Below are 107,413 nucleotides of genomic sequence, written 5' to 3'. Positions count from 1 at the left end.
GTGGTTCTGCAGGTGGTGACCACAGACCACTTCTCAGTGCTTTCACTCTAGTGGTAGCATGAGACGGAGTCTACAACTCACACAAGTGGCTCAGGTAGTGCAGCTCATCCAGGATGGCACATCAATGCGAGCTGTGGCAAGAAGGTTTGCTGTGTCTGTCAGCGTAGTGTCCAGAGCATGGAGGCGCTACCAGGAGACAGGCCAGTACATCAGGAGACGTGGAGGAGGCCGTAGGAGGGCAACAACCCAGCAGCAGGACCGCTACCTCCGCCTTTGTGCAAGGAGGAGCACTGCCAGAGCCCTGCAAAATGACCTCCAGCAGGCCTGGATGAGCTGTACTACCTGAGCCACTTGTGTGGGTTGTAAACTCTGTCTCATGCTACCACTAGAGTGAAAGCACCGCAAGCATTCAAAAGTGACCAAAACATCAGCCAGGAAGCATAGGAACTGAGAAGTGGTCTATGGTCACCACCTGCAGAACCACTCCTGTATTGGGGGTGTCTTGCTAATTGTCTATAATTTCCACCTTTTGTCTATTCCATTTGCACAACAGCATGTGAAATTTATTGTCAATCAGTGTTGCTTCCTAAGTAGACAGTTTGATTTCACAGAAGTGTGATTGACTTGGAGTTACATTGTGTTATTTAAGTGTTCCCTTTTTTTTTGTTGAGCAGTGTACAATTGGAGAGCCCTTCTTTGTCTACACCCATTCAGCATTATTCACACCCTCTTAAGCATTAGCCCCACCCATCTCTTTAATGGTTGATCCTTGCGTTCTGTACTAACTTTCCAGCTACTTCCAGACATCTAAGAGAGAGAGAACAGCTCACTGAACATTACTTGCACTAGCAGAGCTGGTTAGGCTGTTATGTTATCCAGAGCGTTGGTGACTGCAACTGTGCTTTCAGATTGTCCATTCGTAAATTTAGAGTGTTTCGCGTTCAGAGCGCATACTGGATGCTCTGGCCAATAAGTAACATAAACTAAGTCACTTTTGTACAACGCGCTGGTCCGTACAATTGACCTTATTTTAGCGCCCAAAAAATGTAGTACTTCCAGATCAACTGTAATATCAATACCATTGTAAAGCACAATTTCTCCCCTTTCCAACATAATCAATGACGAAACCTTCATGATGCCCATCTCTGCATGATTCAAGAAGGCAATGAGCTCCATTGGGTCATTTTAAAAATGGCGGTGGGGAAGCTAAACCTATTGTGTGATTGTGAGAAGGAGAGATGTTGTGTGGGGAAAAAGCTTTTTTAACTCGATCTGTCCAACTTATCACCTTATCGCCTCTAAAATGTAAATAAAACACTATAAAGAGTTTATATAATGTGTCATTACATACTTATTTGAAGGTTTGGGTCGAATTTGATTCGGGTTTTTAGTGCGGTGCAATAGTGATCTTCAGAAGTAAACAGCGGCTTTTGAGAGTCATGATACTTTGCAGTGACGACGCAAAAAATGACAAGGTATCCCCGCCTTACCTTTTCCCTGTCTTGTTTTTAAAGGGAAGTGCTACACCTGGTGGAGAGAGGTTGTAAGACAGAATTAGTTGCTTTATGAGTGCTGTACGTTACGCTATGACACGTCACGATGTAACGTACAGCATCGGAGCGGTCAGTTTTTTTTTACTTTTCTCCAATACTATAGACACTTGAATAGAAACACAGTTCACACCCCAGATATTGATGTCAACACAGTCCCGATAGTCCCATTCGTTTTCTTTGCAGCCTCGTTTGAATGTCGTGGTTGCGCACATTTGTACGGAATGGGGTTAGCGTACGTTAGGGTTAGCGTACGTTAGGGTTGTTCTGAAAGCTCCGACCTCACAACAACAGTCAGCACCCAAGCTAACTGGCTAACATTGGCTAGCTACTTCCAGACACATAATGAGAGAACACCCCACTCTGACCATTTTACTCCTCCTAGCAGAGCTGGATAGGCAGTTTTCATGTTGTCCAGCGCGTTGGTGACTGTAACTGTGCTGCTGGCAACAATTGAATTACGCTTTGTTGCAGACGTTTACTGACACAGGACATATTCAATGGGTGTTGAGCATTCAAAAATGAATCAGTTATTTTGCGCTCTGGCACACTAAGACGAGTCTTTTGTTAAGAAATGGAGCTAGATAGGTAGCTAGGTAAACACTGAATCCCCAACGCATGACATAATGTTAGTTAGCGAGCCAGCCAGCTAAAGTTACCTAGTTAGCTAACAGTACACTAATGTAAAAAGATACAAAGTAAAAAATACTTTGTCAAAATTGAGTCTTTTGTTAAGACATGTAGCTAGCTGGATAGCTAGCTAAACAATGGACCATAATCACAACTCATGATGTTACTACCCTGCATGAATCTGCAGGTAGCTAACCAACCAGGTTCTATGGCTATAACTAGTCAAGCAAATGTGTCTGAGATACAAAGAATAAGACTATACACAAATTTAGCTAGCGACCCAGCCAGCTAACGTTAACTAGCTACCAAGCCAGCTAACATTAGCTAGCTAACAGTACACTTGAAATGAAACCACTTTCTGTCAAAATTAGAAACGTGTATTATCTGAAAATGTAGCTAGCTAGACTATCTTACCAGTATACATCATGGTTGGACGCGTCTCCTGTCTGATGCCATTAATAAATGCCCTTAGTTTGACGATGTAATCCAGGCTGGTGTTTTCTCCATCTCCTTAGCTATCACTCGAATTCCACCTTTCTAAAATCTATCCTCCAGAAAGTGGAGAGCATACACATAACGTTAGCTAGCTAACAGTACACTGTAACAAGACATTAGGTTTATGCAGTTTTACTACGCAATATATTTTTTTTAAAGCTGCGTTTGACAAGATTACCTAGACATACTGACCAGCTCCAATGCACAGACGCGTGCTATATGGAAGACCAATCCAAACTCATCTTTCGGCATGTCCAGCCCACTCATTATCTCCACCAGTCATGGCTAGCGGGAAGATTGCTCGCTTTTTCTGTGGCTAAACCAACTAGGCTCGTAATTTAACAATTTTATTCGTATTTACAGATGGCATACACATTTTATATTAAGGCACATGAAAGTTCACATGTTCGAGAAGGCATCGGTGCCAAAAAACGCATTTTGCTAAATATATTTTACATTCAAACAGCTCTCCTGTGAAATCGTGACTTGCGACATACACCTAGTTTCCTGAATCGGGTCACACATGTCAAAGAGAATAACAACACACAGTTGAAACCATTTTTGCAAATTGGCTTATACTCCCTTATCACTTGGCGATCTCACCACAGAGTTACAGGGTCAGGGAGTTAAAGGGCTAACATACACTTCTTCCTTTTTGACACATGACTCATAACGTGCGTCCAAAAAACAAACACTGCCGGGGCAGCGCTCTCTCTCGCTCCTTCTCGTGGTCCGAATCACACATATGACTACTGATAAATTATAAACTTCTTCCTAATTATCAGTGTGTACATATTACATTTATACAGAGGACAGAGGTCATTCAACCCCATTAAGTGAGTGTTTCTTTCCCTTTTCTTTCCCTATATTTCAGACTCATTATTTAAAGACATTTCTAACATTTCCCCCAAAAAATTGTACCAGGTTTACATTGGGTTTTTCAGTATATACAGTATACATTATCAGTCTCAAATATTTGGACACACCTAGAGTGTTTTTTTGTATTTTACCCCCTTTTTCTCCACAATATGATCTTGTCTCATCGCTGCAACTCCCCAACTGGCTCAGGAGGCGAAGTTCGAGTCATGCGTCCTCCGAAACATGACCCGCAAAACTGCACTTCTTTAATTTTTTATATTTTTTTTTAAAAAAGACCCCCTTTTCTCCCCAATTTTCGTGGTATCCAATCGCTAGTAATTACTATCTTGTCTCATCGCTACAAATCCCGTACGGGCTCCGGAGAGATGAAGGTCGAAAGCCATGCGTCCTCCGAAGCACAACCCAACCAAGCTGCACTGCCTCCAACCCGGAAGCCAGCCGCACCAATGTGTCGGAGGAAACACCGTGCACCTGGCCCCCTCAGTTAGCGCGCACTGCGCCCAGCCTGCCACAGGAGTCGCTGGAGCGCGATGAGACAAGGATATCCCTACCAGCCAAACCCTCCCTAACCCGGACGACGCTGGGCCAATTGTGCGTCGCCCCACGGACCTCCCGGTCGCGGCCGGCTGCGACAGAGCCTGGGCGCGAACCTAGAGACTCTGGTGGCGCAGCTAGCGCTGCGATGCAGTGTCCTAGACCACTGCCCCACCCGGGAGGCCCTCAAAACTGCGCTTCTTAACACCCGCCACCAATGTGTTGGAGGAAACACTGTACACCTGACAACCGAGGTCAGCCTGCAGGTGCCCGGCCCACCACAAGGAGTCGCTAGAGCACGATAAGCCAAGTAAAGTCCCCCCAGCCAAACCCTACCCTAACCCGGATGACGCTGGCCAATTGTGCGCCGCCCAGGAGGCCCCCAGTATTTTTCTTATCAAGAGAATTTACGTATGTGCAACCAAAACTCAGACAATAGATACTTCAGAAAATGTCCTTTGTGTGCCCTTTAAGGTGCATCCTTTCTAGCATGTGAAAACCCCAATAAAACCCAAATAAACCCCCCTGTCACGTCCTGACCATAGAGAGCCCTTATTTTCTATGGTAGAGTAGGTCAGGGCGTGACTGGGGGGTTTTATAGTTATTATTTTCTGTGTGGGGTTCTAGTTTAGTTTTCTATGTTTTTGTTTTTATTTTTAAGGGGTGGATCAGCTTAATATTGCGGAAAGAATGTTGCTTCCAATTTAATTGTCTACATCATTTCCAATCTCCCATATGTTTTTGGTAAATATATCCATACACGTATATATACATATACACATGCCTATATAGACATACATACTTTTTTAAAGAATATACCTTTATTATTAATTCCCTGCAAACCCTACCACCGATCCCCCAATTGGAGTAAACTAATAAACACTTCTTTTTATACATCTTATACACATTTTACAGACACAGTCTACTTTACAATAGTTCTCTCTTGTTTGTTCTTAGTCCTTCCTCTATTTCTGATGTCCATCTAGTTTGATTTCTATTTGTAACTATGCTATTTCACAAAAGTTCCGAACCTATATACATTTTACAGATCCCGTATGCTTTACATTGTTTATCTTGTTAGTCACACCCTTCAGCTCCATTCAACCCCTCCCATCTATCTCTCAACATTATCCATTTCTATTTGCCATATATTTTTCAACTGTGCTGTGATGCTTCACAAAAGTATTGAACCTTCCTATTCTCATAGCTTCTACAGATTGTAAATGAAAAATAAACAATTTTGCTAAAATAATTATATTATTGAATGATTGACTGACTGGTAGAGCAGACATTTCCATATGTCTGTGTTAGCTGCATGTGTGACATAACTCCACCAGTCCTATTTATGATATCATTCACAAAAATTATACCTTTTTAAAAAATGTATTCAATAAATAGTTTTTTTTATCAATTAGTATATTTGAATTTAACCACAATATTTGTTGTATTATTTGTTCCATCCTTTCAGGTGGATTAAACTGAAATTGCAACCAACTTTCTAAGGCTTGTTTAAAAAATAAAGATATTTTTGAGATTATTTCTTTTTCAAACTACTAAAAGTGAGCAGGTGTAATCTGAATAAAGGGAAAAAGGCCCTTCTTGAATATAGGATGAGACATTCGCACCAATTTATTAGAGAACCAGTTTGGATTTAAGTATAACTTTTGTATGACTGATGCCTTTAGTGAGAGGTCTAATGCTTAAATTTTTAATTTCTGCCCTTCGAATTCATATTCGTTATATAAATAGGCCCTTTTAATTTTATCTGGCTTGCCGTTCCAAATAAAATTGAATATTTTTTGTTCATATAATTAAAAGCAGGTCACTAGGTGTAGGCAAAACCATAAGCAAATAGGTAAACTGTGATATGACTAAACAGTTAATCAGGGTGATTTTTCCACAAACAGACAGGTATTTTCCTTTCCATGGTAGCAAGATCTTATCTATTTTTGCTAACTTTCTATAAAAATGTATTGGAGTGAGATCATTTCTTTCTTTTGGGATTTGTATACCGAGTATGTCCACATCTCCATCAGACCATTTAATTGGTAAACTACATGGTAATGTAAATTGTGCATTTTTTGTGATCCAATACGTAATATAGTACATTTATCATAATTTGGATTTAATCCAGAGAGGATAGCAAAAGTATCTAGATCCTCTATGAGGCCGTGGAGAGATTCTAATTGTAGTTTTAAAAGAAAACATGAATCATCTGTAACGGTTCTCCTCTTCCTCTTCATCCGAAGAGGAAGAGCATGGATTGAACCAAGACGCAGCGTGATACTTAGACATGATGTTTAATAAACAAAACAGAAAACACGAACGAACACTTGAAGTTACAAAACAAATAAACGATGTAGACAGACCTGAACGACGAACTCACATGAAACACGACGAACTCACATGAAACACGAAGAACTCACATGAAACACGAAGAACTCACATGAAACACGAAGAACTCACATGAAACACGAAGAACTCACATGAAACACGAAGAACTCACATGAAACACGAAGAACTCACATGAAACACGAAGAACTCACATGAAACACGAAGAACTCACATGAAACACGAAGAACGCATGAACACGAAAACTGCCTACATAAAACGAACAAAACCGAAACAGTCCCATGTGGCGCACCGCCATACACAGACACAGGAGACAACCACCCACAACAAACAGTGTGAAAACACCTACCTTAATATGACTCTTAATTAGAGGAAACGCCAAACACCTGCCTCTAATTGAGAGCCATACCAGGCAACCCTTAAACAAACATAGAAACAGAAAACATAGACTGCCCACCCAAACTCACGTCCTAACCAACTAACACATACAAAACTAACAGAAACAGGTCAGGAACGTGACATCATCAGCGTACAATGACACCTTAGTTTTTAAGCCACGTATTTCTAATCCCTTAATATTATTGTTTGATCTAATCTTAACAGCTAACATTTCGATGGCAATAATAAATAGATATGCCTATGGACAACCTTGTTTTACTCCTCTAGATAGTTTTAAACTTTCTGAGATGTAGCCATTATTTACTATTTTACACCTAGGGTTACTATACATAACTTTAACCCATTTTATAAGAGATTCTCCAAAATTTAAATATTCTAGGCATTTATATATAAACTCCAGTCGTACTTTATCAAAAGCCTTTTCAAAACCAGCTATGAAAACCAGGCCTGGTGTCCCTGATATTTCATAGTGTTCTATTGTTTCCAATACTTGTCTTATATTGTCTCCAATGTATCGTCCATGTAAAAAACTTGTCTGATTAGGATGAATAATATCTGACAATACTTTTTTTATTCTATGCGCCAAGCATTTTGCTAGGATTTTTGCATCACAACACTGAAGTGTAAGAGGTCTCCAATTTTTTAAATGGACTGGATCTTTATATATACCACTTGGGTCCTGTTTCAGTAATAATGATATCAGACCTTCTTGTTGCATGTCTAATAATCTACCATTTATATGAGTAGTTAAAACAAGCTAATAATGGTCCTTTGAGTATATCAAAAAAGGTTTTGTACACTTACACTGGTATGCCATCCAGCCCTGGAGTTTTCCCATCCTTAAAGGCCCCAATTGCATCAAGCAGTTCCTCCTCTGTAATTTGGCCTTCACATGAGTCTTCCTGTACAGATGTTACTTTTACATTATTATTAGGGAAAACATCCATACAATTAGTTTCTGTTAGTGGAGATGGAGGAGCCTGAGACGAAAACATATTCTTGAAGTACTTTACTTTAATTTGTAACAAGTTTTAATAAAACATTTTTGGTAGCATTTCTATATTGAAGATTGAAAAAGAATTTGATGCATTTTCCCCCATATTCCATCCATTTCGCTTTATTTTTATAATATATTACACGGGATCTGTAACGGGCTTCCTCCTTCTCCTCATCCGAAGAGGAGTAGCAGGGATTTGACCAAAATGCAGCGGGTTGTGAATACATAATGATTTAATAAACAAAAACAGAAGAACACGACGAACACTTGAATAATTACAAAACAAATAAACGAATGTAGACAGACCTGGACACGAACTTACATACAACGTGAAGAACGCATGAACCAGGAAAACAGACTACATAAAACAAACAAACAAACAAACAAACAAACAAACAAACAAACAAACAAACAAACAAACAAACAAACAAACAAACAAACAAACAAACAAACAAACAAACAAACAAACAAAAACCGGAACAGTCCCGTGTGGCGTAACATACAGACACTGACACAGGAGACAATCACCCACAAACAAACAGTGAGAACAACCTACCTTAATATGACTCTCAATTAGAGGAAAACGCAAAACACCTGCCTCTAATTAAGAGCCATACCAGGCAACCCAAAAACCAACATAGAAACAGAAAACATAGACTGCCCACCCAAAACTCACACCCTGACCATCACACACATACAAAACAGGTCAGGAACGTGACAGGATCTTTCTTGAATAAGTTCCTCCATTTCTTTTTGTTTTTCCTCTAACTTATTCTGTGCCTCTATGGTACCGTTTTTATTGCTATCTAACTGTACTGTTAGTCCTTCAATTTCCTTTGTTAATATGGACTCTTTTGATCTAAATTGCTTTTGTTTTATAGATGAGTACTGAATTGCATGGCCTCTAAATGCACACTTAAAAGTGTCCCATACAATAAGGGGATCTGCTGTACCTATGTTATGTCTGAAAAAGTCAGTTATACATTCTTCTGTCCTAGTTCTAAACAATTTATCATCTAGTAGGCTTTGATTAAATTTCCAATATCCTCACCCACGTGGAAATTCTGTAAGAGTAATATATATACCAATTATGTGATGATCCGACCGCATTCTGTCCCTTATCAACACTTTTTAAACTTTTGGTGCCAGAGAGAATGGCATACGAAAGTAGTAAAGACTACTATCTAGATTAAGCCTCCGCCATGTATATCTCACTAGGTCAGGGTATTAAAGTCTCCATATATCCACTAATTCCAACATATCCATGACATTCATGATTTCCTTAAGTGCCTGAGGGTGATAGTTTGTAGTGTGATTTCCTTTCCGGTCCATAGAGGTATTTAAGACCGTATTAAAATCTCTCACCATAATAATAGAGTCTAGTGTTGCTTGTAGAGTTGATAAATTCTTATATATATTTTCAAAGAAGCGATGATCATCATTATTCAGACCGTATAGGTTAATAAGCCATATCTGTTTATTGTCCAATAACATATTTAAAATAATCCATCTACCTTGAGGATCTGTTTGGACAATTTGCACATTAGGATCAAAATTATTGTTAATTAAAACCATCACCCCTTTTGAATTTCTTTGCCCATGGGAGAAATATATTTTGCTCCCCCAGTCATTTTCCACAAAACTTAATCTAAAACTGTCGAATGGGTTTCCTGTAAACAATAGATATTATATTCCTTCTCTTTTAGCCAGGTAAATACTGATCGTCTTTTCTTATTATCTGCTAGGCCATTACAATTGTAACTGGCTATAATTATTTCACCACTTACCATAATGAGACACAACTTTCAATTATTTTTATCAAATTATATGTTTGTAAACGTACCATTAAAAAGTAACATGATGATTGAGTGTCTATATAGTTGTACCATGACATTTGCATTTCTACTAAGTAAACCTCCAATAGGTCCCTACTATTCCACCCGCTAAAAGCCCTCCTCATCCCGAGTTGGGTTGTCATCCCAATGCCCGGCACACCACCCTCGAGCCCCTGTATCCCATAGCCCTGAACCGACTGGGATCCATCCTTTGAAAAGAGCACACAGTGCCATTTACCGAATTGAAGTAGATCAACTGCCAAATGCATTTCCATCGCCCTCACCTCGATTTGTATTATATTTAGCTGTGGATCATCCTCTATTGTCCCTAACATCTTTTACTTCTTCCTTCGCAACAGTTGTGGGATACACACATACACACACACACACACTCAACCCTTTCCCCCCAACAGTTGTGGGATACACACATACACCCACACACACTCAACCCTTAACCCCACACAACCATAAGCTCACTTTCTCAACAATTGCACCAACCCAGAGCCCAACTCAAGATAGGTCTTGATTTACAAATGCACTTACAGTTGCAGCTGCATGAGAAGGCCTACAAGACCGCGCAAAAATGGGCAAAAATTTAGAGATTTTATTTACCATTGTCACATCCTAGATGGAGGTCAAATGTACACCTTTTTCCTGAAACACCCACAATACGGTCACCCGTATTGACCATGTTCCCAAGCATCTCCATGCAGTCCGACATTGATTTTGTGCCACCAGGGTCACAATAATATACCCCCTCTCTGAATGTCCGAGTGTGACCCCCTCCCCATGGGTTACTGCAGCTTGTGTTGCCAGCACTGCCACTGCCTGGGTGGGGGCACCCCACCGGAATCCCCACCGGCTAGGTACAAGGTCGTCAAAGTTCTCATTAGCAGCTTTGAGAATTTCCTTGTGTAGTATGCTCTCCCTTTAGGGGGCTTTGGCTTTGCAGGACCAACCCTGCCAAGCAGGCTCAGAATCTTGAGGGGGCAGTGCTGCTCTTGGTCTCTGACCTCATTTTGGCTGCATACAGACCGCTTACAGTAGGCACATAAAACAATTAGGGACTTCTCCTTGGTATCTGGGTCATTCAGGTGCGTGTCTAGGGTATAGGGTCATGGACCGTACCATTAAAATAGGACCATAAATAAATAATTAGATATAATTTATTTTAATAATGTAGTTCCCCATGATAGGACAATAATAAATCAAATGTATCATTTATTTTAAAACTGTTCCACCATGATAGGACAATAAATAAATAAGACGTATAATTCGTTATGAAAGTATATCCATCATCTGAACAACATTGAAAGCCCTCATACCCCGGCTCACAGCAATACATTGGCTCTGGGATATGCAACCATTTCATTACTCACTCACTCAACTTTCCAAACATAACAAATCAAATAAAAATTAACACACACCACACCATCCACACATACTGTGCCTTCTGTTTACTTAGTTTTTATCTTCACTATGTTGAATTAGTGCTTGTGTGTTCAATTAGTTATATATGAAGATATATAGACAAGTTATATTTTTAATTGTATTGTTACAATCCATAACCGGGCTAGAATTGTGTTTATTTTCCTCATCTATGAGAACTTTGTAATTTTTAAAATAGCCATGGAGTAGTCTTTGTGTCTCTGAACAACTGGTTATCAATATATAGTTTATCAACGACGAGAGCTTTTAATCTATTTTCTTTGAAAATTGGATACAGAACTTTGCGCCGTTCTGCAATTTCCTTCGGAAACTGATCATACATGCCAATTTTGGTCCCAGCAAGTCTTTTACCCAGGTTTTTAATCATTATTTTATCTTTAAATGAAGCAAATTTGGCAATGATTGGACGTTCATACCTTTGGCCTCTCTGTACTAAGCGGTGTACACGTTCAAGTTGGATTTTGTCGATAACTTCGTGTGGGATCTGAAGCGCTGTAAGGAGGAACTCTCTAACTACAGATTCAGGTACTTCTCCTTCTTTCTCCTGGATACCTGTAAGTACCAGATTCTCTCTCATTGATGTAGTTTGTATGTCCAGTAAGGCTTCCCTCAGAACGGTGTTCTCCTTTTTAATTTCATTCATTTCGGTTTCAATCTTATTGACTGTCCCTTTTAGTGTTTCCTTCTCGAATGACGCAGCTTTTTCATCACTCATCTCGAGGCTTGCCTTCAACTCTTTTATATCCTTACTAACTAATTCAAGCATACCCAGTTTGTCACTTATTGATTTTAACAGATCGGTTTCGACCTTTACCATTCCCGGTGGTGAAAATATTAAATCGTCTGTGTCTGTAGAAGAGTCACGTTTCCGTTTTGAAATCGGTTCCCCTGTCTTACTCTCCGTCATGTTTGGGTGTTGCTTGTTTTCGTAATATTTGTCGATAAATGTCTCTAGTCTTAAAATGTGTTTTGTGTTTTTATCCAGATTGAAGGTTATCACCCACCAAATTATGTAGTGCTAATATTTTAGTCTAACTTGCCGATATTGAATATTACGTTTTATCTTGAGGTGCTCTACATAACTTTGTTCAGTCCGCCATTACCTTTACGTCTGCCACGTCGCTCTACCTATTTTAGCTCATGTTGGTGTTTGGTATGATTCCCAGTTAGAGGCAGCTGGCTATCGTTGTCTCTAATTGGGGATCATATTTAAGTAGCATTTTTTCCACCTGTGATTTATTGGATATTGTTTTGAGTTAGTGCACATTGCACCTCTGTAGTCACGGTTCGTTGTTTGTTTCTTTCTTTGTTGTTTTGTGCATTTTCTAATAAATATTATGTGGAAACCATATTGCGCTGCAGTTTGGTCCGATAATTATTCCAGAGAACGTGACAGAATATCCCATCAAACCAGGACCAAGCAACGTGCCCAAAGAGGAGAGGATTTCTGGACATGGGAAGAAGTGATGGGGAAATGCAAAACCCTTCCTTGGCGACAGACGGAAGGAGATTATGGAGGACAGCGATGACGACAGGGTTTGCGGCTACAGAAAGCCCAAGGACAACCCCTATTTTTTTTTGGGGGGGGGGGGCACATGGAGCTGGTGGCTGAGAAGAGGGAAGAGCCAGAAACTGTTAGGGAGGCAATGGCGAAGTTGGGAGAGTGAGATGAGAGAGATGTTGTGCAAGTGTGTTCTGCTCAACATCCGACCAGAGGATCCGGTTAGCAGTCTGGTGCAACCTGTGCCGGTTCCACGCTTCTGGCCTCAAGTATGACTCTCCAGTCCGGTACGTCATGTGTCTCCTCCTCGCACTATCCCTGAAGTGCGTGTCCCCAGTTCGGTACGTCCTGTGCCTGCTACTCGCACTCTCCCTGAAGTGCGTGTCCCCAGTCCGGTACGTCCTGTGCCTGCTCCTCGCACTCTCCCTGAAGTGCGTGTCACCAGTCTGGTGCGCCCTCCAGTGCGCCTTCCCAGTCCGGTATGTGCTGTGCCTGCTCCTCGCACTCTCCCTGAAGTGCGCCTTCCCAGTCAGGTGCGCCCTGTGCCTGCTCCCCGCAGTCGCCCTGAAGTGCGTGTCACCAGTCTGGCGCCACCTGTGCCGGCCCCACGCATCAGGCCTCCAGTGCGCCTCCCAGTCCAGAGCTTCCGGCGACGGTCCCCGGTCCAGAGCTTCCGGCAACGGTCCACGGTCCGGAACCTCCTGCGACGGTCCACGGTCCGGAACCTCCAGCTCCATGGCCGGAGCCTTCCCCTGCGCCGATGCACAGTCTAAGCATGGCGTCCAGTCCAGCTCCAAGGCCAGAGTCTTCTTCTGCGTTGGTGCTGTCAGGATTCACCTAGCGGTCATGATTTGGTGCTGTACAAATGTTTGATGTATTAGAATAATTGATTATGCTTATGTTACATTAATAGAAGGGGAGGGGTTATAAGACCCCTCCCTCCTTACATTTATAGGGTCCTAGACTACAGATTAACAATATATAATTTCATTATATTGTTTTAGAATTGTTCCACAGTTTTCTCATTCACTCACTCAATGTTTGACTAAGACATAACTCTGCAGGGGAGTGTGGGAGATAAGAGACTACTCAGACATTCCACAATAATTCAACTTTGGGGAGGGGACATTTATTGTCTAGCTCTTAGATAAACACTGAAACTCTATGTTTGTATACCCATGGATGCAGGGTTTTTGTCTCAGGAGTAAAAAGGTAATGACAGTGACATCACTAAGGTGGGACTTTGGTTTAATAAAACAACTTGAGACCTTTTGTTTGGGGCAGAACTTACTCAGAAACATACGTGCTATGTTCCTGTTTGTCAACTTCTGTCTGCAATTGCATTAATAACGGTTTTTGAATGATTTAATTAAAAATATTGTCATAATGCTAATTTCACCAATGAACCAATGATTGACAAAGAAGGACGGAAGGAACGAACCCTAACAGTGCCCAGTCCAGGCACAGCGTCCAGTCCCGCTCCATGGCGGGAGCCTTCCCCTGCGCCGATGCCCAGTCCAAGCATGGCGTCCGGTCCAGCTCCATGGCCGGAGCCTTCTCCTGCGCCGGTACACAGTCCAGATACGGCGTCCAGTCCTGCTCCATGGCAGGAGCCTTCCTCTGCACTGATGTCCAGTCCAGATCTGGTGTCCAGGCCCGCTCCATGGCAGGAGCCTTCCTTGATACCGAGGTCCAGGCACAGTGTTCAGCCCGGGTCCATGGCTGGATGAGCGGGTTCTTCGCCCCGCACCAGAGCCGACACTAGACACCCCCCTAACCCTCCCTTTTGGTTTCAGGTTTTGCGGCCGGAGTCCGCACCTTTGGGGGGGGGGAAAGCCTTTATTTTCTATGGTAGAGTAGGTCAGGGCGTGACTGGGGGGGTTTCTAGTTATTATTTTCTGTGTGGGGTTCTAGTTTAGTTTTTCTATGTTGGTGTTTGATAGGATTCCCAAGTAAAGGCAGCTGGCTGTCGTTGTCTCTAATTGGGGATCATATTCAAGTAGCATTTTTCCACCTGTGTTTTATGGGATATTGTTTTGAGTTAGTGCACGTTGCACCGCTGTAGTCACGGTTCGTTGTTTGTTTCGTTCTTTCTTTGTTGTTTTGTGTGTTTTCTAATAAATATTATGTGGAAACCATATCGCGCTGCAGTATGGTCCGATAATTATTCCAGCGAACGTGACACCCACACAATAAATGAAACACAGTATTAACACCACTAACAAATATTCATAACAGGTGGGTTTATGTGTGGGTGCTGGCGTGTGTGGTAAAATGTAGGGTAAAAACAAACAAAAGGACCAGGCCTTACTTCATTTGGGAGCTCCCTAAACAACCAGATCCGGGTACCTTTAAACTGTAAAGTACACAGTCTCAATAACTGCTCTCCTAAGACACCTGTCTCAGGAAGCCTTTCAAAGGGAGAGATACAGAATCATTGGTAAATTTGGAAGTGGGCTTTCATCAGTCCTGTAAGACAAAAATAAACATTTATTTAGTTTTCACTATGCTACATCTTAGTCAGTCCTAAGATTTCCTTAAGCTTAATTGAGCTTACTTCATCTTGGGCAGGAAGTCTTGATAAAACATGTGCATACAGAATCATACTTCAGACACATCAGATGATACAGTGTCCCGTGAAGCGGAACAGGCACTTTCTAAAGTAAACCATCCCAGAGCCCCTTTGTTCTAATTTTATCATTTTGACCTGTTGCATTGACACATGTCCTGTACTGACTGTCCCTGTAACATCAACTAGGCAAAATATGAAACCTGTTTAATTAACAAATCTGCTAGGTCCTTCAAAAAGTTGGTGCTGGCTTATCAGCTCAATATTCGGTACTACAGTTCTACGTAATGGAAACCATATTATTGTTTTAGGTGACATTACCTTCTTACTTATATCACTGGGGTTACCCAAACTATAGAATTGAGTAATAATAATTGCTAAACTGTGTACACAGTCAATAAACATAGACTTTCCCTGAGGAGGAATTATTCAAATATATTTTTTAAGGGAAAGGGTTAATGAAGTCAGCTGGTAGGTGGAGCAATTGAAGTTGAAGATTCCTGATGTTTGTGACGCCCATCGTTTGGGCCTGGTGGGGAGTGTGGTGATAAACAGAGGTGTCAAAGTCTGTACTTTTGAGTTTTGAATCAGTCTTTATCTGACAGTCATGTTAGGACATTTCAGTTATCCTGTTAGAGCTTTTGTGCCGAATCTACTGCAGTGTTTCAGGTGCCACATTTATGGTCATGTTGCAGCAGTGCATTCGGGGAGTTTTCAAGACCCTGTGACTTTTTCCACATTTTGTTACGTTACAGCCTTATTCTAAAATGAATTAAGTTATTTTTTTCCTCATCAAACTACACACAATACCCTATAATGACAAAGCGAAAACATGTTTTTAGACGTTTTTGCAAATGTAATAAAAATAAAACCCAGAAATACCTTATTTACAAAAAAATTCAGACCCTTTGTTATGAGACTTGATATTGAGCTCAGGTGCATCCTGCTTCCATTGATCATCCTTGAGATGTTTCTACAACTTGATTGGAGTCCACCAGTGGTAAATTCAATTGATTGGACATGATTTGGAACACACACTTAGGTCCCACCACAGTTGACAGTGCATTTCAAAAACCAGGCCATGAGGTCGAAGGAATTGTACGTAGAGCTCCGAGACAGGATTGTGTCGAGGCACAGATCTGGATAAGGGTACCAAACCATTTCTGCAGCATTGGAGGTCCTCAATTACACAGTGGCCTCCATCGTTCTTAAATGGAAGAAGTTATGAATCACCAAGACTCTTCTTAGAGCTGGCCGCCCGGCCAATATGAACAATCGGGGGAGAAGTGCCTTAGTCAGGGAGGCGACAAAGAACCCAATGGTCACTCAGGACAGAGCTCCAGAGTTGCTCTGTGGAGATGGCAGACGGAAGCCACTCCTCAGTAAAAGGCACATGACAGCCCACTTGGAGTTTTCCAAAAGATTACAAGATTATCTGGTCTGATGAAACAAAGTTTGAACTCTTTGGCCTGAATGCCAAGTGTCACGTCTGAAGGAAACCTGGTACCATCCCTACGGTGAAGCATGGTGGTAACCGCTTCATGCTGTGGGGATGTTTTTCAGCGGCAGGGACCGGGATACTAGTTAGGATCGAGGGAAAGATGAATGGAGCAAAGTACAGAGAGATCCCTGATGAAAACCTGCTCCAGAGCACTCAGGACCTCATACTAGGGTGAGGGTTCACCTTCCAACAGGACAACGACCCTAAGCACACAGCCAAGACAACGCAGGAGTGGCTTCGGGGACAAGTCTCTGAATGTCTTTGAGTGGCCCAGACAGAGCCCGGATTTGAACCCGATCGAACATCTCTCGAGAGAGACCTGAATATAGCTGTGTTGCGACGCTTCCCATCCAACCTGACAGAGCTTGAGAGGATCTATAGAGAAGAATGGGAGAAACTCACCAAATACAGGTGTGCCAAGCTTGTAGCGTCATACCCAAGAAGACTCGAGGCTGTAATTGCTGCCAAAGGTGCTTCAACAAAGTACTGAGGATAGGCTGAATACTTATGTAAATGTTATATTTTTATTTTTAATACATTTGCAAACATTGCTAAAAACCTGTTTTTGATTTGTCATTATGGGGTACATTGTGTAGATTGATGAGGAAAAAAATATATTTAATACATTTTAGAATAAGGCTGTAATGTAACAAAATGTGGAACAAGTCAAGGCATCTGAATACTTTCCAAATGCACTGTATAGGAGGGAGATTCCAAGATGTGGGAAGTGTCAAGGAGGGCATGGTACAGAGGATTGTATAGTTTTGGTGGAAATAGTACTGTTTGTCAACTGTAAGGGTACCCATGTTGCTGGGGATCTGAAGTGTCCGGTGCGAGAGAGGCAGTTTGAGGTGACCAGAGTCAGAGTCGTGCAGAAGGTGTTGTATGCTGAGGCAGTGAAGAAAGTAGAGGAGCATGGGTAATGGTTGAGGGATCCTGAGAAGATCGCTTTTAGTAGTAGATCTCTACCAGCACAGAGGGATATGCCTATGAGTGATATATGCTTCATTAAGGTTGGCTTCTTAGTGTTCATAGCAACGGTCCTCAACTGTATCGCATAAATGGAATGAAAATCATTGAAAATTCATGTTGTGATGGCAGCTGCAGAGAAGTACTTGGGTGTACGAGATTGGATTTCAGAAGAGTTCCAGGATGTGTTGCGTGGTGGTGTCTCATCCTCCCAGGCTGTTGGCATTGTGCAGGAGCAGATCGGCTAAAAAGGGAAAGGGGGATACCTAGTCAGTTGTACAACTGAATGTCTTCAGATGTAATGTGTCTTCCGCATTTAACCCAACCCCTCTGAATCAGAGAGGTGCGGGGGGCTGCCTTAATTGACATCCACATCTTCTGCGCCTGGGGAACAGTGGGTTAACTGCCTTGCTCAGGGGAAGAACGACAGATTTTTACCTTGTCAGCTCGGGGATTCGATTCAGCAACCTTTCGGTTACTGGCCCAACACTCAAACCGTTGGAAGGGTGTTTTTTTTTCACCTTTCCCCTTTTGTTTCACAAAGTGTAATGGATTTATACTATAGTCCAGGTGGGTGCTTTTAATGCAACATATTGGATGCCAACCGCCGTTAAACCTCACAGAAGAAGAAGAAGTCAGCCATTTGTGATGCTCGTCATTTGGTGCGACGCAGACAGGGTGGCGAGAGTAGTGAAACAGAACAGTCATTGTCTGTTCTTTTGAGTTTTGATGTTGAGTCTTTGCCCGAAAAAGTGATATTAGGATATATAAGTTATCCTGTATGAGCTTTTGGGCCAAATACATTACGTTGTTACGAGTGTCAAGCTTATGGGCATGTGGCAGCAGTGTGTAGGAGGGAGGTTTGAGAAGTGTGCAGAAGGGCATGAGACAAAGCAATGTGTAGCATTGGGGAAAGTAGTGGTATGTGTTTATTGTAGGGGTGCCCATGGGCCTGGGGATCAGAAATGTCCCGTGCAGGTTGAGGTTTCCAGGGTTAGAGTAATGCAGAAGATGTCATATGCTGAGGAAGTGAAGAAAGTAGAGGAAGATGGGTCAAGGGGGAGGGATCCTGAGAGGAGTGTTGTGAGTAGTAGATCTGTACCAGTACAGAGGGATAGACCAACTAGTGATATATGTTTCAGTAAGATTTGATTTTTTGCATTTATAGCAATGGTTATCAACTGTACTGCAATGATGGAACGTAAGTCGCAGAAAATTGAGGTTGTGGTGGCAGCTGCAGAGGTATTTGGTTGTGCGAGACTTGACATCAGAAGAGTTACAGGGTGTGTTAAGTGGTGATGTCCCATCCTTTCAGGTTGTTGGCATGAGGTAGGACTAAATATATTTAAATAGTGGAGTGTTTTTTATTTGACCTTTTATTTAACTACGCAAGTCAGTTAAGAACAAATTCTTATTTACAATGACGGCCTACCCAGCCAAACCCTAACCCAATCGATGCTGGGCCTATTGTGCACCACCCTATGGGACTCCCAATCATGGCTGGTTGTGATACAGCCTGAAATTAAAACACAGTCTGTAGTGACGCATCTAGCACGGAGATGCAGTGCCTTAGACAGCTGCTCCACTCGGGAGCCCCTGATATGTAGAGCGGTATTTAATTTAAATATTTTTTAAATGTCATTTTTGGGTGAGTTAGATGTTTGTTTATTATTTTTGGGTGAGTTAGATGTTTGTTTATTATTTTTTTTCAAGCAAAGTATAAGGGAGTTGTACTCCAGTCTAGTAGGTGTAGGTAATTCAACATATTGGATGCCAACCGCCCTTAAACCTCATCGAAGAAGAAGTCAGCCGGTGCGTATGACGTAACAGTTCTTACCGGAAGTTAAAAAGTACACAACATAGATGGCGGCGTCCAACGAGACAATGTTGAGAAAACCACACGTGGGGAAAAAGAGAAAGGTAAAGTTTTACATTTATCATAACACGTTTACAAGTAGATGACTTACATCTGATCAGCTAATGTAGCTATATTCTATTCTCGGTCCTACTTTTTTGATCCTGCAACGCTGATTAAAGGCTACACACTGATTGTAGCCCTGATCCCCTATCCAATTTTCTCAACGCTTTCAGTAACATTACACTGCTAACGATTTAGTGACTGCTGCAGCAGTTTCTCAAAACGCGTTGTTTGCTAGCCATTTTGTTGATACGTTTTCATTTGTTTGGATAGAGAGTATACTATTGAAATCCCTTTACTTTTAGCTAGCTACTCTTTCTTCTTGAGGGCTAACGTTAGTAACGTAAGCGTCGATGCCTCTACTGTCTGTCTAGCTACCACTGAAACTGGTGTAAAGGCACATGAAAAAGTTAATTATCTGTAACATGTTAAGGTTTTTCGTAATATGTATAATGGACAGCATACAAAAAAAATGCAGTCCGCTCCAATTAATGTGTTGTTATTTGACTTCATGATTGATATCGGTTTGTTCTGCAATCAGCCTCCAACGAGATACTGGGAGGGCACAGAGAAAGACGGGAAGAATGATGGAAAGAAACAGAAAGAAGGGGACAACAACGAACAGACTCCGCAACAAAATAAGACGAGGACAAAGGAAGGAGGAAAGCGAGGAGGAGCAGGAGGAAAGCGAGGAGGAGCAGGAGGAAAGCGAGAAAAGCGAGCAGGAGGAAAGCGAGGAGGGGCAGGAGAAAAGGTCATATCAGGGGTAAGTGGTAGGCCAATCTGTATCACTGAAGATTCTTGAAATGTTTCACCCTATCCTTTAAGTATTTTTCATGAATGTTTAATTAAATCCCACAGAAATCAGATCCATTCCCAGGCTCAGCACTTGTCCCTGAAGAGAAGTTGAAAAAATTCAAGAGGGGAGTGAAGGGAGAACTGGTGAGGCATGTTTGAATGCACATTCACCAAGACATTCTGTCAGAATAATGTCACTTACTAATTTTGAAAAGAAACCATAGTTTTGTACATGTACGGTAACTTTTTAGTAAGTTGTAAGGTTTTTCCCCATCCCTCTCTCCCCAGCCCCCTTGGCCGCAGTACAAGCTCAGAGATGTGGTCATTCGATCAGAGGCTGCCTCAGACCTGGCCCAGAAGCAGAATGCACGATATGACCTTATGCTCCCAGAGGATGCTGGGTAATGTCAATACATTTGCAGGGCCAAGTTTAGTAGACAAAAATGGCTGTCCCGCTATCGTCTCTGCAACTTTCTGTTTTTCTCTGGTCTTAGGTTCCTGGAGGGAGACAAAGATGAGGACACATGCACCATCTCACAGGATGACATCGCTGATGCTGTGGATATTACCGCAGGGGCAAAGGTGAGACACTGAAGGGGCAATAGCTAGGTTTCCATCCAATTGGCGACAGATTTTCATGCAAATATGCATATTTTCGCACCAGTGCTATGTTTCCACTAAACAGACTTGTTGCAGATAAAAATGATGATGTAGTGCACACAATTTACTTTTTCGCTTACGTTTTCATGTACCGAATAAATGTCTACATTTCAATGTGTTTCCATCGCATTTTCAACTCTACTAATAGTTTTGTCACAAAAACATGCATTAAATAGCAAATGTGCTTATCTGGTCTTGGCACATACGCTCTAGCCAACAGCTCTCAAATACGGTGCGGGAAGGCTAGTCTACATGAGATTGTTATTGATATAAGAGCGAGAATATTCTTATTTGTGAAATGGCAGTCAATCATCGATCATCATGTCACCAGAATAAGACCCTTGATATTTATTGGAAAGGAGCATCGAGCTCATCATCAATCAATCAAATGTATTTATAAAGCCCTTCTTACATCAGCTGATGTCACAAAGTGCTGTACAGAAACCTAGCCTAAAACCCCCAAACAGCAAGCAATGCAGGTATAGAAGCACTGTGGCTAGGAAAAACTCCCTAGAAAGGCCAGAACCTAGGAAGAAACCTAGAGAGGAACCAGGCTATGAGGAGTGGCCAGTGCTCTTCTGGCTGTGCCGGGTGGAGATTATAACAGAGAACCTGGCCAAGATATTCAAATGTTCATAGGTGACCAGCAGGGTAAAATAATAATAATTACAGTAGTTGTCGAGGGTGCAACAGGTCAGCACCTCGGGAGTAAATGTCGGTTGGCTTTTCATAGCCGATCTTTCAGAGTATTTCTACTGCTCCTGCTGTCTCTAGAGAGTTGAAAACAGCAGGTCTGGGACAGGTAGCACATCCGGTGAACGGGTAAGGGTTCCATAGCCGCAGGCAGAACAGTTGAAAGTGGAGCAGCAGCACGGCCAGGTGGACAGGGGGCAGCAAGGAGTCATCAGGCCAGGTAGTCCTGAGGCATGGTCCTAGGGCTCAGGTCCTCCGAGAGAAAGAAGAAAGAATTAGAGAGAGGATACTTAAATTCACACAAGACACCGGATAAGACAGGAGAAATACTCCAGATATTACGGACTGACCCTAGCCCCCCGACATAGTAAATACTGGAGGCTGAGACAGGAGGGGTCAGGAGACACTGTGGCCCTGTCCGACTATCACCAATCACTTTCACCACCCTGTAACTTATTTATCTGTAGCCTAATAAACTGCATGGTTTCCAGAGTCGTAGTGGGAGGACCACACACCATGTCATCATGTGACTCCCAAGTTTCCTTCGAAATAATGGTTCTTATATTAATATTTGCACATAAAGCAGTTTTCACCACCATTTCTCACATAATACATTTTACAGTCGCAAAAAGATCCCACCGCGTCAAACAAACAAAAGATCTTACTACATTTATAAAATTGTACTGAAATGTGCTGCTTCCATCACAGCTGTTGTGATTTTTTTCTTACATTTTCATCCAGTTTTTATATATGTCATTTCAATTTCCCACAGGCAGAAATGATCTGAGTTCTGTCTTTTTTATAACGATGGATCTGTCTGGGGGTGGTGGTATCATTGAGTTGAGAGCCAGGCCAGTAATAAGGGTTGCCGGTTTGAACCCCCAAGCTTCCTGGGATGGAATCTGTCCGTCAGCCGGACGGGAAGGGTCCGTCAGTCGGAGGGTTACCGGGTTCAATATCCCTGTATACTACCACCATTGAGCAAGGCACTTTACCCCTAAGTGCTCCAGAGGCTCTGCCACCGCCCCTGTGCTGCTCCCAGCCTGTGTGTGTGTGTGTCACGTAGGTACTGTGTGTCTGTCATGTAGGGTACTGTGACTGCAAATAATAAAGAATATCCATGCAAATGTAGTATTATTATTGTTGTTTTCTAACTCTGTCACTCTCTCCCTCCACAGTACTTTAGCCTGACCCTGTCTCAGTTTGGGCCTTACCGACTGGATTACAGCAAGACTGGGCGGTCAGTTTCATGTTGAGTGTGTTCTGTGCAAGCAGGCCAGATATTCTGTTTGTGCTTTTATTGTTAGAGCTGGATTTGCTGGGTAAATTAATTGTGATTAGTTGTTTTAGTCCTGGGAAGTCTGATGTTTTGTATGTGTGTGTTCCCTATATTCCAGACACCTGCTGCTTGGTGGCAGGAGAGGTCACGTGACCTGCCTGGACTGGCAGTCCAAACAGTTGATGTGTGAGATGAATGTGATGGAGACAGTCAACGATGTAAAGTGAGTACACACAATTACATTCACACACTCATTTACATTCAGTTTTAGGCATAATTTCCTCCTCCCATTAACTCATCCTAATCTGTACTTTTCTGTGTCCACTAGGTGGCTCCACAGCGAGGCTTTGTTTGCAGTGGCTCAGAAGAAGTGGCTGTATATCTATGACAACAAGGGCATCGAGCTCCACTGCATCCGCAAGTTCAACGATGTTCTCCGCATGCAGTTTCTCCCCTACCACTTCCTGCTGGCTACAGCAGTGTGTAAACTTATACTAACGTTGTAATATGTGTGTTTGTGTAAGGGGAATCAATTGTGTAATGAGTGATTTACATTTTACATTTACATTTTAGTCATTTAGCAGACGCTCTTATCCAGAGCGACTTACAGTAGAGTGCATACATTTTTACATACTGAGACAAGGATATCCCTACCGGCCAAACCCTCCCTAACCCGGACGACGCTATGCCAATTGTGTGTCGCCCCACGGACCTCCCGGTTGCGGTCGGCTGCGACAGAGCCTGGGCGCGAACCCAGAGACTCTGGTGGCGCAGCTAGCACTGCGATGCAGTGCCCTAGAGCACTGTGCCACCCGGGAGGCTAGTCATATGTGAATCAAGATAAAGGCAAGCTCTGGGGGTTACACAAGTCTTCAGGTCTCAGGTTACTTGTCTCAGGTTACTCAACACAACAGGTGATTGTAGTCTCACCCGTGAACTCATCCTGTCTCTCTCTACCCCCCTGTCTTGTTACCTCTCCTCCTCCAGAGTGCGACAGGCTTCCTGCAGTACCTGGATGTGTCAGTGGGTAAGGAGGTGGTGGCCATCTGCACCAAGGCTGGCCGGCTTGATGTGATGGCCCATAACCCTCACAACGGCATCATCCACCTGGGCCACTCCAACGGCACTGTCACCCTCTGGACGCCAAACCAGAGAGAGCCACTTGTCAAGATGCTCTGCCACCAGGGAGGGGTGCGCTCTGTCGCCGTCGACAAGACTGGCACGTGAGTCCCAGTCAAAGACATAATGTAGTTCTGGTTTTGTTATGAGTGGTTTTGGTCTCTCAGCCATTGAAAGGGTGGTTATGTTGTGCAGTGTAGCTGTTGTATTCAATATGATATCCACATTTGGGTCAGTGTTTTGTGATTGGTCTTTGCTGGTGTACTTCCCTAAAATGTCCAGCAGGGGGCTGTCCTGTAACACTCTTCTGTCTGTGCAGGTACATGGTGACCTCTGGCATGGACAAGAAGCTGAAGGTGTATGACATCAGATCCTACCGGCCCCTGCAGTCCTACTTCCTGCCTGCGGGAGCTTCCTGCCTGTCTCTGAGTCAGAGGGGCCTGCTGTCCGCCGCCACAGGAGACATAGTCCAGGTCATACATGCTGCTTATAATTTTGCCTATGTTTTTGTCCCATGCCTTTTGTATTTTCCTGTGGTCTTCTTGACACTGCTATTCCATAGTTCCATTCCAGCAAGCCATGGTAATGCCTCAGAGCTATATTGACCTATATTGTCCACTGAATCTAGAACCAAGCATACTAATGGAATTGACAGAACTGGAACCGGAACTCAAATACTCATTAAGAGGGAGAGAATGGATTGCTCTGAGGCAGCAACACGGTGCCCAGCTCTAATGCTGTCCAAACTCTCTGTACTTTTCCTGACCCTGTTTTTTTTTCCCACTGAGTATTCGTTAAAGGAAAAATCTACCCAAAACCCCTCATTCCTTTAATTTACAGTGTTAAATAACACTGTGAGGAGAATATTTTTTTTGTGAACAAATGTTTCCTTTTGGTGTTATAATAAGGTTGTTAGCAACATGGAACATCATTGTGGAAATCTGCAGCTCAAGTCGACTACAAAATCCACAATGCAATTCTCTCTCTGGGCTGCTGTCTTGAGAAATTCTATAGGAAGAGAGACCGCAAAAATGTTATCACCAAGAATGGTACAGAGTTGAAAGCTTAACAAACATAATCGGGTCTCTACTTTTATAGAAAAGTACAACCTCTTTTGTCTACGTGGCAGTTTAGCAGATGTGTGGAAACAGGGGTGGAAGATTGTGTAAAAGGCGATTGCATTGTCTGTGCAGATTAAGATAGTGCAAGGGCTCAACCGTATAACTGTGTTTGTCACAGTTCACACTATAATGTGATCCTTTCTGAAAGGTTCTACACAGCTGATTTCATGCAGATAGTAAACCCACGGGATGTCTCACATGCTGCAGTCGCACCTAAACGGATCGTAGCTATATGCCCAAAGACACGTTTGTTTCAGGTTAGAAAAAACACTAGCAGATAACAAGAGACTAAGCAGTAAAACACGGGATAGCATGACTAATTATGTAATTTCTACAACACTGCCTAGTTAGCTAGAAAACGCTGCTACACACGATAATACCAAAGACAATATCAGCATGTAACGTAGCTAGTTATCAAGGAGTGAATGGGAGTCTACTGGGCGCTAGCACAAAAAAAACAACATTGGCACGAATTTCGTCAACACTAAGTACAACATTACAAATCTTTTCTGAGAATTGAGATAAAGAACTTGCTATCTGTGGTATCGTATAGATTTGGAATCGTGCCATCACATATTTGAGGAAAATAGGGACGTTTCTCGACATATACACTGACTTTGAGAAGGGATTGCGTGACGATTAGCTTAGCAACCGCGTGACGACAACATGAACGCGATTGGTCAACAGTATGCTGGGTGGGGCGTTATATGTTCATTCATTGGATTCCTATCTCCTTTCTATAATATCTCTGGCAACGGCGCAATGCACACTGGACTAGAGGCAGACAACTAGGAAAAAATGTGCTAGACCCTCCGTTAAATAAAAAAATTATCGAGGTAGGAATATTGCAAAAATATGATCAATGCCACATTCAAGAGAAGACAACCTCCCGCATTATGACAGCGACCAGTGTTTAAATCTGACATGTATAATATGTTTTTGTGATCTAAAAGTCGTATTCCTATTAACTTCCAGTGTAGTGAGAGCGACTTTATCACGGTGCTACATCATACCGGATTGTACGGCAATAACTCAGATAAACGTGAACTGACCCAGGGAATCCGATAGAACATCCCTCAGAGATGCACAAAACAATATAACATTCAAAAATGGTGAACCTTTCCTTAAATGTCTGAGTGTTTCTCTGTTGGAACCTCTGTGCTCATGTTGATATCTCTGTGGTCACGTCTGCTTGTCTGTGTAGGTGTACAGAGATGTGTGGGGCACCCCAGTGACCAAGCCCTACATGGCCCACAGGGCAAAGGGCTCAGTGTGGGGTGTGCACTTCTGCCCCTTTGAGGACGTCCTAGGGGTGGGCCATGGAGAGGGCTTCACTAGCATGGTCGTACCAGGTCAGAATGAAATTCAGATTCAATCCATATTCTCCTTCCTGTGTGGCGTGTCCAATTGATCTAAATTCTGATTGACCCCAACCCTGGTGAACAGTCTCTAACTCCGTGCTCTCTCTCCACCGTAAGGTGCTGGCGAGCCCAACTTTGACGGTCTGGATGCCAACCCGTACCGCAGTGCCAAGCAGAGGCAGGAGTGGGAGGTCAAAGCCCTACTGGAGAAGATCCAGCCAGAACTGATTGGCCTGGACCCTAGCCAGCTCAGCCAGGTGGACCACTCCACCTGGGAACAGAGACATGAGGACAGGGTCCAAGTACTGGTCAGTACTACCAAGGGATGGAAGCAGTTTAGCAGAGGGATATTGCATATTGAGAATTAAGATGGTGACAAATCTGAACTTTGTCATAAATCATTACATTTACATTTACATTTAAGTCATTTAGCAGACGCTCTTATCCAGAGCGACTTACAAATTGGTGCATTCACCTTATGATATCCAGTGGAACAACCACTTTACAATAGTGCATCTAAATCTTTTAGGGGGGGGGGGGGTTAGAAGGATTACTTTATCCTATCCTAGGTATTCCTTAAAGAGGTGGGGTTTCAGGTGTCTCCGGAAGGTGGTGATTGACTCCGCTGACCTGGCGTCGTGAGGGAGTTTGTTCCACCATTGGGGTGCCAGAGCAGCGAACAGTTTTGACTGGGCTGAGCGGGAACTGTACTTCCTCAGAGGTAGGGAGGCGAGCAGGCCAGAGGTGGATGAACGCAGTGCCCTTGTTTGGGTGTAGGGCCTGATCAGAGCCTGAAGGTACGGAGGTGCCGTTCCCCTCACAGCTCCGTAGGCAAGCACCATGGTCTTGTAGTGGATGCGAGCTTCAACTGGAAGCCAGTGGAGAGAGCGGAGGAGCGGGGTGACGTGAGAGAACTTGGGAAAGTTGAACACCAGACGGGCTGCAGCGTTCTGGATGAGTTGTAGGGGTTTAATGGCACAGGCAGGGAGCCCAGCCAACAGCGAGTTGCAGTAATCCAGACGGGAGATGACAAGTGCCTGGATTAGGACCTGCGCCGCTTCCTGCGTGAGGCAGGGTCGTACTCTGCGAATGTTGTAGAGCATGAACCTACAGGAACGGGTCACCGCCTTGATGTTAGTTGAGAACGACAGGGTGTTGTCCAGGATCACGCCAAGGTTCTTAGCACTCTGGGAGGAGGACACAATGGATTTGTCAACCGTGATGGCGAGATCATGGAACGGGCAGTCCTTCCCCGGGAGGAAGAGCAGCTCCGTCTTGCCGAGGTTCAGCTTGAGGTGGTGATCCGTCATCCACACTGATATGTCTGCCAGACATGCAGAGATGCGATTCACCACCTGGTTATCAGAGGGGGGAAAGGAGAAGATTAATTGTGTGTCGTCTGCATAGCAATGATAGGAGAGACCATGTGAGGATATGACAGAGCCAAGTGACTTGGTGTATAGCGAGAATAGGAGAGGGCCTAGAACAGAGCCCTGGGGGACACCAGTGGAGAGAGCACGTGGTGCGGAGACAGATTCTCGCCACGCCACCTGGTAGGAGCGACCTGTCAGGTAGGACGCAATCCAAGCGTGGGCCGCGCCGGAGATGCCCAGCTCAGAGAGGGTGGAGAGGAGGATCTGATGGTTCACAGTATCAAAGGCAGCCGATAGGTCTAGAAGGATGAGAGCAGAGGAGAGAGAGTTAGCTTTAGCAGTGCGGAGCACCTCCGTGACACAGAGAAGAGCAGTCTCAGTTGAATGACTAGTCTTGAAACCTGACTGATTTGGATCAAGAAGGTCATTCTGAGAGAGATAGCAGGAGAGCTGGCCAAGGACGGCACGTTCAAGAGTTTTGGAGAGAAAAGAAAGAAGGGATACTGGTCTGTAGTTGTTGACATCGGAGGGATCGAGTGTAGGTTTTTTCAGAAGGGGTGCAACTCTCGCTCTCTTGAAGACGGAAGGGACGTAGCCAGCGGTCAAGGATGAGTTGATGAGCGAGGTGAGGTAAGGGAGAAGGTCTCCGGAAATGGTCTGGAGAAGAGAGGAGGGGATAGGGTCAAGCGGGCAGGTTGTTGGGCGGCCGGCCGTCACAAGACGCGAGATTTCATCTGGAGAGAGAGGGGAGAAAGAGGTCAAAGCACAGGGTAGGGCAGTGTGAGCAGAACCAGCGGTGTCGTTTGACTTAGCAAACGAGGATCGGATGTCGTCGACCTTCTTTTCAAAATGGTTGACGAAGTCATCAGCAGAGAGGGAGGGGGGAGGAGGGGGAGGAGGATTCAGGAGGGAGGAGAAGGTGGCAAAGAGCTTCCTAGGGTTAGAGGCAGATGCTTGGAATTTAGAGTGGTAGAAATTGGCTTTAGCAGCAGAGACAGAAGAGGAGAATGTAGAGAGGAGGGAGTGAAAGGATGCCAGGTCCGCAGGGAGGCGAGTTTTCCTCCATTTCCGCTCGGCTGCCCGGAGCCCTGTTCTGTGAGCTCGCAATGAGTCGTCGAGCCACGGAGCAGGAGGGGAAGACCGAGCCGGCCTGGAGGATAGGGGACATAGAGAGTCAAAGGATGCAGAAAGGGAGGAGAGGAGGGTTGAGGAGGCAGAATCAGGAGATAGGTTGGAGAAGGTTTGAGCAGAGGGAAGGGATGATAGGATGGAAGAGGAGAGAGTAGCGGGGGAGAGAGAGCGAAGGTTGGGACGGCGCGATACCATCCGAGTAGGGGCAGTGTGGGAAGTGTTGGATGAGAGCGAGAGGGAAAAGGATACAAGGTAGTGGTCGGAGACTTGGAGGGGAGTTGCAATGAGATTAGTGGAAGAACAGCATCTAGTAAAGATGAGGTCAAGCGTATTGCCTGCCTTGTGAGTAGGGGGGGAAGGTGAGAGGGTGAGGTCAAAAGAGGAGAGGAGTGGAAAGAAGGTGGCAGAGAGGAATGAGTCAAAGGTAGACGTGGGGAGGTTAAAGTCACCCAGAACTGTGAGAGGTGAGCCATCCTCAGGAAAGGAACTTATCAGGGCGTCAAGCTCATTGATGAACTCTCCAAGGGAACCTGGAGGGCGATAAATGATAAGGATGTTAAGCTTGAAAGGGCTGGTAACTGTGACAGCATGGAATTCAAAGGAGGCGATAGACAGATGGGTCAGGGGAGAAAGAGAGAATGTCCACTTGGGAGAGATGAGGATCCCAGTGCCACCACCCCGCTGACCAGAAGCTCTCGGGGTGTGCGAGAACACGTGGGCAGACGAGGAGAGAGCAGTAGGAGTAGCAGTGTTATCAGTGGTAATCCATGTTTCCGTCAGTGCCAAGAAGTCGAGGGACTGGAGGGAAGCATAGGCTGAGATGAACTCTGCCTTGTTGGCCGCAGATCGGCAGTTCCAGAGGCTGCCTGAGACCTGGAACTCCACGTGGGTCGTGCGCGCTGGGACCACCAGGTTAGAGTAGCAGCGGCCACGCGGTGTGAAGCGTTTGTATGGTCTGTGCAGAGAGGAGAGAACAGGGATAGACAGACACATAGTTGACAGGCTACATCCAACACTTCCCACAATCATGCATTGATGTTGTGAGACTGAATGTTGTGTGGTTTGATTTCAGGGCTTTGACCCGCTGGCCAAGGAGAAGTTTACACCAAGGTTAAAGACCAAAGGTCGGAGTTCAAGTGGAAAAGTGGAAAAGCGCAAGAAGCAAGTGGCACATGAGGACCAGAGGGTGAGTTCTATTACTACAAAGACACCATGCAATTTATATGGAATTATGTCTTCATTATTTCATCTTTTGATATTTTACTAATTATGTGCGTCTCCCTTGGTCTTTCTGCTTCCTACCCGCTCTTGGTGGCTTTCCTCCACTCAGGATGTGATCAGGCAAACCGTGGAAGACAGGATGAAGATAGATAAAGAGAGGAAGGAGAAAGAGAAGAAAGAGGCGGCAGCAGCTGGTCAGAAGTCTGCTCTGGACAGATTCAGGAAGTAAGACAGGGACCAGTGTGTGTGTGTGTGTAGACGCCTCTGTGGGACTGAGCGTTGACCTTTCAGATAAAGGGCACATTCTGAGTATGGGACATGTTCCTCCGAATCCCAGCCAGAATTCTCCAACAGCCACTGCAGACACACAGAACATGCATACCAAACTGTATGAGATGACTTGGAACTGCATCATAATCAGTGCCCTGAGCTCATTCTGTGTGACATTTATAAACTGTCAGTGTATTTCATATCAAAATCTAATTTTATTGGTCACATACACATATTTAGCAGATGTTATTGTGGGTGCAGTAAAATGCTGTCAGTGTATTTATGTCAGTTGGAAAGGCTGTCATGAAGTATAATCACCTCCCTTCTCTATTGTGACAATTATGATCGGTGTTTTCAGTATAGTTTAATACTGTTACTTGACAAATGTTTTATATAAAAAAACACATGTCATTTGTGAAATAAAAAACATTTGTTCACAAAAAAAGTATTTGTGGCGTATTGACCAGTCCTTTTCCATCAGTGGCAAAAGATTCCACATTCTACCTCTATAATGTGTCAATTAACTTTAATGTAATGCTACAGACGTGGAAGTCAAAAGTAGGATGAAATGTCATCTATCCCCGTTGCTCTCTTTCGGTCTGCTGGAAAGCAAAAACCAACCATCAGTTTTATCTACACAAACACTACTACGACTTTGACTACTACCAGCATGTCATATCAGTGTGACATACTAGCACAGCTTTACCAATGTTTTTTTTTTGAAACCACTAAACAAAATGCATACTTATTGATATTTAGATTCTTCCACAGTCTTTGAGAACATTGGGATAAAATGTTCTGTGAACATGAACATTCTTGTTACTCCTTGATGGTTTTTATTACTTTTTTAAAACTTTCCACACCAACTTTCTCATGTGGGTTTACTAAAATGTGTGTATAAAGAGGGGGACTGAGCCCTGTGGAGTACATCATTTGGGAAGAGGCATCGTCTCAGAATGATGGGTGCTGTAGTTGTGCTGGTGTTGCTATTCTGTCTGTCTGGAGCACAGACTCGGGGTGAGAGGTGAAACTACTACAACAACAATTCAAGTTGACTGAATCTGGAATGAGCTGAGAGACTTGGTGCACAACCAGGAAATCACAGTGGCGGAATAGAGAGTAGAGCTGAGGAACATGGAGGTCAGACTCTGGGAAGGTGGAGGAGCTGAAGAGAAACAATGCAGCCCATCAGCACACCTGTCAGCCATAGAGGCCTGACTGAATGCAAGTGAAAGCCAGGTGGTGGAGCTGAGTGCTGCTAAGACCGTACTGCCGTGCCACAAGAACAAGGTGGAGGAACTAGAGAGAATGCAGCCTTGGACTGGGTGACTGAGAATGATGTAGAGGAGCTGAAGAAATACAAAACACCCTTAGAGGCCAGAGTGACAGCTAGTGAGAGCCAGGTTGAAGAAAGAAAAGCCCACCTTGGAGGCCAGAGTGACAGCTAGAGAGAGCCAGGTTGAAGAAAGAAAAGCCCACCTTGGAGGCCAGAGTGACAGCTAAAGAGAGCCAGGTTGAAGAAAGAAAAGCCCACCTTGGAGGCCAGAGTGACAGCTAGTGAGAGCCAGGTTGAAGAAAGAAAAGCCCACCTTGGAGGCCAGAGTGACAGCTAGTGAGAGCCAGGTTGAAGAAAGAAAAGCCCACCTTGGCCAGAGTGACTGCTAGTGAGAGCCAGGTTGAAGAAAGAAAAGCCCACCCTGGAGGCCAGAGTGACTGCTAGAGAGAGCCAGGTTGAAGAAAGAAAAGCCCACCTTGGAGGCCAGAGTGACAGCCAGTGAGGCCAGGTGGAAGAAAGAAAAGCCCACCTTGGCCAGAGTGACTGCTAGTGAGAGCCAGGTTGAAGAAAGAAAAGCCCACCTTGGAGGCCAGAGTGACAGCCAGTGAGAGCCAGGTGGAAGAGCTGAAGAGAGAACACAGATCACAAGTGGCATTCTCTGCTGGCTTGGGTGACAGCGTTGCAAGCCCCTTCAACATTGAGACATCACTGGTCTGAGTTTTCGCCAACATAGGCACAGCCTACAACCGAACTACAGGTATCATTACTAGTGAAAGGAGTCTTACCTCAGATTCACCGCCTGCGATCGGCATGCTTCTGCTGTAATGGGTGTGAGGTTTTATAAGAATGTCCAGTCAATGATTTGGAATGGATCAACCACAATGGGAGTAATGAGTTTGTGACTAGAGGCTTTGGAGCTGGAGAAGGGGGATGTGGTCTACCTGCATCTCGATGAAGGCCAGGGGCTCACTGATATTCAAGGCAACCACAACACCTTTACTGGCTTCCTACTCCCTATGTGAGGGTAACACCACCTCTGAATAATACAATTGCAACAGAATTAAGCATGAAATGTTTGCGTCTCTTTGGGGTTTTGTTAACATTTCTAAGCAGACCGGTAACAAGTGTGGTTTACCTCACTCAGTAATGTTTTTATCAATGCTCATTGACATTGGTCCATTAATTGCATGCAGGTCTTGCTTCAAGCCTTCTTTCCAGCTGACCACTTACAATTAAGTGTTTGTTGTCACAAATGACAGAAAATATTACTAGAACTGGTTAAGCATATAATGGGTAGAATAAGATACCTGTCCCATGGTTGCTAGGCAACCACGAGGGAAGGTTATAGCTGTGGCCGGACTTTGTTTTGCTTAATTATCTTTCCGGCTCACTGTTTGCATTCCTCTTTTCATCACCTATATGCATCTAACCCGCAAGCCTCTACTCACACCCAGCTGTAATTGTCCTATCCTTATCTTATCCTTATATAAAGGTTTCATAGTTGGACAGAAAATCAAAGGGGGCAAAGTCAACTGTTAAAGATTGTGAGAGGGTGTGAGTGTGAGAGTTGAGTGAGTAAATGGGAAAGAGAAATAGAGAGCGAGTAGTTTAAAAGGTGAGAGTGACTGTTATTGCAGTTCCAAAGATATTCAGTCTAAGAAAGGGTATGATTGAGGGCTTTATTATTTATCAATCCATTCTTGCACACACACATTTTCTGAGTACATTCACACATCCTTCATACTAATACATCTTCACAGAATAGAATACTCAATATTCATTCTAGGTGAGGGAGGAGGAAGAACATACATGGCTACCCGGATCTGTCTTTGTTCAAACAATGCGAATTACAATGTTTCAGTTCACTTCTCACGTTAGTATTGAAAAGGTTATTGGAAACACTCCCCAATAATACATCCCCCCCAAAAATCCAAGAGATGTCCCTTTGTCTACAACATACACTCATAAATAATGTTGAAAACTGCATTTTAATTTGTATTGGATCTCCTCAGCTGCATTTACACAGGCAGCCCAATTCAGATTTTTTCTCTCTCACTAATAGTTTTTTTGACTAATCAGATCAACTCTGAAAAAGATCTGATGTAAAAAGATATACATTTGGTCAAAAGACCAATTAGTGGGAAAAATATCAGAATTAGGCTGCCTGTGTAAACGCAACCCTCTTGACTACAGAAGAGCCCTCTGCAGCAGTGGACTGAATCCCTCTCTGGGTCAGACAAATCATTACCCTCCCAGCCCAGAAAAACCAATGCATGTCTTTTATTCACACTCTACTTGCTAAACATGACAGTTACATAAGTTATTGAAGCGGGGTTATAAATACTGCATCTGTGTGTTTGTGTGTGTATGTGTTCGCCTATGGCAGTCCATCTCATCTGGTCTTCTTCATGTCTTGAGTGCTGCTGACTGACCATAGCGGTTGAACCACCAGGGAAGACGGGCTGACTGTGTACTGAGGTGCTCCCTCTGCCTCTGTTTCTTCCTTTGTTCCTTCAAGTTTATCTATAGAACTGCACAGATGAAAGCAAATCATCTATTCAGAATTCAGTTCAGATGAAGGACAGGAGTCGATGAGAGGAAACAATGAAAGAAAACCACTTGTTTTGATTGACATTTCAGCTGAATACATAATCGAGAAAATGCTTGGTACTACTGGAGTGATCTGGAGTGGGTGGGGGAAGAGAGAAACCATCATTTACATTTTCACCATATTATTAAAGTGGAAGCAAGAGTTAGTTGCATTTTGGCAACTTCATGCATCTTTAGTGCTAATTTTTCATAACTTTTTTTTCAGAAAGCAGCTTGAGTCTACTTAGGCAGTAAGTAATCTTACATAGTAGCTATACAGAAGAGACTATATACTAAGTCCTTTTGCAGGTTGTTTCAGTCTTACAGTAAGCTGATTACCTTATGCTTGTCTTGTGGCAGGGCTTGTAAACTATTACAGACTACAAAGGGAAGCACAGCCACAAGCTGCCAAGTGAAACGAGCCTACCAGACGAGCTAAATTACTTCTACGCTCGTTTCGAGGCAAGCAACTCTGGTGTTCCGGACGACTGTGTGATAACGCTCTCCGTAGCCGATGTGAGTAAGACCTTTAAACAGGTCAACATTCACAAGGCCGCAGGCCCGGACAGATTACCAGGACCTGTACTCCGAGCATGCGCTGACCAACTGGCAAGTGTCTTCACTGACATTTTCTACCTGTCCCTGACCGAGTCTGTAATACCAACATGTCTCAAGCAGACCACCATAGTGCCTGTGCCCAAGAACACTAAGGTAACCTGCCTAAATGACTACTGACTTGTAGCACTCACGTCTGTAGCCATAAAGTACTTTGAAAGGCTGGTCATGGCCCACATCAACACCATTATCCCAGAGACCCTAGACCCACTCCAATTTGCATACCGCCCCAACAGATCCACAGATGATAAAATCTCTATTGCATTCCACACTGCCCTTTCTCACCTGGACAAAAGGAACACATATGTGAGAATGTTATGCATTGACTACAGCTCAGCGTTCAACACCATAGTGCCCACAAAGCTCATCACTAAGCTAAGGATCCTGGGACTAAACACCTCCCTCTGCAACTGGATCCTGGACTTCCTGACGGGCCGCCCCCAGGTGGTAAGAGTAGGTAACAACACTTCCGCCACGCTGATCCTCAACATGGGGGCCAGTACCCTCCTGTACTCCCTGTTCACTCATCTCATGACTGCATGGAAAGGCATGACTCCAACACCATCATTAAGTTTGCTGATGACACAACAGTGGTAGGCCTGATCACCGACAATGATGAGACAGCCTACAGGGAGGAGGTCAGAGACCTGGCATAGTCACCCGGCATAGTCACTTTAACTCTACCTACATGTACATACATATTACCGACATGGCCAACACAACAACCTCTCCCTCAACATGATCAAGTCAAACGAGATGATTGTGGACTACAGGAAAAGGAGCACCGAGCACGCCCCCATTCACATCGACGGAGCTGTAGTGGAGCAGGTCGAGAGCTTCAAGTTCCTTGGTGTCCACATCAACAACAAACTATCATGGTCAAAGCACACCAAGACAGTCGTGAAGAGGTCACGACAAAACCTATTCCCCCTCAGGAGACTGAAAAGATTTGGCATGGGTCCTCAGATCCTCAAAAAGTTCTACAGCTGCACCATTGAAAGCATCCTGACTGATTACATCACTGCCTGGTACGGCAACTGCTTCACCTCCAACCACAAGGCACGACAGAGGGTAGTGCGCACGGCCCAGTACATCACTGGGACCAATCTTCCTGACATCCAGGACCTCTATACCAGGCAGTGGTATAGACTCCAGCCACCCTAGTGATAGACTGTTCTCTCTGCTACCGCACGGCAAGCGGTACCAAGTCTAGGTGCAAAAGGTTTCTCAACAGCTTCTACCTCTAAGCCATAAGACTCCTGAACAGCTTATCAAATGGCTACCCAGACTATTTGCATTGCCCCCCCCCCCCCCCTTTTTACACTGCTGCTATTCTCTGTTTATTATTTATGTATAGTCACTTTAACTCTACCTACATGTACATATTACCTCAATTACCTCGACTAACCATTGACTCTGTACCGGTACCCCCTGTATATAGCCTTGCTATTATTATTTACTGCTGCTCTTTAATTGTTACTTTTATTTCTTATTTTTTACTTTATCTATTTTTTACTTAACAGGTATTTTTCTTAAAACTGCATTGTTGGTTAAGGGCTTGTAAGTAAGCATTTTACTGTCAGGTCTATACCTGTTGTATTAAGCGGATGTGAAAAATAAAATTATATTTTAATTAGTAGAACATTCCATTATGCATTAATAACATTACTCTAAATTCTTACATTAATGGCAAATATCCTGTAGGTTATGTGTTTCCTGGTCAGTAATATTTACATATCTACAGCAGTGTTTCCCAACTCCAGTCCTCCAGGACCCCCAACAGTACACATTTTAGTTGTAGCACCAGACAAACTCACCTGATTCAACTCAATGAGGGCTTGATGATTAATTGACAAGTTAAATCAGGTGTGCTTGCCCGGGGCTACAACTAAAATGTGTACTGTTGGGGGTCCTGGAGGACTGGAGTTGGGAAACACTGGTCTACAGTATGTGTCTGTGTGTGTTCTAGCAGTCTTAAATATATCTTCACACTAATTCCCTTCAACTACTGATTCATATTCCTTCAGCTTTGACAAAATGCCAGCATTATAACATAACATAAAATACATTCAAATAGTCCTAAAAAGCTATAAAAATAAAAGCACATTTTCATAGTGCACAGTGATTCCTTACCATTCCCAATGAAATAGAGCACTTGTGCTATTCACAGTATTGAAATCCTGGCAGAGGCACAGCCCCCAAAACACAATAGTTTCCTATCCACGAGGGCAACACCCCCCTCACAGCCCCTGATCCACCCCCAGAAAGGTCCCCAGCATGGCCCGGACTTTACAGACCCCTAGGGAGGCGCGCAGGCCCAGCCAGGAGCAGGGGGGAGGGGAGTGGATGTCAGCCCAAAACCGGAGCATCTCTCTGGGGGAGATGTGGTGGATGGACACCATGGCCTGGTAGCAGCAGCGCCCGTAGGGCACTGCGGGCCCACCAGAGAACAGCGGGCAGTGGGAGGGCAGCACTCCAGCCGCACGGGCACACAGACCCACAAACACGTCCTCAGGGGGCAGAGGGGTGGGCAGAGGTGAGGCAGCGGCAGTCAAGGAGATCTTGAGCAGGGTGGAGCGAGAGAGGATGTAGGCAGTGCCACTGCAGTAGTCAGGGAAGACAGATGCAGGGTATGCCCCTCTAGGGAGGTAGTGCTTACTGTCTGGGTCTCGGTCTGGAGCCACGTGAAGGTGGACCCGGCCAAGGTACAGGTCCCCATGCTCGTAGGTGTTGGTCATGGTGCTCCTGTTCAGGTAGCGCAGCAGGGCCCCGGGGTTGAACAGGACGTCATCGTCCACCTTGGCCAGGAAGTGGGCCTGGGGGCAGAAGTGTCGGGCCCAGTTCAGCATGGAGAGGGTCTTCAGGGTCAGGTTAGAGTAGGAGTCCCAGAAGCGCCCTTGGATCAGGTCCCCTCGTTCCCGGGCCTCCTCTATCAGCAGCTTGGCTAGCCCAGGGTCAGAGGCCACCCCGACCATGAACAAGGTCATGACCCTATGACCCCTGACCTCCACCTCCCCACCCCACGTGTCCCTGATGGCCTGGCGGGCCATCTGATTGGCTGGGGCGGAGGTCACCATGGCGATGAGGTAGGGTTTGGCACGCTGGCAGACGAGAGGGCTGGGCATAAGGAGGTACTCCTCGGGTCTAGTTGGGGGGACACTTTGTGGGAGTATGATCCCCCCCTGCGCCTCTACCATTGTGTTCATGTTCATGGAGGTGGCCCATGACTCAATGGAGTCCACGAAGAGCAGAGCTAGCAGGGCAGCACTGACTATCAGCACACAGAGAGCAGGCACCACCCCGAACCGCCCCCGCTTACCAAAACGGGGCTTACACACCCACAGGCCCCGCCCCACCATGACCTCCAACCTCCACACTGCAGCACTCAGGCAGCTCCACAACTCACCCCTTCTCTCTTTATCCTCCTGTCTTCTTTCACGCCAGCTCTATAACTCAGAATTCTTATCTTTCCTCGTTTTACTTCCTTGCTGTGTCTTGTGTGTCTTTCTCAACCCTCAGTTGGTTGGCTGCAGATAACTCTCCAGATTGTTGGTGGGTGTTTCTTGGATGCTGTCACTCTGCAGGTGGCACGAGAGGTCCATTCAGTGCTGCATCACTGTATCCAGAGCAGGCCAGGGAAGCTGCGCGTTATAGAGGCAAATAGAATCGGGTTAACACACACACACACACATTGCCTGGAGCTGTCAATGGCTTCATATCCCACAATACTGTGCGTCAAAGCGTTGTCGTTATTCTCAGCGCAAATGAAAACAAAAGAGAGAAAGCATTTCCTAAAGGAGGACCCTGGCAAAGCTTCTGAATGAGCGGTATCCTTTGTCGCTTAGACCGATCCTTTAAAAATATAAGATGTGTAGCAGTTGATTCCTGCTATATAAATATCCTGATCATAAACATCACACTAACCCATAGACTACACGTATAGGCTACACATCCAACTACACATCCACCACCAACTGAGACATCGTGCAGTCTGTTAATGATTAACCTAATCTTAAAAACTCCACCCAACCACTTACAGGGAAAACAATAAGACTTACACTACAGAACTTCCCCTACGTATAAAAATGCAGTTTAACAGTATACCATGATTTGGTACTGATAGGCTACTGGATACTAGCCTACAGTTGTCATGAGCGTTTTGGCAACAAGAGCGTTACGCACGCAACATTGAAATATACTACATTTATTTGTTTTTAAATGTAAATATGATGTAAGTATGATTGAAGACACCCCAATCCTGATCTTATATTAGGCTACGAAAGAAATTGATACATATCGGATGCCTATTGCTTATCATTGTTCTGTAGTATTCAACTGTAGGCGCCAGCGAATTTGGGACTTTGAATATATGTATTATTGCATTATTATTATTATTATTATAAATGGTGCCCACTCTATAAAATAAAAATGCAATAACATCAAACCTTGAATCCAATGAAGACGACCATGTCAACACATCCTGTCCATGGTTCCGTTATCCTCCGCAATATTGTGGCTTCAAATATTCCCCACTGAGCATAATGCAGTAACAATCTCGTCACATCCGGATGCAGGCTGTACCATGCACTTAATGTTGAAGACAGACTGATGAGGTCAATTCATGCAAATACACGTATTCGACATAGACTGCTTGTGGTCGTGCGTTTCTCTTTTTAATGTAGGACTATTCGTAGGCTATAGGCTTAGTAGAGAAGATATTAGAAGAAGATAGATTTAGAATATATTATTGCATTTGACAATTCTTATGTTCTTGATAGTTGCATGACATCTTGTGGACGTGTTTGTAAATGTAGCCTATCTTGTCAAGTATCTTTGACCCTTCTGAGCATTATTAAACAGTAAGGGTTATGCTACACTACTTGTATGCCTATAATTATTGCTTTTTGATGACCATCAGAGTCTCAACTTAATACTTGAGACTTATGTTTGACCATAATGTGGCCAATATTTCTTTATGAGCCCTGCTATAGCGTTTCCCAAACTTAGTCCTCGGGACACCAAGGGGTGCACGTTTTGTTTTTTCCCTAACACTACAAAACTGATAAAATGATCAAAGCTTGATCATTACTTGATTATGTGAAACAACTGTGTAGTGCTTGGGCAAAAAAGAGAACGCGCACCCATTGGGGTCCCGAGCACCGAGTTTGGGAAACCCTGCCCTACTACATTTTAGTACTAATCAGTGCTAAAGCTCTGTATGTGACATAAGCTTTTACAAGAAGAGATGGTCTGCAATTGAGCAACCTTTTCATGCCCAAAATAATTCAGGCTGTTCTGGAGGCAAAGGAGGCTCCGAACCGTACAAGATGGGTGTACCTAATAAACTGACCACTTAGTGTCTATCCACCTCTTCCCAGTTCAAGATGTTTGTGTACAATATGGGGAAAGGGGGATACCTAGTCAGGTGTACAACTGAATGCATTCAACTGAAATGTGTTTTCCACATTTAACCCAACCCCTCTGAATCAGAGAGATGCGGGGGGCTACCTTAATCAGCATCCACATCATCGGCGCCCGGGGAACAGTGGGTTAACTGCCTTGCTCAGGGGCAGAATGGCAGATTTTTACCTTGTCAGCTCGGGGATTTGATCCAGCCACCTTTTGGTTACTGGCCCAACCCTCCTACCCACCAGCCACCCACCATATTGCCTTTACCTAGGATGTGCTTTTAGATTATAGTATGTAAATAAAACTCCTTAAATTACAGTCAGATTACACAGTCCACACAGTGTAACAGTAGAATAACAGGCATGTGTGGGCAGAGAGACCATGTGGTGGTCAATTTCTATATTATCAAATGAGGAGAGACAAACTTATGAGACAATTCAGAGTTATACTTAAACTGAATCTTTATTGGTGAGTGCTCTGCAATAGCGATGGCTGGTCGACGAAACACCCTCAGATGATTTGTTGAGAGCCCTGACACAAAGGATATAAATATATTTTATAGCAAAGATACACCCCCTGTCTTCATGACAAACAACATATGTGTGGAATGGGTCACAAGGTGAGAAAGGAGTATCACCCAGCCAGATAGCATTTGCTATGAAGACTGTTCTTATTGTACAGAGTTTGGCACCTAAAACAAGGCTCCGATTTCATCCCTGGTACTTCATATTACAGAAACACCATTCTATGGCATACATTAATTGTCAACTCCAGATACCTCTAACTCGAGTAAAACCCATGTCCTTGACCACACGCCTAGACGAGCTCACTGAGGGGAGTGAGCCTAAGTCATACACTATCCCAGGATAAGTGCAACATCAGAGATGACGTACAATGGTTCCAGACACTACCCCACACATCCTGTCTCAGACCTTATCTCCCCCAAAGCCAAAGGAGGGAGTGACTGGGCACAGACATTGTGGAGACAAGTAATTGGTTCTCCATTAATTACGCCATCCCTTCACATGGTTTGTAATAGGTAAAGATACATATCCACATATGAAGACAATGTTCCCTAATGTCCTCTTCTCTTTCTGATATTCTGCATAGCAACAGGGACATGTGATATGCAAGCCTGACTTGTCCCTTCTCTGGGCCCCAGGTGACTGAGGCCCATATGAAGGAGGAAGTGCAACTGCCAACACCAGAGTCCAAAGGGATATAATATAATAACAAGAGTTCAACAGTTTTAATCATATAAGCATTTTAAGCAGATAAGACATCTTAATTATCTATGTTACCGAGCTAATTCTGATTCTCCCGCCACAACCACCAACCTGTTTTTGAGAATACATATTCGGAAAACACAAGAAAAACAAGTGCCATGAATGATGTTCTGCCAAATTCTTCGGACACAAATTTTTATTTCAACAACAATAAGCATTGAAGCCTGGAAAAGCAATGTAAAGCCAGTTTAAATATATATATGCACCACACATGAACTAGGGCTTATAGCAAGAACCATATAGGGTGAATTTGGAACAAGTTGGACACTTTTAGTGTTTCCATCTTCTGTAACCTTTTCCGACATCTATCCAACATATTAGCCCAACACATGATACATTTCTGAAATCCTCAAGATGTTTCCTAATCACCCACACACACATCAAAAAAATGTGATATCATATTCACAGGAGGCATGACCCACCCATTTGTTTACACTGAGTCAAAACCATATTTTCAGTTCGCATTTGGTAGACTGGGACAGCAGGTTAGATTAACTGGGACACAATTATTATAGTCCTAATTATACCCCAATGACAATTATATTACATTTTGTGTGATTGGGAAACATCTGAGAATTTCAGTAATGTATCATGTTGGGCTAAACTGGATCTCTTTCTTCCATTGGAGAAGCCTTTAAGACTGTCCCACGTTAGCTACTCCATTCTGTCCTAATTTAGCTAGCTATGGTTGGTAAAGCAGAAGAAAAAAATACAAAATTACAAAATTTAAACAATAGTTTAGATTTCCTCTTATCAGACCAATAAATAAAAGCCTCAGGTTTCAGAGATGGGCAGTATTTCTGTAAAACCCAAAATAAGGTTTTGTCTAGAAGGGATACAGCTTTAGTCAAATTTGACTTTTCATAGGAGGTTTAGGAGAACTATGCAGCAGGTTAGGATAATTCATGTAGCAGGTTAGGAGAATTAGGTTAGACATGACCCCTAGACATTTTAATTTTCACATACATTTAGGTAATTTAATACACACTCGTATCCAGAGTGACTTACAGTCAGTGCGTTCAACTAAGGTAGATAAACAACTACATTTCACAGTCATAGCAAGTAAAACGTTTCTGTAACCATTACTGAGAATGTTGTTGATATGCGGGCTGGCTACTTGCAAATGTATTTTACATGATGTCCCATTCTATCCGAATTCCCCCTAGGTGGAATTATTAGGTTTATTACAGTCAGATTTAATAAATGGTCAGATTTACACACCACACTCACCTCTCTCCTTATTCGAAGGAATATTATATTATAAAGAATGTACGCAAGGATTAGGCCTATAATATTGACAACAAAATCTACCAATCAGCTCCCCTTCGAAGAAGGCAGACAGGCTGACGTCAGTCTGTCTGGCTCGCGCCGCGCGCTAGGAGGGAGAAAAGCGCAGAACGCGCGAGGAGGAAGAAGAAAAAACTCCAAGCATGCTGGCAGAATGGGGTCACGAACTATGACCTTTTACAGAATAAAAACAAAAACAAATGTTTTTTTTTAAATAGAAGACCCAGACCTAAATCTGCAATCTTTCATCCGGTGGTAAGTCTTCACCCAAAATATTTAAGCGGTTTAATGCTAGTGAAGGCAGTCGAGACAAAAAAAAACAGGATATTTTGTTGTAGCTTGATGCTGTGCGGTTCGATGGAGAGCTCTAGCCGGTGGTGGGTTTGGGTCTGGATGGTTGTCAATCGTGGGCAGTGCTGTCATCTTTCATCTTATTTCAACGTTAAACTTATTACGTCAGGCAATTCAAATATCCATTCAGTGACAACGCCTTTGAAAACCATGTCCCCCGTGTCAAACTTTTGATATCAACGGAGATATAAACGTGCCAAAATAAAGCTCTAACGCCGAGGACAAAAGATGAGCTGTAGCTGTCAGTGCAGCCAAGTAGCTAGAATGTTAGCTAGCTAGCCGGCTAGTACTACCGCGCAGATGAACCCGACCCTTTTACCTTTGCCATCTCGGGGACAAGGAATTTTGTTTTGATTGCGTAATCATATGCAGGCGCTACTTTTTTTTAATATCAGGGTTTTATCATTGCAATAATATGTTAAATAACGGGTATCTCATCGATATAAACATAAATATTTTTACATTTAATGAATGGCTGCCTGCCTTATTGTTGGCGAATTGCCAGGTTCTCCATTTTGTTCGTTTTGAATGTCGGAAAAAAATCGTTTTTGATAGACTTGTCGTTTGGCTAGTGAACGAACGAACCCATGGCCTTCCCCCATTGTTTAGCCAATGACAGTCTTCACCGCGGTTCAAATCATAGCTTTTTCTTCCTTTAATGAGAGAGAGACTCACTCTCCCAAACACACACTATATGATTGGGTAAAATCCAGAAATGGAAAGTGTGATGTGTAATTGTGTACACTTACAGCCTTATGCCCTCCACTCCTTAATCAAATCACTGAATAAGATGCCCTCCCCCGGATGAATTGTCCTCAAACAGACATTACATTCTCCTTCAGAGGACAAATCGTTCATGATTGTGCATCTCTGATGAGATGGCTTTGCATGCGAAGAGACTATCACATATCTCTACGAGAAAATGGAACAATGAATAGAATAGAATACCTGGGAAATAGGCAAGATGATACCAACGGTAGCTCTGGCAGGGCATAACCCTCGTCTGGCATATCACTGGGATACTGAGCAGCAACGGGCCTCCAATCCACACCATGAAATCAAAGTCGAAAAGGGAGAATGAGGGAGCTGGCCTTGGTGCTGAATTGCATGAAGTCAAGGGGAGAATTCTATGATAAAAGCACTTACTCATCTTAAAGTTGCTGTATTTTGTGGCTGTTGCCGCACACTCTTGTTACGATCCAAATATAATGTATGAAGCAAATGAGGTATTACCTGAACTTGGTTACTGACAATGCTCACGTTTGTTTTCCGTTTGAAAACATTTGCTTAGGTTTGTTCTAATTGAACATAACCCTGCTTGCTGATATAAGAGAGGTTGCACACTGCAGTTGACAGATGTCTTTGGCCTAGCTCCAGACAGGCCCCTCTAATGACCTTACATCACCATGATGACCAATGTGGAGGTGCTTTCTCAGCAGATAGTGGCGTCTGAGAAGGTGACGGAGGTGAGTGACGTGTCTGTGTGTGTGTGTGTGTGGTTGTGTTATTATGGGAGAGGATATGTTTGTGTACTGTACGGTAAATTGTAAGGTAAATTGTGCTTGCATGTTGGTTTTGTGTGTGTGTGTGTGTGGTTATTTTGTTATTATGGGAGAGGATGTGTTTGTGTGCTATAAGGAGGTAAATTGTGTTTGCATGCTGGTTTTCTGTGTGTGACTGTGTATGTGAAAGGGCACCCTGACCCTAACCCATCCCACGCTTCCTGTTCAAAGATTATTTACTTTGCGAGACAAAGGCGATACACTTCCAGACACCCCTGTTTTTGTCTGGTTCAATGAAAGTCAATGAACTAAGTAGACCAGACCCAGCTGCTATTGAATTGGTGTCTATGGGAGACACCCAGTTAAGTAGACCGGAACTGACAATTTTCAATAGTAAACGGCCTGGGTGAACTATCTTAATTCATCCACCATCTTTGACGCTGCTGCTCTGTGTGGCCCGGCAGGTCGCTTCTGACTCCTTGGTTGCCGTGGAGACAGAGGCCACTCTTAACCTTCAGAAGAGAGGGGTCACTCTGAGGGCACAGTCAAGCCCCTCCCTCTGACTAGCTGCTGCTGGCTTCCCTGCTGCTCCCACATGTATTTTGTGTGTGGGTGTGTGTGTGTGCTTTATTGCACATAATTCTTAGGATTTGACTGTTAATGTATTTGTATTGTGTGTTTCAGGTGCAGACCTCTCCCGCTGACTTGTCAGTGATGAGTGGCTCTCCACAACGCTTCCAGATCATCTCCACTGAGCCCTCAGCCACACCGCAGCACATTCAGGTAACAATACCCTACATTATTGACATGCTACTGCTTGAAGTCACTGCCACCTATTGATAGCCTACACACACTGCACCCTAGTGACAATTTCTAATATACACAGATTGACAAATCCCACTAAAAACAAAATATTGTTTTAAAAACTATTTGGATAAAGCTTAAATAATTGTAAGTGCTTCAATTAAAGGGATAGCAGTTGTTTGGATGGATGGATGGATGTGGGATTATGACCCCTCCCTCCCTCTCAGATTGTAACGGACCAGCAGACGGGTCAGAAGATCCAGATAGTCACGACCATGGATCCCTTCAGCGGGCCCAAGCAGCAGTTTATTCTGGCGGCGGCTGATGGCTCAGGAACGGGCAAAGTCATCCTGACCTCCCCAGAAAACCAGGGCACCAAGCAGATCATATTCACAACCGCAGACAGCCTGGTACCCGGCAGAATACAGGTACGGAAGTAGCCATAAAACCACAAATCTAAACCACAGCATTACATGACACACTTGTGTAACCTTTGACCCCCCTCAGTGACACCTCAGTGACTTCTACTCCTCCTGGTGTTCTAGATTGTGACAGATGCAGCGTCGGTGGAGCAGTTATTGGGGAAGGCAGGGGACGTGGGCCGGCCTCAACCTGTAGAATATTGCGTGGTGTGTGGAGACAAGGCTTCAGGTACGCATGCACACCGCACACACACTCACAGGCCATTGGCCCATTCATACCACTAACCCCTCCTCTCTGTTCTGTTGTCAGGGCGTCACTATGGGGCTGTCAGCTGTGAAGGCTGTAAAGGCTTCTTCAAGAGGAGTGTGAGAAAGAACCTGACTTACAGTTGCCGGAGTAACCAGGACTGTGTTGTCAACAAGCACCACCGTAACCGCTGTCAATTCTGCCGGCTGAGGAAATGCCTGGACATGGGCATGAAGATGGAGTGTGAGTCACACCAACGCACGCACATGAAGATGGGTAGAATTTTTTTTCTTCCCATCCCAACATCAGAAACTCTGTCTAACATCCCACCTAAGTCATGTCTGCTCACAAGGTACCAGTAGGGCAGGGGGAGGCGACTACATTTAGCCGCAGGCAGATTTGTCAGAGTGGAAGGCCGGAACATAATTATAATAATTTGTACACTGCAGTGCTGAGCGATTAATCAACATTTCGGTTATTTTTCATTTTTTAAACAACTAATTTACCAATGTCTGTTCAATTATTTGAATTCCATTTCGTTCGTTTTTTCCCTGTGAGCTCGATGTGCAGTTTCTGTAGAGATAAATCAAATGAGGCCTGAACTGTGCAATGTATTAGTTGTAGTTTCCAACAAGTCAATATTCTACATAGTTTAGTGCAGAAAACGTGGTAATCAACTACAATGACCATAATCCATTGCACACCCACTTAACCTTGTCCGGTCTGTGCGGAGCAGACACAGATAGATACTGAGAGAAGAGAGAAAGGGATAGAAAGCAGTTGATTCGCAAGTCTGAAAATAAATTATCTAAAGTGATTGATAGTTGGTATTCAGCAGTCATAAAAGTATGCCTTATTGACTTTGAAGAACTACAAAATAGTGATTTTGTCAGACAGTATAGGCAGCAGCTCTATAGATATGAGATTATGACTTGGAATTAAATAGTAAAGTCATCAAATAAAATAAACATTTTATTAAAGTGAAGTAATGTGAATAAATTATGGTTAATAACAGTGATGAGCAGTAATGGGCAGTCACTACCATCATGGACTTTTATTAATTGTTTTATTCAGTGTTGTTACAGCATTCAACAATAGTGCATTTAATGTAAAAAATATATCAAAAATGTTCCAAAACCGAAAAGACTTCAAAAAGCACTAATTGGGGGTCTCCCGGGTGGCGCAGTAGTCTAGGGCACTGCATCGCAGTGCTAGCTGTGCCACCAGAGACTCTGGGTTCGTGCCCAGGCTCTGTCGCAGCCGGCCGCGACCGGGAGGTCCGTGGGGCGACGCACAATTGGCCTAGCGTCGTCCGGGTTAGGGAGGGTTTGGCCGGTAGGGGTATACTTGTCTCATCGCGCACTAGCGACACCTGTGGCGGGCCGGGCGCAGTGCGTGCCAACCAGGTCGCCAGGTGCACGATGTTTCCTCCGAAACATTGGTGCGGCTGGCTTCCGGGTTGGATGCGCGCTGTGTTAGGAAGCAGTGCGGCTTGGTTGGGTTGTGTTTCGGAGGACGCATGGCTTTCGACCTTCGTCTCTCCCGAGCCTGTACGGGAGTTGTAGCGATGAGACAAGATAGTAACTACTAACAATTGGATACCACGAAATTGGGGAGAAAAGGGGGTAAAAAATAAATAAAATAATAATAATATTTTTTTAAAGCACTAATTGCTCAATGCAAATTGACCATAACTAAGCCCAAAAATAGATTACATTTGAAAATAACAATAATTTCAATACTTGATTACATTGAGACGTTGTCACATGCCACTGGGCACACACTGGTTGAATCAACGTTGTTTCCACGTCATTTCATTGAACCAATGTGGAATAGAATGCCCAGTGGGATATGTCTCTTTTCTATTTGTGTGAATACTTGGTTGGGAACAGATTTCCTAAATTACACTCAATTTTAGCTGAATTACATTTTTTTTTTTTGCTAAGAACATTTGGGGTTCAGAAAAAAATCTACCTGCCTGTTGCCGACCCCTGCTGTAGGGTTTTAGTGTTGTTGATGGTGTTTCTGTCCTTTGTGTCCTCAGCCGTGCAGAGTGAAAGGAAGCCCATTGACCTGCCCAGAGAGAGGCCTGTTAACTGTGCTGCGTCCACAGAGAAGATCTACATTAGGAAGAACCTGATGAGCCCACTCATCGCCACGCCAACCTTCATCACCGACAGTGATGGCTCCAGGTTAGAGATTACTACTTTGATTGATACTTTGGGATCAAATCAAATCAAATGTTATTTGTCACATGTGCCGAATACAACAGGTGAAAACCTTACCGTGAAATGCTTACTTACAAGCCTTTAACCAGCAATGCAGTTCAAGAAATAGAGTTAAGAAAATATTTACTAAATAAATTAAAGTAAAAAATGAACACAAGAAAATGACATAACAATAATGAGGCTGTATACAGGGGGTACCGGTACCGAGTCAATGTGCGGGGGTACAGGTTAGTCGTGGTCATTTGTAAAGTGACTATGCAGAGATTATAAACAGCGAGTAGCAGCAGTGTAAAAATTAAGGGGTGGGGGGTCAATGTAAATAGTCTGGGTGGCCATTTGATTAATTTTTCAGCAGTCTTATGGCTTGGGGGTAGACGCTGTTAAGGAGCCTTTTGGTCCTAGAATTGGCGCTCCGGTACCACTTGCCGTGCGGTAGCAGAGAGAACAGTCTATGACCTGGGGGACTGGAGTCTTTGACATTTTTTTGGGCCTTCCTCTGACACCGCCTAGTATATATATCCTGGATGTCAGGAAGCTTGACCCCAGTGATGTACTGGGCCGTACGCACTACCCTCTGTAGTGCCTTACGGTCAGATTCCGAGCAGTTGTCATACCAGGCGGTGATGCAACTGGTCAGGATGCTGTTGATGGTGCAGCTGTAGAACGTTTTGAGGATCTGGGGACCCATGCCAAATCTTTTCAGTCTCCTGAGGGGGAAAGGGTGTTGTCGTGCCCTCTTCACAACTGTCTTGGTGTGTTTGGACCATGATAGTTTGTTGGTGATGTGGACACCAAGTACATTAATTCTCGACCCGCTCCACTTCAGCCCCGTCGATGTTAATGGGGGCCTGTTCAGCCCTCTTTTTCCTATAGTCCACGATCAGCTCGTTTGTTTTGCTCATATTGAGGGAGAGGTTGTTGTCCTGGCACCACACTGCCAGGTCTCTGATCTCCTCCCTCTAAGTTGTCTCATCGTTGTCGGTGATCAGGCCTACCACTGTTGTGTCGTCAACAAACTTAATGATGGTGTTGGAGTCGTGCGTGAACAGGGAGTACAGGAGGGGACCCAGTGTTGAGGATCAGTGTGGCAGATGTGTTCTTATCTACCCTTACCACCTGGGGGTGGCCCGTCAGGAAGTCCAGGATCCAGTTGCAGAGGGAGGTGTTTAGTCCCAGGGTCCTTAGCTTAGTGATGTGGGCACTATGGTGTTGAATGTTGAGCTGTAGTCATTGAACAGCATTCTCACATAGGTGTTCCTTTTGTCCAGCTGGGAAAGGGCGGTGTGGAGTGCGATTGAGATTGCATCATCTGTGGATCTGTTGGGGCGGTATGCGAATTAGAGTGGGTCTAGGGTTTCCGGCATGATGGTGTGGATGTGAGCCATGACCAGCCTTTGGTCATGGCTGACATCACATACAGAGGTGAGTGTTACGGGGTGGTAATCATTTAGGCAGGTTACCTTCACTTTCTTGGACACAGGGACTATGGTGGTCTGTTTGAAACATGTAGATATTACAGACTCGGTCAGGGAGAGGTTGAACATGTCAGTGAAAACAGTTGCCAGTTGGTCTGCGCATGCTCTGGGTACACGTCCTGGTAATCCGTCTGGCCCTGCGGCTTTGTGAATGTTGACCTGTTTAAAGGTCTTGCTCACATCGGCTACAGAAATCTTGATCACACAGTCGTCTGGAACAGCTGGTGTTCTCATGCATGCTTCAGTGTTGTTGCCTCGAAGCGAGCATAAAAGGCATTTAGCTCGTCTGGCAGGCGCGCGTCACTGGTCAGCTCGCGGCTGGGTTTCCCTTTGTAGTCCGTAATATTTTTCAAGCCCTGCCACATCCGACAAGCGTCAGATCCGGTGTAGTAAGATTCAATCTTAGTCCTGTGTTGACGCTTTGCCTGTTTGATGGTTCGTCTAAAGGCCTAGCTGGATTTCTTTTAAGCATCCGGATTAGTGTCCCGCTCCTTGAAAACAGTAGCTCTAGCCTTTAGCTCGTTGTGGATGTTGCCTGTAATCCATGGCTTCTGGTTGGGAAATGTACGTACAGACACTGTGGGGACAATGTCGTCAATGCAGTTATTGATGAAGCCGGTGACTGAGGTGGTATACTCCTCAATGCCATTAAATCCTGGAAAATGTTCCAGTCTGTGCTAGCAAAACAGTCCTATAGCGTAGCATCCGCGTCATCTGACCACTGAACGATTGAACGAGTCACTGGTACTTCCTGCTTTAGTTTTTGCTTGTAAGCAGGAATCAGGACCATAGAATTATGGTCAGATTTGCCAAATGGAGGGCGAGGGAGAGTAAAGGTGGTCTAGAGTTGTTTTTCCTCTGGTTGCACATGTGACATGCTGGTAGAAATGAGGACAAATGGATTTAAGTTTGCCTGCATTAAAGACCCCGGCCCCTAGGAGCTCTGATTGGTCCTGTGGGTTAGAGTTTGGTGTCTGACTGGTGTTGTGTCCAGATCCAGTCTGCTAGACCCAGGGATGCTGGTGAACATCCAGCAGCCTCTGATCCAGGCTGACGGGACTCTACTGCTGGCCACAGACACCAAGGTACAAACTCTGTTATTCCTCAACATTCTCAGTGTAATCCCTGTCCTAACATGCTGTGAATGGGACCGGTCATTGGAATGAAAGTGTGTTGTTGGTCTCATCACTGGCTCACTGGATGTACCCCCCTCGACAGTCTGAGTCGGGACAGGGGGACTTGGGGACCCTGGCCAGTGTGGTGACATCTCTGGCCAACCTGACCGACTCCCTCAGTGAGTCCCTGAACAACAGTGATACCTCAGACGACCAGCAGGAGGAGCAGTCTGCCAGCGAGATAACACGGTGTGTGTGTGTGTGTGTGTGTGTGTGTGTGTGTGTGTGTGTGTGTGTGTGTGTGTGTGTGTGTGTGTAATTGCTCCTGTATTGTGTGTGTGTCTTCAGTGCCTTCGACACCCTGGCCAAAGCCCTGAACCCATCTGAGTCGGGGGTGGGGCAGAACCTGGCGGAGGGTGGGGAGTGTGTGGGTGGAGCCACCATCCAAGTGATCAGCCGGGACCAGGTGACCCCCCTCATTGAGGTGGAGGGCCCACTGCTCACAGACACACACGTCAGCTTCAAGGTGGTGGATCTAAACTTTAAACTTTTAAATGTATTCACATTTTGCTGGTGTTCAACCATTTATTTTTGTATGCACGTAACCTTTGAGATTTCAATAATCTGACATCTCTATCTATTCCGGTCCCTCTCTGTCCCTCCTGTAGCTGACCATGCCCAGCCCCATGCCAGACTATCTGAATGTGCACTACATCTGTGAGTCAGCGTCCCGCCTCCTCTTCCTCTCCATGCACTGGGCAAGCTCCATCCCTGCGTTCTCCGCTCTTGGGTAAGAACACTCATATCAAAGTGTTATTACGCTTTTGGTATTTATGTGTGTGACTTGAACTGTCTGTGTTTGTGTGCATCATCTCAACCAATCATGATTCAGTCCTGTAACCGTGTGTGTGTCTCAGTCAGGAGAGTAACACCAGCCTGGTACGTGCCTGTTGGAATGAGCTATTCACTCTGGGGCTGGCTCAGTGTGCTCAGATCATGAGTCTCTCCACCATCCTGGAAGCCATCATCAACCACCTCCAGAACAGCATCCAGGACGGTACACCATCAAACCTCAAGATCTCCATACAAAACAATGAACACACTAAATTCACAAAACGCACACCCTGATACAATCAGACACACAGTCCCCAGAAAACAAGTTAATTTCTAATTATTTCTGTTGTAAGGTGTTGTCTGCTGTTCCCCTGTAGATAAGGTGTCTGCGGAGAGAGTGAAGCAGGTGATGGAACACATCTGGAAGCTGCAGGAGTTCTGTAACAGCATGGCTAAGATGGAGACAGACAGCTATGAGTATGCTTACCTGAAGGCCATAGTGCTCTTCAGCCCTGGTGAGCATGGTCCAATTAACATCATACATTATGTTAGAAATACATCATAAATCCCAGGCAATGACTAGGGACCCAAGTTTCTCCTGGTCAGGTCACATGGTCGAGACAATATAAATTCTCTAGTTATGAGAAACATCAGACTTGAGTCAATTTACTCAGATAAATTATATTTGACATATACAGTACATGGGTCATTCCACGAAATGAGTGCCTTTTGCGTCACTTTGATATTTTAAGTAGAAATTGTGCACAAAAATACAATTTCAAAAGCCTGTTATATTAAATGAAGTGCCCGTTTTAATATAGACCACATGGAAAATAAATCATATATGAATAAAGAATTTCTCAAGTGCCAGCATTTTAATATGTCCCTCTCTGCATCCTCCGTGACTTCTAGGAAGATTTTAACTCACTTAACCCTGACATTTCTCAGTTTTCACCATCACTGTAAAGCCCTAGTTATTTTGTTACTCTGACAAAGTCATTTCTGAAGATTGTTATTTATTTCATGTGATTATTGGTTCATTTTTAAGGTAAAAAAAAAACCCTGTACCTCATTTTAAGGTCAACCCTGTTACTTGAACAGAAATCTCATTTTAATATGGTGAAACTATTCCTTTAAAAACATTTTTTTTTTCAAAAGTGTAGTGTAAAAGCAGGTGAGCTGGTTCTTCTCTTTTTGGCCATTTTCTGGTGTTTTGTGGTGAAAACTGAGCGGGTTTGACCTGTTTAAGATTTTATTCAATTACCCTTATCTGTTGCACACAACAAGCTTCCATTCCCCTGTCATAAGGGGATTTGGCACTTACTATAGTATTTTTTTTCTCTTTAACCTCTTGAGATGGGGAAAACTTGTTTTTTAATTATGTTGAACATGTGTTCTTTATGACAGAATATAAAAATGTATTGAAATAAAACATTTTCTTTTCACCAAGTTACACTACTCAATCTCACACAAATTATCAATGAACCTACCAGGTACAACCCCAAATCCGTAAACACGGGCACCCTCATAGATATCCTGACCAACCTGCCCTCTAAATACACCTCTGCTGTCTTCAACCAGGATCTCAGCGATCACTGCCTCAGGGCCTGCGTCCGTAATGGGTCTACGGTCAAACGACCACCCCTCATCACTGTCAAACGCTCCCTAAAACACTTCAGCGAGCAGGCCTTTCTAATCGACCTGACCCGGGTATCCTGGAAGGATACTGACCTCATTCCATCAGTGGAGGATGCCTGGTTATTCTTTAAAAGTGCTTTCCTCACCATCTTAAATAAGCATGCCCCATTCCAAAAAATTTGAACAAGGAACAGATATAGCCCTTGGTTCACTCCAGACCTGACTGCCCTTAACCAGCACAAAAACATCCTGTGGTGTACTGCATTAGCATCGAATAGCCCCCGCTATATGCAACTTTTCAGGAAAGTTAGGAACCAATATACACAGGCAGTTAGGAAAGCAAAGGCTAGCTTTTTCAAACATAAATTTGCTTCCTGTAGCACAAACTCCAAAAAGTTTTGGGACACTGTAAAGTCCATGGAGAATAAGAGCACCTCCTCCCAGCTACCCACTGCACTGAGGCTAGGAAACACTGTCACCACCAATAAATCCACAATAATTGAGAATTTCAATAAGCATTTTTCTTCGGCTGGCCATGCTTTCCACCTGGCTACCCCTAACCCGGTCAATTAGATGCAGTCTATTAGTGCCATCCGTTTTGTCACCAAAGCCCCATATACCACCCACCACTGATCTGTATGCTCTCGTTGGCTGGCCCTCGCTTCAAATTCGTCTCCAAACCCACTGGCTCCAGGTCATCTATAAGTCTTTGCTAAGTAAAGCCCGACCTTATCTCAGGTCACTGGTCACCATAGCAGCACCCACCCATAGCACGCGCTCCAGCAGGTATATTTCACTGGTCACCCCCAAAGCCAATTCCTCCTTTGGCCACCTTTCCTTCTAGTTCTCTGCTGCCAATGACTGGAACGAATTGCAAAAATCACTGAAGCTGGAGACTCATATCTCCCTCACTAACTTTAAGCATCAACTGTCAGAGCAGCTCACAGATCATTGCACCTGTACGTAGCCCATCTGTAAATAGCCTATCCAACTACCTCATCCTCATATTGTTTAGTTTTTTTCCTCCTTTGCACCCCAGTATCTCTACTTGCACATTCATCTTCTGCATATCTATCACTCCAGTGTTTAATTGCTAAATTTGTATTACTTCGCCACTACGGCCTATTTATTGCCTTACCTCCCTAATCTTACCTCATTTGCATACACTGTAGATTGTTTCTATTGTGTTATTGACTGTACGTTTGTTTATTCCATATCTAACTGTGTTTTTGTTTGTCGCACTGCTTTGCTTTATCTTGGCCAGGTCAAATAAAGGTGAAATAAAGGTAAAATAAATTTAAAAAGGCACCTAATTGGTGGAACGACCCACATAGGTATATATATGTACAGTATATCAACTAGATGAGTAGATAAGCATAACTTCATGATAACGTTTCCATATTTACCTCGTAGTGTATTGTTAGGAAACAGCTATTGTGTGTCTCACTAATCAGACCATCCAGGCCTGAACAGTTGCAGCCAGATAGTGAAGTTCCAGGAGAAAGCCCAGATGGAACTGCAGGACTATGTGCAGAAGACTTATCCAGATGACACATACAGGTATGCTGTATGCCAATCGGGATCTTGATAAATCCTTAAACCCTCCCCACAGGTCCCATAAATTCATATGTGAATCTGTCTTTTTCTGATTGGATCCATAAATCACATGTATTAACTTGTCTCTCTATGATTGGTTGTCCTAGGTTGACGCGTATCCTGATGCGACTCCCTGCGCTGCGTCTGATGAGCTCCAGCATCACAGAGGAGCTATTCTTCACCGGCCTGATCGGCAACGTGCCCATCGACAGCATCATCCCTTACATCCTCAAGATGGAGACCGCCGACTACAACACCCAGATCACCGGTCCCACAGCGTGACCCCCCGCCACCACCCCTATCCACCCCCAAACCTCTCCAGCCCATCTCTAGACTTGTACCACGTACCCCCCAAAAAACACCCTAATTCTGAAACCCCCATCTTTTGTCCTGCAAACATTTGATGTAATTAAAATACTCTTCGCAAGATGCAAAGTCATGGAGAAATTCCTTTCGGGCCGTGTTGTTCCCAGAAAGTCCGCTCCTCATCGTTTGTGATTATGGGTCGTAACTATGGGTACCCCTGGATGAGGGTTTGATGGTTCTCTGAAAGAGATGCATGATGGGACTGTGAGTCTCTTGTCCAGATTCCGTAGTTCAGAGCACTTAACCCCCTGGAGAGGGAGCGGTACTGTGGCTAATACGTCACTGTAACCTCTACTGCTTCAGCAAAATGGCTTCAATGTGCTGTAAAGTTGACCTTTTCGCTCAAGCCTTTCAATATGGTTTTATCTTATGCAGGCCTTACTGTACATTCATGCTCAACAAAAAGTATATCGATTGAGTTACCGCTTGCTAGCCTCTAACCTGTATTTAACACTAGACTAAGAATGAGCGACGCTTGCCTGAATGTCGTTACATGAGTAAACTGAGACATGAATTGGTGTGAAGGCTTGTTGTGTTTTTGTACTTTGAACTTTTCACCAGGTATTACAATGTAAAAAAGAAACATTTAAATGTATGAATAGCCTATGTTATGATGCTGGTTCATGCCTCGAGCTGTCTGTCCCTGAAACGTTTTGGTTGAAAAGACGACCAATTCCTCTAAATCAGGAATATGACTTAGTTCACAGTTTAATAGCAGCTAACCTGGATCCTTAATCTACAGAGTATACGACGATGGACAAGCCATTTGTGTACTGAGCCACTCCATTCAGGATAATATTACATGTGCTCTCCACTTCAGATAGAACATCAAATCTATTATTTGTTTCAAACCGAACAGGAGAACAGTTAGAATGGTTACATTTCAATTTTGGGGGGTTCATTTCACTGCAATTGTTATGGAACTTTCCCTAAACTAGTCCATATAATGACAGCCTGTTGCTGGGGAGGGTCATCGATCCTACAGAGAAGGAGTTTAATAATAGTCTTGTTACTATGTCTGCCTAAAGCAAATGCACATTCATTATAGGGTTTAACTTGAACCATTTAGATAATGTGTTGAAGATTTTGTTTGTTCAATCACCACATGACCCTGGCTCCAGGTAAAAGTTGCCCTTACCCATAGATATAAGATCAGATTATCCTGGTAGTTCTAACCTTTACTGTTAGAGAGGTAAAATAAAGTCTTACATCAGTGGTTAGGGGCAATTTTATGGCCACCATTTTATTTTGCTGTCATGACAATCAAGCCTTGTGTGACATGATGTCCTGTTCTGTGTCCAGTATTTCTCTTTTCTGTTTATTTATTTCCATCCAGCTGATATTATACAGTGCACTGAGTGCAGTAACACACTGCATACTGTAGTGATCTCAGTCAGCTTCCAGACTTACTTTACAGTGACTGTTTTATTCATATGCAGGTATTCACACCATAGAAAAAATATATATTTTGAGTTCTCAAGACAAAATGTGTTTTCCCTTTAATATTAGCATGATTTATCTATAGTTTCACTATTGAATGAACATCAAGCAGGTATTTTCCTTTTGTATTCTTGCACAGTATATCGTTGTGTGATATAGTTTCCAAAATGTAAAAATGTGGTTTGTTGTGAACAAATGTATTTGTTCCATGTTAAGTGTACTTAAAGTACCACACCTCTAGTACCACGTGAAAATGATGTGTACATTGTCCAACAGCAACAAAACCAGTAACACTAACTTATAACATGTAAAGAAGTCATAAGTAGGTATGTACTCTAAAATTATAGGTGTTCTGTTGTAATAGCTGGTTTTAAAACCTGCAAAGACTGTTATTTTGACTATTCTGTGAACTGAGCTCTATACTACATGTATTATCATTCAAATGAGTGCATGTCCTTTTTTTAATCAGAGTTTTATAATATTGCAACTTGCCAGTATTTGCCCTGAAGAAAATGAGCATTGTTATTGTTTTTGTATAGTGCATTGCTGTGCATGCAATTGCTTATGCATTTTAGTAAATGCTGTACGAAAAATGTGGAGTTTTAATGTTGTGACTTACAAATGTTATCAGCCTGAGCAATTTCAATGCATTAACTACTAAATGCAACAAAAACTGTTTTCTATTGTTTACATAGGACATGGGGGGATATGGACGGTGTTGTTTTTGGTTTGTAAAAGCCTTTGTTTCAAGTCTGTAGCTTTTTAAATACAGTACATATAAAAAGTGTCTTTTCCTGTCGAATGTGATATTGTATTTGGAGAAAAAAAGAAACATATTCCATGGCCTGAGGAACTTCACCTTTCACACACTAACCAATGAGCCTAGTAACTTTATGTTTTCTGAAGGTTATTGTAGGCCTACATATATTCTACCTCTTAACTTGACAGTGAAGACAACAATTTGATTCCTGTATCACAGCATTCCCTCTCAGGCCACTGGAACTGCAGTTATCAGTGTAATAAACATATCTTCATATATTCAAAAAGTATGTGCTTTTATGATTTTTTTTTACACTACTCTGGAACACGGATGCCAGCGCAGCAGGAGAGGATCCTAATGGATATATCTTTCCAGGGTTGAGGACGATGAGAGTAGTTGAGAGGAAGAAGGCAGACGTTCTGGTTGAAACTGATAGCACATCGGGAGAAGATAAGGGTACAGACTTGGATGGATGAAGAACGGAAGGATGGCGGCGGCAGATGTGGAACATGGATCGGATGGCGGTGGAAGGAAGAATGGACCTCTGTCCAAAAGAATGGGAAAATAAGTAAAGTTGGGATGGGAAAGAAGACACCTAGTGTTGATAATACCTCATCATATCTTGTAGGAGTCTGGTTTCTGGGAGAATTGGAGCCCGAATTGTCAAATCCGTTGGTGGAGAGAGGTGAGGGTAAAGTGGAGTTTGGTGAGGGTCACGAGGAGTGGGCTGGTCTTGATTTATTTGTGTTTCTGCTGGAAGTGTGTGTTGCTTATCAGGTGAATTGATGACCATGCGGTGTCATGCTTTGAGCTAAAGGAAAAGTACCTTTCAAAGGGGTATTTGCTGGAATCTCAGAGGAAGTGTATCAAGGAGCTAAAGAGTATTCCTGTTGTGGTTGATGCAAGGAGGATGAATCGTTGGGTCAATGGCAATGTGGAGTCCCTCCCGACCCGAGTGAAGCTGGGGTATGTGTACATTCCTGTAAGAGTTTTTATTTCCAGGCCGTTGCAGTGTAAACGGTGTAGAATGGTTGAACATGGGCCTCCCAAGTGGCGCAGCGGTCTAAGGCACTGCATCGCAGTCTAAGAGGCATCACTACAGACCCGGGTTCGATCCCGGGCTGTGTCGCAGCCGGCCGGAACCGGGAGACCCATAAGGCGCCGCGCAATTGGCCCAGCATCATCCGGGTTAGGGGAGTGTGTGGCCGGCCGGGATGTCCTTGTCCCATCGCGCTCTAGCGACTCCTTGTGGCGGACCGGCGCATGCCTGCTGACTTCGGTCGCCAGTTGTACGGTGTTTCCTCCGACACATTGGTGCGGCTGGCTTCCGGGATAAGCGAGCAGTGCAGGGTCTGTTTCGGAGAATGCTTGGCTCTCGACCTTCGACCTCTCCCGAGTTCGCAGCGATGGGACAAGACTGTAACTACCAATTGGATATCACGAAATTGGTTGGACATGTAGAGTGTCTGCAGGTGGAAGAATCCAAGTTGTGGAAAAGAAGCTGTGAAGTGTTGCAACTGTGGTGGAAAGCATGTAGCTACATCTTTGGAGTGCCTGATGAGGGCGAAAGAGAATGAGGTTGCCAAAGTCAGGGCCATCCAGACCATTCCACATGCAGAGGCTGTCAAAAGGTGGAGGGAACGAAAGGTACTCCCATGGTGTTGAATATGCCTTCAATGCATGCTGCATAGTTGGCTTCCCACCAGCAGGATCCAGCAATGTTAAGTGTGGACTTTGTTGATTTTTTTTGGCAATGGTGATCAAGGGTACGGCTAAAGTGGAGGGAAGGTCTAGGAAGATGGACATTATGTGGATACGGCAGAGCAGATTCTGGGAGTAAAATATTTTTCAGGGTAGGAGTTAGATGATGCACTGTCACAAGCAGTGATACCCTCTCAGGCCCCAGAGCCTGAGGAGGGAGCTATGGAAGTTTGAAAAAATGAGGGATTGGGATATAGATCACCATATTGAGTTTCCCTTTTAACCCCCGTACAGTTGGTGGCGGTAATGCCCCCTAAACATTGGCTGCCAACCGCCGTTAAACACCACTGAAGAAGAAGACAATAAACTTTGGTTTCCACTAGTTATCACAGCCACAAAGTCAACATTGGCTATGTCGCAAAAAATCATGAAAATAAACGTTAGCTTTTGGTCTTAATTTAAGGTCAGGGTTAGCAGCGTGGTTAAGGTTAGGTTTAAAATCAAAGTTCAGAAATAGGCAGGGTTCATGACTTTGTGGCTGTGGTAACTAGTAAAGGACCTTAAACTTTACGCATATAGTTTACGTCATCAAAGAGCGCCTAACTGGAGCGCTGTGCGTCCTTTTCAATTCCAAATTATAACGTGGAAATAAAGACTAAAGATGCCTATGAAAGGAAGATTCCCCATTAGACGAACGCTGGAGTATCTCCAGAAAGGAGAAGTTGTATTGAAAAACAGAGTAAAGATTTTGACAGTAAATTACAACACACATGGACAGCTCAGCGACGGAGCAAGGTCAGTTTGTTATACTAAGCTAGTTAACCTAGCTGTTTTTGGATAAGTCTTTCAATGCAGAGAGCAGTGATATTTCAAAATGATATTTCTGTTTCATTGTTAAAATTGTACAGATATGCAATAGAAATTGAACCAGTAGTTCCCGAGTTAACAGTGCGTTCAAGACAACTGAGAACTCGGGGGGAAAAACGAGCTCAGACTGGGAAAATCGTTTAAAACGGTCATCCGACTCTGAATTCCAAGTCGGTGACTCGGGCATCTTTCTAGAACTCCGACTTTCTGATATGTAACGAGAGTTGCCAAAAGTTTGAATTTACGTTTAAAAAAGCGTTAAACGTTCAATTAGATGGGATAATCTAAAATTCAAAGCTCTCCTCTCCCCAGATACTCATGCTAGTCCCTGTATTATCAGTCTCAATATTTGTATAGAGAAGTGAGGGGATGGTGATTCAAACCGTAGAATAAACTTTAAAGTTACTGAAGTTAAATAGTCTCCCTCTATGTTTCTCTCTCCCTTCACTGTAGGGGACAGTAATTCATACCGTAGCTCTAAAGTTATTGGAGTTAAGGAGTCTGAAGTTTTTACACAAGTTGAAGCTGGTTTAACGCTGGGCTGAGGGTGTAAACATTGGCATGGCTGTTGCTCTCTTTCTTACTAGTCACAGCGACATAATAGTTAGGGCTACTAGTCACAGCTACACAATACTTAGGGCTACTAGTAAGGTTGCAAAATTCCAGGAACTTTCAATAAATTCCCTATTTTTTTTCCCCCCAGAAAACCTGCTTGGATGCTACTGGATTTACTGCTTATTCCTGCTTGATTCTGGGAATTTATCTGCATTTTATTTTATTTAACCTTTATTTAACTAGGCAAGTTGCTTGATTGACTAGCTAACTTCGACTAGCTACATTCGGTTCAGTATTATGTAGCTGTGACTAGTAGCTAGGGTTGCAGAATTACAGGAACCTTCAATAAATTACCTGGGTTTTCCAGAAATCCTGGTTGGAGGGACTCTGATTCTCTATTGGTTTCAGACTTTTGGCCTCCCATCCCATTCTAACCACCTATCGCCGGCTTTGTATTCATGTTACCTGATGAATTTCCTGTACAATATGATCTTGTTGCCATCTGATGCACATTCAGATGTCATAAATCAGCACTGCAGAGCGCTCCCTGTACTATGCCGTGCCATGATTGTATTACTGTTGTATTACCGTTGAAAGACATTCAAAGACTCAATCACAGACACTCTTACTGACAGTTGTGGCTGCTTTGCGTGATGTATTGTTGTCTCTACCTTCTTGCCCGTTGTGCTGTTGTCTGTGCCCAACAATGTTTGTACCATGTTTTGGTTTGCTACCATATTGTGCTGCTACCATGCTGTGTTGTCGTGTGTTGCTGCCTTGCTATGTTGTCTTAGGTCTCTCTTTATGTAGTGTTGTCTCTTGTTGTGATGTGTGTTTTGTCCTATATTTATAGGTTATTTATAATTTTTTAAATCCCAGCCCCCTGTCCCCGCAGGTCTTTTGCCTTTTGGTAGGCCGCCATTGTAAATAAGAATTTGTTCTTAACTGACTTGCCTAGTTAAATAAAGGTAAAAACCTCTAGCCCAGGCATTAGTTGCTTTGCAGCTCCCAGTTTAATTTCCAAAATAAAAGTCTAGAGCTTGTTTTAGAACTACATTCAATAACGACGTTATACCAGTAGATGAAGTAGTATAGTCTTGGCCTTCAGAAAATTACTTGTGTGAGAATGATAAAGGCACAGAAGAGCCTTATCTTGAATAACCGCCTGAGCTGCAAAATATGAAGTTAATATGATTTAGGCTGTCCTGAGCGAAATAGACAAGGGGTCCCAAATGGTTAAGACTATAGCCTATTCTTATTGCCAAATCTGTTTTCCCTATCAGCCACTGCATGTGCTTCTTCAACTATTTTGTTTAAAATTTATTTAGAGACTATATTTAAAGGCTTGTAAGCTAGGGTCTCTTTTTAAGGGGAGCCTTATAATAAAAACTTATAAAACACAGTCCTGCAAGACAACAGTACCCAAAATTATAGCCTAAATTGCAATGCCTACAAGTTGAAGGACTTTTTTTATTTGGATAGGCCTAAATTAAACATTGAATTATTAAAGTGGTAGGCTAAAGAACTCGAATTTAGCTAATTTTGAATACTCACATGGATTTCAATAAACAAATTAATAAAACTGTTCTATTCTCTTTGATTTAGTTCCTATCGCAATTCACAAATGACTAAATGGATGACATGCTGACTTAACTGAATGAAGGATTCATTAAATGTTGGAATGATGAGTTGCACGCATCATGCATGCTCTACACTTTATTTGGCTAGTAGTCAAATAGGCCTCCAGAAGGGCATTTTCTGAGGGTGATGGGTGCTTTTCTGAAGGCGCATGGAGATCACAAGCACTTCAACTGGGCAGTGGTGTCGGGATGGAGGGAATAGCTATACAGAGACTACCTAAGACCACTGCAACAGAGTTATTGTAAAGTGTGGGAATAAGCTTATGGCAGACTTCTACGTTTAACCTCTCCCTTGTTAATTTCAAAGTCCATAGGTTCATGACCTGATTCATATAAATCATGTCAAATTTTTTTAAATTCATATTAACCCCTCCTACAGAATATGCTTTGGCAAGATTTTGAGTGATAAAAAAAATATATTTTGAGAGTTCAAAGACTCCAGTGGTCATACATAATTAATAGATTCACGAAACAGCTACTATTATTCTGTTTCATTATTCCTGGTAGATACTACTGGTTATGATTCATTATTCCTGGTAGATACTACTGGTTATGATTCATTATTCCTGGTAGATACTACTGGTTATGATTCATTATTCCTGGTAGATACTACTGGTTATGATTCATTATTCCTGGTAGATACTACTGGTTATGATTCATTATTCCTGGTAGATACTACTGGTTAACACATACTGTGTTATGCTTGTTCGTAGCACTCCTCACAGGCCAGTTGGTGTATGTTTTTTTTTTTTGTTGGTGACATGAAACTGACAAAACCTTAAGTTATTATTGTACGTCAGAATTGCTGCACAAGATTTGTTCAAGCCTAAAATGTTAAGCCGTAATCGTAACATGGCGTTTGTATGGTCAGATTTTATGCATGGCTTTTCTTATGATCCTAATGATACGTACGTTCAGCATTTTTGCAGGTATCTCACTCCATATTCCGATCTGAAGATCACTGCTGTCAATGACTTGACCTCGTTTCTTTTCGAATTCCCAGTTGTCCTGAAAGCACAAACTGTCCATCATGCGACAACGAGTTGTTCAGCATTAGCAAGACGCACATAACGCCCCGGATCAGAGCTATAACCCAGTGGTCAGGATCTATGAGTGAGTTGGTACATCCTGGTTGGCCATCATGCATCTTTTCTCTTTTTCTGCAGAAAATTTGTGTTCTTCAATGTTCCACAAATTCAGTACAAAAATCCTTGGGTTCAAATTATGATGTTTAAGAACATGACACCATCGCCATTCCTAAAGTTCTACCTAGGTGAGTCCAATTCTGTACTTACTATGATTGATAGAATCTTTAACTATGCCTCTCTTTTACATGCTTGTGCATCTGTCATTACTGCATAAAGTCTGTGGTTGTGATTTTATCAAGTCTATTAGGCCTATGTTTTGAAGTCTGACATGGTATATCCTTAGAATTAGAATATAATTTGTAAATGAATAGGATCTCTGTATATCTCGTCCATATAGATGATGGAGAGCAGGTGTTGGTGGATGTGGAGGGGAAGGACCATAAACAAATCACCCAACATGTCAAGACTATTCTTGGCAAGACGGAGTAAGTACTGATAGTACCATAACCTCTGATACCCATTCATCACAGCCCACTGCTTGATTTGGTTCTATAACAGGGATGTATTCATTAGTCGAATTTTGTTGCAAAACGTTTTGCAACAAACTGTTTACTCTAGGAACCAAACAGAACGAAAAGGGTTGGGAACTACCTGCATTTTTTCAATAGAAACTCTTGTTTTTCAAATGCAAAACATTTTGCAACAGCCTACATGTTTTGCAACAGAATCTGACTAATGAATACATCCCAGAAGTGTAGGCCTCCCTGGGTTGCAGCAGTCTGTTTGGCATGACAACTACAAATGATTTGGCTAAGCATAAACAGACTGGTCCTCAGGCTAGATGCCAGTGAATAAGCCACGAGTTAATGTCTCTGACAGTAGCCTAATGTCAAGAGGAATGTTTAAAGGTCCAATGCAGACATTTTTATTTCGTTATCAAATCATTGCTGGGTAACAATTAAAGTACCTTAGAGAGGTTTGAAACTCCCACCAAAACGGGCTGAAATTTCAGGCAGTCTTGTCAAACAGCTCCTACACTAAAAGGGCATTATCGTTTTCACAATTTCACAGAATTATTCCAACCTCAGTGTGGAAATATACACAAGACAGAAAACTCACGTTTTTGACTGCACTAGCCCTTTAAGGTTAGGCGTTACTCTTGTTTAATTGTATAATACAATATTACTGGTTAATTTGTCTTCCCCCTCATTGTCTATTCTCTCCCCTTACAGTGAGGTCCTGCAGGCTGAGGCTTTAGCCAGGATGGAGGCTGCTAACCCAGCCAACTTTGGGCCCAAGAAGTACTGTCTGAAGGAGTGTATCTGTGAGGTGGAGGGCCAGGTTCCCTGCCCGGGAACCACGCCGCTGCCCAAGGAGATGACTGGGAAATACCGTGCACAGATGGCAGCCGCACAAGACTGAGACTGGACAGCAATACTACTATATCAAATATGTTTCACTGGAAATACTGTGGATTTGTTTTTGTACATTAAAGGAAATATTTCGATTTTGTCAGTGGTTGTAAATAAGGATAATTGAGACTGATGAATTAGAATCTGCTTCAGATTTAATTAAATCAAGTGTGTATGTGTGGAGTTGATGCATAATATTTGCAACACACACTCACATCCTGTAATGTCGATAAATGAAAATGCCACCCTTCCAATTTTTCGTAGGGCATGTCTTTATTTAGTGTTGAGTGATGGAGCCTCAATAGCTGTGTTTAGACAGGCAGCCCAATTCTGATATTTGTTTCAATAATTGGTCTTTTGTCAATCAGATGAGCTCTGAAAAGATCTGATTAGTCAAAAGACCAATTTGGTGGGGGGGGTCTGAATTGAGCTGCCTGTGACAACTAAAGGTAAACATTATGAAAAAGCTCAACAGTTCATTAACATTTGCCACAAATGATTCATGTTTCAAAAGGTTCTGTTGTGTTTAGCTACAACACAGTTGAGTGTGCATGAGACTACAGCGAACAATACTGCTTTAGTTCAACTTAATATCAAGTACTGTTATATACTTTAAGGCAAGGAAATTAGTACTTGGATACAACATCAAAGTACTTACACAGGAAACAGTTTGCCCACAGTATGTGATAATACTAGGTAGCGGTTTAGTGTTTTTTCATTACCTATGAGAAATCAAGAATCCAAAGAGGGAAACTAGATTTAATATTTACGTTTTGCCAAGACCTTATGAATATAGAGTAGAAGGCTGATGCTGTGACAGATGGGCCATTCTGGGTAAATTAACCTATTATTCTGTGCCTCGGACTGAAACATCTCCAGTTAATTGGTAAGTGCTGTTAAGAGAGACTTGGTTGAATCAGTTGCATAATGTAAACTGGATGTTTGCAGGGTAAAAAAGTAAGTTCAGAGCAGGACAGATTCTGACCCTGCCATCATTGGTGCACTAAAAGAGAAAACGCAGGGTTAGAACTAGTGTCGCCACTGTGTTGGGAGGATAAAACAGCGCAGGGAGAGAGACTAGGACAAAATCATAATTGAAAGACTAGCCTACTTTGGACCACTGCAGAAGTGTCTCAGTGATATCATGCACACTCACTGAAAACAAATGAATCTATCCTGTGCTTCAAATTAGTCATTCAATAGACATAACCAGCTAACAGAACGAGTCCCTGAAAGCAAAGCAGGATTTAAAAAAAGTTTTTTTGTTGGTATCGCTCACCATGGCTTGATGTTTTGTTCATCAACATTCTCTTTCTAGCGGTCACTGGACCCCCAGGGATGACAGAGAAAAGATGTCTTAACGGCAATGGTGTTCCACTCCCATACAAACTCAAACATGCATGTGAAGATCTGACAGACAAAATGTAGCAGTAACAAGTTAGTCATGCTTAGTATTCAGGTGCCGACGACAGCTGTAATTCGAAACTGTTCAGAGTGAACGTTTTCGTTCAAGAAGACCATAACATTTCCAAACACTTTGCGACCTTCAAGGCAACCCTGGTTCTACATAAGGTATTGGTATTGAATAGCAGGACTACAGACGATGTCAGGCCTCTGTTACCCAAATATGACCCCTTGGATCCTACCTCCTGTGGCTGACTGCACAACTGTCTGGAAGTGATGACTTACTCTGCCCTTGTGCTTCTTCTTACCATACAGATATAATTACAAAAACAACAGGGCTCCTAAATGAGGCCTTCATAGAGTGTGAGTGTTATTAGTATGTACAAGAGTGAAGAAATTAATGTAAATGCATCTCCTTTTAGTGCTAGGCTGCATAACCCTGAGCAGGGTCTCAATAGACTAGTTTTGCTTTCTCTCCTTGTCTCCTCTCCTTGACCCTGCACTTACATGGTAGGATGATCAGGATCGGCAAAGAAATAACGCTCGGTGCTGTCACCTGTGCAGTTCAATCACATCAATACAGATGAAGGAAAGGGACAAGGAGAGGGAGTATAGACTATTGAGATGCGGCCCTGGGTCTAGAGGGCTAATACCCAAGGGGAATGGGGGGTGGTTCCTTCACAAATGTTTTAACCCACCTAACACTTACCTTAACCAACCCAGAATCAATGAGATCATTGGCCATTTAAAGCTGGAATCCTTAGCGGTGAAACTGCCACGTCTGTTTGCGATATTACAACAACAAAGATGTTACTTCAAACAAACACTTTTTTCATCGGACATCATTGCACATGAGATAGAATCAGTGGAGGCTGGTGGGAGGAGCTATAGAAGGATGGGTTCATTGTAATTGCTGGAATGGAATAAATGGAATGTTATCAAACACACAGAACATATGGAAACCATGTTTGACTCCGTTCCAATCATTCCATTCTGGCCATTACAATAAGCCTGTCCTCCTATAGCTTCCCCCACCAGCCTCCTCTGGATATAACAGCAGAGTATGTACTACAAACTGTTTTTATCATGATGCTGGATGCTCATCTCCTCCGTTTGAAAAACAATAACTGCACCTGGGGCGACCAGTGGCGATGTTTCACCTTTTGCGGATCCCAGCTTTAAAGGGAACAATTGTAGAGTCTCAGGATTAGCTTCTAGCCCTGGGTGGGCAGCGCTGTTGTAAGTATCAGGTGATGGCATGGAGGATGGGAAAAGTAGAGATGGAGGTGGTGTCACTGTCAGCGTGTCTTACTGTTCTGTTCCTCCAGGGTGCGCTGCAGCTCTCTCAGGTTCTCTGACAGCAGCTCCACCTCATCCAGCCTCCCGTTGAGCTTGGCGTCAAAGATGTACGCCCGGATGTTATCTATCTGCTGCAGCAGCAACTCCTCCTCGATCAAGTCAACGTCTGGCATCGCCGCCTCACCCTCCTCTTCAAAGGGATTGGTCGAGGCTCCTGGCGGGGTACTCCCAGAAGCCTCTTTAAAAGGGTTACCTTCATCGTTCTCCTCCTCCTCTTCGAAAGGGTTGCCTGTGACGCCCTCAACCTGCCCTTGCACCCCGCCCTCCTCTTCCTCCTCAAACGGGTTGTACTCCTTCTTCCCGTTAGCTACCTCCTTGTGCTCCTTCTGGATCTCCTCTGAGAAGGGGTTGGACGGATCCTCCTCCACCGTGGAGGAGTCTTCCTCCTTAAAGGGGTTGAGGGAGGAGCTGTTCTGTCCCTCTACATCTCCCCCCAGCCATGGGGGCGACTCCTCATCCTGGTCCGTCAGGGCAGGGAAGGCCCTCATGGACGGGGGGCTCCTCTCTGCTTTAGGGGTCAACTCTTCCTCCTCTTTCTCTTCCTCCCCCTCCCTATGGAGGCTCCCTGTATCAGTTAGGTTCAGTGAGCCCTGCCAGGTGTATGTGGCCTGGGTGGATCCTGGGGCTTGGCTCTGAGCCCTGTGCTTCATCTTCCCCCTCTTCCTGTCCTCCAGGCGCTGCAACTCCTCCTGTTGTAGGCTCTCCTCCTGGGCCAATCTCTGGGACAGAGTGATGGCCAGGTGGGTCTGCTGCTGGTCGTACTCATCCTGGAGAACACACAGTTCAACAAATCACACCCTAGTCCCTACACAGTGCACTATTTCTGACCAGAGCCCTGTTACGGTCCATTGCATTGTAATCGCAGTACATATAGAAGCTACATTTTGTAACATTATGTAAGTTTCCCCACCTGCAGCTGCCTGAGGTTCTCCTCCAGCATGGCCACCTCGTCATGCCTCTGGGCGGCCTTGGCCTGCCGCAGGAACGACCGGATATTCTCTATCTGCTGCAGCATGGGGTCATCCAGCTCCCCGTGGGTGTGGAGGGTGTCTGAGGAGGGCAGCCAGCCTCCAGCTTTGGTCATGCGGGGGACTCTGGGGGCCTGGGGAGGCTCCCCGTTGGTGCTAGAGGCCGGGCGGTTCTTCTCAGAGTCCTGCCTTCTCTTCTGGGCAGCCTGGCAGGAAGATAGGAATGTATGCTTTTAGAGACAGCTTTACTATATAATACATTAGTTATAAAAGCAGTTGCTTTTAGCTTTCCTGGTATCAGACATATCAGACCCTTTTTGGAGTATCATTATTGGGTCTTTAGTGTAAACAATAAGCAGCCTCCTCACCAGTCTTTCCTGGGCGAGCCTCTTCTCCTGCTCCTGCTTCCGCTTCATCTTAAACTCCTCAAACTTGTCCTTAGTGGGCAGAGACATCAGACCCAGCAACTTCTCCTGTAGGAGGGGGGCGGGATAGGGAGAGAGAGATGGAGAGAAACAGAGAAAGAGAGAAAAGGGTTGAGAAAGAGAGGGAGGGGTTTGAATGTGTTGTGTAATGAGCTATTATTCTGGGGAAAGTGACTAATCCTTCACTCTTCACCACACCATTCAGCATATCCATAGTTGCTCTTTATGTACAGTAGTATTCCTTCTGTCTCACCTGGACGAACAATGTGGCTGTGTATCTGACCATCCTCTGCAGCTGGAGATTCTTTGGATGGGGCTGTGGCTCCTCCTTCATTCCCAGTGTTAAGATCCTCTTACTGACAGAAACACAGAGAATGTTACAAGAATATGGTTATTTAGCAGAACACTTTTATTCAAACTACGGTTGGGCCAAAATACACTATATATACAAAAGTAGGTGGACACCCCTTCAAATTAGTGGATTCAGCTATTTCAGCCACACCCATTTCTGACAGGTAGGGTTGCAAAGGGTCTGAAACTTTACAGAAAATGTCTGGAATTTTTCAGAAAATTTTCCATGGGAAGTAGAGCCTGGGAACTTTGGGAATTTTGCTTAAATTCTTCAAATAAAGTTGCTTATAACAGTGAACCTTTTGTGGGATACACATGGCAATTCTAGGTCTTGAGGCATATTTTGGTTAAACTATCCCCAATTCAATGGCATTGCAACCCTCTGCATGCACAGTGCATTCTTCCATCACATGTGCAGTGCACTCTTCCATCACATGTACAGCTGATTCTCAAGATCTTGCACACCAATGAGATGCTATTGGGCCCACACTACTACACTGTCTGAGCCAAGGACTACATGCTTTCTGGTAAGTTTTGATTACAATACTGGCAGGGGTGAATATATTTTACATGACATATATTATTTTTTGTTAACTAGTAAATAGTAGCCTATAGCAAAGTGTGTTTAACTCCTTTCTAACTTGTTAACAATTTATGCTAGTTATTTTTTGCTACCATGTGGGTTTTAGCTTGCTTGAGCCTGCTAACTAAGGAGTGTTAATTCACCTGTTTCCATACATGTTTCATTTTAAAACATTTATCTTACAAAGGAGTTGTTTAATCTAACTGCTTAACTATTTATCTGTACATGGAATTGTATTTGTTTTTTTTAACTCCTTTTTTCTAATCTTTACAGGAAAATGCCACAGGCACTATCTGATGTGTGGAGACATTTCACTGCAGTTAATGTAGAAGGAAAAGTGTACATTTGTAAATACTGTGCCAAATCATATGTGAAGAATGCAACAAAAATGCAGAATCATCTGGCCAAGTGCATAAAGTTCCCTCAGCACTCACAACAAGCAACCTCTGACAAAAGTCCCTCTACTTCTATTCGAGGTGAAAATGATGAATCAGACACCTTATCGATAGCAACAGCTCATGGTCTTCCTGGAATCAGAAGTTTTTTTGACTCAATAGAGGAACGTAGTCAGAGAAATGCTGATGAACGTCTTGCTCGAGCTGTGTATGCAACTGGTTCACCTCTAATGCTCACAGGCAATGTGTATTGGAAGAGATTTCTGAATGTTCTTCGCCCAGCATACACCCCTCCAACCAGACATGCTTTATCTACTCATTTGCTGGATGCAGAGTTCAACAGAGTTCAAGTGAAGATCAAGCAAATCATAGAGAAAGCAGACTGTATTGCAATCATCTCTGATGGGTGGTTGAATGTTCGTGGGTAAGGAATAATTAACTACATCATCTCCACCCCTCAAACAGTATCCTACAAGAGCCCAGACACAAAGGACAACAGACACACCGGTCTCTACATTGCAGATGAGCTGAAGGCAGTCATCAATGACCTTGGACCACAGAAGGTATTTGCACTGGTGACAGACAATGCTGCGAACATGAAGGCTGCTTGGTCTAAAGTGGAGGAGTCCTACCCTCACATCACACCTGTGCTGCTCATGCATTGAATCTGCTCCTCAAGGACATCATTGCATTGAAAACAATGGATACACTCTACAAGAGAGCCAAGGAAATGGTTAGGTATGTGAAGGGTCATTAAGTTATAGCAGCAATCTATCTCACCAAGCAAAGTGAGAAGAATAAGATCACCACATTGAAGCTGCCCAGCAAAACCCGTCGGGGTGGTGTTGTCATCATGTTTGACAGTCTCCTGGAGGGGAAGGAGTCTCTCCAATAAATGCCAAGATCACAGTCTGCCAATATGGACAGCCCCATCAAGAGGATCCTCCTGGATGATGTATTTTGGGAGAGAGTGGTAAGCAGCCTGAAACTCCTGAAACCTATAGTAGTAGCCATTGCACATATTGAGGGAGACAATGCCATCCTGTCTGATGTTCAGACTCTGCTTGCAGAGGTAAGAGAAGAAATCCGTACTGCCCTGCCCACTTCACAGTTGCTCTAACAGAGGAAACTGCAGTTCTGAAATACATCAAAAAGTGTGAAGACTTCTGCCTGAAGCCCATACATGCCGCATCGTACATGTTGGACCCCAAGTATGGTGCAGAGATCAACAAGGCCTATGGTGTCATCACTACCGTGTCTCGCCACCTTGGCCTGGATGAGGGCAAGGGTCATTTTATTTATATACACTGCTCAAAAAAATAAAGGGAACACTTAAACAACACAATGTAACTCCAAGTCAATCACACTTCTGTGAAATCAAACTGTCCACTTAGGAAGCAACACTGATTGACAATAAATTTCACATGCTGTTGTGCAAATGGAATAGACAACAGGTGGAAATTATAGGCAATTAGCAAGACACCCCCAATAAAGGAGTGGTTCTGCAGGTGGTGACCACAGACCACTTCTCAGTTCCTATGCTTCCTGGCTGATGTTTTGGTCACTTTTGAATGCTGGCGGTGCTTTCACTCTAGTGGTAGCATGAGACGGAGTCTACAACCCACACAAGTGGCTCAGGTAGTGCAGCTCATCCAGGATGGCACATCAATGCGAGCTGTGGCAAGAAGGTTTGCTGTGTCTGTCAGCGTAGTGTCCAGAGCATGGAGGCGCTACCAGGAGACAGGCCAGTACATCAGGAGACATGGAGGAGGCCAACAACCCAGCAGCAGGACCGCTACCTCCGCCTTTGTGCAAGGAGGAGCACTGCCAGAGCCCTGCAAAATGACCTCCAGCAGGCCACAAATGTGCATGCGTCTGCTCAAACGGTCAGAAACAGACTCCATGAGGGTGGTATGAGGGCCCGACGTCCACAGGTGGGGGTTGTGCTTACAGCCCAACACCGTGCAGGGCGTTTGGCATTTGCCAGAGAACACCAAGATTGTCAAATTCGCTCTTCACAGATGAAAGCAGGTTCACACTGAGCACATGTGACAGACGTGACATAGTCTGGAGTCGCCGTGGAGAACGTTCTGCTGCCTGCAACATCCTCCAGCATGACCGGTTTGGCGGTGGGTCAGTCATGGTGTGGAGTGGCATTTCTTTGGGGGGGCCGCACAGCCCTCCATGTGCTCGCCAGAGGTAGCCTAACTGCCATTAGGTACCGAGATGAGATCCTCAGACCCCTTGTGAGACCATATGCTGGTGCGGTTGGCCCTGGGTTCCTCCTAATGCAAGACAATGCTAGACCTCATGTGGCTGGAGTGTGTCAGCAGTTCCTGCAAGAGGAAGGCATTGATGCTATGGACTGGCCCGCCCGTTCCCCAAACCTGAATCCGATTGAGCACATCTGGGACATCATGTCTCGCTCCATCCACCAACGCCACGTTGCACCACAGACTGTCCAGGAGTTGGCGGATGCTTTCGTCCAGGTCTGGGAGGAGATCCCTCAGGAGACCATCCGCCACCTCATCAGGAGCATGCCCAGGCATTGTAGGGAGGTCACACAGGCACGTGGAGACCACACACACTACTGAGCCTCATTTTGACTTGTTTTAAGGACATTACATCAAAGTTGGATCAGCCTGTAGTGTTGTTTTCCACTTTAATTTTGAGTGTGACTCCAAATCAAGACCACCATGGGTTGATCAATTTGATTTCCATTGATCATTTTTGTGTGATTTTGTTGTCAGCACATTCAACTATGTAAAGAAAAAAGTATTTAATAAGAATATTTCATTCATTCAGATCTATGTGTATATATATATATATATATATATATATATATATATAATTATTTAAAAAATATATTTTTTAAAGGGCAAGGTTCTTGGCAGTCTGGCAAAGTACACTTCCAAGCAAGGGCTTTGGGATGGAGATGCAATATGGCAATCGTGCCAACATATCTCATCAGTCACCAACATCAGCCACCTCAGAGCGCATTGGCAGTAGAATGGCCTTACTGAAGAGTTCAGTGACTTTCAAGCCAGTTTGTCAAATTTCTGCCCTGGTCAACTGTAAGTGCTGTTAGTGTGAAGTGGGAATGTCTAGTAGCAACAGCAGCTCACAGAACGGGACCACCGAGTGCCTAAGATCACCATGCACAATGCCAAGCGTCGGCTGGATTGGTGTAAAACTTGCAGCCATTTTACCCTGGAGCAGTGAAAACATGTTCTTTGGAGAAATTAATCACACTTCACCATCTGGCAGTCTGCTCCAATGCAGTGCCAACTGTAAAGTTTAGTGAAGAAGGTAATAGTCTGAGGCTATTTTTCTTAGTTCAGGCTAGGCCCCTTAGTTCCAGTGAAGGGAAATCTTAACACGACAGCATATAATGACATTCTAGACCAGGTGTGCACAACCTTATTTGACGTGAGATCTACTTTTTCATTTGCCAGCCTGATGAGATCTACCAGTCTCAAAATCTAAACCAACCAACAAAATGTATGAAACGCAACACACCACTGAGTATGAACCTGTTGCTATGATACCTATTTGATACCCAAATATAATGTGGACCAATAACATGTTTTACACAAATAAGTGCAACTCATTTAATTTCCTACCTTAGTGTGACTTTTGGCATTGGGTGGAGGCAAGTAGTTTTTCATAATCAGGGCTGTAGCAGCGTGTTGCAAGTCTCATGCAGGCCACAAGGTGGTCATCCATCATAGTAGATCTGTACTTGGACTTTATTATCTTCATGTGAGAAAATGCAGACTCACAGAGGTAGGTTGATCCACAAAGGGCTGATAAGTTGAGAGCACATCTTATGTTGGGATACTTCTCATCTATCAGTAGATCCCAGAACTCTTTTTTTGAAGGGTTTTTTGAAGGGTGAGAATTTCAGTTTCTGCTATAGTTGTGTCCAACTGAAAAATCTTCTATAAACTCTTCTCACTGTCAACTGCGTTTATATTCAGCAACCTTAACATGTGTAAATATTTCTATGAACATAAGATTCAACAACTGAGACAAACTGAACAAGTTCCAGACATGTGACTAACAGAAATTGAATAATGTGTCCCTTAACAAAGGGGGGGGGGTCAAAATCAAAAGTAACAGTCAGTATCTGGTGTGGCCACCAGCTGCATTAAGTACTATAGTGCATCTCCTACTCATGGTCTGCACCAGATTTGCCAATTATTGCTGTGAGATGTTACCCCACTCTTCCACAAAAGGCACCTGGAAGTTCCCGGACATTTCTGGGGAGAATGGCCTGAGCCCTCACCCTCCGATCCAACAGGTTCCAGACATGCTCAATGGGATTGAGATCCGGGCTCTTCGCTGGCCATTGCAGAACACTGACATTCCTGTCTTGCAGGAAATCACGCACAGAACGAGAAGTATGGCTGGTGGCATTGCTGGAGGGTCATGTCAGGATGAGCCTGCAAGAAGGGTACCACATGAGGATGTCTTCCCTGTAATGCACAGCATTGAGATTGCCTGCAATGACAACAAGCTCAGTCCGATGATGCTGTGACACACCGCCCCAGACCATGACGGACCCTCCACCTCCAAATCAATCCCGCTCCAGAGTATAGGCCTCAGTGTAACGCTCATTCCTTCGACGATAAACGCGAATCCGACCATCACCCCTTGTGAGACAAAACCGCTTTCTGTCAGTGAAGAGCGCTTTTTGTCAGTCCTGTCTGGTCCAGAGACGGCGGGTTTGTGCCCATAGGCAACGTTGTTGCCGGTGATGTCTGGTGAGGACCTGTCTTACAACAGGCCTACAAGCCCTCAGTCCACAATCTCTCAGCCTATTGCGGACAGTCTGAGCACTGATGGAGGGATTGTGCGTTCCTGGTGTAACTCGGGCAGTTGTTGTTGCCATCCTGTACCTGTCCCGCAGGTGTGATGTTCGGATGTACCGATTCTGTGCAGGTGTTGTTACACGTGGTCTGCCACTGCGAGGACGATCAGCTGTCCGTCCTGTCACCCTGTAGAGCTGTCTTATGCGTCTCACAGTACGGACATTGCAATTTACCTTGGCAATTTACCAGTTGCCTTGGCCACATCTGCAGTCCTCATGCCTCCTTGCAGCATGCCTAAGGCACATTCACACAGATGAACTGTGAGCCTGGGCATCTTTCATTTGGTGTTTTTCAGAGTCAGTAGAAAGGCCTCTTTAGTGTTCTAAGTTTCCATAACTGTGACCTTAATTGTCTACCGTCTGTAAGCTGTTAGTGTCTTAATGACCATTCCACAGGTGCATGTTCATTAATTGTTTATGGTTCATTGAACAAGCATGGGAAACAGTGTTTAAACCCTTTACAATGAAGATCTGTGAAGTTATTTGGATTTTTACGAATTATATTTGAAAGACAGGGTCCTGAAAAAGGGACATTTCTTTTTTTGCTAAGTTTATAAGTGGCAATAGGCTCAAGTGATGCAACTCAGTGAAACGACTATCAAACTCAGATAAGATGCTCTGGACTTGCTCCACGCAACGTGCACTGTCAAGCTGTGCTGTATCCTTGCCCTGACGTTCAAGTTCTGAATGCATGTGTTGAAAGTGCAGGTCTTTACGTTGCAGCTTTCTTGTGAGCACTTGTAGTTTGCATTTAAAAGTGTTCACAGAGCTGATCATGTTGATTGCATGTTTGCCTTCTCCTTGCAGCTCTACATTCAGTTCATTAAGCATGTAAGTTAGGTCAGTGAAAAAAGCTAAATCCAGGAGGCACTGTGTCTCCTATTGCTGTGCATATTCTGCATGTTTGGAGACCTTGAGAAACTCCTTGATTTCAGGCAACAACTCACTGAATCTCCCTAAAAATGTACCTCGGCTCAGCCACCGCACATCCGTGTGCAGCAGCAGGTCTGTGTGCTCCGCTTCAGTCTCTTCTAAGTGAGCGTGAAATAACCTCCGCCGTAGGCTTCTTGCTCGAATAGAACACACAATCGCAACATCCATCACCTCTTTCATGTTTAACATCTTCCCACACAAAGCTTGCTGATGAACTACGCAGTGAAAACTAAGAAAGTCCGGGAAACAATCGTCCCGTTTGCACAATGCAACAAACCCACTAATGCGGCCTACCATAGCGGGTGCCCCATCGGTAGTAATGGAGACAAGCTTACAAAAGGGCAGTTGAAATTTGTTAGCAAACTCCATAAAAGCTTGAAAAATATTTTTGCCCCTTGTATGTCCTTTCAGTGACAAAGAGGCGAGTAGTTCGTCCTTTGTACTCATGTTGTCAAAAAACATTCTGGTGAAAATGTATATCTGTACCACATCTACCATATCTGTGGACTCGTCAAACTGGAGGGAATAACACTCACAGTTGTCAATATCCTTCTTCAGTTGATCCTCGAGGTTCTCCGCTATTCCCTCACATCTTGTCACCGTATTTCTAGACAACTGAATGTCATTGATGGAAGCCATCATTTCAGTCTTATTCTTAAAATCCCCAAACAGAGAGTCTGCAGCCTCAATAAATGCTTCCTTGATCTCCCCAACTTTGAACAACTTTTTATGCTTAGCAAGAACGTGACTCACACGATAAGATGCTATGTTTGCCGCCTTCCCTTCGGTCACAGGCCATGTGAAAATTGCCTGCTTCACTGCCAGTTGATTTTTTTAGTTCTTGTACCTTTCTTCTTAGTAATTCAGTCTTTGCTGGGAAATCTCTTTCCTGGGTTTTGTGTGTGGTTTTAAAATGTCCTTCTATGTTACCTTTCTTTGGGATAACGATGCTATCATGGCAGATGAGACACACACATTTTGAGTTTGACATGACAAAAAATAATCATCCTCCCATTCTTGTGGAAATGATACGTTTTCTGTTTTTTTGTATTGTTCCCTTCACATATTATTGCTGCTGTCTACCACACAACTTGAGAACAATTTAAGAACGAATCTGACTACAAAGTTAGCTAGCTAGCTACCTGCCTGGCATCACTGTTACCTCGACTTGGCGTTGGAGGGCGGCATCTGACCACACTAACTAGGCATAGGTCAATAAGTGGGCAGGGACTGGTCATATTTTATGTAAATCACGTGACTTTTCAGACGTTGCTATGAATGGAGGACTGTCGAATGTTAATACTGAAAGAGGTTATAGGAATTGATTTGTGTGGCTGGATTTTAGTAGATGTATAATCATCTCACAATCGACTGGCAAGCATGCCGCGATCGACCAGTAGATCGCGATCGACTGGTTGGGCACCCCTGTTCTAGACGATTCTGTGCTTCCAACTTTGTGGCAACAGTTTGAGGATGACTAGTTCCTGTTTCAGCATAACAATGCCACCGTGCACAAAGAAGAAATGGTTTGTCAAGATCGGTGTGGAAGAACTTGACTGGCCTGTACAGAGCCCTGACCTCAACCCCATCAAACATCTTTGGGATGAATTGGAACGCTGACTGCGAGCCAGGTTTAATCGCCCAACATCAGTGCCCAACCTCATTAATGCTCGTGGCTGAATGGAAGTCCCTGCAGCAATGTCCCAACATCTAGTGGAAAGCCATCCTAGAAGAGTGGAAGCTGTTATAGCAGCAAAGGGGGAACCAACTCCATATTAATTCCCATGATTTTGGAATGAGATGTTCGACGAGCAGGTGTCCACATACTTTTGGTCATGTAGTTTATGATGAAATCGAATATCATGATATTTGACTGACGATATATCGTGAAGTGCAAGACTATACTATATTTGAACTTTACAAGTCAAAACTGTTATCAGTTAGGCTGTATCAATATATTGAAAATTAAGTCTAAATTAATGAACTAAGCCTTATTTTTTCCCCATACAGAGGTTATTTAATGTGACTATAATAGGCCTGAGCGATATGGCCAAAATATCATATCATGGTATTTTTCAAATTTTTTACGGTATTTTATGTTTTTGATTAATGAAAGCCCTACATTTGCTTTATGAGTAGTGTGTGACCATAGGGTGGCAACACATACATTCTAAATTATTTCAATGGGTCTTTCTCCATTCTGAGTGTTTTATACTGTTCAATTCAACTTCAACCTAAAATAATTTCCTGCATTTCCATCAATTTCCTGCACTCATTTGAGATCATTTCTACGTTATGGGCAAAAAAACAAGGTCTTATTTTCAACCAAATGTTGCAATTGCAATTTAGATCAAAACACTTGGATGAACTTTTGGAATCATGGAAATTTAATGTTTATTCTAATTCCATAGTTAGAATATAAATAATAGTGGACACATTGAATACAGTGTTGTTTGACATGACAATGAATGAAAATGCCATGGACGAGTTAAAGTGACAGGGTAGGAACCAAAGTGATGTTCAGTGTTTCCTAGGGGACCCTATAATCTTTGGCTACATTAAATCTTTATTCATGTAGCCAACATATTCATGCCCCGCCTATTCCTATTTGACTTAGAAGATACTGTTGCACAAACAGCATGCTGATTTAGGCCTCCACCAGCACTGGTATCAGGCTGTATTAGCTAGCTACATTTGCTCTGACTCAGTACTTTTATTAGGTAGATAGCTAGCCAGCTAACACAATTTAGTTTAACTTGCTAAGAAAATACAAACTAGCTGTTTGCAGATGTAAGAAACACAAACTAATATTGTAATTATAGAACGCTTGTGGATTTATATTAAGATCAAAGTAAAAACATCATCGTTGTCATCAACATTGTTGCATGGTCAACCAACAACAAATGCGCTCCTTGAGTGACAGGGGGTGGGACTAGGTCTGTATGGAAGCGGCGTGGAGAGAGTGAGAGCGGAGGGGGATGACTCAAGTAGCGGAGTAAACTATACAAATGGACGTTACACACGGCGTATCACACTATACTGTATACACTACCGTTCAAAAGTTTGGGGTCACTTAGAAATGTCCTCGTTTTTGAAAGAGAAAATGTGGTTTTGTCCATTAAAATAACATCAAATTGATCAGAAATACAGTGTAGACATTGTTGACGTTGTAAATGACTATTGTAGCTGGAAACGGCTGATTTTAATGGAATATCTACATAGGTGTACAGGGGCCCATTATCGTCAACCATCACTCCTGTGTTCCAATGGCACGTTGTGTTAGCTAATCCAAGTTTATCAAGGCTAGTTGATCATTAGAAAACCCTTTTGTAAAATATGTTAGCACATCTGAAAACTGTTGTTCTGATTTAAAGAAGCAATAAAACTGGCCTTCTTTAGACTAGTTGAGTATCTGGAGCATCAGCATTTGTGCGATCGATTACAGGCTCAAAATGGCCAGAAACAAAGACCTTTACTTCTGAAACTCATCATTCTATTCTTGTTCTGAGAAATGAAGGCTATTCCATGCGAGAAATTGCCAAGAAACTGAACATCTCGTACAACGCTGTGTACTACTCCCTTCACAGAACAGCACAAACTGGCTCTAACCAGAATAGATAGGGTGGGAGGCCCCGGTGCATAACTGAGCAAGAGGACAAGTACATTAGTGTCTAGTTTGAGAAATAGACACCTCACAAGTCCTCAACTGGCAGCTTCATTAAATAGTACCCGCAAAACACTAGTTTCAACGTCAACAATGAAGAGGCGACTCCGGGATGCTGGTCTTCTAGGCAGAGTTCCTCTGTCCAGCATCTGTGTTCTTTTTCCCATTTTAATATTTTATTTTTATTGGCCAGTCTGAGATATGGCTTTTTCTTTGCAACTCTGCCGAGAAGGCCAGCATCCCGGAGTCGCCTCTTCACTGTTGACGTTGAGACTGGTGTTTTGCGGGTACTATTTAATGAAGCTGCCAGTTGAGGACTTGTGAGGCGTCTGTTTCTCAAACTAGACACTAATGTACTTGTCCTCTTGCTCAGTTGTGCACCGGGGCCTCCCACTCCTTTCTATTCTGGTTAGAGCCAGTTTGCGCTGTTCTGTGAAGGGAGTAGTACACAGCGTTGTACGAGATCTTCAGTTTCTTGGCAATTTTTCATTTGGAATAGCCTTCATTTCTCAGAACAAGAATAGACTGACGAGTTTCAGAAGAAAGTTCTTTGTTTCTAGCCATTTTGAGCCTGTAATTGAATCCACAAATGCAGATGCTCCACATACTCAACAAGTCTAAAGAAGGCCAGTTTTATTGCTTCTTTAATCAGAACAACAGTTTTCAGCTGTGCTAACATATTTTACAAAAGGTTTTTTTAATGATCAATTAGCCTTGATAAACTTGGATTAGCCAACACAACGTGCCATTGGAACACAGGAGTGATGGTTGCTGATAATGGGCCTCTGTACGCCTATGTAGATATTCCATTAAAATAAGCCGTTTACAGCTACAATAGTCATTTACAACATTAACAATGTCTACACTGTATTTCTGATCAATTTGATGTTATTTTAAATGGACAAAAAATGTGCTTTTCTTTCAAAAATAAGGAAAAGTGACCCCAAACTTTTGAACGGTAGTGTAGGATATCGCGATATTTAGAGTAGCATATCGTAGAAGAGGTGTCCCTCAAATATCGCCAACCCTACATACTATATACAGAATGTGTTATGTGTATGTACCTCAGTGCATCAATAAGTTCGTAGTATTTCTGGACTTCCATTCTCAGTCCACCAGCCGTGTCCAGGTTATAGGTGGTCTCTCCAGCACTGTGAGAAGTTAAAGTTTGACCAAACAGAACCACAGCCACATACATCTCTGGTCAAATGTAGTACGCTATATAGGGAACGAGGTGTCATTTCAGACAGACTACGTCTTACTTAAGAGACTCAGCCATTCTGATGTACTCTGGAGCTCTCTCGTCCACCTTGTCCATGCACAGCCTCAGCCTCTGGAAGGAAGACAGGAGGATGAATGATGAATGACAGCAAGCTCACTACACAGTGAACAACAGTGTGTTACCTCGTAGAGCTTGACGATGTCAGGCACATGGTCCTTCTCCTCCAGTTTCTGCTGTCTCCTCATCAGGGTGTCCATGCAGTGGCAGCAGCAACGGATCCTCTCGTCGTCCTTCTCTTCCAGCATGGAGGTGACACTGCTCAGGCTGCTGATGCTGCCTCTCCTGGAGCCCATCCCGCTGACGCTGCCCCCACCACCCCCTGTTGGAGGGGACTGAGACTGGCCCGGGCTGCCTGGAACACTCAGGGCCTCCCGTGTCCCACTGGTCAGCTTGTCTGGAGAGAAGAGAACTGGTTGGTGAGTCACTAAGCAGGAACAATGCATTAACTAACTAATTCTGAGAAATACTCTGATGTCACTGTTGATTGTCTGGTTAAATATGGGTGTAATATCGCTGTATGTGTGTAAGTGTGTGTGCATACAATGTACTCACAAGCCAAAGGCAGGGGCACAAACTCCATGCACTTCTTACACATGATGGAGCCACAGAGACGGCAGTGGTGTCGTCTGTTCCGGAGGTTGAACTTGTTCCCGCAGTCGGGACAGAACGGGACATCAGAGTCACTCACCCACGACACAACAGACTTCTCAGTCGCTGGAGAGAGGGGGAGGAGTGGATTTTCAGGATTCACACAGAAAATGACGTTCAAATTCACACAGGGAGGAGCTGTACTCAATAAGAACAAATGTGGGTCCTGTATAATGTGATAATGAAAAAAACAAAATATACTGCAATATGGCCCCCTCTCAACTCACCTCTAATCTTGCTTGCATCTATGTTCATCCTGTCAAATGAGGTCAGCTGAAACACAAGATAGGATACATGGTGAGTCATGTCCTGACAGTAAGGGTGTGTAACTGCTACTGTATGTGTCAAACCCACATCGACAAACCAAAGGGGGAAACGACTTGTGATTGTTTGTGGGCTCACTTTCTCTAGCCTGATAATTAGCTTGTTGACCTCGATGACGTAGTGGTCGATCCTGGCAGCTCTGTGCTTCTTGAAGAAGTCCAGATGACTTCTGGTGGCTCCTACGGAGGAGAAGAGGGGACACCATCAGACTGGATGGAAGCAGTCTCTAAAACTAGAGACCATAACAAAACAACACTCTTAGTTACAATTCAGGTGAGATGACTCAGTAGCATGCAATGTCCAGACCAATAAATCTCTTGTTAACTGTGTATTGTTTGAGCAGCAGATGCAAAGCCCTTTACCACACCACCCCACCACTTTGCTCTACTACCAGTTTCCCCTCTGCATACTGCTCCCAGTCTCACCCAGCTCCTGAGGCTCCCACATGTAGGGGTCCACTCCACCGTAGTAGAAGGACTCATAGCTATCCGTCTCTGGCTTGTCCTCTCCATCCCTCTTCAGCAGCTTGTCTTTGGCTTTCTTAGCCTTCTGGACTAGACCTGCAGCCAACAGGATGACAGTAGTGATTACTTCAAGGAACTGGGAAAGGCTACCCGGCTATGAGACTCACTCTTGGGTCATTATTTGCTGACCTAAATGGAAAGACAAGCATTAACAGACTCACTCTTGAGCTGTCCCCTGACATGTCTGTCATCCCCAGAGTGTTCCTCCTCATAATGCTCCTGCAGCTGGTAGAATGACTGCAGGTCCTTCAGGCAAAGCGGGCACAGGAAGCCCTCCTTCACCTCCCCTGTGCCCTCAAAGGGGGGCAGGTAGATGGAGGCCATGTTGATGGGGGTGGGTGGTGCAAGCAGTGACACGCACGGTGTGTCCCTGTCTCATGCCACGCCCAACTTGGTGTGACGCCCACCCCTCATCCGCTTCATTATACACCAGGAGAAAGCCTGAGGCAGAAACGGACAGCTTGAAGCAGTAGAGGGGTCAAGGGTTCTAAAAATAACATACGGGCATATTACGCCGATTCTGTTGTAAAACGGAAGCAAATGGAACGAAATGGGGATGGACCTACCTGAATTTGTCCAATATTAACTCTCGTTTTAGTTGCACTGTTTGGACTAATGATTACACCCTAGGTAAGAAGTCCAGACCGTTGTTTATGGAAGTCATGGTTTACTGAATGACAACCCTAAAATCATCCAGCAAGACTAGGCAGGTGACATGGACATAACGGTCTTTGATCATTGAACGCTTACTATTCACGTAAATCCTATGCATGGCTAAATGTATACCGTGTTAGAAATAATAAAATTAGCTAGCTAACAACGAGAGCAGTAGGCTGTGTTTACATTCTCAGTAGGAAGGGAAATCATTTGAGTAGAACTAGCCAGTCCAGACAGATATATAACCAGCCAACTGGCTGGCTACTGAACAATTCACATCCATAAAGCAACCATGGAAAAAACTAGCTAGCTGACTAAGTTAGCAAAAGGCTAACGAGATAGCTATAGTTCCAGTTCTGACGTTTCGCCAGCAGCAAGCGCACACCGTTTCCAATGACACACAATCCAAAACAGATTTATTTACTTACAGATCGCAATGTAAGTCTGCTAACAGTGTAGTTTATGTATGAATATCTGACAGCTCGTCGCTAATCTCCAGCTGCAACGCTCTCTCCGCGGGTGAAAAGTTAGCAGTCTAGTCCACCGAGCTATAATAAAACGGTCTAGTCACACACTGTACTGTGGTACCGTCAATGGTCTAGTCATGTGATTAGCATACAACCGAGACGGGAAGTGAGAATGGACAAAAAGCACGTTGAAGCCAAAAGGAACCCTGACCCTAGGTCTGCGACCGTGCTAACCGGGAACCTCGGGACGTCCCTAACCCATTGAAGTTTACATTTAAATGGTTTAGGTAGGGGTTAGTGTTTAGGTTATGGACGACCCAAGGATCCCGGATTTCACTTCTGACTGTCCTGTCTTACAACAGGAAGAGAGACATTTATCAGAGGAAGCACATGTTCTTGAACACACACACAAACACTGAGTTGTGAGGATAGATATTCATGGTGGACTGGAAGAGAGGAGGGAAGAGAGAGAAGTGAGAATGTCCAGCCTGGAGAAGATCTGAGGTCTTCAACCTAGAGACCTGCCACCCATACTTCAGACTGTCGCTCAGCAGATACCTCTTGCACAAGGCATGGTGCTGTAGGCCTAAACTGTGTAGGCACCATTACCGTGCATTTGTAACCCTCTTCCCTGTGTCAGTTCCCAATGACCCTCCTGCAGAATGGGGTGAAGATGACCAACGAGTCGCCCACAGGTCTATACCTTCAACCTTCTGCAGTCATACCCGTCAGACCCTATCTGAGACCAGGACTTCTTCAATGCCGCACAGACAAAGAACTGGTGAGTGATCGTAACATGGTACACACACACACACACACACACACACACTGCCTTTTCATTTCCAATCCGGCTCTGACCAAGGGAGAGTAGTGTATTCAGTCCAGAAATTCCTGCTGTTTATTCACAAAGAGTTGTTTATTTGGTAACAGCAGTTGTGTTCTGTTGAGTCCCAAACAACTAAACAACAACAACACATTTATAAAGGCCTATTTACAGGATACAAAAACTCAAATGTAACACAATAACGAGGCTATATACAGGGTGTACCGGTACCAAGTCAATGTGCGGGGGTTCAGATTAGTCAAGGTAATATGTACATGTAGGTAGGGGTAAAGTGACTATGCATAGTTAATAAACAGCGAGTAGCAGTAGTGTAAAAACAAAGGGGGGGGGGGGGGGGTCAATGTAAATAGTCTGAGTGACCATTTGATTGATTGTTCAGCTATTTAGGAGCCTTTTGGACTTAGACTTGGCGCCCCGGTACCGCTTGCCGTGTGGTAGCAGAGAAAACAGTCTATGAATTAATTGGGTGACTGGAGTCTTTGACAATTTTTTGGGCCTTCCTCTGACACCGCCTAGTATATAGGTCCTGGATGGCAGGAAGCTTGGCCCCAGTGATGTACAGGGCCGTACGCACTACCCTCTGTAGCACCTTACGGTCAGATGCCGAGCAGTTGCCATACCAGGCGGGGATGCAACCGGTCAGGATGCTCTCGATGGTGCAGCTGTAGAACTTTTTGAGGGTGCACACCTCTGGCATCTGCACTGCCCTGTCACTGTAGAGAGAACTGACAGTACTGTAGGTTGGGGTTAGGTTCCAGGTTTCTGCTGATGTTGTGTTCAGGTTGTACAAGCCTCCGGTTAAATTGAGGCCAGGTTGTGCTAAGCTTGTGCTCTACAACCTGTCAGTTGTCTGAGGATGATCTGAGGTTGTGGTCTAGATGCCTCCGGTCTGGTTCTGTTCAGTGGTCAGAAGGAAGGATTGGGGTTCTGGAAGTCCTATAACAGCACCCTCAAAGCCTAGCGCAGTGATGAAGATGTTGATGAAGACTGTGAAGAAAACAAATACTGTTGCTGTGTTGTTCATCATGTTCAGCTTTGAGTGTTTCCTCACATCATTCAGATCATACTTCACGAGAGAGAGAGAGAGTAGGAGGGTTATTCAACATGTTCACCTTTCTGTTTACAGATAAGCCATATAGTGTGTGTGTGCGTGTTTATGTGTTAGTATGTGTGAATGAGTGACAGTGTATTACTAATCTATAAAGACCAGCAGTAGTCCCACGACAACCTGTAGCGTAATAGACATGGACAGCAGTACTATGAGAGGTTCGTAGAATCTGTACTGTGACTCCATGTATAGAACAGTCTTTAGCTGGGATGAGTTAGCCATGAGTAGAGCCACATCAAGCATACTCTGAGCAACACTCTTCTTAGTGGCATAGTGATTCATGTTAATCATTCAGTACACCTTTCCAGAGGGGTCAAGACGGTCAAGGTTTGCCTGTGGGTAAGAGGGTAGACCATCAGGCTATGGGTCACACATAATCCAAGATGGCGTAGCAGTCAGATGTCCTTTGTCCTCGTCTTGTCCCGTGTATATATATTTTATATATTTTTCTTCGCATATCTTTTATATATATATTTTTTTCTTCTTAAAAACTCAACTTCAAAACACTCTCCTGCAACCCACCTCACCAAATGTGGTGCGGATCTGTTTTTTTCCCTCAAAAGTATTATTCACCTCGTATCCGAACTCTACAACAGAAGCTAGCCAGAAGTTAGCCAGCTCACAAGCTAACGTTAGTAGTTCAGCTAACCACAGCTAGCGCTCATCAGCTATCCTTTAGCTCGGAAAACTATTGCCAGTTTTGTACAACGCGACTCAGACCAGAGCATACCAGACCTATTTTCTCTCCATATCCCCGGATTTTTACCGCAAGCTCTGGACATTTACACCTGGATCTTGCAGCTAACTAGCTGCTATCCGAGTGACTATTGGCTAACATCAATTCCGGAGCAAACACCAATTATCCCGGAGCTAGCCAGCTGAAGAGTTCCATCAGCCACTCCTGGGCTATAATCACCTATCCGGACCCGTTTTACTGCCGATGCGGAGCCCCACCGGGCCTTCACGACTGGGATACCGACGTTATCTGCCCGAGGGAGTATTTCAACTGGCCCCTCCATCGCGACGTAACCTGAACGTCCATATGCTAACTGCGGCGCGCTAATCGTTAGCTGTCTTGAGCATATCGGCTGCTATCTGAACAGGTCTATCGAACAATCTTCTTAGGCCACTATAACTATTTTGACAATTGGATTGGTCCCCTCTACCACACGGAACCCCACTAATCTACCGACGGAATTGCACGGCATGGCTAAAAACAGACCTCCATCTTCTGCTAGCTTGCTACCCATGACTAGCTGTCTGAATCACGAAGCTAGCACCAGTTAGCAAACACAATTCTACAATTCACAACCTCTCTTTCGCCATCGCCATCCGGCTTGGATTCTCTGTCGACACGGCCATGTCTGGTCTGCAGACGAATACCCCATCCGCTGTGCCCTCAACCGGCCTCCGTCTGAGCAGACCCCCTCCGTCTGAGCAGACCACCCCCCGGGCTACTAACTTTAAACGCCGCGGGCTAGCTTAGTGGAGGCCTCACTGCTCCATCTACGGCTGCCCCCTGGACACTATGATCACTTGGCTACATAGCTGATGCCTGATTGACTGCCCATTAATTCACGGTACTCCATTCCGTTTATTTGTGTTTTATCTGTCGGCTCTGTGCTTTAACTCAGGATCTGTGTGTAGTTAATCCGACCCTCTCTGCCTAGTCGTCGCCATTTTTACCTGCTGTTGCTGTGTTAGCTGACTAGCTGCTGTTATCTCACCTGTTGTTTTAGCTAGCTCTCCCAATCAAGACCTGCAATCACTTTATGCCTTATTGTATGTCTCTCTCAAATATCAATATGCCTTGCATACTGTTGTTCAGGCTAGTTATCATTGTTTTGGTTTGCAATGGACCCCGTAGTTCCACTCGCCGTACCTCTGATACCTCCTTTGTCCCACCCCCCACACATGCGGTGACCTCACCCATTGAGACCAGCATGTCCAGAGATACAACCTCTCTTATCATCACCCAGTGCCTGGGCTTGCCTCCGCTGTACCCGTGCCCCACCATACCCTGGTCTGCACATTATGCCCAGAATCTATTCTACCACGCCCATAAATCTGCTCCTTTTATTCCTTGTCCCCAACGCTCTAGGCGACCAGTTTTGATAGCCTTTAGCCGCACCCTCATCCTACTACTCCTCTGTTCCTCGGGTGATGTGGAGGTAAACCCAGGCCCTGCATGTCCCCAGTCACCCTCATTTGTTGACTTCTGTGATCGAAAAAGCCTTGGCCTTATGCATGTCAACATCAGAAGCCTCCTCCCTAAGTTTGCCTTACTCACCGCTTTAGCACACTCTGCCAACCCTGATGTCCTTGCCGTTTCCGAATCCTGGCTTAGGAAGGCCACCAAAAATTCTGAGATTTCCATACCCAACTATAACACTTTCCATCAAGATAGAACTGCCAAAGGGGGATGAGTTGCAATCTACTGCAGAGATAGCCTGCAAAGTTCTGTCATACCTTCCAGGTCTATGCCCAAACAGTTCGAACTTCTAATTTTAAAAATTAATCTCTCCAGAAATAAGTCTCTCACTGTTGCCGCCTGCTACCGACCCCCCTCAGCTCCCAGCTGTGCCCCGGACACCATCTGTGAATTGATCGCTCCCCATCTAGCTTCAGAGTTTGTTCTGTTAGGTGACCTAAACTGGGATATGCTTAACACCCCGGCAGTCCTACAATCTAAGCTTGATGCCCTCAATCTCACTCAAATCATCAAGGAACCCACCAGGTACAACCCTAAATCCGTAAACATGGGCACCCTAATAGACATTATCCTGACCAACTTGCCCTCCAAATACACCTCTGCTGTCTTCAATCAAGATCTCAGCGATCACTGCCTCATTGCCTGTATCCGCCACGGGTCCGCGCCCAAATGACCACCCCTCATCACTGTCAAACGCTCCCTAAAACACTTCTGCGAGCAGGCCTTTCTAATCGACGTGGCCCGGGTACCCTGGAAGGATATTGACCTCATCCCGTCAGTTGAGGATGCCTGGTCATTCTTTAAAAGTTACTTCCTCACCATATTAGACAAGCATGCTCCGTTCAAAAAATGCAGAACCAAGAACAGATATAGCCCTTGGTTCACTCCAGACCTGACTGCCCTCGACCAGCACAAAAACATCCTGTGGCGAACTGCAATAGCATCGAAGAGCCCCCGCGATATGCAACTGTTCAGGGAAGTCAGGAACCAATACACGCAGTCAGTCAGGAAAGCAAAGGCCAGCTTTTTCAAGCATAAATTTGCATCCTGTAGCTCTAACTCCAAAAAGTTCTGGGATACTGTAAAGTCCATGGAAAACAAGAGCACCTCCTCCCAGCTGCCCACTTCACTGAGGCTAGGTAACACGGTCACCACTGATAAGTCCGTGATAATCGAAAACTTCAACAAACATTTCTCAATGGCTGGCCATGCCTTCCTCCTGGCGACTCCAACCTTGGCCAACAGCCCCGCCCCGCCCGCTGCTACTTGCCCAAGCCTCCCCAGCTTCTCCTTTACCCATATCCAGATAGCAGATGTTCTGAAAGAGCTGGAAAACCTGGACCCATACAAATCAGCTGGGCTTGACAATCTGGACCCCCTATTTCTGAAACTGTCCGCCGCCATTGTCGCACCCCCTATTACCAGCCTGTTCAACCTCTCCTTCGTATCATCTGAGATCCCCAAGGATTGGAAAGCTGCCGCGGTCATCCCCCTCTTCAAAGGGGGAGACACCCTGGACCCAAACTGTTACAGACCTATATCCATCCTGCCCTGCCTATCTAAGGTCTTCGAAAGCCAAGTCAACAAACAGATCACTGACCATCTCGAATCCCACCGTACCTTCTCCGCTGTGCAATCCGGCTTCCGAGCCGATCACGGGTGCACCTCAGCCACGCTCAAGGTACTAAACGATGTCATAACCGCCATCGATAAAAGACATTACTGTGCAGCCGTCTTCATCGACCTGGCCAAGGCTTTCGACTCTGTCAATCACCATATTCTTATCGGCAGACTCAGTAGCCTCGGTTTTTCTAATGACTGCCTTGCCTGGATCACCAACTACTTTGCAGACAGAGTTCAGTGTGTCAAATCGGAGGGCATGTTGTCCGGTCCTCTGGCAGTCTCTATGGGGGTACCACAGGGTTCAATTCTCGGGCCGACTCTTTTCTCTGTATACATCAATGATGTTGCTCTTGCTGCGGGCGATTCCCTGATCCACCTCTATGCAGACGACACCATTCTGTATACTTCCGGCCCTTCCTTGGACACTGCTATCTAACCTCCAAACGAGCTTCAATGCCATACAACACTCCTTCCGTGGCCTCCAACTGCTCTTAAACGCTAGTAAAACCAAATGCATGCTTTTCAACCGTTCGCTGCCTGCACCCGCACGCCCGACTAGCATCACCACCCTGGACGGTTCCGACCTAGAATATGTGGACATCTATAAGTACCTAGGTGTCTGGCTAGACTGCAAACTCTCCTTCCAGACTCATATCAAACATCTCCAATCCAAAATCAAATCTAGAGTCGGCTTTCTATTCCGCAACAAAGCCTCCTTCACTCACGCCGCCAAACTTACCCTAGTAAAACTGACTATCCTACCGATCCTCGACTTCGGCGATGTCATCTACAAAATAGCTTCCAATACTCTACTCAGCAAACTGGATGCAGTTTATCACAGTGCCATCCGTTTTGTTACTAAAGCACCTTATACGACCCACCACTGCGACCTGTATGCCCTAGTCGGCTGGCCCTCGCTACATGTTCGTCGTCAGATCCACTGGCTCCAGGTCATCTACAAGGCTATGCTAGGTAAAGTGCCGCCTTATCTCAGTTCACTGGTCACGATGGCTACACCCACCCGTAGCACGCGCTCCAGCAGGTGTATCTCACTGATCATCCCTAAAGCCAAAACCTAATTTGGACGCCTTTCCTTCCAGTTCTCTGCTGCCTGCGACTGGAACGAATTGCAAAAATCTCTGAAGTTGGAGACTTTATCTCCCTCAACAACTTTAAAAATCTGCTATCCGAGCAGCTAACCGATCGCTGCAGCTGTACATCTGTAAACTACCCACCCAATTTACCTACCTCACCCCCCATACTGCTTTTATTTATTTACTTTTCTGCTCTTTTGCACACCAGTATCTCTTCTTGCACATGATCATCTGATGATTTATCACTCCAGTGTTAATCTGCTAAATTGTAATTACTCGATTTATTGCCTACCTCATGCCTTTTGCACACATTGTATATAGATTCTCTTTTTTTTCTACCATGTTATTGACTTGTTTATTGTTTACTCCATGTGTAACTCTGTGTTGTTGTCTGTTCACACTGCTATGCTTTATCTTGGCCAGGTCGCAGTTGCAAATGAGAACTTGTTCTCAACTAGCCTACCTGGTTAAATAAAGGTGAAATAAAAAATAAAAAATAATAAAAAATGCACACACACACTAATACAGTGGATTAACTACAGGCACTGCCTTTCCTCTATGGCAGAAGGGTGCGTTCTATAACTACATCACACACGGGTGTCACATCTTCTCACGGCGGTGGGGTTGGGAATTGTTAAGTACGGATAAAGGTAAATACGAGATGTCACAAGTGGATGCGACACCCGGAAACACAAAGGGCATAGTCAGCTCTTCGCCGAGGTGAGAAATATGACGAGAAGCCAGACAGTGAAATGATTTCCATAGTCAAAAGGTTTGAACGCTTCATGTCTCCACTATAGGCTATGAATGCTCTTTAATGAAGCTAATAGACTACAAGCAGTAAATTATATTGGATTGTAGGTCTGTTATTTTATCAATGACTTGGGGGAATACTTTGTGAAGTTTCCATTCCAGTAGGAGTTATACAGTCCCCACTGGGCATAGACGTCAGTTCAACATCTAATTTTGATTTACATTTTGTTGTCAACTAACGTGAATTCAATGTGAAATCAGCAACAAAAAATTCAGCATGTCATTGGATTTAGGTTAAAGGTTGGGTGAAAAAGAGACTAAATACCCTTACGTTGATGAATTTAAAAAAAATCAAATTAGTTTTCCACGTTGATTCAACGTCATCACATTGATTGAAATGATGTGGAAACACAACCTGGACTCGGGGGTAGACGTAACATAGTAAATATAAATCCGGGACAACCATTTTTTTGCCCAGTGGGTCATAACTACAACTTATCTCCTTGTAGCCCAAATCCGAATGTTAAGTCAAAATGTACAACGTCCTATTTAGTTGCTTATGACACCGTTAAAAACGCACTAGGACCCCACCACAGTAACCTGAGGTTTGAGGTTATAATGTTTAACTTACTTGTATGTCATCTAGTTTGTTGAGAGTGATATCCTCCCCATTCGCCCTTGCTTCACTGTCCATTCTGGCCAAGATAACTGCGGTTACCGATATCACCGACACAGGAAAACTACTTTAGAATAGTTACATAAGTTACACACGGTAGGCTGTCATCTGCAGTTTGCCGTAGCCTTTCTTGTCACCGGCTTCACGCAGCCAAGCTGAAAATGTTGAGTGTATTTCCCAGAGGTGTGAGTTTTGCTTATTCAAAACTACCCCTCCCACTGTCTAATCTTACAAACGCAGTACACTCAATCACTCTCTCTTTCTCTCTCTCTTTCGGTCTTTCTCTTTCTTAAACACATACAAACACACACACAGCTCTGGAGTGGGAGGGGTTTTCCCCCAATGAAGAACATAATACTTGCTCCTCTGGTTTCATTGTCTCAATACGTTCTATCTTTTAGATGGATGACAAACAGGAAAGAACAAGATGTAATTTTAGTTATCATTAAACAACATTACCTTCAAGCATTTAGTGTGGCGTTAGACAAACAAAAGTAGGATATCAAAACAAAATGTTGATCACGTTTGACAAGCACACACACACACGCGCGCATGTATACACATACGGATGGATGTGCGCACACACACACACACTTCCAGTTATCCAGTGAGACAGACATGATGAGTGGTGATGAGAGTTGGGCACAGCTGCTGTGTTGGCATTCACTCCTATCACTACAGTAGTGAGGTGGAGAGGAGCGTTAGTAATGAAGTACTTAAGTACTTTTTGAATGTATTACTTCAGCCATGTCTGTGATAAATGTGATTGGCAATGGGCACATCTGTTGGAGCAGTTGTGTATTATGCGTGATCACTGTTGGTTTATGGGGATCGGCTGTCTGATTCAGCTAGTTGGAGTGCTTTTAGAGTAACAACATGAGAGAAAAAGTGTTAGCTCATGGACGGATTGAGATGGATGTGTGTGCACCAAATGTCAGAGGATGGAGTCTAATTTAGTCAAAGAGAATTCAGCAAGCAACGAGCTTTATTAAAGACACAAAGAGAGAGAGAGAGAGGGGGAGAGAGGGGGGTGGGAGACAGAGGGGGAGAGAGGGAGAAGGAGAGAGAGAGAACATGAATCATTATTTAGCTACACTGTTAAAAGAGAGGGGTTTAAAAACAACAAACAAGTGCTAGGTCCATCATGAAAGATGTTATTGCCCTGGAAATATCTTTGTAAGCAAACCCCATCTCTCTCCCACGCAAAATGAACTTGTCTTCAAGGCATTTCAGGGAGTATAGAGGATAAGAGGGAGGGAAACAGTAATACATAAAGTGTTCAGTGTATAGGGAAGACGCAACTCCTTTCACTTCCTCTTACTGTGTTACTTTCACAGTTATTCTCTCTGTCCCACTTTATAAACCTCTCTCTCCCTCTCTCTTTCTCTATCCCTCTTTCTCTTTCTCTCTCTCTCTCTATCCCTCTTTCTCTCTCTCTCCCTCTTTCTCTTTCTCTCTCTCTATCCCTCTTTCCCCCTCTCTCTCTCTCTATCCCTCTTTCTTTCTCTCTCTCACTCTCTCTCTCAATCCCTCTCTCGCTCTCTCTCTCTCTCTCTCTCTCTCTCTCTCTCTCTCTCTCTCTCTCTCTCTCTCTCCCACTCTCTATCTCTCTCTCTCTCTCTCACACTTGCTCTCTGCCTCTCTCCTTCTCCCTCTCTCCCCCCTCTCTCTCTATCCATCTTTCTCCCACTCTCTCTTTCTCTCTCTCTCTCTCTCTCTCTCTCTCTCTCTCTCTCTCTCTCTCTCTCTCTCTCTCTCTCTCTCTATCCCTCTTTCTCTCTCTCTATCTCTCCCTCTCTGTCTCCCACTCTCTATCAATTCAATTCAATTCAATTCAAGGGGCTTTATTGGCATGGGAAACATGTGTTAACATTGCCAAAGCAAGTGAGGTAGATAATATACAAAAGTCAAATAAACAATAAAAATGAACAGTAAACATTACACATACAGAAGTTTCAAAACAATAAAGACATTACAAATGTCATATTATATATATATGCAGTGTTGTAACATTGTACAAATGGTTAAAGCACACAAGTTAAAATAAATAAACATAAATATGGGTTGTATTTACAATGGTGTTTGTTCTTCACTGGTTGCCCTTTTCTTGTGGCAACAGGTCACAAATCTTGCTGCTGTGATGGCACACTGTGGAATTTCACCCAGTAGATATGGGAGTTTATCAAAATTGGATTTGTTTTCAAATTCTTTGTGGATCTGTGTAATCTGAGGGAAATATGTCTCTCTAATATGGTCATACATTGGGCAGGAGGTTAGGAAGTGCAGCTCAGTTTCCACCTCACTTTGTGGGCAGTGAGCACATAGCCTGTCTTCTCTTGAGAGCCATGTCTGCCTACGGCGGCCTTTCTCAATAGCAAGGCTAAGCTCACTGAGTCTGTACATAGTCAAAGCTTTCCTTAAGTTTGGGTCAGTCACAGTGGTTAGGTATTCTGCCACTGTATACTCTCTGTTTAGGGCCAAATAGCATTCTAGTTTGCTCTGTTTTTTTGTTAATTCTTTCCAATGTGTCAAGTAATTATCTTTTTGTTTTCTCATGATTTGGTTGGGTCTAATTGTGCTGTTGTCCTGGGGCTCTGTGGGGTGTGTTTGTGTTTGTGAACAGAGCCCTAGGACCAGCTTGCTTAGGGGACTCTATCTCTCTCTCTCTATCCCTCTTTCTCTCTCTCTCTCTCTCTCTCTCTCTCTCTCTCTCTCTCTCTCTCTATCTCGCCCACTCTGTCTCCCACTCTCTCTCTCACACTTGCTCTCTGCCTCTTTCCTTCTCCCTCTCTCCCCCCTCTCTCTCTATCCATCTTTCTCCCACTCTCTCTTTCTCTCTTTCTCTCTCTCCCTCTCTCTCTCTCTCTCTCTCTCTCTCTCTCTCTCTTTCTCTCTCTATCTCTCCCTCTCTGTCTCCCACTCTCTATCTCTCTCTATCTCTCTCTATCTCTCTCTATCTCTCTCTCTCTCTCTCTCAATTCAATTCAATTCAATTCAAGGGGCTTTATTGGCATGGGAAACATGTGTTAACATTGCCAAAGCAAGTGAGGTAGATAATATACAAAAGTCAAATAAACAATAAAAATGAACAGTAAACATTACACATACAGAAGTTTCAAAACAATAAAGACATTACAAATGTCATATTATATATATGCAGTGTTGTAACAATGTACAAATGGTTAAAGCACACAAGTTAAAATAAATAAACATAAATATGGGTTGTATTTACAATGGTGTTTGTTCTTCACTGGTTGCCCTTTTCTGGTGGCAACAGGTCACAAATCTTGCTGCTGTGATGGCACACTGTGGAATTTCACCCAGTAGATATGGGAGTTTATCAAAATTGGATTTGTTTTCGAATTCTTTGTGGATCTGTGTAATCTGAGGGAAATATGTCTCTCTAATATGGTCATACATTGGGCAGGAGGTTAGGAAGTGCAGCTCAGTTTCCACCTCATTTTGTGGGCAGTGAGCACATAGCCTGTCTTCTCTTGAGAGCCATGTCTGCCTACGGCGGCCTTTCTCAATAGCAAGGCTATGCTCACTGAGTCTGTACATAGTCAAAGCTTTCCTTAAGTTTGGGTCAGTCACAGTGGTTAGGTATTCTGCCACTGTATACTCTCTGTTTAGGGCCAAATAGCATTCTAGTTTGCTCTGTTTTTTTGTTAATTCTTTCCAATGTGTCAAGTAATTATCTTTTTGTTTTCTCATGATTTGGTTGGGTCTAATTGTGCTGTTGTCCTGGGGCTCTGTGGGGTGTGTTTGTGTTTGTGAACAGAGCCCTAGGACCAGCTTGCTTAGGGGACTCTTCTCCAGGTTCATCTCTCTGTAGGTGATGGCTTTGTTATGGAAGGTTTGGGAATCGCTTCCTTTTAGGTGGTTGTAGAATTTAACGGCTCTTTTCTGGATTTTGATAATTAGTGGGTATCGGCCTAATTCTGCTCTGCATGCATTATTTGGTGTTCTACGTTGTACACGGAGGATATTTTTGCAGAATTCTGCATGCAGAGTCTCAATTTGGTGTTTGTCCCATTTTGTGAAATCTTGGTTGGTGAGCGGACCCCAGACCTCACAACCATAAAGGGCAATGGGCTCTATGACTGATTCAAGTATTTTTAGCCAGATCCTAATTGGTATGTTGAAATTTATGTTCCTTTTGATGGCATAGAATGCCCTTCTTGCCTTGTCTCTCAGATCGTTCACAGCTCTGTGGAAGCTACCTGTGGTGCTGATGTTTAGGCCGAGGTATGTATAGTTTTTTGTGTGCTCTAGGGCAACGGTGTCTAGATGGAATTTGTGGTCCTGGCGACTGGACCTTTTTTGGAACACCATTATTTTGGTCTTACTGAGATTTACTGTCAGGGCCCAGGTCTGACAGAATCTGTGCAGAAGATCTAGGTGCTGCTGTAGGCCCTCCTTGGTTGGTGACAGAAGCACCAGATCATCAGCAAACAGTAGACATTTGACTTCGGATTCTAGTAGGGTGAGACCGGGTGCTGCAGACTGTTCTAGTGCCCGCGCCAATTCGTTGATATATATGTTGAAGAGGGTGGGGCTTAAGCTGCATCCCTGTCTCACCCCACGACCCTGTGTGAAGAAATGTGTGTGTTTTTTGCCAATTTTAACCGCACACTTGTTGTTTGTGTACATGGATTTTATGATGTCGTATGTTTTACCCCCAACACCACTTTCCATCAATTTGTATAGCAGACCCTCATGCCAAATTGAGTCAAAGGCTTTTTTGAAATCAACAAAGCATGAGAAGACTTTGCCTTTGTTTTGGTTTGTTTGGTTGTCAATTAGGGTGTGTAGGGTGAATACATGGTCTGTTGTACGGTAATTTGGTAAAAAGCCAATTTGACATTTGCTCAGTACATTGTTTTCATTGAGGAAATGTACGAGTCTGCTGTTAATGATAATGCAGAGTATTTTCCCAAGGTTACTGTTGACGCATATTCCACGGTAGTTATTGGGGTCAAATTTGTCTCCACTTTTGTGGATTGGGGTGATCAGTCCTTGGTTCCAAATATTGGGGAAGATGCCAGAGCTAAGGACGATGTTAAAGAGTTTTAATATAGCCAATTGGAATTTGTTGTCTGTATATTTGATCATTTCATTAAGGATACCATCAACACCACAGGCCTTTTTGGGTTGGAGGGTTTTTATTTTGTCCTGTAACTCATTCAAGGTAATTGGAGAATCCAGTGGGTTCTGGTAGTCTTTAATAGTTGATTCTAGGATTTGTATTTGATCATGTATATGTTTTTGCTCTTTATTCTTTGTTATAGAGCCAAAAAGATTGGAGAAGTGGTTTACCCATACATCTCCATTTTGGATAGATAATTCTTCGTGTTGTTGTTTGTTTAGTGTTTTCCAATTTTCCCAGAATTGGTTAGAGTCTATGGATTCTTCAATTACATTGAGCTGATTTCTGACGTGCTGTTCCTTTTTTTTCCGTAGTGTATTTCTGTATTGTTTTAGTGATTCACCATAGTGAAGGCGTAGACTCAGGTTTTCCGGGTCTCTATGTTTTTGGTTGGACAGGTTTCTCAATTTATTTCTTAGATTTTTGCATTCTTTATCAAACCATTTGTCATTGTTGTTCATTTTCTTCGGTTTTCTATTTGAGATTTTTAGATTTGATAGGGAAGCTGAGAGGTCAAATATACTGTTAAGATTTTCTACTGCCAAGTTTACACCTTCACTATTGCAGTGGAACGTTTTACCCAGGAAGTTGTCTAAAAGGGATTGAATTTGCTGTTGCCTAATTGTTTTTTGGTAGGTTTCCAAACTGCATTCCTTCCATCTATAGCATTTCTTAATGTTACTCAGTTCCTTTGGCTTTGATGCCTCATGATTGAGTATTGCTCTGTTCAAGTAGACTGTGATTTTGCTGTGGTCTGATAGGGGTGTCAGTGGGCTGACTGTGAACGCTCTGAGAGACTCTGGGTTGAGGTCAGTGATAAAGTAGTCTACAGTGCTACTGCCAAGAGATGAGCTATAGGTGTACCTACCATAAGAGTCCCCTCGAAGCCTACCATTGACTATGTACATACCCAGCGTGCGACAGAGCTGCAGGAGTTGTGACCCGTTTTTGTTGGTTATGTTGTCATAGTTGTGCCTAGGTGGGCATATGGGGGAGGGAATGCTGTCACCTCCAGGTAGGTGTTTGTCCCCCTGTGTGCTGAGGGTGTCAGGTTCCTGTCCAGTTCTGGCATTTATGTCGCCACAGACTAATACATGTCCCTGGGCCTGGAAATGATTGATTTCCCCCTCCAGGATGGAGAAGCTGTCTTCATTAAAGTATGGGGATTCTAGTGGGGGGATATAGGTAGCACACAGGAGGACATTTTTCTCTGTTAAGATAATTTCCTTTTGAATTTCTAGCCAAATGTAAAATGTTCCTGTTTTGATTAATTTAATGGAGTGAGTTAGGTCTGCTCTATACCAAATTAGCATTCCCCCAGAGTCCCTTCCCTGTTTCACACCTGGTAGTTTGGTGGATGGGACTACCAGCTCTCTGTAACCTAGAGGGCAACCAGTGGGTCCGTCTCCTCTGTACCAGGTTTCTTGCAGGATGACAATGTCTGCATTACCGATTTCTTTGGTGAAGTCCGGGTTCCTGCTCTTTAGGCCAAAGGCAGATGACCTCAGACCTTGGATATTCCAGGATGATATAGTGAAGGCTTTTTGTTCCATAAAGTGTCCAATGTTGTTGGTCGGGGTTTGGCCTCAGGCCAGTAAGTGTGAGCAGAGCCTGCTGAGCATCTGGTACATGCCGTTGGCTTGGGCGAGTGTAAGAGTGGGGGTTGGGCCTGTTTGCCCCCTCACTACCTGGGCGTATTTGTGACTTCCATGTTGATGCCCTCTTTGCGGGGGTGGGGTGCATGGGGTGGGCAGGAGTGGCATGGGTCTGATCTGAGGGGGCCTAAATTGGGTGTGGGCATGGTTGATGTGGGGGGGGTGTGTAGGTCCAGGGGGGGGTCCTGGAGGTCTTGGAGGGTGTCTCGCTGGTCTGGGTGGGGTGTCTATTGATCTGTTGCTCCTGTGTGAAGTGTTGGGGCTTCGTTTGAGAGCGATGTCCTTTAGAGTCCGGGCAAAGGTGGGCACTGCTGCCTTGTAGAGGTGGACCTGGTCATAGAGGCTGTTCAAGTCCAGGGTGGAGTGGTGTGCCAGAAAAACATTTGGTTTTGAGGCACAGTCACGGGAAATGCTTGCGTTTACCCGCTGTATTGTAGCAGGGTGGAAGTCTTTTCGTGGTAGCAGGGTGGAGATAACCACTTGTGCGTTGGGGAAAGTAGAAGAAGCTTTTTCAATCACTCCCTTCAGTGCTGTGGCCACCCTTTCCTGCTGTGCTCTCAGGTCGTTTGTGCCTGTGTGTATTATTATGTGGCTAGGTGAGCCTAGTTTGTCCTCAGACAGAAGGTCTAGGGCGCGCTGGGTGTTTGGACACCAGAGTTTAGACACACTGTGTTTGGGAAAAAGTATTTTTTCTTCTATATATTTCCCATTTGAGTCCATAAGAAGGACAATCTGTGTCTTGTGTTTGTCCTCAGTGGGTGTGGGGGGGTTGTCAGGAGGGCTATCAGGGTGGCTGACAGGGGGGGTGCTCAGAGGGGGTGAGAGCTGCTGGGCTTGGGGTTTTTCTTTTGTCTGTTCTGTTGTGATGTCGTTTCTATGGTCAGGGTCTGGTGTGGACTGTTCTGCTGTGGTGTCGAGACTTTTGTAGGGTGCTGAGGTGGGCTGTTCTGCTGGCGTCTCTGTGGGGATGGCCACCTCCCTAGTGGGTTGTTCTCTGTCACATGCCATCCCCCTCGACCTCTCCTCCAGCAGTCTAAACCTCTCCTCCATCCCCCTCTCCCTCTCCTCCTGTAGTCTGATCCTCTCCTCTAGTGCTCTGTTCTTCTCCTGCTCCTGCTCTTTCTCCTGTTGATGTTGTCTCACCACTGTCCATAGTGCAGATATGTCTCTCTCCACCTCCAGCTCTCCAGGTCTGGTTAAGGGGGTGTTGTTGTGCTGGACTGTTGTCTGGGTCTGTGCTGACTGGAGTGTGATCACCTGCTGTTCCAGCTCCACCTGCCTTACCTCCAGCTGGGTGAATTTATCCTTAATTTCAATGAGGGAGAAGTACTCTGTACTGGGAGGTTGACTGTCTGCTGAGGGTTGCTCGTCTGTGGGGTTATATGGTGAAGAGGTTTGGTCTGACCCACTTGGGGTGGGGGTATCTTTATCAAGGGAGAGCTTCTCCTGCTGGGCTAATTCTTTGATTAGGTGAAAGTCCAGCTGAAACTGTTTGTGGTTGCCCTGTACAATTACTGTTCCAGACTTATAGAGATTTATATTAGCTGACTCCTCGTCCTCGTTGTCAAGAATCCTGAGTTTCCACCCCTCGTTAACCCCCCCTCTCTTAACAGAGGGGTAGTGTGCTAATATAGCACTGTGCCATGCCTGGGGATGGTTTGTGTGGAAGATAAGGTTGCTGATGTTCCCATTTTTGTAATAGTCAGCAAAAAGTGTCTCCTGATTTTCCATAAGGAGCTTCATTTTGTGATCTTTTCTTGTCTTATCATTTTTTACATGCACATGGTACTGTATTTTAATTACTTCTGAACAGCGGGAGGCAGCTTCCAAGGCCTCTCCATTTGTTTGGGGTAGACTATTCGACTCTCCTGCCATTGTTGGGCTAATGGGCTTTGACACGTCTCACTTGACACTTAAGTGCTAGTTGAAGCTGTATCAAGCTTGGCAGAGTTATGTTACTATTCAGTCCTTATAAAGTAGTGTCATGTATTTTTCTTCTTGGCTTTTGGAAATCAAATATACACTGCTCAAAAAAATAAAGGGAACACTTAAACAACACAATGTAACTCCAAGTCAATCACACTTCTGTGAAATCAAACTGTCCACTTAGGAAGCAACACTGATTGACAATAAATTTCACATGCTGTTGTGCAAATGGAATAAACAAAAGGTGGAAATTATAGGCAATTAGCAAGACACCCCCCAAAACAGGAGTGATTCTGCAGGTGGTGACCACAGACCACTTCTCAGTTCCTATGCTTCCTGGCGGATGTTTTGGTCACTTTTGAATGCTGGCGGTGTTCTCACTCTAGTGGTAGCATGAGACGGAGTCTACAACCCACACAAGTGGCTCAGGTAGTGCAATTCATCCAGGATGGCACATCAATGTGAACTGTGGCAAAAAGGTTTGCTGTGTCTGTCAGCGTAGTGTCCAGAGCACGCAGGCGCTACCAGGAGACAGGCCAGTACATCAGGAGACGTGGAGGAGGCCGTAGGAGGGCAACAACCCAGCAGCAGGACCGCTACCTCCGCCTTTGTGCAAGGAGGTGCACTGCCAGCGCCCTGCAAAATGACCTCCAGCAGGCCACAAATGTGCATGTGTCTGCTCAAACGGTCAGAAACAGACTCCATGAGGGTGGTATGAGGGCCCGACGTCCACAGGTGGGGGTTGTGCTTACAGCCCAACACCGTGCAGGACGTTTGGCATTTGCCAGAGAACACCAAGATTGGCAAATTCGCCACTGGCGCCCTGTGCTCTTCACAGATGAAAGCAGGTTCACACTGAGCACATGAGCACATGTGACAGACGTGACAGAGTCTGGAGACGCCGTGGAGAACGTTCTGCTGCCTGCAACATCCTCCAGCATGACCGGTTTGGCGATGGGTCAGTCATGGTGTGGGGTGGCATTTCTTTGTGGGGCACCACAGCCCTCCATGTGCTCGCCAGAGGTAGCCCGACTGCCATTAGGTACCGAGATGAGATCCTCAGACCCCTTGTGAGACCATATGCTGACACATGCACATTTGTGGCCTGCTGGAGGTCATTTTGCAGGGCGCTGGCAGTGCACCTCCTTGCACAAAGGCGGAGGTAGCGGTCTTGCTGCTGGGTTGTTGCCCTCCTACGGCCTCCTTCACGTCTCCTGATGTACTGGCCTGTCTCCTGGTAGCGCCTGCATGCTCTGGACACTACGCTGACAGACACAGCAAACCTTTTTGCCACAGTTCGCATTGATGTGCCATCCTGGATGAACTGCACTACCTGAGCCACTTGTGTGGGTTGTAGACTCCGTCTCATGCTACCACTAGAGTGAGAACACCGCCAGCATTCAAAAGTGACCAAAACATCAGCCAGGAAGCATAGGAACTGAGAAGTGGTCTGTGGTCACCACCTGCAGAACCACTCCTTTATTGGGGGTGTCTTGCTAATTGCCTATAATTTCCACCTTTTGTCTATTCCATTTGCACAACAGCATGTGAAATTTATTGTCAATCGGTGTTGCTTCCTAAGTGGACAGTTTGATTTCACAGAAGTGTGATTGACTTGGAGTTACATTTTGTTGTTTAAGTGTTCCCTTTATTTTTTTGAGCAGTGTAGTTTCAGACTAGACATTACTCACTCAGTTCCAGGTTGGGTGGTGTTCTCAGGTTTCTGTTGTTTTCCAGAGAATTTGCTGTATAGAATAATTAATCCTTGGTAGATGTGAACCATTCAGGTGATTCCGTAAATCCTTCCAAAATCAGGTTGTAGGTTTTGAGTTTTGATTTGAAGTGAGGGTTATGTTGTAGAGGGTAGCATCCTGTATGTGTTCTTGACAAAAAATCCAAGTTTATCTAACTCTAAATGTATCTTTTTTAAAGAAAATCCAGGAAAGTGCAGGAGCTCATCTGACCCTGACAACTTCTCTCTCTCTCTCTCTCTCTCTCTCTCTCTCTCTGTGTCTCTCTCTCTCTCTCTCTCTCTCTCTCTCTCTCTCTCTCTCTCTCTCTCTCTCTCTCTCTCCCACTCTCTCTCTCTCACACTTGCTCTCTGCCTCTCTCCTTCTCCCTCTCTTCTTCTCCCTCTCTCCCCCCTCTCTCTCTATCCATCTTTCTCCCACTCTCTCTTTCTCTCTCTCTCTCTCTCTCTCTATCCCTCTTTCTCTCTCTATCTCTCCCTCTCTGTCTCCCACTCTCTATCTCTCTCTCTCTATCCCTCTTTCTCTCTCTCTCTCTCTCTCTCTCTCTCTATATCCCTCTTTCTCTCTCTCTCTCTCTCTCTCTCTCTCTCTCTCTCTCTCTCTCTATCTCACCCACTCTGTCTCCCACTCTCTCTCTCTCACACTTGCTCTCTGCCTCTCTCCTTCTCCCTCTCTCCCCCCTCTCTCTCTATCCATCTTTCTCCCACTCTCTCTCTCTTTCTCTCTCTCTCTCTCTCTCTCTCTCTCTCTCTCTCTCTCTCTATCCCTCTTTCTCTCTCTATCTCTCCCTCTCTGTCTCTCACTCTCTATCTCTCTCTCTCTATCCTTCTTTCTCTCTCTCTCTCTCTCTCTCTCTCTGCCTCTCTCCTTCTCCCCCCCTCTCTGCCCCCCCCCTCCGTCTCTCTCTCTTTGTGTCTTTAAGAAAGCTTGTTGCTTGCTGAATTCTGACTAAAATAGACTCCATCCTCTGATAATTGGTGCAAATTAGACTAATCTGGGATGCATAGTCTTTGGGTCTATAATGCTCTCATTCAGGCCTATTTCTGTCAGTTAATAACAGATGTCATCTGTTGCTCAACAGCCTGACTCTTCAAAGTCAAAGTGACTTGATATAGCAGCAAGGTCTGGGGCAATCTGACTGAAATGTAGGAACTATGTGTGGGTCGTGATGAGTTTTACACTACATGACCAAAGTAATGTGGACATCTTGCTCGTCGAACATGTCATTCCAAAATCATGGGCATTCATATGGAGTTGGTCTTCCCTTTGTTGCCATAACAGCCTCCACTCTTCTGGGAAGGCTTTCCACTAGATGTTGGAACATTGCTGTGGGGACTTCCATTCAGCCACAAGAGCATTAATTAGGTTGGGCTCTGATGTTGGGCGATTAGCCCTGGCTCGCAGTCGGCGTTCCAATTCTTTGTGCACGGGGAAGTTGTCATGCTGAAACAGGAAATGGCCTTCCCCAAACTGTTGCCACAAAGTTGGAAGCAAAGAATCATCTAGAATGTTATTGTATGCTGTAGCATTAAGATTTATCTTCACTGGAACTAAGGGGCCCGAACCATGAAAAACAGCCCCATACCATTATTCCTCCTCCACCAAACATTACAGTTGGTACTATTTGGGCAGGAGCATTCTCCTGGCATCCGCCAAACCCAGATTCTTCTGTCAGACTGTCAGATGGTGAAGTGTGATTCATCATTCTAGAAAATGTGTTACCACTGCGTCAGAGTCCAATGGCGGCGAGCTTTACACCACTCCAGCCGACACTTGACATTGTGCATGGTGATCGTAGGCTTGTGTGGGCTACTCGGCCATGGAAACCCATTTCATGAAGCTTCCTCTGATGTTCTTTCCAGAGGCAGTTTGGAACTCGGTAGTGTTACAACAAGGACAGGCGATTTTTACACACTACGTGATTCAGCATTCTGCAATCCTGATGTTTCCACTTCACAATAACATCACTTACAGTTGACCGGGGCAGCTCTAGCAGGGCAGACATTTTAAGAACTGACTTGTGTGAAAGGTGTCTTCCTATGATGGTGCCACCTTGAAAGTCACTGAGCTCTTCAGTAAGGTCATTCTATTGCCAATGTTTGTCTCTGGAGATTGCATGGCTGTGTGCTCGATTTTATACGCCTGTCAGCAATGGGTGTGGCTGAAATAGCCAATCCACTAATTTGAAGGCGTGCCACATACTTTTGTATATATAGTGTATATTTTGAGTTTCCCAATCACGGCCGGTTGTGATACAGCCTGGAATCGAACCAGGGTCTGCAGTGACGCCTCTTGCACTGATGGAGTGCCTTAGACAGACTCGGGAGTCCCATAGGGCTGCGCACTAAGGCATGCGGGTAAAAGTGTTGGTAAGGTATTGATTGAATGAGGCCAATTAAATGAGAGGCGAGCGAGCGTAACTGACAAGCAGACGGTCTGCTATCAATTTACTTTCATTAATACGTGCGCAGAACGATTGCGCTGTAATTGCTTTGTTAGTTCGACCACATTGGTCGCCATATTTTTGCAGGAAGGCTAGCTCACTGCACCTGAAAACCCTCGGGGAGGGTTAAAATATTTAATGGACCATCGCATGTAAATTGATAGGCTAAGGATAGAGGCTTTCTCGGAATGTCAAACGAAAAACATACTGTAGTAGACCAAACCTCAGTCATCTGTATCAATGCGTTTTATTGTATAGAGTTGTAGAGTCATAATAGTATTTAAGGCAAAAGTAACAGAAAATGCACAATAACTAATCAATTGTTATACCATGCAAGAATATTCAAGTAGAAAAGTAATCAAGAGACCCACTAAATGATTTTGCAGGGGAATATCCACTTATATTTTACATCGAAGGCATTATGCCTAAATCATAAAACAAACTACAGGTCAATTTGTCGTATATAACACATTTGTTTTAATAAACTCTGAAAATTACACTTAGCCTATTCAATTCAAGGTCAGACAGAAGAGAGCAGATCCCGAGCCTGCGTCCTCAGTTGGATACAGACAGACTGCAGAGCCAATAGCTAATCCCGTCGCTTTAGTCTTTATTTCTTCCCCACGTGGGCTTCACCTGGAAAAATAATATATGTTTGAGCATCTAATTACAAGAAGATAGGGCCAGCAACAAACACAGCTATTCAGTAATTTAAAATCCATATGAGCGTTAATAATTCTGACAATCAGCGTGCGTAATTACCAACAAGCTTTCGCAAAAAAATTATATCCAATTTAAACTTTTCGATCTAGATGCTTTCTGAGCGTGTTTTCTGGATATTCGTCATAAAAGCAGCTTTCCAGAGACACAGTAGTCTACCCGTGATAGAGTGGTCAGTACTATATTCATAATAAATAATATCAATTTACACATTTTATTCTTTACATCAGTAATTCACACACAGCACCCACCAGCCCCGCTTGTTACTCCTGTTCGGTCAAATCCTCGACAGGTGCGGACCTTTTGCCTGGGTGCTGTCTCTTCTCCGCGCGACTCTTGTTTACGTTGTCTAATAGCTGGAGCAACAGGTTGGCCTTACTGCAGCCAGGGTCCAGCACGTCACAGGGACTGTTGGCGCCCAAATCCGGGCTCGTGTTATCCAAGTAGCGTTTGCCGGGGTGTTGGCGCTTCTCCAACTCCTTGAGGTCCCCTGCGTCTGATTCGTCGTCCACCTCTCGCCTGCCGGGATGCTGGCGCTTGCTGTAGTACATCACGTAGCGCTTGCCCGGGTGCTGACGTTTGGAGAGTTCACTTAGAAATGCGGGGTTCTCTGTAATCTGCTCCAGCATTAAGCGCTTGCCTGGATGCTGTCTTCTCTGGAGCTCCACAAAAGAGTCAATTTCGTCTTCGCGTTTTCCCGGGTGCTGTCTTTTCTGAACCTCGCCATAGTCTTCGTCCTCGTCGTCTTCTCGCTTCCCAGGGTGTTGCCTTTTTTCCAGCTCCTCCTGGTACCTCTTACCGGGATGCTGCCGCTTCACCAGCCACTCTGGCTGAAAGGTCAATCCCTCTGTAAAAACAATGAATACATTATTAGTTTACGGACAGCGGAAAAGATCCAATCTACCACCACTTGTTATGACATGCGTACATGCATTTCCAATTGAACACACACCGTGTTAATGGCATTTACTTGTGAAAGTTAGATTATATCAAATATATTTTTTCTATGTAAAACTATTTTTCTGTGTATATTTTTTCTGTTTTCATTCTTCCACCATTAAACTGTGTGCTTTGTTGCCAGGATAAACTGCGGAAAAATAATGGATGCGTTTTACGCGCGTTTTGCAGATTGCCCTCTCCAAATTGATTTTCATCCGAACAAATAACAACATCTATTAATTTATTCACGTTAATCTTGCACAAAACACGAATAAAACATATTGGAAATGGTGGGTTATTTCTGTATAAATACCATGCAATCGAAATCATTTAGTTTATCTGTCTTTGTGAAACTATACAATCGAATGATTTGTCTTCGTGCAAATTTACTATAAACAGGCATAAAAAGGCATGACTTGAATTTGTGTGTTCAGTGGGTGGCAGGTAGCCTAGCGGTTAGAGCGTCGTTGGGCTAATCAACCGACAGGTCGTTAAATCTGTCGATGTGCCCATGGGCAAGGCACTTAACCCTAATTTGCTTCATACTACTATGACT

General features: G+C 44.2%; 7 protein-coding genes across 11 annotated transcripts in view; 3 read left to right on the top strand and 4 right to left on the bottom strand.

Moving 5' to 3' along the window:
* Positions 1-19,477: 19,477 nt before the first annotated feature.
* wdr46 (WD repeat domain 46) lies at positions 19,478-31,052 on the top strand. The gene is made up of 14 exons (XM_055932081.1): positions 19,478-19,580; positions 20,120-20,344; positions 20,440-20,520; positions 20,665-20,777; positions 20,871-20,958; positions 22,908-22,969; positions 23,127-23,231; positions 23,337-23,487; positions 23,996-24,231; positions 24,447-24,600; positions 26,453-26,600; positions 26,727-26,917; positions 30,186-30,299; positions 30,444-31,052. The coding sequence occupies exons 1-14, from the start codon at positions 19,524-19,526 to the stop codon at positions 30,561-30,563; spliced, it is 1,845 nt and encodes a 614-aa protein (XP_055788056.1). The 5' UTR covers positions 19,478-19,523; the 3' UTR covers positions 30,564-31,052.
* A 2,493-nt stretch (positions 31,053-33,545) lies between these two features.
* On the bottom strand, positions 33,546-39,664 carry b3galt4 (UDP-Gal:betaGlcNAc beta 1,3-galactosyltransferase, polypeptide 4). Of its 2 annotated transcripts, XR_008760495.1 has the most exons (3): positions 39,530-39,664; positions 37,218-38,725; positions 33,546-34,411 (listed from the first exon to the last, which is right to left on the bottom strand). XR_008760495.1 is itself a non-coding variant. In XM_055932082.1 (2 exons), the coding sequence occupies exon 2, from the start codon at positions 38,441-38,443 to the stop codon at positions 37,325-37,327; it is 1,119 nt and encodes a 372-aa protein (XP_055788057.1). In that variant the 5' UTR covers positions 38,444-38,725; positions 39,530-39,663; the 3' UTR covers positions 33,546-37,324. The 2 variants fall into 2 exon arrangements, 1 of the variants encoding a protein (XP_055788057.1); XM_055932082.1 differs by having other exon boundaries at positions 33,546-38,725; positions 39,530-39,663.
* Positions 39,665-43,131: 3,467 nt separating this feature from the next.
* On the top strand, positions 43,132-58,130 carry nr2c2 (nuclear receptor subfamily 2, group C, member 2). 3 transcript variants are annotated; one of them, XM_055932079.1, is made up of 15 exons: positions 43,132-43,321; positions 44,789-44,883; positions 45,604-45,702; positions 45,951-46,151; positions 46,269-46,374; positions 46,456-46,635; positions 48,437-48,584; positions 51,090-51,180; positions 51,314-51,459; positions 51,559-51,736; positions 51,879-52,000; positions 52,128-52,267; positions 52,422-52,559; positions 55,137-55,242; positions 55,386-58,130. In XM_055932079.1, the coding sequence occupies exons 2-15, from the start codon at positions 44,824-44,826 to the stop codon at positions 55,558-55,560; spliced, it is 1,890 nt and encodes a 629-aa protein (XP_055788054.1). In that variant the 5' UTR covers positions 43,132-43,321; positions 44,789-44,823; the 3' UTR covers positions 55,561-58,130. The 3 variants fall into 3 exon arrangements, with proteins under 3 accessions (XP_055788054.1, XP_055788055.1, XP_055788053.1); XM_055932080.1 differs by having other exon boundaries at positions 44,709-44,883; positions 55,146-55,242; XM_055932078.1 differs by having other exon boundaries at positions 43,133-43,321; positions 44,709-44,883.
* Positions 58,131-60,121: 1,991 nt separating this feature from the next.
* On the top strand, positions 60,122-65,210 carry mrps25 (mitochondrial ribosomal protein S25). The gene is made up of 4 exons (XM_055932076.1): positions 60,122-60,340; positions 63,774-63,880; positions 64,093-64,180; positions 64,928-65,210. The coding sequence occupies exons 1-4, from the start codon at positions 60,207-60,209 to the stop codon at positions 65,115-65,117; spliced, it is 519 nt and encodes a 172-aa protein (XP_055788051.1). The 5' UTR covers positions 60,122-60,206; the 3' UTR covers positions 65,118-65,210.
* Positions 65,211-65,361: 151 nt separating this feature from the next.
* Positions 65,362-84,103, bottom strand: LOC129861031 (rabenosyn-5). 2 transcript variants are annotated; one of them, XM_055932072.1, is made up of 14 exons: positions 83,926-84,103; positions 83,407-83,466; positions 83,002-83,281; positions 82,742-82,876; positions 82,395-82,495; positions 82,220-82,265; positions 81,936-82,058; positions 81,467-81,738; positions 81,325-81,395; positions 81,127-81,213; positions 69,517-69,619; positions 69,207-69,311; positions 68,781-69,044; positions 65,362-68,637 (listed from the first exon to the last, which is right to left on the bottom strand). In XM_055932072.1, the coding sequence occupies exons 3-14, from the start codon at positions 83,162-83,164 to the stop codon at positions 67,810-67,812; spliced, it is 2,298 nt and encodes a 765-aa protein (XP_055788047.1). In that variant the 5' UTR covers positions 83,165-83,281; positions 83,407-83,466; positions 83,926-84,103; the 3' UTR covers positions 65,362-67,809. The 2 variants fall into 2 exon arrangements, with proteins under 2 accessions (XP_055788047.1, XP_055788046.1); XM_055932071.1 differs by having other exon boundaries at positions 81,897-82,058; positions 83,926-84,102.
* Positions 84,104-85,682: 1,579 nt separating this feature from the next.
* si:dkey-93l1.9 (uncharacterized protein LOC562339 homolog) lies at positions 85,683-92,669 on the bottom strand. The gene is given in 3 exon segments (XM_055932077.1): positions 85,683-85,882; positions 86,009-86,249; positions 92,230-92,669. Coding segments are annotated over 3 exon segments (504 nt in total). The 5' UTR covers positions 92,293-92,669.
* Positions 92,670-105,426: 12,757 nt separating this feature from the next.
* The window catches only part of LOC129861032 (pro-thyrotropin-releasing hormone-A), a 2,759-nt gene continuing 772 nt past the window's right edge, over positions 105,427-107,413 (bottom strand). The window contains exons 3-4 of the mRNA XM_055932073.1: positions 106,170-106,765; positions 105,427-105,834 (exon numbers count right to left, since the gene is read on the bottom strand). Coding sequence (XP_055788048.1) covers positions 106,182-106,765 — 584 coding nt within the window. The 3' untranslated portion in view covers positions 105,427-105,834; positions 106,170-106,181. The remainder of the gene's footprint in view (positions 105,835-106,169; positions 106,766-107,413) is intronic.

The sequence above is a fragment of the Salvelinus fontinalis genome, chromosome 8 (genome assembly GCF_029448725.1).
Source record: "Salvelinus fontinalis isolate EN_2023a chromosome 8, ASM2944872v1, whole genome shotgun sequence".
NCBI lineage: Eukaryota > Metazoa > Chordata > Actinopteri > Salmoniformes > Salmonidae > Salvelinus > Salvelinus fontinalis.
Note: the sequence above shows the minus strand (reverse complement) of the source record. Positions and strands in the feature narration are given on the sequence as shown.

Excerpts from the sequence above, each read along its gene's own strand:
- b3galt4 (XM_055932082.1), bottom strand. The coding sequence starts at position 38,443 with ATGGTGGGGCGGGGCCTGTGGGTGTGTAAGCCCCGTTTTGGTAAGCGG.
- nr2c2 (XM_055932079.1), top strand. The coding sequence starts at position 44,824 with ATGATGACCAATGTGGAGGTGCTTTCTCAGCAGATAGTGGCGTCTGAG. Across the intron at positions 44,884-45,603 it reads CGTCTGAGAAGGTGACGGAG|GTGCAGACCTCTCCCGCTGA; the intron begins GTGAGTGACGTG and ends TGTGTGTTTCAG. Across the intron at positions 51,737-51,878 it reads ACACACACGTCAGCTTCAAG|CTGACCATGCCCAGCCCCAT; the intron begins GTGGTGGATCTA and ends TCCCTCCTGTAG.
- mrps25 (XM_055932076.1), top strand. The coding sequence starts at position 60,207 with ATGCCTATGAAAGGAAGATTCCCCATTAGACGAACGCTGGAGTATCTC. Across the intron at positions 60,341-63,773 it reads CAGCTCAGCGACGGAGCAAG|AAAATTTGTGTTCTTCAATG; the intron begins GTCAGTTTGTTA and ends CTTTTTCTGCAG. Across the intron at positions 63,881-64,092 it reads ATTCCTAAAGTTCTACCTAG|ATGATGGAGAGCAGGTGTTG; the intron begins GTGAGTCCAATT and ends TCGTCCATATAG.
- wdr46 (XM_055932081.1), top strand. The coding sequence starts at position 19,524 with ATGGCGGCGTCCAACGAGACAATGTTGAGAAAACCACACGTGGGGAAA. Across the intron at positions 20,521-20,664 it reads GGGGAGTGAAGGGAGAACTG|CCCCCTTGGCCGCAGTACAA; the intron begins GTGAGGCATGTT and ends CTCTCTCCCCAG. Across the intron at positions 24,232-24,446 it reads GCCGTCGACAAGACTGGCAC|GTACATGGTGACCTCTGGCA; the intron begins GTGAGTCCCAGT and ends CTGTCTGTGCAG.
- LOC129861031 (XM_055932071.1), bottom strand. The coding sequence starts at position 83,164 with ATGGCCTCCATCTACCTGCCCCCCTTTGAGGGCACAGGGGAGGTGAAG. Across the intron at positions 82,496-82,741 it reads GTGGGAGCCTCAGGAGCTGG|GAGCCACCAGAAGTCATCTG; the intron begins GTGAGACTGGGA and ends TCTCCTCCGTAG. Across the intron at positions 82,266-82,394 it reads TAATTATCAGGCTAGAGAAA|CTGACCTCATTTGACAGGAT; the intron begins GTGAGCCCACAA and ends CTTGTGTTTCAG.